Source organism: Pygocentrus nattereri, chromosome 6 (genome assembly GCF_015220715.1).
Source record: "Pygocentrus nattereri isolate fPygNat1 chromosome 6, fPygNat1.pri, whole genome shotgun sequence".
NCBI lineage: Eukaryota > Metazoa > Chordata > Actinopteri > Characiformes > Serrasalmidae > Pygocentrus > Pygocentrus nattereri.
In genome coordinates this window covers 32,387,547-32,522,263 of record NC_051216.1, presented here as the reverse complement: position 1 = coordinate 32,522,263, position 134,717 = coordinate 32,387,547, and the positions used below count along the sequence as shown (strand labels likewise).

The following is a 134,717-nucleotide window of genomic DNA, read 5'->3' as shown; positions in this document are numbered from 1 at the left end:
GAGCACATGGACAGGACTGGGAGGGGCCAACCGTGACAGCAATCAAAAGTTATTTGACTGCTTAAGTAACTCTAACTAACCACCCATGTCTGGTGGTAACGTTCCTTGGGTACATACACTCAAGTACAATCTTGATGAATTTGTACATTCTTGAGTAATTTTAATATAATGCACATATTTGTATATTTGTAAAGAAGTGTCCCTGAATGTGTAAGCGTCTGTGTATTTGAGCTACATAAGATTTTTTTCTTTTGTATGGCGTTACATTAGTGCCTGTGGTGTGTTCAGCTTACACATCTGGAAAGGCGCTAACAATGGTGAACAGTATATGGAGGTTTTAGAACCACATTTGCTCCCATCCAGACAGCATCTATCAGTGAAGGCCTTTCAGCAAGACAATGCTAAACTACAAACTGCATCACAACAGCATGGCTTCGCAGAAGAAGAGTCCGGGTGCTGAACTGGCCTGCCTGCAGTCCAGACTGTTGTCCAAAAGAAAACATTTGGCTCATCATGAAATGAAAAATCTGTCAAAGAAGACCCAGGACTGTTGAGCAGCTAGAATCCTACATCAGACAAGAATGGGACAACATTCCTCCTCCAAAACTCCAGCAACTGGTCTCCTCACTTCCCAGATGTTTAGGAACTGTTGTTAAAAGAAGGGATGCTACACAATAGTAGACACGGCCCTGTACCAACTTTTTTGAGGTGCCATCAAGTTCTAAATGAGCTGATTTAGGGTTAGAATTAGGTTAATTGGCAACTAATTAGGTTAACGGGCAACATGTCAGTAGAATGATCGGTTGTAAAAGAACATCCCAGAGAGGCCTTCAGAAGTTAGATGTGGAGGAGTTCACCACTAGGTGAAAGACTGCATGGGCAAATAGTGTAACAAGTGAAGAATAATGTTTCTCAGGGTAAAATAAAAAGAACTACTGTACAAAATATCATTAAAAGACTCAGAGAATCAGGAGAAATTTCTGTATGCAAGGGACAAGACCAAAAACCAGTATTGGCTGGTCCTCAGGCGGCACTGCATTAAAAACAGATACGATTCTGCGGTGGAAATCACTGCACAGGCTCAGTGATGGAAAGTGGTAAACTGTCTAACTCTCATATGATTATTCTGTCTATATTATTCTGTTGCAAGCATCAAAATCTAAATGAGTGCATATTTGCAAATAACAAAGTTTATCCTTTTGAACATTAAATATCTTGTCTTTGTAGTGTATTCAGTTGAATATAGGTTGAAAAGGATTTTCAAATCATCATATTCTGTATTTATTTATGTTTTACACAACGTCCCAACTTCATTGGAATTGGGGTTGTAGACTTTAATGTGTCATCAAGCACCCTTTTAATCCCTTCAGGACTTTGCTGTCTTTTTACCATAAGCGCTGTGTCTGTTTAATACTCATGTGTACAAGAAAGTACTTTAGTCAAGTAGCTCAACAAAATGATTTGCCGCATTTATTAACAGGAAACAGATATTATTTGGTGAAGATATGTTCTCAACAGAAAAAGAAAATGATTGGACATGTAAATAATTCAGTATTCTGAATATCTGCTCCTCCCTATAAGCCATGGTACTTCAAAATTGAGCCAGCCAAGGTCAGCCTTTTCCTGGTTTAAATATATATGAGCTGCTACTGAGAAGTTATTATAGCACATTTGTTGCAGATACATGGAAATCTCTACAGGAGAAGAGCGCTTTTGTTTATATAAACAAACTAATAGACAGTGATCAGGTGACAGACATGTGGCAAAACAAACACACCTTAGGTACTTTAAATAGCCACTCTGGATGTGTGTGTGTGTATATATATATACATAGAGAGAGAGAGAGACAGACTAGCTGGGGGTTAATGTACAGTACTGTGAACACATCAAAGATGACCCTTCATTTATTTGATTTAATTTTCAGCCCAACCTGCCAGTAAGCACAAATATGCATTTTCCAGGAGATATTCCTGCAGAAATATAAAATAAGATATAAAATAATCCATTTGCACGAGGATCCATTTGCAACAGTTAAAGGAAAATAAGTGAAAAAACAGGATTTTCCAAAACTGTCACCATCAGAACAAACATCACATCGAGCTTCACTCTTATTTCAGAGGTGAATAAATCCACAGGTGTTTCTGTCCATCCATCCACTGTGAGACGACAACTCAACACAAAGGGTCTAAAAGGATGTGGAGCTGCTATTGAGAAGCTGTTATTGAGCAAAGGAAACAGATGGTAAAGAACATTTTCAAACAAAGCAAATCAAACAAAGAAGCTGCTGGTGTTCTCTGAACAATGGACTGACCACCCCAGAGTCCAGACCTCAAAATCATAGAATGTGTTCCAGAGCACTAAGATGCTGAGAAGCAGAAAATTCAACCAACTGTGAAGCCTGGAAGTGTGGAGAAATGTCCCTGCAGATTTACTTGGGAAAAAAATTAAATAAAACCTCCTGAAAAGAGGCTGTAACAAAGGCAAAGTGTGGACGCACCATGTCTTTCCAGACGCTGAAAAAAGTAATAACTTGCCCAATAGCCACTTTTCGGGAAAAATAAAATTATTGAAGGGTGGTCTTAGACTTTTGCACCAAACTGGTACAATTTCTTTTGTTTTCTATTTAGCCGAGTGGTAACTAAGCCCCATCTCCTAAACCTTTACCTACATGTGGCCCCAACTTGGGTCACAGTCCTTTCCTCTCCAGCTCTGACTGAAACACTTCCACCTTCCTAATGTTTACAGTTAATGTAGAAACATTCCTCAGAAGTTATAACACACTTATTGTCAGTAATCGAAGTAGTGCATTATCTCAATCTAGTACGTTTTAAAAGTACACTTCCTTTATTCCTCTTGAAATAAGTACAATACAAAAAAAGAATAAATGATCATTATAATAATAATAACATTAATAATCATCATCATCATAATCATCATCATAATTTTCTCCCAGCAAATTACACAGCCAACATCAGTGCTGACACATCAGTCAAGATCAGTCACATGGCAGTGGCCCCACATCAGACCAACTCCACTCATGATAGACAATGAAAAGACTAATAAAGAGCAGCACTAGTAAAGGAGAGCAAAGCAGGTTTATTATTTTGTGCAATGTTTGCAGGATTTTCACCTTCAGCAATAAATACATGGTAAAAAATGAACATGAAAGAAAAACCTTTAAGACGTAATTTGGCATAGTGTATGACATGTAGCCTCCTACACATTCACTGGGACATTATAATTAATATATAAACTTACCAAATTATATGTAATGTTGTAGGATTGCATGAACCATAATCACAGAAAATTAGACCAGTCCTTCAATTCATTCAACTCATTCATCAACAGTTCTGCAAATTCTGCATTTTCCATGAAGACAGAACATTAGTAATCATCATGTTCCTCATTCTTGAGCTAAAAATTCAACATCATAAATATGATGTTTACTGTTTTTTTACTGTTAATGCTGACCTATTCAGTCGAAGGGGGTGTAGTACACTAACTGACAAGTTCACCGACCATATTCACTAGAAACTGGTCATCAGTTACTCTCAGTCATGAGGAACAGCTGTAGATGGTACACGGAAATAATGAGAACATGACACGAGGTGGAAGCCCAAATGCCAGTAAATTACAAAAGTTTTAGGAATTGCATAACACAGTAAACGCAGTAGAATGTTCCACTGCTGTGGTTGCTTGTTTCACATTTGGCCAAAACCCTTTGCTGGAGCTACTACTGCAGTGCATGACTGCAAACCAAAACCCATCAGAGTGGTTAAACTGCTGTTTAACTAATGCAACAAAACAGACAAGTCCCTTTGATCGAAAGTTCTGATTTCCAGGTCATTAACAGGTCTTTGCCTATTCTTAGCTTAACTTTACTGAGATCAGACTTGTGATCAACTAAATGCCACAAGGCAGAAAAATTCCTCCGCTGATTTACAATTTTAAAACGCAACTTTGCTAATTATTTGCTTAATTTGTCGAAGGTCAGATGAACAGCTTGATTTGACTCGCACATCACAGTTTAGCCAACACTAAGAGACGGTATCACGGTATTGCAGGTTGGACCACATGCAGGCAAATACAAACAATGTGTGCTCTTCTTGCATTACTTCTACACCGCAACGCCACCCCCGAAATGAATCTACATCCTTAGTTCGTATCATAAACGGTATTTTGCATTCATTCTTCATCATTAAACTATTCTATTCACTTCTTCTTCTTTCGGCTGCTCCCTTTAGGGGTCGCCACAGCGGATCATCTGCCTCCATCTTGCCCTATCCATTGCCTCCTCTACTTTCACACCAACCATCTCCATGTCCACCCTCACTACATCCATAAACCTTCTCTGAGGTCTACCTCTTCTCCTTCTGCCCGGCAGCTCCATCTCCAACATTCTTTGCCCAAAGTATCCACTATTCCTCCTCAACACATGTCCAAACCATCTCAACCTGGCCCCTCTGGCTTTATCTCCAAACTGCTCTACCTTCACTGTCCCTCTGATCTGCTCATTTCTAATCTTGTCCAGCCTTGTCACTCCCAACGAAAATCTCAGCATCTTCATCTCCGCCACCTCCAGCTCAGCCTCCTGTCTTTTAGACAGAGCCACAGTCTCCAAACCATACATCATAGCAGGACACACTACTGTCTTGTAAACCTTCCCTTTCACTCTTGCTGCTATCCTTCTGTCACAAAACCGTTCCATTCACAATACACAGTAATCGCAGGGAGCGGACTGGGCGAGGCGCTGCTGCCGCGGCTCTGACCCGACTGCCTCTGCAGTGCCACCAAAAACCTTCTACCATAAGAGGAGAGGCAGTCCTACGACCTCGTAAGCTGACTTGGGGGAGGGGCTCTGGTGCCACTCACTCTGTCAAATAACGGTTGGCAAGCATTGAAGTAGCGACAGGATTGAAGTTAAAAGTGCACTAAATTAAACAGCAGGTCTTATTCAAAAAATAAACCAGTCTGAATCAGCAAGTAGCTAGGAGTGAAGATATCCGTCCATCTTTATTTAAACTCCGCGGACACGGAGGAAGACCCTCATTTATAACGCAACCGAGCCAAAACAGAAACCGGGGACCGAAAAAATCGGATTGTAAAAGCACATCAAATAATAATCATGATAGCGAATTGAAATAGTTAAAAAAATTATAATACGCCATTAAAATAGCAACAATGACGTAATAAATTACAGCTCAAATGAGGATAAAGTAAAAAAAAAAAACAGTTAATAAAATACAGTAATAGAAAATGTTAAACAACTCAGCAGCACCTAAAACATATTAAAAAGTGACTAAAACCAGGTTTAATCGCTGCGGGCTGAGAGGAGGCAGTTAGAGACCGGAGACACGCTTCCAGTAACGAGGTTTCTTGTAAGAGAATCCCAGCTCGCTGGTTCCCTGTAGCTGGAGCGACTCTGACAAACTGCATTATTTGCACTGAGCTTTTTTGCGGAGCCAGTAAGCGCTTTATAGACAAAAAGAAGCCAAAGCCTGACCAGCTGACCTTCTCGTACAGCACACAGGGGTGGGTACTGGGTCCAAACTGTGGCTAATACAGCTGGCGATCGAGTTTTATCCGGTTGCTTGTTTGTTTTTTAGCCGAGTTTCACTTAAAGAAAAGAGAATTGACTATAAAATCTAACTAAAGAGCCAACTGTGTCGAGAAATATGACGAATTATTCGCCTTCATATTTTAAGTACTTCAAAACAATGGTATAGTAATTAAGAGGTGGCAGCTTAGTAGAAGGCCAGTCAGAAGATCATTAATCCTCGAGTTCTTGTAAATCTGAGTTTAATAAAAAAAGACTGTCACTAACCAGGCAAGGAGATGGAGAGAAAGAAGCTGAAGGAGACTGACAGAGCTGAAGAAGCAGGTCTGCTCAGGAAGAAAGCGAGTGAGTGGTGTTTAAGCCGTCAGTATTACTAGTACTGAATTTGGAATATAAATACTGTCACTGAAAAAAACAATAACTGAGAAAATGTAGTTTTGTGCTGTCAGATGTCACAGTGGCCACGTCACCTAGACTATTAAACATGTAAACGCAACTACAGAACATAATCGCACTGTTTGGTTGCACAAACCAGGACTGAACCAATCTGAAATCTGTGTATTTGAATAACATGTGTAGAGCCTGCAGCTTTTCCAAGACAGAGGAGACAGCATTGTTTGATTTTAATACCTTTTAAATACTGGGTTGATCTGTGTTTGTGGACAGATGTGGTGTTTAAGTCGTAAAAGATCTGCGATTAATACATTATGAAGAAATCATGAAAAACATCCTGCTGGGGGAGCATGTCCCAAGATCCCTTTGGTAAAGACTTACCCTCCTATACATAAATCTCTAACACTCTTGGCCTCCATAATGGTTATTTGTGCTTGGAGAATAAAAGTGCTGATGAATTAGACCTATCCAGCTTATCACCGCTGAAAAAACTGAATGGCCATCACTGAAAGTGTCTTCATTAGTAATCGTCATCCTTTAAATTGTGGTTAATTACTTTGTAAGTATAAGTGTTTATTTTCAGAATTAGATGAAAATTTGAGCATGCTCATTCTTTGCTTGCTGAAAAATTTATATTCTCTTGGCACAAAGCAGAATTTTTGTCACAATTATGAAACAGCCAGGTCTGTTTCAGACTCGCCCCATATTCATGGATCATGTTTCAGTCTTTTACTAGGTGCCTCTCTTTTTTCCCTGACTGGACAGATGTGGGACAAGATTAAGTCCACCATGTTTTTGATGATGGTAGGGGGTGGATGCAGAAGATGGGGGTGATGGTGGGCGAGTGTCATCTCCCAGGCATCCAGCATCTGGACATTGACCCCTCGGAACATGGCGCGCAGCACCACGTCCTGCTGCTGAGAGAACCAGTCGCTGTTGAACAGGCTGGACTCAGGGTCCAGCTTTTGGAGGTTGGCTGTGCGGATCACCACCAGAGTGGCTGGCTCGCGGTCCAGGAGCCGCACCACAGCCCTGCGGATGTGTCGGAGACGCCGGATGTACACCTCCACAGGGAAGGTGCTGAAGTGAGACCAGATGCCCACAAGCACCACTGTGTCTGAGCCACCCCGTATCCTGTCCAGCTCGTTAGCTACATAGTGCATCTCCGGGGAGGACACGGAGGTGAAGCGGATGGGTGGCCCGTGGCAGCGGTAGCTCAGCAGTATGCTGTGCCCACTGTCCACTGCCATGTAAGGCCCCACGTTCTTAGGACTGTGAAGGTTGACCTCCTTCAATTCTGGAGACAAATGGATGGTCGTGATGGGGAGAAAAATGAACAAAACATTAAAAAGGTGGGAATGCTGAGTGGAACAAATTTGTTAGAATGAATGACAGTGATAGCAGAGGTTATCAACAAAGTTCTTACCAGGAACAAAGGCATTGAGGTACTCAAACCATTGCCGCACAGTGGAGTCTCCAAACATGTATATAATCTTCCCTTTAAGACACTGTGTTATGGCTGATGAGTCATTAAACTGTCGCATCACTGTTCCACTCAAAGGCCTCCAAGAATGATGATAGTAGTATCCCGCAGGGGTGAATTTATTGCTTTTCATTTTGGTTTCACCTTAAAAAAAAAAAAAAGAGAGAAAAAATTATACATTTTTAAAAGCAATTGTGTTAGACATGCACCGTGTCCAAAAGTGTCCAGACACTCCTTCTAGTGCATTCAGCTGTTTTAATGTGCACCCACTGTTGACACAGGTGCTCAACCACACACAACTTGTATAATCTCCACAGAAAAGCACTACAAAAATAAAGTGATACTCTGAAGCAGCTACACATGAGCCTAAGGTCACCAAGCACACTGCCAAGCATTGGCTAGAGGGGTGGAGGAATGACAGACCACCATCAGATACCTTTGGGATAAGTTTGAAAGTGTTTGTGATCCAGAAGTAATCCAGCATTCATATGGGACATCAATAATGTTCTTGTGGCTGAATGCAATGAAACCCTCATAGTAATATTCCAACGTCAAGTGTAAAGCCTTCCAAGAAAAGTGGAGGCTGTTACTGCAGCAAAGGGGGGTATGTCCAGCATGTGATGATCCATTACTTTTGTATTTCAACATTACATACATTTGACTCTTACTTTAGTGTTGGTAGTTGCTACATGCAGCCTATCGACTAACTGCAGTGTAGCTATAATTAAGTTACACTTGGTTTACTTTATTTGTGAATAGCTGTTGGTAACACATCGTACAGAGTATTAATTTTACAAAAAACATACCCTTTTCTGCAGGCAATACAGTCACATTGTCCATCCCTGAGGAATGTATAGGAACCTTGATATTTACACCACTGAAACAAAATTTTAAAAAATTAATTTCCTATCCTTGCATGTCAAAGGCAAGTAGGTAGATAAACTACTGAACAATTCAGCAAAATAATGAAGTAAAACCTTTCCTTAAAAGGCAAGCAATTTTTTAGGAACCCAGTATTTTTAACTAAAATTTAAAATGTTAACAATGACATTTGTCCTTTTCTTTCTGAGAATACTGAAATAAAAACTTAATAAAAGTCTTATTTATTTACAAAATGCTGTAGAACACTGCCAGCTTACCTTTGGAAGAACTGAGCTTCAGTTTTTGTAAGGAGGTTTTTCTTATAGCCTCCTTTTGAATGATTGATTCGAGTGTCGCAGCCTAACATTTTGGGCTTGTAACAGTACCAGGGCTCTCCAGTTTGCAAGTCAGTGAAGTTGCAGAGAGGTTGCTCCTTGTGGGGCAGGCACAGGTTGCACACAGTGGTCTCAGAGAGGAAGCCAGAACGGAAAACACTCTTGAAGAATACCCGGTCTGGCTGCTCCTCCCTCAGCCTCTTCAGTACCACCACTGCCTCGCTGGGGTGCACCATAGTGAGGTCCACCTGCACCACTCCTGCCCACAGCAATGGGAACAGCACTGTGTAGCTACCATTCCGGTGGTCATGCACCTGGCCCACCACACCCGCCCCCAGATCTGGTGAATGTAGACGAGCCACCAGGAAGTCTCCCCCATGCTTCTTGGGCTGCCCCATGAAATTCAGCATGTAGATGTCCACCAACAACTGACCACCTTCCTGCTGCTCTGCTGGCCCCCTGATCACAAAGTAGCTTTGGGCAGGGTCACTGCTGAGCCGCAGAGGGAGTCCTGGCACCAGGGGTCCAGGCCAGGAAATGGAATTGAGGAGATCACTCTCTTCTCTGGCCTCCTCTGCAGTGGGCTCCTGGCCCAGGTGGGCACAGTATGTGTGGTTGAGCTCCACCGACAGCAAGGCCTCAGGTGTTTTAAAGGCTGAGTGGATGCTGCTCTGGATTTGGTAGAATGCAGACATTGTCTGACAGTTCAGCTTCTGCAAGCAGAAAGAAGGAGGAGACAGCTGAATTTCTCACAGAAACAAACAAGCAATCACAAACCTGAAAAATGGCTTGAGGACCTTGGTTACATGGAGCCCAATAGTTTTTGTTTCCAAGTACTCATAGATGGTTTTCAAAGGGAATTCAAACATTAAAATTTCCACTCAGAATTGAAATCACACATAACTGCTCTATTTCAACATTAAGTGCCACTATTCTATTTAACTGTGTCTACTAGGCATTGAACGACATACATTAGCTATGTGGCAGGCATGGCTAATTTTAGCTCCAGTAGGCCAAGTCAGCAAATGCCAGTGTGATAGCAACCCACTGGAGTTCTAACCCTTACCCCACAGTTCTATCACATGAAACTAACATTCATAATATTGGGCTATTATCAGTACATTTGTATACACAAGGTTTGGGGCTGTCACCAGAATTAGAAATGTACAGTATGTTTCAGGTATGCAATATTTGAAGCTATCAACATGTATTACAATTTAAATAATCTGTGAGAGTAAGCTATATGAAAACACAATGCAGCCTTTTACACTGACCGACTAATACTTGGCTACATAGCTGAGATATCTCTGTCATTCATTTATTCATTCATGCATGTATCATCTAACATACTTATCCTCATGAGTCACAGTGAGATGCTAGAGACTATCACAGCACTATATCGCTGTCGGACTAAGGTAATATTATGGTGTAATATCACAATTACCTTCTGGTTAGAGCTGGGTGAGAGATTCTAAAACAGGGGTGTCCAATCAGGGGTCTGGTTGCAGGTTTTTACTCCAACAAAGCAGGAGGTCACCTGACGAAATGTTTGAAGACTAAGACCAGCTGATTAAATGAGTGGAGTCAGGTGTGCTCCAGCTTGTTTGGAGTGAAAACCTGTAGCCACATGGGTCCTTTGCGGATAAGATTGGACACCTCTGTCCTAAAACCTTTTAGGGAATTACATGCTTTGCTTGATACTAGTTTATCTCATCTACCTCTATTCAGCTATTTGAAAAAGTCAATAGCATGGGTGGTGCGACCTCTGCATTGTGCCATCATTGCACTAATGTGATTGTAATCTAATGTAGGGATAAAGTTAAGAGAGCGTGTTGGCACAGAAAGGCAAATCCCAAAATATAACTATACCAGAAACAATCAACTGATTGCAGCAACTAAGAGTTGAAGATCTTTTAATGTGGTAATGCCTTTGCCAGAAAGCACAAAACACAATTTTACACCATTTTAAAAATGCCAGAACAAAACTAAACAAATATTCCAGTCTGCCACCCAATACTGTGGTAATCCAAAATATAGTTTGTTACAGCTGTCGTTCAAGCCACTCTTTTTAGTTTCAGAAATGGTTTTAGAGACAGCCTTCATCACTTGAAAACATGCTTTGGTTTGGCTCCTGTTTAATTTGTTTGTTGATGCCAAAACTTTAAGGCACTAACTTCTACATCCACTGGTTCAAATTCAAAGTACAGTAATAAATACAGCAGAACAGTCAAGTTTAGAATAACTCATGCTCTGGCACAGACCTCCCCATGTGGACATGTTCTGCTCTGAACATGCTGCAATATGTACTCACTTCCATTGAGGTGATGTTGCGTATGAGCAGTACAAATCCTGACAATGCCAACAGAATTAGGAAGGGGGCAAATCTGGGCATGCGTCCCTCCATGGCTGGCTCTCTGTGCCATCCTCCAGCACAGCATCACAGCACACAATGCCAAGCCATTAGCAAAAACCACAGAGAAGATTCACCACCTGAGGCAAAGAACATGACAGAAAACACACATGAATGTCTGATCCTCTTTGTTCTGAATGAGTTATTTCACAAAACCAGAGAAACTATGATTCATTGGTTCTAATGTTGTACAAATAAACTAATGTGGACAAATAATTCATGGCCTGAAACCCCACCAACTGATTACAACGAGTGAAATCCAACAAAAGTAGATTTGATGCCGATCCAATGCCAGGATGATATGCAGAAAATGCTGGATTGGATGTTGGAGGGAAAGAAAGAATAAAAGTTGATGCAGTCCTGTAACAAATCTATACTGTGATATAATCTATATTGTGTGATATGATGGTGTTAACTGTGTATTTCTTTCCATGAGACAGTAGAGTGCTTGAGTAGTTTGAGCATGACAACCTATTATATTTAAACTTAAGTTTATTAAAGACTAGAAATGCATGTTGTCCAGTGTGAAAAAAATGGAAAGTGGGACTATGCCATCTCGAAGATTTATCTGTTGGCCAAGGCCAGGCTCTTCACCACAACACAGCTCTTTTATAGGCATGTTTTATTTCTATCTTATGTTAAATGTTTTTCACTCATTACTGTACAGAAAAGGTCAAAGCTGGCTCTACTTTAACATCTGTAGGAGGTCCTTTAACATCTGTAGGAAGCTCCTGTAGTTGTTCTATCAGACCATGGTTGCTAGCGGTCTTTTTTATGCTGTGGTGTGCTGGGGAGGAAGCATAAAAATAAACGAGATGCGACTGGACAAGCTGGTCAGGTGAGCGGGGTCAGTGGTCGGTGTGGAACTGGACTCTGTGGACAAGGTGGCTGAGACAAGAACATTACACAAACTGCTCTCCATTATGGCGGATGATGGCCACCCACTGCACACCATCATCATGGACAGGAGCAGCATGTTTAGTGGCAGGTTGCTGTCACAGAGCTGCTCAACCAACAGATTCAGGAGATCCTTTGTCCCCAGAGCCATCAGGCTCTTCATCAGGCTGTGAATCTCATGTTAAATCACGAATCATAGGTCTTATATCTCATGCTTAATCTTATGTTTCTTTATCCATTTGGGCATATGGACACCTTGCTGCACATATTGCACTTTCTGCATATCTTATTGCGCATCTTGCACATCTACACGACACACTACACACTTTATTTTGGTACCAACATCTGCACATACTTATTCATTCAGTATGGTCATTATATGCCGTTACCTGTACCTCCTTGTACAGTCATTACTGCACTGTGTCTTTCATCTGAGGTTATAGATCTTATTACATTTTGATGTATGTTTCCATTTGTATATATGCCTGCAGGATCTTTTAATATTTATTCTTCCTGTTATATTGTTTACAACCTTATTACTATTACTGCACTGTGTTGTGAGTCTGCTATTGGCTGCAAAATTTTCTTGTCTGTCTGTCTGTCTGCCTGTCTGTCTGCCTGCCTGCCTGTCTGTCTGCCTGCCTGCCTGTCTGCCTGCCTGTCTGCCTGCCTGTCTGCCTGCCTGTCTGCCTGCCTGTCTGTCTGCCTGTCTGTCTGCCTGTCTGTCTGCCTGTCTGTCTGCCTGCCTGTCTGCCTGCCTGTCTGCCTGCCTGTCTGTCTGCCTGTCTGTAATGCTCTTTCTAACCTTAAAGAAAACTCTGAGCAAGCAGTTCATCACAGAGGCCATCAGGCATCTCTGTGATTGGCTAAATCTTTAACCATGCCCAAATACTTCTGTCATGGATGAGAGTGAAATCTACAAGGGATAAACAAGGGAAAGCATTTGAGTAAATTATTTGACTGGAAAGGGGACAAACTAATTAGTAAAGCCTGGTACGAAGTTCAAGCATTTAAGCTCTCACAATATTATTGAGAAAAACTAGGCTTGTATGTATCTTGTACTAGATTTATATGTTCTATGGTAGTGTTTGTGCTCATTTGTGCTATTCAAAGTAATCTGAAAAGAGAGGTCTTTTTTACTGTGTAAAAACAATGGATGTCAGTGTATTTTTCTACAAGAAATGCATTCTAAGGCTGAAAGGATTCTTTCTTTTGGTCCAACCAGCAGGGTGATAATGTTCAATTTATTCACAGGACTACTTGTTCCGGAGGTGTTGCTACTTCCATGGTCATAAGTAGATGAAAATGGACACTGGTTAAAAACCTACGTCTTGTAGTTCATTCAACAAAGGTTATTTAAAATTTAACACAGACTTTTGTAAAAACTCAAATGGTTAAAGTTTTGTTAAAACTCAAATGGTTAAAAATATTTCTTTTGGATACAAGTAGTCTTTGGATTTGGATTCCTACATCAATCTTTAAAAGGTCAGTTGTGATTTTGATGGTGCTACATCACGTTAGCAATGCTGAGAGACATTTTACTAGAAACTCTTCTGCTTTTGTTTCCTGCCAGTGATGCAAGAAAAGTTGAGGCTATAGTTGTGCTAAACCTTAAAGCAGAGCATTTTGGTTAATATTATATTTTTTATCCTGTATTAGTACATCGGCACATACTGAGACAGGTTTACAACCAAGATGGTAAAACGGACATAAAATGTTGTGGCTCCGTAGGTGCCTTTATTTTTGTTTAAAGGGCAAAATGTCTCTTCTTAACATCTGGGTTGCCAAGCCCAGCACTAGATACATGGTCAATATGTTATTTGATGGATGTTTATGGCACTGTTCTTGACTATAGTGCTTTTTACAACCTAAACAGTGTTTTGTAGTTGTTAATGCTGTTACTTCAAATTCTGCAGCATTCAAGATTCACTCAAAATGTATCAACACTATACATTTGGCATTATTTGATGTTAGATGATGGATGTAGCAATAAAAACTTACAACAGGCTATTAGCAATGAATGCTATCCCTTTGCTATAAAAAGACAATTCCAAGTAGAAAGGGAAAGTTTGTGAACGAACTTTTAAGTTGGCTTGAAAAAGCCAGTTAATTACATTAAAACGTTAAAATACTGTAGTCGAATACTGTTGAAAGCTGTTAAAATGTTGCCAAAACGTTGTTAATCAAAAGCTGCAGTATCCGTGGTGGATAGTAATTTACTAGATGTTACCATGAATGAAGTTTCACCTTAAATTTAGTTCTACGTTAATTTTAGGGTTACCTTAAACTAAGTTCCACCTTAAAATTTGTTCCAACTTAAATTTAGTGCTATGTTAATTGCAGTTCCACCTTAATTTAAGTGTACCAACTTATATCCTGTGCCACATTAAATTTTGTGATATGCTAACTGCAGTTCCACCTTGCATTCTGTGCCTCCTTAAGTAAAGTTCCACCTTGCATTCTGTGCCTCCTTAAATAAAGTTCCACGTTAAATTCTCTGCCACCTTAATTTCAGTGCGCCCTTAAAGAGAGTTCCACCTTACATTCTGTGCCACCTTAAATTGTGTGCTATGTGTGGATTTTTACATTTGTAGTAGCATAGTTTTAAGCATTAATATTTTTAGTAGCATAGTTTTAAGCATTAATATTTGTAGCAGCATACTTTTAGGCATTAATATCAGAAGGCGTTAACTCGCACTTAGCGTTAAAGCGTTAGGACATTTGCATGGCAGGGCAGGCGAAAAACAGACAGTATGTGACAAACATGCAGAGATGTACACAATAACAGGAAACCGGCCAAGGCCAGAAATTGAAGTAGGTCTGCGCTTAACTGTTAGCATATGAGGTTTTCATTAGAACATGAGGTTTTCACATCCATATATGGTACACCACACATTGCACCCACTAAACAGGAACATGTACACATTTAGGTTCAGCTTATATGCACACACATAATCAGCTTCAGGGTACAAAAGGAGTCAGAACACATTGGGAGGTCAGAGCTTACTTGGGAGATCCATGATGCATGTTCTCTGTTTGTAACCTCTCCAGAATTCTGTAATAAAACTTCGTTTGTTTCACTTCAGTCTGATCTATTCGTCTCATTTTTTTTGCATCAACGAACACGCAAGACTGGTTTCATCCACATATCTTATTTGAAATTCCAGCTTAAATTTAGTTAGATGTTAACAGCAGTTCCACCTTAAATTTAATCCTATGTTAACTGAAGTTCCACTTTTAATTCTGTGCCATCTTAAATTTGGTGCTATGTTAACTGAAGTTCCACCTTAAATTCTGCTCCGACTTAAATTTAGTGATATGTTAACAGCAGTTCCATCTTAGATTCAGCGCTACCTAAGTGCAATTCCACCTTAAAAATTCAAGGTTTAAAATGTTACATGACATCTATCCCTCATATGAATTCTTAAGATTGAAATGTGACATAGATAAAAATAACAGCATATTTTGTGAAGTTGATAATGAAACAACGGGGCATGTTTTCTTTTGCTGAGTTTACTCTCGTGTAATGAACTTCTTGTGCAGTCTTTAGACTGAATGATAAAAACAGCTGTGAGCTTCCCGACACTGATCGCGAAGTATGACCTATTCCAAACTGTATTTCGCCGAGACACCCACTTCCCTCTTTGGTATACGCTTGTTTATTTTGTTTAGTGAACCTCCTTTTCTTACACCCACACTGCTGAACAGGCTCGCTTATGTCTGCGGTGTTTATGTGACGCGGTTGCCGTTCTTGACTGTGCAATATGACGAATAATGAAGGCGTCTCTTTCGTCCGGCTCGTTCACCGCTGCTCTCAGCTACACAGCCTAAAGACGTGCATCAAGGCGGAGGTCTGAATGCGCTCTCAGCTGCTGACTCTCCCTCACTCACCTTCCTCGATGCTGGTGCTCTGAGGAGAGATGCCGCGGAGTGGTCTCACTGCTCAGCCAGTGCTGTCCAGCTCTGCTCTGCTGTGGTAAACGACGAGAATTACTACCAACCACAGACTGAACTCCAGCCGCACGCGGTCAGAAAGTCTCCGGGTTTAGAACAACATCCCCGCATCCCCGCACGCCCGCAGGCCTGGGCGTGAGACGCTGGCTGCGCTGACGTACAATGACCCGAAATGATTCGAGCTGCTGCTCCGCTTCCCTGCCCGTTAACGCCGCCCACAGCACCAGCGCCCCCACGAGGGTAACGGTGGGCAGACAGCGCTATAGGCTGCGTGCAGCAGACCCCCAGCCTTCCAAAGCGTGTCCCCCGGAAGTGAAGCTTCCAGGTTTGAGAGAAGCGCCACTTTGACATTTCGAGCTGATTTCAGTCCAGAAAAGATTTGAAGTAGAAGCTGCTCGATAAAGCAAAACACCGAGCGGTTTAAATGACTGCTGCTACTGCAACGACGTGGGAATACAATACCACAGTTGCTATTACAGAACTTTGATGGGTAAATATAATCCACGTAAGAAGAGATGGTCTGAAGCATTTCCCCCGCGAGGTTGAGGAACATGGCACTATTAAAAAAACTAAAAAGCACAAAAGGACTTATTTAATGTGCAAGTACACCCCCTGGCTGTTGGTTGTTGTATGCTATGCTGTTGTATAATTCCTACAAAATACATCCATCCATCCATCCATTCTCTAAGCCGCTTCTCCCTCAGCGTCGCGGGGGGTGGGGGGTGGGGGTGCTATAGCCTATCCCAGCGGTCACAAAAAAAACAAACATTTTTATTATTTTTTTTTTTTTACTTATTTGTTTGTGTTATAATGCTCAGTATATAATACTGTAATAATGTAACTAAGGCTTTTAGTTTTCACTTTGTTGCCTTTCTCTTGCTCTTATTCTCTCTATTCCTCTGTATATTTTACATAAACAGCTGATGATGTGGGAAGTAGTAACTGACCGCTTCAGTTGCTGTTAGTGGTGACAGGCCAGCCTGCCGTGCTGACTGTCTGGGCAGCTTCTACAAACACTGCGGTCATTTGTGCGCGCGCGCTGTAGATTTGCGTCATTAACGCGCCTGCGCAGCACGAGCAGCCGGTCAGGAAGCGGCGCTGGCAGAGATGCTGGTGTCTGTTGAAAACAGCGGGGTGACCGCGTACTTAGGATTTGCTGGCGTGTGTGGACGAAACCAGTCTTGCGTGTTCGTTGATGCAAAAAATGAGACGAGTAGATCAGACTGAAGTGAAACAAACGAAGTTTTATTACAGAATTCTGGAGAGGTTACAAACAGAGAACATGCATCATGTATCTCCCAAGTAAGCTCTGACCTCCCAATGTGTTCTGACTCCTTTTATACCCTGAAGCTGAATGTGTGTGTGTGTATAAGCTGAACCTAAATGTGTACATGTTCCTGTTTAATGGGTGCAATGGACATATAGTTTACCGTATATGGATGCGAAAACCTCAAGTTCTAACGGTTAAGCGCGGATCTACTTCAGTTTTTGGCCGGTTTCCTGTTATTGTGTACATCTCTGCATGTTTGTCATGTACTGTCTTCTTCGCCTGCCCTGCCATGCGAATGTCATAACGCTTTAACGCTAAGTGCGAGTTAATTCCTTCTGATATTAATGCTTAAAAGTATGCTACTAAAAATGTAAAAATGCACACTTGGTCTTATAGGTGTATTTCCCCCTCATAAAGGTATTATTCTGAAAAATGGGAAGATTCATTTTAAGAATAAATCTCTCTTTCTTGACAGTGGTTTAATTTACATCCCAGGAGACGACGGCTTTGACTGACGGCTTTGACTGACGGTTTTTTGTTGACAGAAAGAGAATTTCCTAATGTACTGAGAGCGCCAGTCACATAGAACATGCTTTGGTTTTTGATGCTATACCTCAACAAATGTTGCAGCTTTTTAAGGCTTCGGCAAACAGTGATATGGATGTCATAGGGAATGGTGTTTATATGGAGAAACGAATAACCTTACATATAAGTGTACAAACGTAATAATATTTCAGTAAAATCAAATCTAATGAAAATTTTATGAACAACCATACTGGTCTTTTGTGTTCAGGAACATACATTGGAGTAAAACATGGACAGTTTGTAATAAATGTTGTATGAATAATGAAATAAAGTAAGTGACTACATTAAAATGATATATCCTGTTAAACGTGTTTCAGAGAGACTTAGAAACATGCATTTATTTTGCCAGTATACTGATCCGTGTTTTTGGATTGATGTGGAAAAATTTGGAAGAGGAAACGATAGACATTGCATTACATTGGATGTTTCAGATGTTATGATTTATTTTTATATGGACAGATTTGATGTTAAAGCATTTCTTTTTGTGCAGTACGTAATCATTCTAAACACCTTCGCCCCTCATTACCTGAGTGAACTTATCTCTCATTATGAACCATCACTCCTACTTACATCACACGATTCTGTGTGTATATCATACAACATTAATAGCGCCTTCACAGATGTACGTCACCCATGCCATGTGCATTAATGCACCCCTATACTGTCATGAATGCTGGCTTTAGAACTGGTAACTGATAACAAGCTGAGTGGTCTTTGGGCTGGAGTGTCCACATTGTCCATGATTTCCAAAAAGAATTTCGAATGTAGATTTGTTGGACCACAGGATAATTTTCCACTCCCCCTCAGTCCATTTTAAATGAGCTGAGGCCCAGAGAAGATGGCAGCATTCCTGGATCATGTGTATAAATGGTTTCCTCTTTTGTTTTTAAGAGTTTTAACTTGCATTTGTGGATGCAGTGACAAGCTGTTTTCGCAGACAGTGGTTTTCAGAAGTGTGTCTTAGCCGGTGCAGTAATTTCCACTGCACAAAAGTTCTTTGCTATTTTATGTTGAGAAACGTTATTCTTGAATTGTTGCACTTTTGGATCGTGCAGTCTTTCACAGAGTGGTGATCCCCTCCTCATCTTCACTTCTGAAAGACTCCGCCTGTCTGAGGTGCTCTTTTTATGCCCAGTCATGTTACTGACCTGTTGCCAATCAACCACCAGGTGTTTTTTAGCTTTACACACCTTTACCAGCCTTTTGTTGCCCCCATCCTTTTTAGAACCTTTTTGTAATGTGCTGTTGGGATCATATTCAAAATGGGTATACATTTTACAAAAAACAATAAAACTTCTTAGTTTCAACATTTGATTGTTGTATTGTACTATTTCCATCAAACATAGGGTTTAAATTAGTTGCACATCATTGCTTTTTGTTTCTATTTACATTTTGCACAGCGTCCTAACTTTTTTGGAAATGAGTTGTACCTTTCAAGGAGAATTCCAAAGATATTTCAAACGTTCTGCATTGTTAAATCATTGATGATGTAAACAAAGACATTCAAAATGTTTTGATGTGAAACTTTCCAAATGAGAATCACATTGATGGTGATAGGAACCAGACATGTGAAGCATTTATTGCCTTTAAATGCTTCATCACAGAAAGTTGCTATGATAAATTAAATTATACACTGCCTGATAGGCACGGTGGCGTGGTGGGTAGCGCTGTCGCCTCACAGCAAGGAGGGCCTGGGTTCGATTCCCCGGCCGGGTGACCGGGGTCCTCTCTGTGTGGAGTTTGCATGTTCTCCCCGTGTCTGCGTGGGTTTCCTCCGGGTTCTCCGGTTTCCTCCCACAGTCCAAAGACATGCAGTCAGGCCAATTGGGTGTGCTAAATTGTCCCTAGGTGTGAGTGACTGTCTGTGTGTCTGCCCTGCGATGGACTGGCGACCTGTCCAGGGTGTATCCTGCCTTCCGCCCGAAGACTGCTGGGATAGGCTCCAGCTCCCCCCAGCGACCCTGACGGAGAAGCGGCTTAGAAAATGGATGGATGGATGGACACTGCCTGATAGTGAATATGTTGTTTTATAATAGTTTCTTATGAAAAATTGGTGGAATTGCCCTTTAAAAGTTTTAAAAGTGATTCATTAAATGTCTTTCAACAATGTATACAAAAGCAATTTAATATTTGAGATGGTGAATTTTCACACATTGTTTCAGGATGGTTCTGGAAAAACCCTATAGTTTGTAAAAACAGTGTTCATCAATATGTTTATGGACAAGTTTATTGGTAACCTGTTTTATACATTGCTTGTTTTGTACAACTATTATATCCATCCATCCATCCATCCATTATCTTCCGCTTCTCCGGGGTTCGGGTCGCGGGGGCAGCATCCTAAGCAATGAAGCCCAGACCTCCCTTTCCCCAGCCACTTCCACCAGCTCTCCAAGGGGGATTCCGAGGCGCTCCCAGGCCAGCTGGGCGATATAGTCGCGCCAGCGTGTCCTGGGTCTTCCCCGGGGTCTCCTCCCAGGTGGACTCGCCTGTGACACCTCCCGAGGGAGGCGTCCAGGAGGCATCCTAACCAGATGCCCGAACCACCTCAGCTGGCTCCTCTCGATGTGAAGAAGCAGCGGCTCTACTCCGAGTCCCTCCCGGATGACTGAACTTCTCACCCTATCTCTAAGGGAGAGTCCAGACACCCTGCGGAGGAAACTCATTTTGGCCGCTTGTATTCGCGATCTTATTTTTTCGGTCATTACCCAAAGCTCATGACCATAGGTGAGGGTGGGAACGTAGATCAACCGGTAAATCGAGAGCCTTGCCTTATGGCTCAGCTCTTTCTTTACCACAACAGACCGGTAAAGAGCCCGCATCACTGCTGACCCAGCACCAATCTGCCTGTCAATCTCCCGCTCCCTTGTACCATCACTCGTGAACAAGACCCCGAGATACTTGAACTCCTCCACTTGAGGCAAGAGCCTATCCCCGACCCAGAGAGGGCTCTCCACCCTTTTCCGCCTGAGAACCATGGTCTCGGATTTAGAGGTACTGATTCTCATCCCAGCCGCTTCACACTCGGCTGCAAACCGATCCAGCGAAAGCTGAAGTTCGCGGCCTGATGTCCCCAATAGGACCACATCATCTGCAAACAGCAGCGATGTGACCCTGAGGTCACCAAACCGGACACCCTCCATCCCTTGACTGCGCCTAGAAATTCTATCCATAAAAATTATGAATAGAATCGGTGACAAAGGGCAGCCCTGACGGAGTCCAACTCTCACTGGGAATGAGTCTGACTTACTGCCGGCCATGCGAACCAAACTCCTGCTTTGTTTGTACAGGGCCTGAATGGCTCGTAGCAAAGAGCCATGTACCCCGTACTCCCGAAGCACCTCCCACAGAATACCCCGGGGAACACAGTCGAATGCCTTCTCCAGATCCACAAAGCACATGTGGACTGGTTGGGCAAACTCCCATGAACCCTCCAGAATCCTGGAGAGGGTGAAGAGTTGGTCCAGTGTTCCACGACCAGGGCGGAACCCGCACTGTTCCTCCTGGATCCGAGGTTCGACTATAAGCCGGACTCTCTTCTCCAGTACCCCTGCATAGACCTTGCCAGGGAGGCTGAGGAGTGTGATTCCCCTGTAGTTGGAACACACCCTCCGGTCCCCTTTTTTAAAAAGAGGCACCACCACCCCAGTCTGCCAATCCAGTGGCACCGCCCCCGATGTCCACGCAATGTTGAAAAGGCGTGTCAGCCAAGACAGCCCCACAACATCCAGAGCCTTGAGGAACTCAGGGCGGATCTCATCCACCCCTGGAGCCTTGCCACCAAGGAGCTTCTTAACTACCTTAGCGACTTCGGCCTCAGTAATGGACAAGCCTATTCCCATGTCCCCAGACTCAGCCTCCTCACTGGAGAACGTGTCGGTGGGATTGAGAAGGTCCTCAAAGTACTCCTTCCACCGCCCAATGACGTCTTCAGTCGAAGTCAGCAGCACACCATCTCCACTATATACAGTGCTAGTGGCACACTGCTTTCCCCTTCTGAGTCGCCTGACGGTTTGCCAGAATCTTTTCGGAGCCGACTTAAAGTCACTTTCCAAGGCCTCACCAAACTCCTCCCATACACGGGTTTTTGCCTTGGTGACAACTGAAGCCGCAGATCGCTTGGCCTGTCGATACCTGCCAGCTGCCTCTGGTGTCCCACAGGCCAACCATGCCCGGTAGGACTCCTTCTTCAGCTTGACGGCATCTCTCACCTGGGGTGTCCACCACCGGGTTCGAGGTTTACCGCCCCGACAGGCACCAACTACCTTACGGCCACAGCTACAGTCAGCCGCTTCAGCAATGGAGGAACGGAACATGGCCCATTCTGAGTCAATGTCCCCCACCTCCCCCGATATCTGGTCAAAGTTCTGACGGAGGTGTGAGTTGAAGATCAATCTGACAGGTTCTTCTGCTAGACGTTCCCAGCAAACCCTCACTATACGTTTGGGCTTGCCTGGTCTGACCGGCATCTTCCCCCACCACCTGATCCAACTCACCACCAGGTGGTGATCAGTTGAAAGCTCAGCTCCTCTCTTTACCCGAGTGTCCAAAACACATGGCCGCAAGTCCGATGACATGACTACAAAGTCAATCATTGAACTGCGGCCTAGGGTGTCCTGGTGCCATGTGCACTTATGGACATCCTTGTGTTCAAACATGGTGTTCGTGATGGACAAACTGTGGTTTGCGCAGAAGTCCAAAAACTGAACACCACTCGGGTTCAGATCAGAGAGGCCATTCCTCCCAATCACACCCCTCCAGGTCTCACTGTCATTGCCCACGTGAGCATTGAAGTCCCCCAGTAGGACAATAGAGTCTCCAGGAGGAGCACCTTCAAGCACCCTTCCCAAGGACTCTAAGAAGGCTGGGTACTCTGAACTGCTGTTCGGTGCATAAGCACAGACAACAGTCAGGAATCGTTCCCCAACCCGAAGGCGTAGGGAAGCTACCCTCTCGTCCACCGGAGAAAACCCCAACATACAGGCACCGAGTCGAGGGGCTATGAGAAAGCCCACACCTGCCCGCCGCCTCTCACCATGGGCAACTCCAGAAAAGAATAAAGTCCAGCCCCTCTCAAGGAGATTGGACCCAGAGCCCAAGCTGTGTGTTGAGGTGAGCCCGACTATATCTAGCCGGTATCTCTCAACCTCGCGCACCAACTCAGGCTCTTTCCCCGCCAGTGAGGTAACGTTCCAAGTTCCAAAAGCCAATTTCAGCAACCGAGGATCAGAACGCCAAGGCCCACCTGGGGTGTCCACCACCGGGTTTGAGGATTACCGCCCCGACAGGCACCAACTACCTTACGGCCACAGCTACGGTCAGCCGCTTCAGCAATGGAGGAACGGAACATGGCCCATTCTGAGTCAATGTCCCCCACCTCTCCCGATATCTGGTCAAAGTTCTGACGGAGGTGTGAGTTGAAGATCAATCTGACAGGTTCTTCTGCTAGACGTTCCCAGCAAACCCTCACTATACGTTTGGGCTTGCCTGGTCTGACCGGCATCTTCCCCCACCACCTGATCCAACTCACCACCAGGTGGTGATCAGTTGACAGCTCAGCTCCTCTCTTTACCCAAGTGTCCAAAACACATGGCCGCAAGTCCGATGACACGACTACAAAGTCAATCATTGAACTGCGGCCTAGGGTGTCCTGGTGCCATGTGCACTTATGGACATCCTTGTGTTCAAACATGGTGTTCGTGATGGACAAACTGTGGTTTGCGCAGAAGTCCAAAAACTGAACACCACTCGGGTTCAGATCAGAGAGGCCATTCCTCCCAATCACACCCCTCCAGGTCTCACTGTCATTGCCCACGTGAGCATTGAAGTCCCCCAGTAGGACAATAGAGTCTCCAGGAGGAGCACCTTCAAGCACCCTTCCCAAGGACTCTAAGAAGGCTGGGTACTCTGAACTGCTGTTCGGTGCATAAGCACAGACAACAGTCAGGAGCCGTTCCCCAACCCGAAGGCGTAGGGAAGCTACCCTCTCGTCCACCGGAGAAAACCCCAACATACAGGCACCGAGTCGAGGGGCTATGAGAAAGCCCACACCTGCCCGCCGCCTCTCACCATGGGCAACTCCAGAAAAGAATAAAGTCCAGCCCCTCTCAAGGAGATTGGACCCAGAGCCCAAGCTGTGTGTTGAGGTGAGCCCGACTATATCTAGCCGGTATCTCTCAACCTCGTGCACCAACTCAGGCTCTTTCCCCGCCAGTGAGGTAACGTTCCAAGTTCCAAAAGCCAATTTCAGCAACCGAGGATCAGAATGCCAAGGCCCAGGCCTTTGGACACTGCCCGATCCACAACGCACCGAACCCCTACTACTGCCCCTCCCATTGGTGGTGGGTCGATGGGAGGGGGGACTCATGTAACTCCTTCGGGCTGGGCCCGGCCGGGCACCATGAGTAAATGCCCGGCCACCAGACGCTCGCTGGCGAGCCCCTCCCCCAGGCCTGGCACCAGGGTGGGGCCCCGGTAACCCTGTTCCGGGCAGGGTACACAAGTCCTGCTTTTGTGTCTTCATAGGGGTTATTATGGATCACATTTTGTCTGACCTGTCACCTAGGACCAGTTTGCCATGGGAGACCCTACCAGGAGCTTTTGCTCCAGACAACATAGCTCCTAAGATCATTCAAGCACGCAAACCCCTCCACCACGATAAGGTGGTGATCCAAGGAGAGGCAACTATTATATTTATAGCTAATTTGCTATATATTTTGTTATAGATGACCTCATAATCACACTCTCCACAAAGGGACCCCCAAAACCTCAAACACAAATCAGACCCTGATTTAGTGAATGAAATTTTAATGGGAGTTTACGTTCATCTTGTGGTTTGATGAACTATGTGGCTATTTATTGTCATCTTCCATTCTAAATAACAATGTAAGACATAAAGAAAAGAAAGATGATGTATTGAACTTACAGAGAAATTAACACAGTAGCTCAGAGTAAAGGAGATTTAGACTGTATTTACTGTAAAACAGCTCTACAAGTGGAATCAAATCAGAGTCTGAATCCTGCTGTGTCTTGCACGAAACTGAAAACACTGAGCAATTTTTATAGCTTGCTGATGGTGATGAAATGAACCAGTTCTTTCAAGCTGTCCTTAATTATCACCTAATTCTCACCTCCTCCATATAAAACAACGTCTGATTATACTTTCTTCAGAATAGTTTCTGGACACATAGTCAGATTTTAAGTCCACTTAAAGAAATATTTAATTTATAATTATGGGTCAATATCAATGTAATGTGCCTTTGGTGTCCTCAGCAGCCCTTTAAATTTCATAAAAACTATGTTTACAAAAGTATTTTTACACTAAATTAACACATAATGTACATATAAAATTTTAACATTCAGTTTAGGATATATTTTGTACATTTTATATAATTTTCTTTGATGTGGAAAAAAAATGCAGCTCACATCCTTTTAAAAAAGATTTTGAAAGTCTTACTCGTCATTGACCCAGAAGGTAAAATGGATATTGCTTTTTTGCGGGGCAAAACCTTGTATCTCCAATATGGTAACTTTATGGGAGAAGGAAAAAACATACTTTACTTTTAATGTAATATCAATGGAACCAGAATTTTTTCCAAGTCATTTTGGGCCGTTTCTTTGGGTCTGTACATCATGAAATTTATACACAATAGAAAGAACAACAGGTATTTTCAAATTATGTCAACAACTGAAAAATGACAAAAATGGAGATATGAGGTTCCGACAGCAGTGAAATAAAAGAGCTACATGTTTGTAACATGGAAATAAATTGAGAATTTATTGAATTTACTGTACAAAATAATCCACATAATTGAAAGAGTAAATTATTAAAATGCTGCTAAAATATTATGCTATTTATGATTGCCACTAAATAATAATGATCTTAAATTTTGCTACTTATCAAAGTCAAAATCCCATCTGAATGATAATTAGTCCTAGCATGGGTGCCAAACTCTTAGTTATAGACAAATAGCAGAACTGTAACTACAGCCAACAGTCTAGAACAAAGGCTGGGAAGCCTTCTTGTGGGATCTCAGAGTCCAAGTATATTACATAAAGCAGATTCACTGCTATAACACTGAGCTGGTTGGAAGTTTGTTGTCTGATGATGAAATGATGTAACATCTTCTGACTCTGTACATGGCTAAGATGGTGATGATAAGTGTGATCTAAATGAGTATGATGTCAGTGGTGATGCTGCCCCTGCTGATGAAACCAAAAATCTGATGATGCCCATGTCCAGTGACGGTTCATGATTGATGACTGTATCATGGATGGTGTATCTGTTTAGTCTTCCTCACAGTCTAAATCATAGCAATGATGGCAATAATAATGATGATAACAATGATGATGACTTGAACAGTGATGATGGCACCGATGTCCTCTTCATGAGTCCTGATGTCTCTGATGATCTTGAGTCCATGGCTAAGATGATGCTGCCGCTGATCAAAATAAATGCTGAAGGTAAAGTCCAGTGATGGTGATGACCGTATCAGGGATGCTGAGAATCTAGTCTTCTCTACAGTCAATTCACCAATGACAGTAATGGTATTGATACTGATGACAACAATAATGATGGCTTGAACTGTGATGTTTAGATGGCGCTGATTTTCTCTTCATGAGTCCTGATGTGTCGTCTGGTCTTTCTCTACTTCCTCTCAAGGCTTCCTTTGATGAACATCATCTCATCTGGTTAAGAAACTGAACAGTCCACTTGTCTAGCGTGTCTTGATGTCATCCAGGAATCATTGCTGTCTAGAGTCTCTAATCCAGGAAGAACTCTGCACTGGAACCCTGCATGTTGAACAGTGAAAAAAGAAAGAAAAGGCCAGATTAAGATATTCTAAACATGGTTAAATTAAATCTCATAGACGTGTTAGGATATCACATATCTGGGAATACTAAAAAATAAGGAGGAAAAATCAGATGGAGCAGTTAAAGGATAGATCTCAAGTGCTTCAGACAGAATCACAAATGTTGGATATGCTGCATTCTGCCCTTCACCTCTTATTATTTATGACGACTAGAACTAGAACTTCAAATCTGTGTCTTTTAATCTTAAATCAAATATAGATGTAGTTAATATACTGGTTTGACTAATTTTGTTTCACATTTTGCAAAGATCCCGCATTTGTACATGATATACCTTTAAAACTGAAACCAACCATAAAGGTGAATTCCACCAATTATTCTAAATTTCTTTAGAATTAAATGGCTAAAATTTGACCAGTCATTCTGAGAAGTTTGTAGTAAACTGCTTCGTTCTACAGAAACCTACCAATCAGAATTGTGCACAGTAGCATTGACAGGAAGAAGAGCTGAAGCTTGAAGCTGAAAAGCTTCAAGTTTCCTCACAAAAAGTTACAACATGAAATGGTTATGAACACGTCGACTGATACCTGAGACATTGTTTTAAAATTGTTCCTAGATAAGGCTTGGGACTAAAATGATTTTTTAAAATGCTTTTATGGTGGAGGGGAACATGCAGGGTGTTGTAAGGCAATACAGTCCCCAATGAAAACCTATTTTTTTCAGACTTACAATGATTTTATCATCACAGACATTACATATGAAATGTGTATGTTTTCTAGTCATTTAGGAAAGTAAATAAAATGCCTATAATTGCATTGTAGACATCATGGCCCCTGGTTCCTATCACCACGACTGTAAAGAAATCTAAATAGGTAAGTTTATCTACAACAAACCATTTCATGTCAAATCACTCTGAATGACTGTTTACACTGTAACGTAAACAGTAGAAAACAACAACAAAAAAATCGGGAGAATTTCCCTTTAAAAATGAATTATTTTCTACCATGACTCCAGTCTGGTGATGAGTAAGTGTGATGCTCCACCTTCACAGTATGAGAGGTAAACTTCCAGAGGCTCATCTGATTACACAGAAAACTGCATCTGAAAACACACACACACACACACACACACACACACTCATAGAATGTTTGTTAGACAAAAAAATATTTAATGTTAAACAACTTACAATTACTATAATAATATGGTAAAACTGTGTGTGTCAAAGTGTAAAGTGTCAGTGATTAAAAGCCTGGTGGGGGTCCTTTTGGTTTGCTGGAAACCATGAACGGTGCTGGCATCTCAAGGATTCTTGTGTTGCTGGATTGATGAGTCCTGAAACAGCCATCTGAATCAATGGACACCATCTTCAGTGTCTTCGACACTTTGGTTTGCTGCAAAGCAAACAAAGAGAAATGCTGAAAAAGTGTAAACTTACATTTGGACACATTTTTTTCAGAAAGACTATGTTGCAGTCTATTAGCTGTAACTCTGTAGAAATACACAAGGAAGCACCAACCAGTGTAGCATTCTGCAGTGATGTCTCCACTGATTCAGTGCGGAGGTAGATGGACGCCTCACTGATTGAAGTTCCAAAGTGCTGAATGAGAAGATGAAAATGATGAAAATATCTAAACAGTTTAAGCAGGTAGCAAAGGTGTTATTGTTCAAATTAGTTTATAGCTTTACCTTGATGCAGGCCACAGCTGCGACAGTTGCAAAGTGCTGAGGAGGAAGCTGTAAAATCAGTGAACACCATGAGGTTAAAATGAAAAACACCATGACTAAAATGAAAAAACAAACAGAGGCTGCAGAAAATATAATCACAGTGAAAATATGAATCTGCTCCAATAACTCAGTCTTACCTTGGGGTACAAATGATAAAATTCATTGCTGAGCACCCACCAGTGCTCAGACTCCAGCCCCTCACAGAGGGTCTTGTGTTGGAGCTTCAACTCCATCAGCTGCAGGAATCATGAGGAAAAAAATCTCATCAACTTCATCATGGTCACATTTAAAATCAAACTAAAACAGTCAATACAGTGTTTCTCTGTGCTAAAAATTGTATTACTGGCAAAATAATCAGCTAAAACAAACCTTCGTGCTGTCAAAACGTTGCTGGGAGAAGGTGTGAGCAAACCTCGGCAGTGCTGCAGAGACAGAGGAAATGAGGAAATAAAGTGTTTAGGGGAGACTGTGACATTAAACAGACATTAGCATAAAAAAAATCTTTCTTTACATTTAAACAGTGTTTGAAGATTTGAATTTTACCTCAATTCTCACCAGCGCTCCACAAGAAAGGGGCTGAATTGAGACCACCTCCTGCCAGCTGAGCACAGAAACCTCCTACAGCAAAGGCAAAAAATCGTTAATACAGGGAATTTAGTGTAGTCATATATGAATGACTATATTTGATCTTTAGCCATTTCAAACTGATAAGTAAGAAAGACCACCTGTGGCATGGGGGCACAGCCTGAAGGAAAGATGACACGCTTGTGCTCCTCCGTTCCTGGGGAAAATTTAAACAGTAACTTATTCAGGATCCTGAAAGGCTTGTACAATGTAAAGAGTATCTGCAGCACTGTTCAAAAATGCTCCTGAATGAAAGGCAGCTGAAGGGTCACTACGAGCTGGCCGTTTATTAGTCTGGGGCTGAATTACTGAAACATCTTAACTCTGAAATCGCACCTGTTTAGTTACCATGTCAACTTCAGTTCGGACTGAATTTAAGGACAAAATCTCATCTTAACTCCAGATAAAAAAGCAGTATTACAGAAATATCCTAACTAGACAACATTTCCTATTGTCCAGTTTTAACCATCCGTGTCTATTGTTTTCAGACAACTCTCAGAAAGCAATGATGGCAAAGCTGGCAGCCCACTGCCTTTTTGCTCAGCATTTTCCAGGCCCAGGTGGTTAAGCAGAGTTTTAGACTCTTTTTTTCCCACTCACAGTCCAATTTACTTAATCTCTTTCTTTTGTAAATTAGTTTAGTAAACTTTTTTTTTAATTGACATTCTCAGCAAGATTTTCAACAAATTCATTTTATATTAGGCCTTTTCATCATTTTTTTTTCTCTGAAATATTTTTCTTGTTTTATTTTATAAAATGAAAGATAGATGTGTGCATTTAAAAACTGTTGAGATTAACAAACTAGCTAAACTTCTGGGTGGTCTGATGGTGGACCAGCAGTGGCAAACAGTCAACGAGGTGTTATCAAGCCTGTGGAGCAACATATGCTCGCTATCTGGGCTGTAACACGTAGCACTACTAGCACAATGATGTCACATTTATTTATATTGCAAAATGGCTTTAGTTTTGACCTTTTTTACACGGGTAACTGCAGCTGTCTGGCAAACGACGTGTTTACGTTTCAGCTGTGCACGTATGGTTGGCTGCTAACCTACATAACAGACATAACGACTGATTGATACAGTAGTTTAGGTCATACTAACGAGATAAAATGCTGTAGGATAAGACAAAACCCCTAATTTAAGATAAGATGTGCTTCAGTAACAAAATTTTATTTTGACTATCAGATAATACGTTTCTGCACAAGGCCCGTTTAAGGTAATCTGTTGCCATAGCAACCCCGGATATGAAGTCTCTAACCGGTAATTTAAATAAAAAGCGCATTTTTAAAAAGTCTTTCTCCCCCAAACCCCCTCAGCCCTGTTTTACACTGAAACACCCCGTCAGCTGTAACTGCGGCTGTTCAGAACCCGCTGTCAGGATGAGCAGCACTAAGTTCGGCTCTCTGCAGCCGTTTTTCTACACCAAGTGTCTCTCTTAGCGCTCTATGCTAGCAGAAATGTTATGCTCGCTAACTCGCCGTCGCAGGCGTCCGTTTGGGTTGTCGCATCTTCGGCCGTCGTCGTCCGCTGTCCGTCCAGGATCCTTCGCCACCTGTAAAGAACAAAACTAGAAGTTAGAGCTGCTGCTGAAATGCCAGCGACACAGAGAACCGCTGGCCGCAGCTGAGCGCCGAGTAGAAACTTAAAAGAGTAGAAACTCTGCATCTTAAAGCAGAAATCCGTGGATTCGCTTGCTGAGTGAGAGTTCGTTTGGGTGTCGGTGAAGGATTTCAGACTTTCAGCTTCATTAGTGCTCTGTGGAACGTTCTCTCGCCTTGGTAACGTTCATTTAGTTCAAAACATGTTTATGTGACTTGACAACAGTGTTTGAAACACCCAGTCCGTTTTACTCACATCTCACCTCAGCTCTGTAAAATACCCCAACACTCGACCAGTGGCTTTTCACTAATTCAGCAGAGGAGCGGCTCTGCTCACGACGCAGTCATCAGGCAGGTAGAGATCAGCTGCAGAGCTTTGTCTTCTCAGTTATTGAGCTGAAGTGCTGTTTGTTGCATGAACATTTCACCAGCAGTGCACCTTTCCCAAATAATTAGATGAGATTATTTTGAGTATAATCTAATCAAACCCATTCCTTATACAGAAATGGTCTGACTAGATAAAAACAAGAGAAACTTCATATACAGTGCATCCGGAAAGTATTCACAGCGCTTCACTTTTTCCACATTTTGTTTTGTTACAGCCTTATTCCAAATTTAATTATATTAATCTTTTTCCTCAAAATTCTACACAAAATACCCCATTGTGACCATGTGAAAAAAGTTTTCTCGAGAGTTTTGAAAATGTATTAAAATTAAAAAACAAAGAAATCATATTTACATAAGTATTCACAGCCTTTGCCATGAAGCTCAAAATTGAGCTCAGGTGCATCCTGTTTCCACTGATCATCCTTGAGATGTTTCTACAGCTTAAATGGAGTCCACCTGTGGTTGATTGGACATGATTTGGAAAGGCACACACCTGTCTATATAAGGTCCCACAGTTGACTGCATGTCAGAGCGCAAACACCAAGCATGAAGTCAAAGGAATTGTCTGTAGACCTCCGAGACAAAATTGTCTCGAGGCACAAATCTGGGGAAGGATACAGAAAAATTACTGCTGCGTTGAAGGTCCCAATGAGCACAGTGGCCTCCATCATTCGTAAATGGAAGAAGTTCGGAACCACCAGGACTCTTCCTAGAGCTGGCCGGCCGTCTAAATTGAGCGATCGGGGGAGAAGGGCCTTGGTCAGGGAGGTGACCAAGAACCCAATGATCACTCTGTCAGAGCTCCAGCGTTCCTCCGTGGAGAGAGGAGAACCTTGCAGAAGGACAACCATCTCTGCAGCAATCCACCAATCAGGCCTGTATGGCAGAGTGGCCAGGCGAAAGCCACTCCTTAGTAAAAGGCACAAGGCAGCCCGTCTGGAATTTGCAAAAAGGCACCTGAAGGACTCTCAGACCATGAGAAACAAAATTCTCTGGTCTGATGAGACAAAGATTGAACTCTTTGGTGTGAATGCCAGGCGTCATGTTTGGAGGAAACCAGGCACTGCTCATCACGAGGCCAATACCATCCCTACAGTCAAGCATGGTGGTGGCAGCATCATGCTATGGGGATGTTTCTCAGCAGCAGGAACTGGCAGACTAGTCAGGATAGAGGGAAAGATGAATGCCGCAATGTACAGAGACATCCTGGATAAAAACCTGCTCCAGAGCGCTCTTGACCTCAGACTGGGGCGACGGTTCATTTTTCAGCAGGACAACGATCCGAAGCACACAGCCAAGATCTCAAAGCAGTGGCTTCAGGACCACTCTGTGAATGTCCTGGAGTGGCCCAGCCAGAGCCCAGACTTGAATCCGATTGAACATCTCTGGAGAGATCTGAAAATGGCTGTGCACAGACGTCTCCCATCCAACCTGATGGAGCTTCAGAGGTACTGCAAAGAAGAATGGGCAAAACTGCCTAAAGATAGGTGTGCCAAGCTTGTGGCATCATATTCAAAAAGACTTGAGGCTGTAGTTGCTGCCAAAGGTGGTTCTACAAAGTATTAAGCAAAGGCTGTGAATACTTATGTAAATATGATTTCTTTGTTTTTTAATTTTAATAAATTTTCAAAACTCTCGAGAAAACGTTTTTCACATGGTCACAATGGGGTATTTTGTGTAGAATTTAGAGGAAAAAGATTAATTTAATTCAATTTGGAATAAGGCTGTAACAAAACAAAATGTGGAAAAAGTGAAGCGCTGTGAATACTTTCCGGATGCACTGTAAAACAACACGTTAAAACGATTAGATTCCTGGACAATAGGAAAAAGGAAAACCCTGAACGGGTGGCAGTTTTTCACAAGCTGAAGTCACTTTTCCTTTTTCATCTTTGACATGTCGGCACATCGCCTACAGACCCACCGCAGTCAGCAAAATGTATCTTTCATTTATCAGCTATGGCCCATGTACTGTAATATGTGTAAGTTTAACGGCTGTGGTCATGATCTGGCTCATGGCACAAGGTTATGACTGAGTACCCACCTTGTTCTCTGGTCCTGAAGTGGTCCTGCAGAATACCGCACTCATTTATTGCAGAACTTGCAAAATATTAGTAATATTTCTTCGGAAAAATCGATAGGTGTTGACAAAAGCCATTTCAGAATGAAAACTCCATGTTGATTTTAGTGAAATAAATAAAAACGGGAAGCTTCATCTTTGTGATTGGTCACTATCTTCAGTCTTTGTGTTTACATCTTCAAGGACTCATACTGCCGGTCCTCCTGCAGAACATCTGCCTTGAGTCAAAGAGTGTAACGTTTTCCACATTCATAAATACATTTCTCACGATATTTCTGCATTAATTTTAAACGAGGGCGGATGAAAATGTCTTGAGCCAAGTGGAGAGGCCGCTGAAATCCAGGCTATTTTCCTTGTTCAAGTGTATTTAGAATGTAATTTCTCAGACATTTTATTTTAAATCAGAGATGACAAAAATGTCTGTAAATTTATACGTAAGCCATCTGTGGAATAAAAATAGTTGTGTATGTCCCTAAAACATAGGTGTCAACCCATTCAGTATGTCTTTATAAAATACATACATTCCTGAGTTCAAGCCAACCATGTATGTGAAACTGTTTTGCAATTTAACTAATGTTATTTAATTTATCTTAAACATGGTACTTTTCTGGGATTTGCATTGGATCCCAGTTCGGTAAGAGGTGAGTTTAGAAACGGGTTCCATCATAAGCTTACATGGGTACATTATGATCATTTTGATTTGGTTTGCATTTCATTTTTGCCAGAATGCTTTAGACACAACAAAAAGCATTAAGAAAGTATTCAGATTCTTTATTGTGTATCACAATTGCCAAGGTTTTCAAGGCAGAAAAAATATTAATGCACAAAAGCAAACACACAAAACAAACGTGTTCTGGTCTGTTGTAAATTTACCTCATACAACGGTCGGTGAATGCTCAAGATAAAACAAGCAATGTACACTATATTTCCAAAAGTATTCGCTCATCTGCCTTCACATGCGTATGAACTTGAGTGACATCCCATTCTTAATCCATAGGGCTTAATATGATGTCAGCCCACCCTTTGCAGCTACAACATCATGGTACCATGCTGGAATTCACTGAGCTCTTGAGAGCAACCCATTCTTTCAAAAATGTGTGTAGAAGCAGTCTGCATGCCTAGGTGCTTGGTTTTATACACCTGTGGCCATGGAAGTGATTGGAACACCTGGATTCTATGATTTGGATGGGTGAGTGAAAACCTTTGGAACTTTAGTGTATGTTTTTTGTTAATTACATAACCTATAGTAATATATAATAAATAATCTAAGTTTGAATTGACCTGTTGTTCAAATAGTAATAATAATAATAATACGTTTTCTAAATACTTGTTCTAAAGTAAAAAACTAAAATTCTAGATTGTTCAAAATCTGTCTACTTCCTGATTCCTGAGGAAAGAGGAAATGCATTCAGCTATCATTTACTGGATTACAAGATAACACGTGCAACAAATCTCTTTACCTGGCAATCTGGAGCAACACCACAATCAGCATTTCCAACGGTTCCCTCTACAGAATGAGATCAGTCTCTTTGGAAGTTGTTCCACTGTAAGCAGTCAGAGAACTCCAATAACAGCTCATCTGGAATAGATTGGTTGTACTTTAGGAACTCAATAATGAGGCTAGAACTCCACAACTCTGCAAGATCTGTAATCAGCAAGAAAGGCTTTGTTCTAACAGACATTAAGAAACCATGAGCTAATATTAAACTACTCTGAATATTTAGCTAAAAATGCTAAGTTAATTCACAATGAATTAGCAATGAAGGGTAACATAACTAGACCTTGAACTGATAGTGATAGCCATTTCATTAATCTAGATAGCCTGTGCTTTTCTTGTGTTATGCCAAAATGGCATTGTTAGCTATAGTTATAACTTTTCTTTTTCCATACTGGAGCAATAATTAATACATAAGATAAATAAATAGTTAATCTCACTGAGCTAAACAAAACACATTGCAATGTTAACATATCACTGCTGTCGGAACAAAAGCTCATATCTCCAAAATGGTAACTTTACAGAAGAAGGAAGAAACCTACTTCACTTTTAATGTAAGTCAATGGAAACAGAGATCTTTCCAAGTCATTTTGGGACATTTCTTTTGGTCCATTCATCATGGAATTTACACACAATATAAAGAGTAGCAGGCATTTTCAAATTATGCCAAAAACTGAAAAACGTCAAAAACAGAGATACAAGGTTTTGTTCCAACAACAGCAATATATACATGTGATTTTTAAAGTATAAGTGATACTTTTTTGATCCCACAACCGGGGAAATTCCACCTCCGCATTTAACCCATCCATGAAGTGAAACATCACATATACACTAGTGAACACACACACTAGGGGGCAGTGAGCACACAGTGCCCAGAACGGTGGGCAGCCCTATCCATGGCGCCCCGGGGAGCAGTTGGGGGTTAGGTGTCTTGCTCAAGGACGCCTCAGTCATGGACTGTCGACCCTGAGGATCGAACCGGCAACCTTCCAGTCACAGGGCCAGATCCCTAACCTCCTGCCCACGACTGCCCCCATATTACTTAACCTATTAATGTCCTTTGTCTGTTTGAAGAGATTTTGTCTTCTCTTCAAACCTTCTTGTTTTTTCCTACATTTAACAAGCTAATTTAGGTTAGATGTCAAAGTGAAACATAAAACATAATCAAAATCTCACTGTAAATGCCAGTAAAAATTTACACTGTGGCTTTAGATTGCAAATATGTAAAAACATTGAACACTCCAATCATGTATCCAAATTTGCTATCTGAACATGCCTGCATCACACGCGTACTGCAAAAGTGGGTTACCTACTCCCAGGTTCAGCATTACCTGCTGAATAAAGTCAAAGGTGCTCTTCAGTCTTTTGGGATAGTTCACATGAAGTTTATCAGCCCAAAATTCAGGCAGTTAGCTTGAACATGGCTTTTAATACCATCTATGACAACATTGTCCTTCCAGTGTGATACCAATGCTAGATGGCTCAAGGTGCAGGGCATTTGGACCTGGTCACTGGCTGTCTTCAAGTTTATAAGAGCCAATACCCCAACAGGAATCTGGATGAAATCTGTGATGGCATCTGAATTCTGCAGACAAATAGGAAGGTTATAAAAGCAAGGTAAAACTTATCTTTGCAAAGGCTTTCATGCCATCAGTATGTAAAACCTAAATGTATGATTTTATGTAATACTGACAAAACAAGCCTTGAAGAAATCACTGCCACCATCCCTGAGAAAAACTAAAAAAGAACATAGGACAGCATTTTGCATCACTACAGCATCATGGGCCTACAAATAAGGGAAAACAAACCAATAATAAAGATTTTCTCAAAAAAAAAGTTGAGGATTAGAAAAATGGTTAAATGTAGGTCCAAAATGAGGGTTGGGATTAGCTTTTGGACTGATTTCAAGATGGCACATGAGGTTAGCACTGGGACAAGGGTTAAATTTAAGAACAGACCTATGGTTAGGAATATTACAGGTGTTAAACTCAAAACTGAAAATAATTTTAATTCAAAATGAAGAACTAAAAAAAACTCAGGATGAGAAGGGAAAAAATTTTCATTTAAAATTTTTTGTTTAGGAAAATGGTTAAATGTAAATCTAAAATTCAGGGTGGGATTAGGTTTTGGATTGATTTTAATATGATATTTGTGGTTAGTATTGAGACAAGGTTTACATTTAAGACTAGAGATATTAGTAGAAGTAGGACAAAGGTTAAACTCAAGGCCAGGGCTAGGGTTACAGTTAGAAAAATAGTTAAATATGGGTCCAAAATTAGGGTTGGGATTAGGTTTTGGTCTGATTTAAAGATGTCACATGGGATTAGCACTGGGACAAGGTTTAAATTTAGGAACAGAGCTAGGCTTAGGAATAGTACAAATGTTAAACTCAAAACTGAAAATAATTTTGATTCAAAATGAAGAACTAATAGGGTGGTGGGCTGCTTTAAATGGCCAATCCTGGAAGCCAGCCTAAACCTATGGCTCTATGGGTCTGGGAAACCTTAGGCTTTACTGACCCATTGGAGACCATGCTGCCTTACCACGTCTTCTAAGCTTTGCAACCAAACCTTTATTTTGAAACTAACCTGTGGATGCAATGAAAAGAAGTTCATACTGTAGGACTAAGCAGAAGGCATCAAATATGAAATCTGCATGTATTTTGTTATATATTCTACTGAATTACTTTACAAGACCTGTATTGGCTTCCAGCTTCAGCCAGAATATTCAAATCTATGAGAACCCTTGGTCTCATCTCATGTCAGAAACTAAGCAATGTGGGGCTTGGTCTGGGTTTGTATTGAAAATGAATTGACATTAGAAGTTGCAGTCAGATTTTGCACCAAACCTTTACTTTGAAATAAAAATAACTTTGATTCAAAATGAAGAACTTTAAGAAAGTCAGCCTATGGCCGTGTGGTTGGTGAGGCACAGAGAATCTGTTGATGTGATTGTTTTTCCTCTGGTTTTATATTAAACTTATTTTATTTAATAGTCTATTCTGGGGCTCTTAACTTGATGTAGTATTTATTTATTTACAATGATGATATTGCTGCCTTTCGCCCGAACACTGCTGGGATAGGCTCCAGCATCCCCCCGCGACCCTGACGGAGAAGCGGCTTAGAGAATGGATGGATGGATGATATTGCTTTGTAGCTATAAATTATAGCTGTCCTTAATCCATGTAGATATTGGTAATAGATTAATGTTAGCACTTTACACAAAGCTGAAAGTGACTGCTTCATCATTTAAGGTGGAACAGTAAAACCCAAAGAAGAAGCTGGCAAATAGTAACCCACCTTCAACTTCATCCTTTTTACTGTGTTTGGGGGGTTTATTTTATTTTGGTGTGGATTAAGATTAGAAGTGATTCACACATTTATTTATGGATTTACTGATGTTTCTAGTGGAGTGCAAAACTTTTCTGCGGTCCAGAAGGAGCACGATCAGTTATTAAGGAAATAAAAGCTACTGAAAGCAGTTCATGCCACCTAGATTAACCTGTGTCTGAGGATAACAAAATAAATTAGGTGAAAATTAGTTGAGTAATAAGGAAGTTATGGCTGATTTAATCCTGAGACTCATCAACTCTCAACATCTCTCAACACAGGCAAATCTGGCATTTATGTACTGTATATATATATATATATATATATATATATATATATATATGAGTGAAAGAGTATTAAATAAGGTCTTAGTAAAGACTTCATGTCCAAACTTAGGTCCTCAAACTCCACATTAGCACATCCCAAATGTAATGGATGGTGCTCCGTTACTCCAGCGAACACCATTTCACTGCTCTGCAGTCCAGTGTTGGGGAGCTTAACCTATTGTTTCCCAACCCTTGTTGGTATTGGAGGCCCATTTCCCTCACATTTTAACAATTCTCCTGCTCTGACACTCCCACTTCAACTCAGTAAGGGATTGGTGATGAGCTGATTAGCTGGATCAAGTGTTTTGGGAGTTGTGAAAACAATGCAACGTGCAGGTCAGTAGGATTCCAGGACCAGAGTTGGAAACATCGATCTAGCTGACGCTCTGCATTTAGCATGATAACCTTAGGCTCCTGTGCAGCTGCTCCAAAGTCCCAATATATTGGTAGTGTTTTTCTAGCGAGGTTGTGGAGCTTTGTGTGCACAACTGAACATGAGCACAACTGAGCATGAAAAACTGCAGTTTATTATTCTTTATGTGAAACAACGATTTTCATGCTTGTTCCGTTTAAACTGTGAAATTGTGAAAATGCACTATAATCTCTGTGCTATATTAAAGTTACTTTAAATACATAAACAGAATTGAATTTTGATGTTAAATTGTGTCAGTGGTGTTACGTTAAGTGTCATAAAAGGAAGGTCTTTTTTGAATTACTTCTTGTGTGGATATCTCAAAAGTCCACAGTTAGTGAAATCTCTTATTTTTCTGATAGATTTGGCTAAAATGCTAACAGCTTCATGTGTCACAATAAGAATGTAATTTTGCTACCAATAAAACATTAATTGATTTTTTAAATTATTGTTATTACATGAAATAAAATCGCCCTGCGATTCACTGGCGACCTGTATCCTGCCTTTCGCCCGAAGACAGGCTCCAGCACAACCCCCCCCCGTGACCCTGATGGAGAAGCGGCTTAGAAAATGGATGGATGGATGGATGAAATAAAATCATGAGTACAACATTTGTTTTTTGTGACTTTGAAACACCAGGGCTGCATTTTCCCCTGACAAAATGTAGCGAAACATTTATTTAAACAGACCTGGTGGTGCACTGAACCAGAGACATATATGAGAGGACCGGGCACTGGTTAAAGTATGAAGGGGAAAGTCCATTACGCTCAACATGACATCAGTTTGTGGAGAAAGTCCCATCTTTCAGTAAAATTGTCAGTCAGCTTGCTGGTCAGGCTGCGAGCAGAAAAAGGTTGATGATATTGTGGCATGAGCCGGGAAAGGTCTTGTATGGCTGGAAATAACTGCCTGGCGGTGTTGCGAAGATGATGGTTGAGTGAACAGACTTTCCTACAAGGACGTTGATTGAACACACTGTTGTGTTACGCAAGGGTTGCAACTACGCCAGCTCAGAAAGCCATTCCTTTCATTCTTTTCAAATAACATTTGGAGTTTGATAAAATTGGTTAAAATATGACAAACATGTCTTCTCCTACACCTAGCGTCAGCATCTGCATTTGTAGAGGACTTTAGAATCCATTGTGTATGCTGCCTTTTTCATTTGGAGTTGTTTTGTAGACACATTGCTGCTGATTGGTCAACACCTCTGACACACCCATCAGACAAGTGAAAACCTACCTCAAAGCCCATTACACACCCTTTTCACAAAACATGTTGTTCAAACTGGAAACTGTAGCACAACAGTGCACAACTATTTGACTGTTTTAATGTGAATGATGGTATGTGCAGATGTAGCACAGAGAGACGCTTATAATGTTTCTGGAAATTTTGTGTACTTTATATGGAAAAAGAAAAGTGAGCTTCTAGGCATTTCAATGTCATAGAATTGTGAAATGCAAAAAAAAATAAATAATAATAATATTCCCTGGTCTGGCTCTGCATAAGTAAAATATTAGTGACATTGTGTCATATCATTTTTTAAATAGGCCGAATGTGTTTACCTGCACTAATCCCATCATAATTTCTGTAGTTATCAAATTAAGATAAGATAAGATGCGTTTATTGTCATTGCACAGTGTACAACGAAATTGAGCAGCAATCCAACGGCACTTCCTACATACAAAACAATTTAAACATAAGGCTAAAATATGTAAAGGGCAGATTTAAGAAAAAAAAACAGTATCAAAAATCTTAAATATAAAGAAAAAGGACTATAAAACTATATATTCTAAAACAGGAACAGTGTAAAGTGTCCTATGAATCAGTGCCAGTTAAGAGCAGTAGTGGAGCACTGGAACAGTGTAAAGTGTCCTATGAATCAGTGCCAGTAAAGAGCAGTAGTGGAGCACTGGAACAGTGTAAAGTGTCCTATGAATCAGTGCCAGTAAAGAGCAGTAGTGGAGCACTGGAACAGTGTAAAGTGTCCTATGAATCAGTGCCAGTTAAGAGCAGTAGTGGAGCACTGGAACAGTGTAAAGTGTCCTATGAATCAGTGCCAGTAAAGAGCAGTAGTGGAGCACTGGAACAGTGTAAAGTGTCCTATGAATCAGTGCCAGTTAAGAGCAGTAGTGGAGCACTGGAACAGTGTAAAGTGTCCTATGAATCAGTGCCAGTAAAGAGCAGTAGTGGAGCACTGGAACAGTGTAAAGTGTCCTATGAATCAGTGCCAGTTAAGAGCAGTAGTGGAGCACTGGAACAGTGTAAAGTGTCCTATGAATCAGTGCCAGTTAAGAGCAGTAGTGGAGCACTGGAACAGTGTAAAGTGTCCTATGAATCAGTGCCAGTAAAGAGCAGTAGTGGAGCACTGGAACAGTGTAAAGTGTCCTATGAATCAGTGCCAGTTAAGAGCAGTAGTGGAGCACTGGAACAGTGTAAAGTGTCCTATGAATCAGTGCCAGTAAAGAGCAGTAGTGGAGCACTGGAACAGTGTAAAGTGTCCTATGAATCAGTGCCAGTAAAGAGCAGTAGTGGAGCACTGGAACAGTGTAAAGTGTCCTATGAATCAGTGCCAGTTAAGAGCAGTAGTGGAGCACTGGAACAGTGTAAAGTGTCCTATGAATCAGTGCCAGTTAAGAGCAGTAGTGGAGCACTGGAACAGTGTAAAGTGTCCTATGAATCAGTGCCAGTAAAGAGCAGTAGTGGAGCACTGGAACAGTGTAAAGTGTCCTATGAATCAGTGCCAGTTAAGAGCAGTAGTGGAGCACTGGAACAGTGTAAAGTGTCCTATGAATGAGTGCCAGTAAAGAGCAGTAGTGGAGCACTGGAACAGTGTAAAGTGTCCTATGAATGAGTGCCAGTTAAGAGCAGTAGTGGAGCACTGGAACAGTGTAAAGTGTCCTATGAATCAGTGCCAGTAAAGAGCAGTAGTGGAGCACTGGAACAGTGTAAAGTGTCCTATGAATCAGTGCCAGTAAAGAGCAGTAGTGGAGCACTGGAACAGTGTAAAGTGTCCTATGAATCAGTGCCAGTAAAGAGCAGTAGTGGAGCACTGGAACAGTGTAAAGTGTCCTATGAATCAGTGCCAGTTAAGAGCAGTAGTGGAGCACTGGAACAGTGTAAAGTGTCCTATGAATCAGTGCCAGTTAAGAGCAGTAGTGGAGCACTGGAACAGTGTAAAGTGTCCTATGAATCAGTGCCAGTAAAGAGCAGTAGTGGAGCACTGGAACAGTGTAAAGTGTCCTATGAATCAGTGCCAGTAAAGAGCAGTAGTGGAGCACTGGAACAGTGTAAAGTGTCCTATGAATCAGTGCCAGTAAAGAGCAGTAGTGGAGCACTGGAACAGTGTAAAGTGTCCTATGAATCAGTGCCAGTTAAGAGCAGTAGTGGAGCACTGGAACAGTGTAAAGTGTCCTATGAATCAGTGCCAGTAAAGAGCAGTAGTGGAGCACTGGAACAGTGTAAAGTGTCCTATGAATCAGTGCCAGTTAAGAGCAGTAGTGGAGCACTGGAACAGTGTAAAGTGTCCTATGAATCAGTGCCAGTTAAGAGCAGTAGTGGAGCACTGGAACAGTGTAAAGTGTCCTATGAATCAGTGCCAGTAAAGAGCAGTAGTGGAGCACTGGAACAGTGTAAAGTGTCCTATGAATCAGTGCCAGTAAAGAGCAGTAGTGGAGCACTGGAACAGTGTAAAGTGTCCTATGAATCAGTGCCAGTAAAGAGCAGTAGTGGTGTTCAGTCGGTTCTAATGAGCACAGTGTTCTGTAGAAAGTCCTTGTCAGTGTGTGCGTTTGGAAGTGTTCAGTTCCCGTGCGGCTCTGGGATAAAAGTTGTTTTTGAGTCTGTTTGTCCGGGATGGGATGGACCTAATGCGTTTACCAGAGGGCAGCAGGTCGAACAGATGATGTCCCGTAAACAGATGGTCATGTAAACAGCATACTCCGATTTCCTAGATTGGAGTAAGGTCTAGAAATCCGATAAAGAGAGCTGTATTTTAGCTCAGTAATCGGATTTCTCAGTGCTTTTACTGATTTCCTTCACATTTCTCAGTCTGCTCATGTGTGAAAACAGCATTTCATGCCTATGGCAGGTCTTAAGAACTCCCCTTCCCTGAGCTATATTTGCTGGAACAGCTGTGGACAAGGCATTTAATTCATTCAAAAAGTATTTGCCAAAATAAAAAAGTCTCTGCTCCGCAGTGGTCACCCTGGTGTAACACTAAATTAGGAGAATAATAAGAGTGCATATGTGTTTTTACCACAGATATTTCTCGAGGTGTATAGGGGGAACACATTTAGATGAGACTATTCATGGATGAGGTGGTTGGTATAGTGTAGTGGTTAACACCTCTACCTTCTACACTGTAGACTGGGGTTCAATCCCCACCTGGGCAAACACCCTACACTATACCAATAAGAGTCCTTGGGCAAGACTGATAACACCCCCTTGGCCTGCCTATGTAAAAATAATCAAACTGTAAGTCGCTCTGGATAAGAGTGTCAGCCAAATGCTATAAATGTAAATGTATTCACTCATCTACATATGGTCCTATTAATTACCCTGTCTGCAGCATGATGCAGTCTGTATCACACAAAAATATTAAGTCCAATAATAATATGTTTGTGTTCATGAGTGCAACAAAACGTGTTACGATCTTAATAACAGGAGCCATAAATGATGCCGTGATGACCATAGAGGAGGTTAATAAACACAACAAACACACAACCGACTGCTGCTATACTCCGGTAGAAACTCGTTCCGCTTCCCTTTCTGTGTGCGTACGCGCGCGTGCCCGAGGACCGGACGCGTCAAAGGGCACGCGATTTCCTGGGGATGTCACACCGGAAATACGCAAGCACTTTTGGAGCGACGCTGAAACCAAATATTCTCGACAAAGTGCGGATTTAGACTTTCTCCACCTTCTAGATGGTGTGTGTTCATAGTTTCAGCTGAAGTGGCGCGATGTTTAAAACTGGCGGCATGAGGTTTGAGTTTTACATTGTTTACGTCACGTCTTCCCCTGTGAGCTCATTGGCCGGCTGCACATCAGAAATCCGATTACTGTCCGACTCGCGCGGATTCTGAGCTCCCGTCCCCAGCGAGAGAGAGAGAGAGAGAGAGAGAGAGAGAGAGAGAGAGAGAGAGAGAGAGAGAGATCCGAGTTTCTGCAGTTATTGGATCATTCGGTGCATGTGAGCGCACTCACTGCTGCAGGGCTCGTCCTTCACATAAAGCAGAATCAGAGTCCAGTCTAGGATCTTTCTCTCCTTCATGCTCCTGCTCACACTCAGACGGAAACGGTCTTAAATTAGGATTTAAAACGTTCTTAGACTTCCCCATGCAACAGAATTAATACACTGTAGTTTTGAAGCGAAACGCTTCTGACCACGTTTAGTCCATTAGTAGTTTTATTTTCAAAATTAAGTGATTCAAAAATATCAAACGGATATCAAAAAGGACGGGTGTGGACAAATTACATTAGGACATGGATTGATTACTGAGAGGAGCAATTAATACAAACAAGTTAAGACAAGTCTACAACCACTAAATAATATTTCCTAAGAAATACATTTATTTGGAGAGATTCCTTGAACAATGTTACATCAGTTGAGGAGTCTTTAGTGAGCAATCTGTTGATAAATCGGTACCAGGAAAAGCTCTTTACACAATATGTTACAGAAAATTACACAATCATAGTAACAGTGTGTGTAAAATGTTGTGCGTAGATGACAAATATCTTGATGAGAGTATGAAGTGAAACAATGGGGTGGAGTGAATTTAAAAACAGTAAGGAGGGGTAGTTTTCTGGGCCTTAAGCTGGTTGGGGACTCCCTCTCGATCCATTGGATGGTAGTAATGTGCTAATGGTATCAAGCCTCTGCAGCCTTCTCCTTTGCTTTCTGTTCTTGTTTGTGCCTGCAGAAATGAATTAGAACATTTTGTTATGACTTGTTAAGCAATCCAGGTCTAAGCCGATTTCTCTATGAGAAAAATGAATGGTGTTTATCAAAACTGTCGCTACTGTACCCTGGGGTACACAAAAACGTTCCAAAAACTGCATTCTCTGATTCGGTGTGGAGTAGGGGTAGAATGTATGTTGGATAAAACACACGTTTTGGTTTTGTTTACCACAGCAACTATTTTTGGAAACAGCAGTTATTTCTCCCATAGAAAAATCTAATTAGACTGTTTATGAAAGTCTTCTGTACAGTCTGTTGTGCAGAAAATAAACATGCGCTCGAACACTTTCCTCTACAATAACAGAGATTCTGACTAACTGCTATACAAAAGGTCAGAGCGGCATGTTCATTTCCTTACAATTTAAAATGAAACGGGTCAAAAACAGTTGAACTGTGTTGAGCTGTCCACGGCCTAAGACAGCCTGACCCTTATTGTTGACCATTATTTTCAAATGAAAATTGCTTTGCTTGGAGAACTATGTTTTGAAGAAGTACTGTTCTTCTTGTTAAAATAAATAAATAAATAAAAATAATAAAAATAATAATAATAATAATAATAATAATAATAATAATAATAATAAATGGCCAATAGCAAAAACAATCGAGCTGACGGCCCGGCCATATCTGGTCTTCTTTTGCTAGAACGGAGTATAAAATCGGCTGCTTGTTTTTGCTAAAACTTGCAGAAAGGCTGCTACATTTTCAACTTTGTTTGTTGGAGATAAGTGACATGAAATGTGTCATAAATAGGTTTCATCATGGTTAATGAACAACTTGCCTAATTTTCCAACTTCTTTGCACAATAAAGAGTTAAACATTGACCTTTAAGGCTCAATATTAAACCCCCTGAAATAAGTAAAAATAATATGTGGCCTTACTGTCAATGCATCTTTAAGTAAATCTTACATCTCTCTAAAACAAACAAACAAAAATACAACACAATACTTTCTGGGTTAAAGGTAACACTGAGCATAGTGACTGTCAGTATTTAGTAGCTTTCTGTTAATGCGAACTCACTTCCATATTCGATAAAGCTGAGAACCGCCTGCACTTCCAACAAAGAAGTTGACAGCAAAGAGGTTCCAGTTTTTAGGTATGATAACCAGAGAATACCTGGACCAAATAAGACCTGCAGACACAAGAGAAAGAAATGTACTTTACACTCTTGAATATGTCCTTAATCAGACCTTACATTCTGGAAAATCAGGAATTTGTGCAGTACAGTACTATGGCAGCGTATTCTGGACTTTTTTCAAATTCAAATGCAAATTTGAAATTGCTAATTAAAATGTGCATTTACCATGTATGTGTACATAATTTAAGATGTAAAGTGTGTGTTTACATTTGCATTTCTGAGTACACTGACTGTAAACAGTTAATAAAGTAGAAAAGTGTCTGGTATTTCATTTTAAGTGTCTTAACATGTCAGAATCAGACTATTAAAACAGAATAACAAGACTCCTAATTACAACTTTATTTCCTCATCATTCTGCTTCAATTCTGCCAAAGTAAAATGTATCTGCAAGCCTCTTTGCAAACGGATTTTTACTGTCAGTGAGCACTCAATCGCTGTGTAAATCAAACGCTGTGGGTGCATTGTTGGAAGCAACTTTTGAGTGTGAGGTGCGTTTTAAGAGGAAATGACCAAAAGGCCTAAACTTTGGTGGTACTGGAGCAACCACTGAGCAATCACTGATGCCTTAATGCTCACCAACCAGTCCAAGAATATTCTGTCCAAACTTGTCCTGTTGGTTTATGGCTGCACAAGCACCAATGATAGTAACATCATGACTGGCTTTAGAGGTCTAAAAAGCCCCTCCCAACATCTCACTCATAGGATTTGATTGACAGATCGAACGTGAACATGCAATAGCAAACAGGGTTGGAAATACATTTTAATTTTATCAGAGCTGAAGCACAATGAGGAAATGCAATTGCAAATTAGGGACCATTATTCCGTTTTTTTTTATGTTAGAACCAGTGAAATGTCAAAAAGGCTGCTTTTCCATAATCATTTTTTCCAGATTATACACATTAATGCAAATGCAAATACGCATGTTGCATTTAAATTGGAAATATCCCTAAAATAATACTCCCTCAGATGGGAAATGCTATTGTAAAAGCTCATTTTGATTAACATTTACATACATTTGAGTTTGAAAGGAGTTTGGAATATGCTGCCATACATACTCCAGAGAGTACAACTACAAAGAAGAGGCAGCAGCATGCTTTGTGTGGTGACTAGCTGTGTACCTGTGGCAGTCAGTACTGCAGACTGGGACATGCTAAGTTTCTCTGCTGGTCTGGTCAAGTCTGCTAGGCCAGCCAGCACTAGACCCTGCGGAAACAGAGCAAAGTACAAACAATGAACAGAAATATGTATATGGTGCGGGCTACTAGCTTCATGTTTTTCCTTCAACAATCTCACCAAGAATGAGCTACTATAAATCATTAATCAGCCATGTTTTACAGCTAGGTGTTATAAACATGGTAGTCAATGTAGCTTTTAATACTCAAAGCTACTAGAGTCTGTACATCTGCCATGAACAGATGAGAACAAATAGACTTATTATATCAATTGTGTCATTATATTTTTTTCCCTTTCCTTCACTATATATTCTTTCCCTTTTCCCTGATTTCTTTGTATCAGTATACAACATACAGATACTCATTAAAAAAATAAACAGATACTCATTCAAAAAAAAGAATGCATTGCAAAAAGTAATATTAAAGTGTCTCATACCCATTTAAACATTGGTGCCCAGAAGAAAACAGTCTTGGGACCTAAAGAGAAAAACATGAATTGTTTTAGATATTCAAAGCTTATTTGCATACAATGTATGCAAACCCACTCAGCATCAAGAGATTAGGAATAGTCTAAATGATAACTTATCAGACTGTACTTAAGCAACATAAGCATTGCTTGTTCTATACAACAAATGCTTTGGATGAGGTCAGATTTCACTGTGCGTTTTTTTTTAAACTGTAAAAGGCCCACATGCTATACTTTTCTTTCTATTTATTTTTTCCCTTGATGTCCACTTATAACAGTTGTGTGGGTTTACATAAAAATAGTTATAGTTCATTTTCACACCACACACCATTTATCACGTAGAACTTAACAGGCTGTTTCTGTTGCTGTGTCTTTAAGACTGATATGAGCAAATGATCTGCTCTGACAGATGTTTACATACTACATCAACGTTTTTCCATGATATGGGTCCTTTAATGCTTTCCCTGCTCTGCAATGGTAACAACATTTTCTGGCATAGCACGAAAAAAAACTGGATTTATGCATAGAGACTTGGGTCCATGAAAGGTACATTAGGTTCAGCTAGAGCAGATTTCATTGAATTAAGCATGATTTAGGCATAAACATATGCAGATGTGAGATTAACTGGCTCTAAGTGAGTTGTACGTGGCTAAGACAGAGAATTATTAAAGGGGCCAAACAGTGACTTGCACAAGGTGATATTATTATACACCGTGTAAAAAAACGTTTGCTTCAATTGTGTTTTTCAGCAATGCACACAACGCCACTTCGCGAACACTAGCTGCAAGAGAACTGCATCAACACTAAACGGATCTGGAGATAAAGTTAACCATTCAGCATAATATCCTCCGCCTCTTTAAAAAAAGCTGAGCAAGAGGCCAATCAGTAGCCTAGATCTCCTGCTTTGTCCTGTTTTAGTATCTCTCTCACGGGATGTCTGTTCTTCCCACCAGGCAAACTCAGAGAGTGTAACACAGTGAGGGAGCGAGCAGCCCAGTCTGCACTCAGCTTTCACAGGCATATTCAGTCGTAAACCCCTGTACAGTCACGCTTATAATCAGACTAGGCTGGGTTTAGCCAGTTCTGAAGGTTTTTGTGTCTGATTTTTTGCTAAATTGGCGCATCCAAGCGCACAAGTTCGATAACAAATCCGCTGAACACAAAACACGGTGAATGGCTTCTGAGATGTGGTTAATTTTGCTATCAAATACACAACAGCCCAGTCACTACATCACGGCAGCTAACTGCTGTAGCCTCCGCCCGGGGCGGAATGAGAAAAGAGTCGGACATTTAACCTACAGTTTGACTGGTTTGACTGGCGTTTGCACAACTAGGGTTAACTTAACTTACACTTTGGGTTAAGGCGGGTTAGCCGACCAAGCGAGCTAACACTGAAAACAGAGACTAGAAGATTATACAGGCACCACTATCTGTGACACATAATCCGCACAGTAATTGCATTTACATTACCTGCTGGGTGGTTGTAAATAGGTCTCAGTTTGGCCGGGAGAATATGCTCAATCCTGTCGAGCACCCTGTGGTACGAGGCTCTCAGTCCTACCAAAGCCATGGCAGCTAGGCGCGATGAACAGCAAGGAACAAGGTGGCGAGGACGGCACAGCTGAATACAGCTCCACTTACTCCCCCGAGACGGCTCTTCGAGGCGAGTAGCTACCCGTCGACAAAACCAAAACGTTCATAAAACGAATCCCAACAACGCCCACTGTCCCGTCCTACCTTCGACCTTCCTAGCAATGTTGTTAAAACCGGTCGTCAGAGGACCGGTAGAGCCGAAAGGAGAACCACGGGGCCGATGTTCGACTCTTGAACGAATCAGTTCTTTGAATCGGTCAAACGGGCCCACCGCTTCTACAGTGATCACAGACCGGAGAGTTTTATAAGACCGGAACGTTTTGAATCACATTGAATCGGCTCGTTATACTGAATCGAGTTTCTCCTTACAAGTAACATAGGGAACTGTCGCAAGGTTACGGACGTCATGGCACAGCCCAGCTTCCGAAGTATCCTATTGGTTTCTGCTAACTGACATCTTGTCAGTGATTGGTCCATATTTGTTTGTGGGTGGGACTTGTTTACTGCGCTCTTTAGATAAACGTATACAGAGCGGAAAAGGCCAGATTGTCGAGTTTAATCACAGCGCTGAAAGTCTGTTAAAAGTCCGACGCAGAGCCAAAATTAAATGGCTAGAAATTCTGAAATTGATAGATAATAATAATAATAATAATAATAATAATAATAAAACGTTTGCCCAAGGTCAATTTCAGTGCAGTGTTCTGTATTTTGATAACAACAAGGCCGAGCATTACAACAAACGGAGAGTTGTAAAAAAAAACTCGACTTTCTCTGGCAATTTATTCCTTAGAGAATATAATAATAATAATAATAATAATAATAATAATAATAATAATATCACATGACAGTGATGTACAGGGGGTTGACCACCTGGATGAGCTAAAGTGCATATAAATATTCCTGTTTGTCTTGTACAAGTTCTTGACGTTACAGAAAGGCAATTGTATTTTAAATTACACATAACAGGATGTTTATTTTTCTGGGTTTCATTATTTACATCAGTGACACACAGTTATGTCGCATAGGTACAGGTTTGTAACATCCACTGCTCTCAAGTTGCAATTATAACAATGCTAAAAAGCAAAGCATAATAGACTTCCTCTCTATTTGTATTAATATGTACTTTACCAGATTTATGTTCTGACATCAGCTCGAGTCCCCTGGAGTGCGTCACTCAAGCTCCTAATGTCAGCAGCTAGATGTTCATCACCTGGACTCAAAGCCATGATCTCTTGGCCGATTGCCAAGCTGTGACTGCTAGGATGCCTGTGTCTGTACTTTTATCTTATTCAGAGGACAATATAGATTTTTTCTGATCAATACATAATGTTTTCCATGTCCACTGCTTATTGCACACCTGTTACACAGTTGTCTACAATAAAAATTCCAAAAAAGTTGGGATGCTGTGGAAAATTTATATAAATGTAAATCTAAATAGAGTTCAATGATTTGTAAATCTCATAGACCTGTATTGTATTCACAACAGAACACAGATCACATATCGGATGTTGAAAGCATTTCATGAAAAACATTAACTCAGAATTCTAACTCTAAATTAGTTCATTTAGAACTTGATGACAGCAATGCATCTCAAACAAATTTGTACAGGGCCGTGTCTACTATTGTGTAGCATCTCCTCTTCTTTTAACAACAGTCTGTAAACGTCTGGGAAGTGAGAAGACCAGTTGCTGGAGTTTTGGGGGAGGAATGTTGTCCCATTCTTGTCTGATGTAGGATTCTAGCTGCTCAACAGTCCTGGGTCTTCTTTGACGGATGTTTCGTTTCACGATGAGCCAAATGTTTTCTTTTGGTCAACAGTCTGGACTGCAGGCAGGCCAGTTCAGCACCTGGACTCTTCTTCTGCGAAGCCATGCTGTTGTGATGGATGCAGTTTGTGGTTTAGCATTGTCTTGCTGAAATATTCAAGGCCTTCACTGATAGATATGCTGTCTGGATGGGAGCAAATGTGGTTCTAAAACCTCCATATACCGTTCAGCATTGATGGTACCTTTCCAAATGTATAAACTGCCAAGGCTATATGCACTAATGTAACTCCATACTATCAGAGATGCAGGCTTTTGAACTGAGTGCTGATAACAAGCTGGACAGTCCCTTGTCTGATGAGATTTGTAGAAGCGGTTTTTCACAGATTGGTGAATTGGTTGCCCATTTTTGCTTCTGAGATACTCCACCTCTCTAAAATGCTCTGTTTATACCCAATTAAGTGAGTTAGTTGTAAATTGCTCTTCCAGCTTTTTTTATTAGAACCATTTACTTTTCCAGTCTTTTGTTGCCCCTGTCCCGACTTTTTTGAGATGCATTGCTGCCATCAAGTTCTGAATGAGTTAATGCTTTTCATGGAGTGGTCAAATGTCTCACTTTCAACACCTGATATGTGTTCTGTGTTCTACTGTGAATAAAATATGGTTCGATGAGATTTGCTAAACATCGCATTGTTTTTATTTACAATTTACACAGCGTTCCAACTTTTTTGGAATTGGGATTGTAAATTGTCCTTTGAATTATGACATCAAGTTGATGCAACTGCACTGATTTTGTAACAGGCAGGAAAGCAGCCATCAGTAACTTACTGAGGATTTCGTCATGTGTGGTGGCTGCTGGACTCGTCTTATATTTTTAATGACGCTGTCGCTTTAATCCTGTAAGTTACGGAGCAAGTTGCGTGTAACGGTGCGCATACTTGATGCTCTTCAGGGCGCTGTGGACGTTTACAGTGCGCGCAGCTCGCGTTTCACTGGCACAGGAGAGCGGAGCGGCTCCGAGTAGCAGCGCAGGCGGCAGGATTGTTTCACAACACCTGGATATATTTGCCACGTTATTTTGTAATTGCGCTTACAATGACTCCGGAGACTGGAGGTCGCTGGTTGTAGGGCAGTGGTCTCTCTCTATTTTTCCTGTGTGTGGTTCCTGCTACGATCAATCACTGGAGGAGCAGAGAGGCGTTTGAACGGGGCACATTAAACACTGCTGCTGCCAGGCTGGGTTGATTAAGGTGGCTTCTTCCTTCCTTTCCTCTCTGTCTCTGTTTCTCAATGCAGCTTGCATTAGAAGAAGAGCTCTGAGAGCTGACCCATAATGTCCTGCACTGGCAACTTGATTTGGGATGTAAGGAAGCGCTCGATCGGCTACAGTGATCCCAGCGTTGTCAGGACCAACTATTTAGGTGAGGAAAACACGACATTGTGTATTTCTGGACTGTGCGTGTCTTATTTGCCAAACAGTGCCGTATAAATGGTATTAATGTGGCGCTTGACAGCTGTCAACAAAACTGTAGTGAACTTGCAGCAGCAGGAGAGAGAGAAAGAGAGAGAGAGAGAGAGGGTGAGAGAGTGTGTGTGTGTGACAGAGAGAAACACAAACACAAGAGAGCTTTGATGGGTAAGTTAGCATTGTAGCTAACCTAGCTGCGTTCGGTCCTGTGCTGTGGGCTGTCTAGATTAAAACTTACACACGCACACAGTTCTCGGAAGTTTGTCCACAGAGGGGCTGTTTTGCTTAACTAACTGTAAAGCCAGCGCTACTTGGCTCGCCAGAGACCGAAACACAGTGGGCTACGGGGCTAGCTGGCTAACGCTGCCTTCAGGCTAAGTGTTAGCTTTAATAGCAGGGTAGTGAAGGGAGTTAGCCTGGCTGCTGTAATCCAGCTGAAGCCTCTTCAACATAAACTAACACTGTTTGGCGTGTGTGCTGTCTGGGGGGCGTTGAAAGTCAAAGTGAAAAAAACACTATTAGGCAGCTAATAAGCCAGCTGAGCAGTGGCCGCTGTCAGAGGAAGGAGGTGGAAGCGGCGGGGTTGGTGTGAAGTGTTCAGGGCGGCTGGTTTCTATTTCCATTTTTAGCTGCGCCTGTCAGTCAGTCCACCAGCGAAGGGCTGGTCCGGTTTACAGCGTCACACGCCTGGGTCTGCTTTTATGTACTTGTGAACATTGTAATAATAATATATAAATATATATATAATCACAGTATTTCACAGAAGGATGGAAGAATGAAGAAAAAAGCATGAGTATGAGAAAAAACGATACTACGCACAAACAGCGTTGCTTACAAAGGGGTAGTTTTTTTTGTGAGAAATGCCATAAATACAGTAAAGTTTGATCTTTTATTGACATGTGCTCAAATAAAATTTCCTTAATATTAGGAGAAGTTTAACCATACAAGTTTTATTAGAGCTTTTATCCATGAAATTATTTACGCCACTGTCAAAAGTTTGGAATCACTTTTCATTGAATAGATTTAGTTTGAATATAATTTAATCGTGGAATGACGGTTTAAACCTGACGCTAAAACATAAACAGATGGTTTGTTTACAAGTGAAAGTATTTTGGGAACAATGAAATGTTGTGACATCGCAAAAATCATCACATCACAAAAAATAGTGAATGTTAGTAATTAATAAATAGTACAGATCTATTTATAGTTATAGCTTGACGAAATATCACTATGAGTAGCTATTTGATTTGTGAGATTTGGTCGTTTTTTTGCATGAGGTTTTCTAGATTTTAGTTTTATTGTTATTGGAATTGTTATTGTTATGGAATCTTCTACAGTTCCGTTCATCATTAAAATGAACGAATTTCATCGCTTTCTTCAAATACTGTTAAACTTGTAGAATATTAGCATCATAGTAGAATAATTTTATCCACCATTGGTTTTATATTGGTTTTATATTACTCAAAGCAGTGATGTACCTTTTGATTTCAAACTTTCAAATTCTTCACCCAAAATCCATAACAGTACCTACATTTTCAAAATAAGTGGATTCTGAATTCTTTAGTATTATAAAATGAGCACATGGTTTATTGTATTGTTATGTTTGGCTTTTAAAAACCTTCTATATCTTTTTTGCAGTGGTTTCTACCTACTTTCTAGGTGGAAGCCAGTGTGTATTACTAAAGAGATTATTTCAGTAGAATACTGCCATTGGTTTAGAAGCAAACTTTCTCTTATAATATTCCTACTGTATTGATTAGTAGCTTTTTACTTAGACATGGACACACACTGTATGCCCAGAAATATCCAGACACCTCTTCTAATTACTTCTAATGGGATGCTCTGGAGAAGCCACACATGAGCCTAAGGTCACCATGCCTAATGCAAAGCACAGGCTAGAGGAGTATGAAGCCCCCTTTATTTGAGCAGTGGAACTGTGTTCTTTGGAGGGATGGAGCAATTGACACAATATGAAATGGAAAAATACATTAAAGGAGTCCCGGAACAGTTGCACAGCTGAAATCCTATATCTAGCAAGAACAGGAAAACGTTTAAAACTGCAGAAGTTGGTCTCCTCAGTTCCCAAATGCTTACAGAGTTTTGTTCAAAGAAGAGGTGGTGCAGCACAGTGGGGAAATATTCCCCCGTCACAAATTTTTTGAAACATGCTTTCTCAGTTTTAGCGTATGGTAGAATGTTTTTGTGCAATTTTCAATTAAATATAGCGTTTAAATGATTTGCACATCATTACGTTCTGTTTTTATATTTTGCACAGCATCCCAACTTTTTGAAAAACAGGATTTTAATAAAAATGCATTTATTTGTATGGAGTTAAAAAGATTGCAAAGCACCAATGAGAACTGTTGTTTTTTATACATTGGTTGTGCTATGGTAGCCAAAGCCCTGAAAATCCCTTGAAATTATTTTAGTGATGAAAGAATCTGTTAAATGAATGGATGCTACCTCCTCATTTATGTTCTCAAAAAATAGTGTTTATAGTAAAGGCCTATAATTATCAAGCACAGATTCATTCATACTACTTTTTCTGCAGTAGAGGCCGCACATATAATGAAAAAAAGGATCCCATGTTGTGAATGAGTTACAATATTTAGTCATCAGCTGATGAGGGGCCAAACGCTTAAAACAAAAGGGAATGAAGGATTAAAAAGGGCAGCTTGAAGATTCCGAGTGTGATGAATGGAATCAATAGCTATAAAGGTGTACATAATGCTTATTATATGCTTATTAAATGTAGTTTTGGAGCGTAACCTGTCCATGGGGACTCCACTCAATATGCTTTCTTTTATGGCAGCAATTGCTGTGGAATCATGCAAACCTATGACAGTCAGCAGGTGAAATTATGTCAGATAAGATCAGAGATGTGAAAGTGGGAGGTAATCACTTTATCTGTAGTGGGTTTGTTTTGTCTTTGTCACTCAAGCTGGAGTGGTGTAATGAGCGGAGGAACATTCTCTGTAATGAAGAACTTTGTGTTTTCTGAGTTTGGTCGGGAAGACTGAACATACTGACCTTGTGGCTAAATAAAAGCAAATCCCTGCAGCCATGTTCCAAAATCCAGTGTAAATCCTCCCAAGAAGAGTGGAGTCTGTTACAGCAGCAAAGGAGGACCAAGGATAAATTAATGCTCATGATTTTGTAATAAGATGTTCACACATGGTTGTGATGCTCAGGTGTCCACATACTTTTGGCCTTGTAGTGTGTTTTCAATTAGTCTTTTATTTTTCATCTTTTATTGTTACAGAGTAATGTTTAAAAATAGACTGGTTAAATAGCAGCATCTGTGATTTGTATCTCTGATTAATTTGTAATGGTGTTCAGTTGATCGGGAAAATCAGTAATCATAGGATACTTATATAAAAATCAAGTAATTGGATGTAGTCAAAATTGATTCAGATTTGCCTTTCAGACAACATTGTTACAAAAGAACACCAAATTGTGCACTTATGCAAATGAGATATTGTGTGATTTACATATCAGGTTAGGCCTGCATGTGTGGGCCTAGTGGGGGGTTGTTTTGATATGTAGCTTGACTAACATTTAAAGAAGGTAGTGCTGTCTCTAGTGTCATTTACTCTCAGTACCCACCCTCACACATCTGTCTCTTGTGTGAGCAGGGAGGTTAGCATGAGTTTGTTGTTGTCTAACGAGTCAACTAGGCTTTGGCTGTAATGCTGAGCTGCACCTTATCCACAACATCTGAGATCTGGTAGAACCATTAGCTTAGTCAGTGAGATAGTGAGGTAGCAGTGAGGTACCATGTCATGTGTGCGCTGTATTTAGCCTGGCCAGGCTGCATGTTGTTAGGGCTGTTTCTGCTAATCAACAGGGAATATGGGACCTGTAATGAAACCAGGCACATGGTCTAGACCGGTCGAAGACTGCTGGGATAGGCTCCAGCATCCCCCCGCGACCCTGACGGAGAAGCGGCTTAGAAAATGGATAGATGGATGTCAGTTATCATTATTGACAGCATGTCACATGCTGGGACTGTCAGACTCCATGTTGTAAACGAGAATAAAATATTACATATTATTAAATACTATTTAGTAAGCTCTTTAAAATGAAATTAGTCCTTGTTTGTTTTTCATCAGTTCTCTTTCCCAACACTACAATTATCTTATTAGACAGGTTACTTGTTTACATTGGTGGTGTCCAGTCACATCGCCATATCACCCTGGCCTGCTCCTAGATCAAACTGACCTGTAGAAAGTACGTTGTGAGTCAGAAATCCTGCATGTCTTACACTCTTCTGCTATTTTTGTCTGCTTCCCTTTATGTGTTTATTTAGAATCTGTGATGTGTGTCACCGGTGAGGCTGCACTCTGTAGATCAACAGCAAAAATCAGTCTTCATTACGCTTTAAAGTGTTTTGTCTAAATTTGGAGTTGTGTGCAGCTGATTGACAGCACTAAGACTGCAGCACAAAGACTGCAGGATTTCTAACTGCAGGGTGGCTTTCAGTTTCCTCTCTGTGTAATTGATGAAGATATCTTTGTGTGCATAGATGCATCTGACTAAGTAGACTACAGCCAGCTAGGTAGACTGAATGAGAAATCTGCGTCCAATTCTGAACAGAAAACCTTTAGAAAGGCGTTGGTCCATAATTTTTTTTTTAGAACAAAAAATGTGCACTGCTGTATCAGGCACAATCAAAAGTGAATCCACTCGAAGTGAAAAAGCTGTTGTGATGGTAAAAATAAGTGTTCAGCATTTCCATGGAGTGTTTATTTGTGTTTGACATGCACATTTTCTTATCCATTTATTTTGTAAAACCTGAGATCATGAGGAACAAAATGCCACTCAGATAGTGCTCATTTCTACTGGCTTCCCTGTGGGATTGCAGTAGTTTGTTAGCACTAAGCTAATGACAGTTTGCATAAATGTTTTAAATTTATGACAGTTTTATTTTTATTGTACATATATGGGGGTACAGGAACGAAACACATTCAGGCTACTTCTCTGGTGTATAAACATAGACAGATGTGCACATGTACTTGGATCACAGACAGTATGCATACTCAGTAGCAACAAAGAAGTATGCTGCTACATAGACATTGTGTACAGCATATGTACAAAATATGTTCAACATTCTCGGGGTATGTCCAGATTATACTGAAGGATTTAGTAAACAATGTTATGACTGTCAAGGGTTCAGTCCAAGCATATAAAAAGTCATCGGCCGTTCTAGATTGAACACCGATGTTTAAAGCTTCTAAAATACATTTTTTTGTGTTTTTGTTTTGTTTGTTCTGGCAGAAATGTTTTATCTTGTAGCATTTTCACACTGACTCTTTCAGCAGAGGGGCCTGGTATAGAGCTGCTGCTGCTGTTTTCCATTTCTGATGACCCACTGATTAAGCTGCTGGATGGCCTAGGGTAGGAGTGTCCAGTCTTATCCGCAGAGGGCCAGTGTGGCCGCAGGTTTTCACTCCAAAAAAGCAGGAGGTCACCTGATGAAATATTTGAAGACTAAGACCAGCTGATTAAACAGGTAGAATCAGGTGTGCTTCAGCTTGTTTGGAGTGAAAACCTGCAGCTACGCTGGCCCTTTGTGGATAAGATTGGACACCCTGGCCTAGGGTGACATTTTTTGCACCAAAATGGTGCCATCTAAAGGAAATCAAACCATGATTGGTTTGATTACTTGGTCAGTTAGTAGTTATGCTGATAGGCAAGCTAACTTTTCTCTGTGTTATCTAATGTAAACAACACAGAGAAAAACTTACTTTCAGACCAATCAATTGTCAATTGTCATTTGTATTTGAAGAATTTAACCCACCTAATTCTGTCCAAAACTTAACAGTGAAGCAAGCATATTATTGTAATGGATTATACTTTCACACGCATATGAACTTGAGTGACATCCCATTCTTAATCCACAGGGTTTAATATGAAGTCGGCCCACCCTTTGCAGCTATAACCGCTTCAGCTCTTCTGGGAAGGCTTTCCACAAGGTTTAGGAGTGTGTTTATGGGAACTTTTGACCATTCTTCCAGAAGCACATTTGTGAGGTCAGATACTGATGTTGGACGAGAAGGCCTAGCTCACAATCTCTGCTCTAATTCATCCCAAATGTGTTCTATCATGTTGAGGTCAGGACTCTATGCAGGCCAGTTAAATTCTTCCACACCAAACTCTCTCATTCATGTCTTTATGGACCTTGCAGTCATGTTGGAACAGGAAGGAGCCATCACCAAACTGTTCCTACAAAGTTGGGAGCACGAAATTAAGAGTTCCTTTCACTGGGACTAAAGGGCTGAGCCCAATTCCTGAAAAACAACCACACAACAAAATCCCCCCTCCACCAAACTTTACACTTACACAAGTACCGTTCTCCGGCCAACCTCTAAACACAGACTCATCCATCAGATCACCAGACGGAGAAACATGATTTGTCACTCTAGAGAACACGTCTCCACTGCTCTAGAGTCCAGTGGCGGCACTTTACACTGCTGCATTTGAAGCTTTGCATTGCACTTGGTGATGTAAGGCTTGGATGCAGCTGCTCAGCCATGGAAACCCATTCCATGAAACTCTCTACGCACTATTCTTGAGCTAATCTGAAGGCCACAGGAAGTTTGGAGGTCTGCAATGATTGACTCTGCAGAAATTTGTGGCCTACCACTTCATGGTTGAGTTGCTGTCGTTCCCAATTGTTTCTGCTTTGTTATTATACCACTGACTGTTGACTGTGGAATATTTAGTAGTGAGGAAATTTCACGACAGGACTAGTTGCAAAGGTGGAATTCCTGAGAGCCATTCTTTCACAAATATTTGTAGAAGCAGTCTGGACCTTAACTAGGTGCTTGGTTTTATATACCTGTAGCCATGGAAGTGATTGGAACACTTGAATTCAATTATTTGGATGGGTGACTGAATAAGTTTGGAAATATAGTGTACTTGCAGAGTTCAATTACAAGCGTGATCCTTTTGAAATTCTTTTCCTTTATTCTGAAGACCTAGCAGGCCCTGAGAATTCCCATCTGCCTATAAGCAAATGCTCAAGGTCAGATAAATAGCAAAGGCAACATATTAAACATTCATAAGACTAATAATGGATCTCTCAGGTTTATATAAGTAATTGTGAGGATGCCAAAAAGAGCTATTTCACCTGTGTATTTCACTGTTTTCTTTTGCAGGCAGAAGAGAATTTGTGCAGCGTCTGAAACTTGAGGCCATACTCAATGTGCATGATGGCTGTGTGAGTATCACTCATTCACCTTGCTTCATAGAACATACAGTGCTTAAGGATTTTCCCCTCAAAGAGTTTATTTTTTGATTTGAGTTTAAATTAGATCCTCTAGGAGGATGTCTCTCTGAGTTAGTCTAATATTTTACCTCTTCAGTGGAGTGTAATTGTGTCCTTGGGCCCAGCCTGCTGCTTTTATTTATTATTAAACTGTTAATAGCTTGAATCTGAAGGTTGATGGACACCAGAATTTTTTAGAATTCTGAACCATTTGTCACTGTGTTTGCACAATGTGAAATTAGACCTCTGCATTTAACCCATCCGTGCAGTGACACACCCACATACATGCACACTAGTGAACACACACACTAGGGGGCAGTGAGCACACTAGCCAGGAGCAGTGGGCAGCCCTATCCACGGCGCCCGGGGAGCAATTGGGGGTTCGGTGTCTTGCTCGAGGGCACTTCAGTCATGGACTGTCAGCCGAGGGGCTCGAACCGGCAACCTTCCGGTCACAGGGCTGGTTCCCTAACCTCCAGCCCACGACTGCTACTAGTACTGCTGGGCTTTACGTTGGGGAAACCAAATCCCCAGTGCTGACAGCTACTCCAGCCCCAAAGTGGTATTGAGGAAGTGTTATTTAGTGAAGTGACTTTTTACAAGGTCTCTGTATGTTTGTCTGATCATTTAATATACAGTATCTCACAAAAGTGAGTACATCCCTCAAATTGCTGCGAATATTTTATTATATCTTTTCATGGGACAACACTATAGAAGTGAAACTTGGATATAACTTAAAGTAGTCAGTGTACAGCTTATATAGCAGTATAGATTTACTGTCCTCTGAAAATAACTCAACACACAGCCATTAATGTCTAAATATCTGGCAACACAAATGAGCTCACCTCACAGTGAACATGTCCAAATTGTCCTCAAAGTGTCAATATTTTGTGTGACCACCATTATTATCTAGCACTGCCTTAACCCTCTTGGGCATGGAATTCACCAGAGCTGCACAAGTTGCTATGGGAATCCTCTTCCACTCCTCCATAATGACATCACAGAGCTGGTGGATGTTATACACCTTGCGCTCCTCCACCTTCCGCTTGAGAATGCCCCACAGGTGCTTAATTGGGTTTGGGTCTGGAGGCACAGTTGGCCAGTCCATCATCTTTACCTTCAGCTTCCTCAGCAAGGCAGTTGTCATCTTTGAGGTGTATTTGGGGTCGTTATCGTGTTGGAAAACACAGTTTCCAAAGGGAGGGAATCCTGCTCTGCTTCAGAATGTCACTGTACATGTTGGAATTCATGTTTCCCTGAATGAACTGCAGCTTCCAGTACCAGCAGCACTCATGCAGCACCAGACCGTGATGCTACCGCCACCATGCTTGAGTGTAGGCAAGATTGTCTTGGTACTCCTCACCAGGGCGCCACCACACATGCTGGACACCATCTGAGCCAAACAAGTTTATCTTGGTCTTGTCAGATCGCAGACTGACCACCCATTTCTTCAACCTCTGCAGCAATACTGGCAGCACTCATGCATCTATTTTTTGGAGCCATCCTACGAATATGATGCTGAACACGTGGACTCAACTTCTTTGGTCGACCCTGGCGAGGCCTGTTCCAAGTGGAACCTGTCCTGCAAAACAACGCTGTATGACCTTGGTCACCGTGCTGTAGCTTAGTTTCAGGGTGTTGGCAGTCTTCTTATAGCCTAGGCCATCTTGGAGAGTAACAATTCTATTTCTCACATCCTCAGAGAGTTCTTTGCCATGAGGTCTCATGTTGAATATCCAGTGGCCAGTATGAGCGAATTGTACCCAAAACACCAAATTTAACAGCCCTGCTCCTCATTCACACCTGGAATTCACTTGTGTTGCCAGCTATTTAGACATTGATGGTTGTGTGTGGAGTTCTTTTCAGAGGACAGTAAATATATACTGCCATACAAGCTGTACACTGACTATTTGTATCCAAGTTTCACTTCTATAGTGTTGTCCCATGAAAAGATAAAATAAAATGTTTGCAGAAATGTGAGGGGTGAACTCACTTTTGTGAGATACTGTATAATTTTGTGGTATTGCTATTAATTTTGATTCATTGCTAGTGTTTCATCTTGATTTATTGAATACCACCATTTCATTTTTGCACTGCTCTAGAGCAGCTACTGTGTGTAGAACTGAAGATCATGATGTTTTGTCTTTCACTAAGAGTTAAATAGATGTCATCTCGAAACCACACATTCTTTCACTTGACTCTGAACTAGGGCTGAATAAATTGGGGGAAAATATCTAAAGAAAATTTTTTTTGTGACTGTTATCTGCTATTTCTGGCTTGAGGCTTGAATGTTGAACACAGTGTGTGAAACATTCAATTAAGTTTGGTTGTGTTTTGTACAGCACATAGGTGTTTGGTTGCTTCTGATTGGTCTAACTCCTCTACAGGCAGTTCACAAGCTGCTTATTAAGTTAAAATTCTATAGTTGAAATTTGTTAAGACAACATTGATTATATAATGAAAAAGGCAGCTCTTGTGATTTGAAATTTGCACTCTTTAAATTTTTCAGGTCTTTTCAGCATATTTTTGTGGTCATCATTATTTGATTTATTTTTTTGTTAACACTGGCACCTTCAGTAAAGCCATATTTTAAAAAATACCCTGCCATTGTGGCAGACTACAGAGAAATGCTTAGAGTTCTAGAAAGTTGTCCCTAGCCGTCAGGTTATGTATTGCTCTAGTGACATTAATGTTACATGGTTTGCGAGCTCTAACAAAATCTTTCAGTGCAGTTCTGCTCTTCATTTTGCACAGGTAGAAAAAATATTTGTGAATGTGTGAATTTTTTTGCTGGTCTGGTGGTTTGTTAAATGGGAAGAAAATGCAAAAAGTCGTCGATTATATTTTGCACCCTATTGCTTAGCCTCAATATGTTGTTGCCACAATCTAGTATACTCGCTTAAAACCAGACGTGCAAGCTTTAAAGGAGTAATTGACTGCAGACATGCCTGATTTCTGTGTTTTCTGTAATTAATTGAGCAAAACAAACACAACAGCCTTTCTATGATCTCTTGTTTATTAGAAAAATAGGTGCTCCTTATCAGCGTGCTGAAGATAATGTTTCAGTTTCTCATTCATGACATCCATCCTACATTTAGAGCATCCTGTTTTCACTCAGTAACACGTCAGACAGGCCCAGTGACTAATTGAATATTTCACCAGGCCTTCCACAGTACGCACAGTACATTATACTGTAGATAATCTTATGCTTTCTTTTTAGAAAGTCTGAGATGCTGTACTGAGTAAAATTTAATGGTGGAACATTTGAGAGGGAAAGAAAAGCTCTCACAATGATCACTTTTCAGAGAGGCTCTGCACTAATGTAGCAGCCTTGGTTCATGAAGCTTGCTGTTCTATAAAATGGTTTGGAGCACTAGAAATGAAGAGAACAAGCACATATAAGCTTCTGCAGGTTGAGTTAATGAATTATTGATCGATGGTTCGGTTGACAACTACATCGTGCTTAGCGATATTTCACAATGCCATTGTTCATTTTCTTGCCTTAGACCAGACTACAGATTTAGGCACTGCACACTGTGGCAGTGCTATTACATTTAGTGTTCTCTATTTAATGGCATCCATCATAATGTTAAAAATTTACAGCAGCTGTGTCTATGGAGCTTTGCTTAGGAGTAATACACTCACTGGCCACTTTATTAGGTACAGTAATAAAGTAAAAGGTTGGACCCCCTTTTTTTGATAGTAAAAGGCTGGACCCCCTTTTATCTTCAGAACTGCCTTAATTCTTCATGACAAACTTTCAACAAGGTGTTGGAAACATTCCTCTGAGATTTTGGTTGGTTAATTGAGTTACTGTTGCCTTTCTATCATCTCGAACCAGTCTGCCCATTCTCCTCTGACCTCTCACATCTACAAGGCATTTTCGTCCACACAACTGCTGCTCACTGGATATTTTCTCTTTTTTGGCCCATTCTCTATAAACCCTAGAGATGGTTGTGTGTGAAAATCCCAGTAGATCAGCAGTTTCTGAAATTCTCAGACCAGCCCGTCTGGCACCAACAACCACGCCACGTTCAAAGTCACTTAAATCACCTTTCTTCTCCATTCTGATGCTCGGTTTGCACTTCAGCAAGTTGTCTTGACCACCTCTACATGTCTAAATGCATTGAGTTGCGGCCATGTGATTGGCTGATTAGCTATTTGTGTTAACAAGCAATTGAACAGTACCTAATACCTAATAATGTACCTAATAAAGTTGCCGGTGAGTGTATGTCAGAGTGAGATGGTGATTGCAGCAAGTTTCTGTTTCTCTGTTTTTAAATAGGTTAACACTATATCCTGGAATGACACAGGGGAATATATCTTATCAGGATCTGATGACACCAATTTGGTTATTACAAACCCCTACAACAGAAAGGTAAGTTTAGGTTGTAATGTTGTATAATGCATGTGTGATAACTGATATAGACACAGTTTGACCTTACTCTTGAATTGAATTCTGTATTCATGCACCAAGTACAATGCCGTGACCAGTCAGAGATGACCTTTCCTTTTTTTGATTTTCAGTCAAAAAGGCAAATTAAAGTTTTTCATTTTCATTGGTAAAAACCATTTAACCAAAAATTACATATGCCTCAACAACTAAATATAAAATCAAGTTTGTCAGTTTTTAGTGTGTCCACTTTTTTCTTTCAGTGTTTTAAAGAAATCTGTACAGAATTTTTGCGCATCTCCAAAGCAAGAATCAACCGAAAAAAGCCACAAACCAAAATGCATTCAGTGATGTTGAGGTCTGGACTTTGGGCTGGTCAGTTGCAGTCCAACAGCTTCATTGTTTATCTGTTACTTTTTATCAGTAACTTCTTAACAGCTGCACATCCTTTCAGACTCATAGCTGGATTGTCTTCACACACTGAAAGGATGGCTAGAGATGTTTGTGAATTTTTTGTCAGATCTGAAGCAAGAATGGAACTTAACTTTCTCCTATCTTTTAAACATGACTGCTTTAAGTACTGTTTACCTGTTGGTGACAGGTTTGGTGGACTACCGAGTCTTGGACGACTGTTAGGAGTTGTTATACCTTTTGAAAATGTTTTAATGCTGGTTTTGGAAACTCCTTATTTTCCTCTGATTTTACCCTTCCTTATGCCATGGATTATCTTATATCTTTTTGAATGGAAATTAAATAAATTAAGGGTGCTCTCTGACTTTTGCACAGATTTTATATGCTGAAATATATTTATACCACACTTAAGGGGGTTTTACACGCTCTGCTAACACCTCTTAATCATAGTAAAATCACTGTAATGCACAGCCTCTTGTGGCTTATTGCTTATGGCACTATTTTCTTTGTTGCATGATCAGCAAAAATAATATACATATTTGAATTTCACTTAATCATGGAAACGGAATACGTCCAGTTTAAAGAGGAAAAATCAATTGCAACATCACTTTATTAATTTCATTAACTAAAATATATTACCTTAAATGACCATTGGAGCACTTTATGACTTTTAAAGTGATACAGAAGATTACAGCACATACTGCCTGAAAGGGCACCTTGAATGTATTAATGTACTCGCTCACAAAGGATCAATAGAACAGAATGACACAAGCAAAAGACATGCTTTGAGTGATCTTAGTTTTAATATGGCTGATGTCAAATATCTCACTACCATTTTTCCATTAGGTTAAAACAACTATTCGTTCAGGTCACCGAGCCAACATCTTCAGCGCAAAATTCATGCCCCACACCAACGATCAGCAGATTGTGTCCTGCTCAGGCGATGGCATCATATACTACACCCACACAGAGAAAAGCCCAGACATCAACAGGCAGTGCCAGTTCACCTGCCACTATGGAACTGCTTATGAGGTAGATGGTGCAAGTAATATTGTTCTCAAATTTTATTTTCAAAGAGCTGTAGTGATGTAATAATCGCAGAGGAAAAATGAAAGCAAGAGGAGATGCCTAGATAAAAAGTTTAGACGTTATAACCTATGACATTATGCTATGATAGTCAGTATTGTCTTTAAGATGCATCACGTCAGCATTTAATAGCTCAGCATGTCTGATGTGTCTCTTTGTGCAGATAATGACCGTTCCAAATGACCCCTACACCTTCTTGTCCTGTGGTGAGGATGGCACAGTTAGGTGGTTTGATCTACGCATGAAGACCAGCTGTACAAAAGAGGACTGTAAAGATGTAAGATTATGACTATGTGCTTTAATTCCCTCATTTTATGCTAAAAGCAATGCTGAACCATGACTATAATAGCAGGTCCTTAGTGAGTTTTATAGTAGTATGAACTGAAAACCGTTCCTGAGCTGATAGTGGTGAAATTTTTACACGTCATAGATTGATCACAGACATTTTAATCTTATAAAAGACATCAACAAATATTTTATATTTTATGTAGCAATTTTACAGTAGACTCCTTTAGTGAAGAGCCTACTATAAAATTGCCGCCACTATTTTCCGTTTCTAACAACTGACTAAAACCTGCTTAGACTACTGCTCTGTCCTAGAATGTCTACGGTGGCCTTTTTTCTCCCAGACGAACATTAAAATGCGACTGGTTGATTGTGCTGTTGGTTCCTAGTTAGGATGGTTATTAGACACTAAATAGGCCCATATCATGGAAAATCTAAATGTACTTGCTGTTTTGGAAAGAGTTTGACATAGTGGGTAAACATTGTTAAATTCAGTCCACATATGGAAACTTGCTTTGAGTTTTCTGTTTTTGTGATGTCGCGAAAAATAACATATTTACGTTTATCTGCCTATTCACCCTACCATGGTTTAACCCCGCCCACTGAAATTATGAAGAGTACCTCAGTAGGGCGTTTTCACACACAGAGGAGGGGTCAAGTTCCAGGGGAGATTATGTGTAAACTTATTTCCGTTTTCCATGCCGCTCTGCTGTGAATATGGCTGCATTTAGTTATTAATCATCTTTAGCTGAACGATGTGGTCAGAATTGTGGAAGAGCTATGGAGCACCAAACGTACAAAACTTGATAAGGGATATAAATTCTTTTTTGAGCAGTTTATTTTTTATTATGAAGGTAAATCGATAGTTGCTTCCCAGTGTTGTAGTTAGCTCGCTAATGTTACTTAATGTCAGACAGGCTGAGTCAGGTTAGGTAGGTTTAGCATTCCTCAGATTTAAAGATCTTCAAGTATGTGTCTGTTTAAGAAGTAAATAAACAGTGTCTAACATGAATTATTGTGTTAAATAATATCCTTCTCAGTGTCCAATGCCACAGATAGGGAGATCCGTGTAAGGGCTTGGATCTCCCTGTCGAGAAAAGCAAGGAACTACGCAGACTAGAGGTCCAAAAACCAAAGAAGTTCGAAGGAGTTTAACAAGTTAATTGTTACAACATTGCAGTTCATGAACCCATTTTAATTTATGCAATTAGATTTACTGTTTTATAATACTCTGGACTATTTTTTGAATGAGACACAATACATGGTAGCCAATCAAGAAAGAGTTAATTAAAATATCAGTCTTAAAGCACAGTAACAAAAGGAACCTATTTAATCCTAAAGGAAACAAGAGAGGTTGAAAAATGGTCATGTAAAAACGAATTATGAATAATATATAAAACCACACCAGCATCATAAGTGGAAAGAAACTAAAGAAAAAAATTAGAATATGTGCTTTTTAAGCCCAGCTACTGAAGTCCTGACCAGTGGGAGAGACTGTTTCTACCTAAATACCACAGAGAAAAAAATCTCATATGACAGTTTTCCATTGGGGGTTTTTTATATAACATTTTTTACCTCATTAAGACATTTTATGTGGGTTGTTACCACATATTGGAGCTTAGCACTACAAACAAGCAAACGTGCCTCAAGCCTGCCTGATTATGTCTAACTTTCTTCTTCATAATGAAATAGTTCTTGGGGAGAAAACATGTTTAGGCTTTTCTTTCTCTCTCTTTTAGCACCATGTCTGGCTAGCAGCATGTCTGGGCACTTTTGAGTTTCTGCAATATCTCCCTGTGGCGGTTCTCTCAAATGTCTCTGAAAAGTTGAGTTGAGCTCATGCCTCAGAGGGAGGCTGTTTTTCTGATCTAAGATCAGCTCCTCTCACATAAGCCTTATCTTTGTCAGCCTGAGTGGTGAGGAACAGCCATGCCTGAACTTCTCTTGTGGGGTGCTGTGCCAGATGCTGTTATGTGGCTGTCTTCCACGCTCACTTAGCTTTGAGAATGAGCTGATGACCCGTGTCTGCAAAGAAATGCACTCACTCTGTTGATATGAATTATTAGTTAGACTGATGCACCATTTTTTTCACTCATTGTGTTAGGGTACGTCCAAGAAAGACATGTGCACAGATGGACCCCAAGGGGGCTGAAGCTCCTGTTCTTTCCCCCAATTGCTCTCTTGGTCGGCAAACCTTCAAGATCTGTTTGTGATCTGAGGCTTGGTCTTGCCTTGGGAATAGATTTTGTAGGTCACCTCGAGTTCCATGAGCTTCAGTGCTCTTGAGCGCCCTCTCTCTGATGCAGTACTGGAGCTTTTATATATTTCCCCTACATCTCTTTAATACAGCATCACATTGTATAATATGGTTATTTTGAACAACAGCCAAATATATCTACAGTATGGGGCAATGACAACTTGCTAAACTAAGTTTTTGTTATTGTGAAGAACAGGGATTGTTTCAGGCATTTACACTCTTAAATAGAGCTGCCACTCCAATGCTTATATCTGTTAGGTATCATAGTTGGTGCCTCTTACACTGACTGGAGTTCATATTGGGGTTCAGAATACCCGACTGGGCATTTTTGGCTCCCTTGCGAAAACTCAACACTATGATTGGTTTCTTCAGAAACATGATTACATTGTCTGCAATATGTTGTAAATTACATTTAGTGTAATTAACATTCATCTTGCCTTTTCTTTGAACCACCCCAAAATGTCTGCATGTGCCTGAACAAAGAGATTCGTTTCCTTTTATACAATAGTTAGGTGTGGCCATGCAAGCTGATTGGTTGAGAAGCGTTATAACCGTGCTGTTATTTCACCATAATAGCACTGTATGACTCTGCTGAGACACCATTGCTAAGCAACACCTTTGACAGCTGTAGGAGACGGTCAAGCCATTTGAATGTTTTAACTTTTTACTTTGCACACAAACAGAAAATGGATGCTTTTAAGATCACATTTGACCGACAGCCAATTTGACCAGATTCTGAAGATGAGACTACACCAGACTGTCAGTTGGTCTGTGTAAGAAGCTGGAGAATGAACTTCCCGCTGTGCAGCGAGTGGAGCTTGTTACTGTGACGTAGCAACAAGCTGCTTGTTAAGGAACTATAATTTGGCGGAATCACTAACATTGAAACATATTAAATGCCACGTTCACATCCCAATTTGTTACTTTCTTTATTTAACTAATAAGTTGTATAAAAGCAATAGAACCCTTAAGGTTGTGTGTTATCACAAATAACAGCACAGCTGTGATGTTACTTCACGATAACACACTCCCTCTCATGTTATATTGCTTAAATATACTTTGCATTCACAGTGTAATTAAGCATTTTACATTGATCTGTTTTTTAAGCTTATCTCCGTCCCCCTCTCTCTCCTAAATCAGGACATTTTGATTAACTGTCGGAGAGCTGCTACCTCGATATCCATCTCTCCTCTGGTGCCCTATTACCTTGCTGTGGGATGCTCTGACAGTTCCGTTAGAATATACGACAGACGAATGCTTGGCACAAGAGCTACAGGTAAGAACACTTTGTGATCTTCAAACTACATTTATCTCATTTCATTGACTATCTGACATTAATCTTTTTGATACCTGGCCCATTAAAGTCAACATCAGTTACTTTAATCTCTGCTCCCAAGTTCTAGTTGCCACAGTAAAGACAGTACCAAAGTTACTCAAGCATTTAATAACTATGTGGATGAGATATCGCTGTAATTGTGAATCACAATATTGTTCATATTTGTGAAAGCTTCCAAGATAAATTGGTTGCAGGAAAGAAGCTAAGTAAGTCTCATTTAGCTCTTGAATGAATTGCTTCCTTTGTCATGTTTTGAAGAATAGCTGCTGTGAGAGGTCAGTGTGCTCTCAGTAGTTACCTAAAAATGATTCTGCCCCTTAATGTTCTATCTTTATGATTGAAAACACACTCTCTAGCTACCTTTGTTTGTTTTTTGGAATAATGCTATAGAAGAACCAGGTTTAATTGCTTAAACAGCCTTTCGGTAGATGATTCTTTCAAGATGCAATTATATGGGAACACTATTTGAAGGCTACATAGGGACTTCATAATACATACTTAAAAATAGATTAACATATTTATAAAGCAAAACTGGGGCATTTATAAACAAGATGGCTTAGTAAATGGAACTGTATTGTATTGTATTGTATTGACAAAAAGTTTTCTCAATTATTTTTGGCCTGGATGTATGGATATAGGTTCTATACTGTTTTCCCTTTACATTGCATGCAGTAGAAGTGGGTAATATGATGATATTTTATTGCTATCATGGCAGTATGCTTCTCTGAGCATATGAAGGATATTGTCAGTACTCAGAACACTGATCAAGTGCTTGTTTTGTGGACAGAGCTGCTTTTAAATGTGGCCTTACTAATGTATTATGACACACTCATTTATAAAAAATAAGTCACACTTTAATTCAAGGCTACCTACATATTGAATTCAATACATACATAAACATTGAATAATATGTTTATAAAACTTGAATATTTATGAACACCTCATGCCTTTAATTGCATGATGACACAAGATGTTTTATGAAGTATTAAAGGGGAATTCCAATGACCTTTCAAAATTTCTGCATATTATTAAAATGTAAACATCAGTGGTTTATGTGAAATTGTGGAGAAACTTTTTGGCTTAGATTTCTGTGATACAGTGATGGTGACATCAGGGGTCATGGTGTCTACAACACAAATATAGCCATTTTATTTACTTTCCAAAATGACCAGTGAACCTATGTGTGTCTTCTTAGTTCCTTTATATAGTGTAATTATGGCAAAATAGTGGAAAATCTGGAAAAAAAGGATTTCAAAAAATGACATTTTACACCAAACTTTATTTTTAAAATATTGTAAAACAATGACTCAGGTGTTGGGCAGCGTTTTTATAATCAATTTATGTTAGCCTTATGTGAGGGAACTTTTAGAGGCATTAAAATCTTCTGTTGTCTGGTTCCTATCAACACCACTGTGAACAATTCTATTTCTATAGAATGTCACATTTCACATTAAACCACTTTTGAATGACTTTGCTTAAATTTTTAACATGCTTTTTTGAAAAATTTGGAAAAATCAGCGTAATTGCTCTTTAAACTGCATTGAGGGATGATTGTTCCATTTAAAAGAGCACCATTTGACAAATTACACCTTAAATAAATGTACCTTCCTCTTTCTCATATGCCTATGCATAGGTAATTACATGGGGAGAGGGACAACAGGCATGTGCGTACGATTCGTCCCTGCCCACTTATCCAACAAGTCGTGTCGTGTGACATCATTGTGCTACAGTGGAGATGGACAGGAGGTTCTGGTCAGCTACTCCTCTGACTACATCTACCTGTTTGACCCCAAAGACGACCAGGCCAGAGAGCTGAAAGGCCCGTCTGAAGAAAGGAGAGAGGAGGTGAGGAGCGCGAGTTCATTTGAGAGTTCAAACAGCTGATGTTGTAAGCTTTTGTTTACACTCAGCATTAGCATACAATCACAGTGATTCAGTCACAGTGATTCAATCATTGCCCAGTGAAGACACTAGGTGTTAGCGTTACTCTTTTCAGTGTAGATTTTATATCTGGATATTGATTGAATGTCATATAACATATAAGTTTTTAGATCAGACAAGTGTGGTGCCAGTGCCTGAACAGGTGATGTTTTGTTTGCTGTTGTCCTTCACAGAAGATGTGGTTTTCCACATAAACAAGCCTCCCTCTAAAGCTGCACTTAGATTATACAACATTACACAGTGAGTGTCAGACTACCTTGAGATCAGGACAGATAGATCTGAACACAATCTGTGAACACAGTCTCAAACTTGGTTGTGCTATATCCATGTACGGGGAAATGTTCTTATAAAGGACATATTTTATGCTGATTATAAACATTGCCATAGCAGTTCATTAAGACAATTTCTTGCAAAAGGAATGTATTTCCACACAGAGGCTATCATAGAGAAACCCATCTTGCAGGGATGAAGCGAATGGGAGCAGTCTTGAGTGGCTGGGCTAAAGGAATAAATGCATTGCCATAATGCCAAGTGTATTAGCAGAGGGCTACAGTGAGTCAGCTCCATGCTGGTCTACAGGGACAAACCTGGGATATAACGCTGAAGTCTTTTGATGTTCATTCTGGGCCAAGCGTGTCATGCAAGCAGAGTTTTTCTGTTATTTCTCTGTTTTCTTTTTACATTCTCTTTATACTGTTTATGTAAACAAGTGCAGATATAAAATCCAGAAGGAATGGCTTAGCACTTGCCGTTGATACGGAGCAAACCTCTAGAGCAGAGAGACGCATAATGGAAAAGTCAATGGAATGAGAGAAGCAGAGACATTTTATTGAGAATGAAATGTAAGAGCAAATGGCTAAAAGGGATGGATGTGCAAATCTCTACTCGAGACAAAGGCTTTTCTGAAATCAGACAAGGATATGATAGAAATACTTTTAGGTGCACTCATGTCAAATTTTTAAATTATTTAAGTGTGTTTCTATGTATATTTTTCCTAACTTGGGAATAATGCCATACCATGCACTTTTTTACCTTTGTAGAGAGGCCAGGTGCTTAAACCCCCTCAACAAAAGATTTATCTTATTGATTTGAAAAGAAATTCTCACAATCATACCTTACTGGAAAAAATGGAAAAGAATGTAAGATGTCCCCAAACTTAACAGGCAGTCTTAGAGCTTTAAATTGATGTGAACCCAAATACAGACAGAGAACTCTCTGTCTAAGCCTAACCCAGTAAAACCCACAGGACCAAGTTTTGAATCTGAATCCGACCCAGGTCCAGAAAAAATCTGTCCAAACTCGAAGTGGTCCACAGCAGAAAGATTTGAGCTTGAAACTGATCCAAACTGGTCCCTCATCCAAAGTGCCGAATAAAACCTTACAGGATCTCGCTGGTTAAATTACCATAGCGAAATCAACAACTTTCATTAGATCACAAATAAACTAATAAATAATACATACATACATACATACATACATAATTATGTTAAACAATATAACAAAACAATCATTGGTCCAAAATGAAATATACATTCTGCTTTAACAAATGTATTCATCAAGCATTGTTTTCAACATCATTCAGGCGTCCCAGATTATGCTGTTTGTGCTCTGTGTGGTGCTGATATAGTGAGATATTAGCCTTCATGTTCTTTAAGCATTACATTTAGCATAAAAAATCTATTTGGCCATACAAATTAAATGTAAACATCCTCTTGGCTGCTCTAAACTCCATGTAAATTCCATGTTTTTTTTTCCTGCACGTCCATTTTCTCTAAAGCTGGGAGAAACCTGAATGCTCGTCTGTTTTGGTTCATCATGGGCATCGTCTCCCCAAATATGTGTCAAGCTGTAGGCTGTTTACCTCTGTGGTCTGACTCTGATTATAAGACCTTGCAGGCCCTCCTTCAGGCTGCTTGGGTTTGAGTGAGGGCCATAGAGAAGCTGCTGGTGTTTGCGGGTCTTAAAGTAAAATGTGCTGGGTCACTGATCCAGGCCCCCTCTGCTGCTCTGTGTGTTGAGCAGTGTCTGGATCCCCCACACTCACATTCCTTTCCAAATAGAGTTGAGACGCAGGTTATGTTCCACTGCTGCGACCGAAATAGACTGATAACACACAATAGCAGCCAGATAGAAATCTTCACAACTCTTTCTGTCTCTTCCCTTTTCTGCCCTTGTGGATCAGTAGCACATATGGAAAATATGGAGGAATGGGAATTATAAAGTCGCTTCTAGGAAATCCCTTTATTTGAGTCTTTTAGTCAGTGCAGCACATTTGCTCTATGCTCCACTCAGCTTCTGTGTTATTATTTGGTGATAAGCTGTGACCTGAGAGCAGTCACAGCACTTGAAGGAGTAATCAGCTCCTGGCTGTACCTTCCTGGAGAATAGTTCTGTGTGTTATCAGTTTAGCACTAAAGCTGTGCTTACTAGGGTTCGTCGACTGATGTGTTTTTCTGGGCCAGTGCCAGTTATCAGTAGTCAAGGAGACCAGTAATCAATGAGACTGATGATAATTTGCCATATGTTAGAAGTTTGTGTGAAAACAGTCAACATGAAACATTTGATCATTATAGAAATGGAGCTTCTAGACAGCGTCAATTTAGCAATACTGAGTATATCTAATAATACTTTAAAATAGAAATGAAAAATATGTAATTAAATATATGGTGATTGTGAAGTCCCATAATTCAGTTTTCATCAAAGCCTATCTAATGTTTCTCTCATTATCATTAGTCCAGTTATGTCCAAAGACTTTAAAAAGTACAAAGAGATAATTTTCGCTCTGTAGCCAAATATATTTTTGATTTTATTGACCACTTTTGATCTTGTTTTTTAAAGATTTTTTTAAATTTAAATTTAGGACACAAAGGATTAATCATTATTTTTGTAGAGGGTTTTAAAAAAAAAAAAAAAAAAAAAAAAAAAAAAAAAAAAAAAAAGATTTTCTCCCCAATTTAGTCTTTTCCAATTCCACCCGCTACTTAGGACTCCCCCAATCACATGATACTACCAACGGTAGGAGGGTCAAGGCTAGCACAGGCTTCCTCCGAGACCTGTGAAACCAACCACTACTTCTTTTCGACAGCCGAACGCGCTCGGAAGAAAGCGCCAGCCGCCAGATCTGTTACGTCAGCTAACAGAAGCCTGCACTGACTAGTATTGTGTTGAATGATGGGGGAGAGGGGGGCCATCCTACCTACCCAGAGAGAGCGAGGCCAGTTGTAATCTCTTGGACTCCAGGCTGCGGACGGCTGTAGCATCACCAGGGATTGAACTCACGATCTCCTGATGATGGGGCCAACGCTTAGACGGTTGCGCCACTCAGGAGCCCATGTTGTCTTTTTTTCATGAAGACCAGTTCATTAAGTCTTCACACCATATCTGTGATTTTAATATTTTAATATTTATGTAGTTATATGCATATTTGCAGGCTTACATTCCGATTGCCGAATGTGATCAAACTAGGGAAGAAAAGTTGGTTGAGTCTGCACTGTTGTCTCCCATGAACAGTAACCTTGCTCACCAAATACATGGTTCGCTAAGTGAGTCAGCGAAGTTATGTTGCAGAGTTCTACTTTTTGCCAAATGGCAGGGATGTTCAACTTCAACATGCCTTTATTGTTCCATTCCACAGTGTATTTTTTTAAAACATGCTTTGCTCATTACTCACATCTCTAGCAAAAGTGAAGGTGCCAGTTTTAATTGGTTTCAAATGATGTGTGGTCCATGTTTCATTCAATTTGTAGTGTGGTTGGTGGGACGCTGAGACAGGTTACTGAAACTTTGGTTGTATTTGACAGTCATGCTTATTTCAGGGCTGTGGGTGGGACATTGAGCCAGACTAGGCTCTGTTCATTCATTTTTTTATCTGTAAGAAAACACTTTCAGATCCTATTATTGGCCTGCTTTCCTGCATTAATGAGCTTAAGCTGCCAGAACATTGCATAGTGAACAACATAAGACAAGAGGCCAATGGCTGTGCTATATGCACTAAAAGAGTTTGAGTCCTAGGAGTAAAGTGTGTTGTCTGAAAGATGATCAGTGAGTATGTGTGTGTGACTCTTGGGAGGGACACTGTCGCACTTGCATGTAGGATCCAAAGTAAGTGATACATTGAAGTATCTTCTAAATCCACGATGGTGCAGTCTATGCACTCTTCATGACATTGATAATCTGAAGCATTTTGCTCCCCCCTAGACATTTTCTTTAATTGACTTCAGTTTGTTTATTACAATGTCATTTGTGACACGCTCAGGGCTGTTTAGAGGGAGCAGTTGAGGCGAACGTGAAAACAGTGTGGTACGTAGGCTGTGGTGAGGCATTTTTAAGAAGCCTTGAACAACTTTGAGTGATTGACAGTGATTAACAGTGATTGATTTGTGCTCCCCCAGCTAAGGCAGCCACCGGTCAAGCGATTGCGTCTGAGAGGAGACTGGTCAGACACGGGACCCCGTGCCCGCCCGGAGAGCGAAAGAGAACGCGATGGTAAGATGAGATGTTACCACCCCCCACCCCCACCCCCACCCTCACTGCCCACACATTCAACGCACTCATCCGAAGGGCAGAACACACAAACAAATACATAAATAAACACTAAATCCCTAGTCTATATACAGACAAAAACACAACAATCTGTGGACGAGTTTCACCTTAACTAACTCGAGGTAACTCCAGGTTTAGGCTGAAAAACGTAGCCAGTATTTACATATACAGTGATGTTCATAAATATTTTGATGTCAGCAAGGTTATTGTCTGCCACGGCATATTGGAGTTGAGATCAGAGTGCATACTTTGAGGATATTTACCAAATTGTGTGAATGAGAGAGGAATTGCAATCATTTTCATACATAGCCCCCCACCCAAAAAGGGTTTGACCAAACTAACATAATCATATATGTAGTTGTTATTTTTAATACTGGGTTGCAATTCATTTGCAGTCAATGGCTGCATAATTCTGGAACTGATATCATCAGCTGACCTTAGTTCCTGCTTGTTTTTGCCGCTTTTTACTTTCTTTTTATTTTCTGTTTTTTTTCTCTTCAGTAAGTGAAATGCATACTTACTGTATTTGGATTAAGATCAAGTGATTGACTTGGCCAATGTAGAGCATTCCATTTCTTTAGTTTAAAAAAAAAAAAAATCTTGTGTTGATTTGTCATTATCTGTCTACACTGTAAATCGCCATCCAGTGAGTTTTGAAGCGTTTGACTGAATCTGAGGTGCATTTATCAGCATTCACATCCTCAATAAATAAAAGGGAAACAGTTCCACTGACAGCCACACCTCGTGACAGATGATGGTCTGCTTTGAATCTTGAGCAGTTCCTAACTTCTCTATACTCTACTTTTCCTATTATTTTGACAACTTGATTGTTGTCTAACCTGTCCATAAGATGATGTTCCAGAACCGTACAGGGCTTCTTTAGATGTTTTGAGGTTTACCAGTGATTTGCATCTTGTGGTGAACCATCTGCATTGACTCATTGTTCTCTTGATTGACTTTGACACAGATATGCCTACCTTCTGGAGGGTGTTCTTGAAAACCGAGGACTTGTATGTTGTTGTAATTCCTACCCCATTAACCCAAATTGATGAAAATAGTCTCAAATTAAAGCTGAAATTCTGCGGCTCATGTTTATTATTTCATTTAATCTCCAAGATGCTGTGATAGATCAAATGACAATAACTTTGCTGACATGCAAAAATATATGGACTTGATTTTAGCCTAAATTAATTGCAATATAAATCCAATATCCAATCAGAAATGTTGTTGAGATTTAATAAAAGATAAATAAAATCATATAAACCTAACAATGTTGATGTTAACTGTGTTTGATGTTTTTGATATGAACTGTTCATCAACATCTATTTAACCTGATGTTTGTCTGCCACTTAATTAAAATTTACTTTGAGAATGCTTTGATAACTCTTTGCTTGCCATCAAATTCCCTTCCATAGCAAACTCTGGCATGCAAATCCACAATCCTGCCCCTGACACTTCTCTCTTCCTCATTGCTAATCTGCTCCATATCCCTCTTAATGAGTATATTGCCATGAGTGTTGAAGCACCTTTAATCTCTCTTGGTAGTTCATTTAGAATATCAATAAGGCCTTATCCTTCTAGAGGAAGGTGGTTAGTTTCTCTGTGAGAGTCAGGGCTTCTGATGCAGAGTGGGATAAGAGAGCCCTTGTCTGTGTTCCAGCCTCTGGTAGAACTTTCTCCAAAATGAGAGCACGGCACTGAGGGGCTTTACTTTGGGTGACTCTGACATCTTGAGCTTCTGCAGTGTGGTACTGAGATATCTTTTCCTCTTCAATGCAGGAGAACAGAGCCCTAATGTGTCTCTGATGCAGAGGATGTCGGACATGTTGTCGCGTTGGTTTGAGGAGGCCAGCGAGGCCCAGAGCAGCAGAACTCGTCCGCAGACTCGGCCCAGAGGTAACAAACATGCTGACAATTATTTCTAGTCATGAAATGACATGTTCTGGAAGATGCTGACTGGTAAACAGTCAGTTTTTAAAATTTTTTATTTCAGCTTGAGATTTCAGTTGGGCTATACAAAGAAAACCTCATGAAATAGAATGCCTATTAAACTGAGCACTTTATCTGCATTTTTCAATACCTGTGAATGTTGAGTTGAGAGACTCTTCTTGAATGACATTGTAAGGTACATTGTATTGTTGCATTCTTACTACCTAACTAGCTGTAAAAACTGTCGATAAACTTTTTGGTCATATTCCTCAGCACCACCATTCTTTTTATACAAAGCAAAGTGGCTTTATGGAAGAGTAAGAGTTAAAAACAGTGTAATGTCTATTCCCCTAAAGGTACTGCAGATCAGCCTGGGGAGTCAGCCGCAGCCTCAGAGAGCACATCTCAGGAGCCCGCAGGAGCCGAAGGTCCTATGGATGTAGAGCCTGACATCCCTGATGCTTCTACCGTACCTGCCTCAAATGCAGCCTCAGCCTCAGCCTCAGCTTCAGCAGAGCCCCTTCCTAAATCCGTATCATCATCCTCCTCCTCCTCAGGTTCCTCCTCCACTGTGACAGCCCCACCTTCTTCCAGCTCTACCTCTATGGAGAGCACAGCTTCTTCCTCTTCTCTCCTCTCCTCTCCAGACTCAGAGCAGAAGAGCCAGACTGAGGTCACACCCACTGGCTCGGCCACGCCCACACCCTCTACAGAGCCTGTCTTGTCTGGTAAGAATGCCATGATTTGCAGTATATTGATGGTGCATGTCACTTTATGATGTAGAGTGTACATGGTGAAGTATGTTGAGGACACACCAAAGGTTACACTCTCCAGTATACAAATACAGGTGATCGCATAAACATGACACAAGCATGGTGTCTTTTGAACACCAACTTTGTACCATGTGCATAATTCTGCAGAAACATTACATCCTTGATTTACCCTTCCATTATGAGCTTTTGAGTTCCCACATTCTTCTAAGCCTTGAACTGTCTGCAGGAACTTGATTCTTAAATTTTAAATCTATAATTGCTTCTTCCCCACTTTCTGGTTTTAATTTATTTAGTTATTATTATTCGTTGTACATAATCATATCAAAAGCAAAGTCTGATGTTTTAGACTTCTCTTTAATAACCTCACTTTAATGTGGGCCAAATCCTGGTAATAGAGCAGATTTGCATTGATGCAGGATCACATTGCCATATCACATTTCTATTTTTCATAATTTTGCATCAGTACTTTGAACCTTTCCATCTATGTTTATATTTGTCTATATTCATATTCATTGGTGCAGTATAACATGAACAAAGCACATGATGCTTGTAGATGGCAGGAACCATGAACTGTGAGTAAATATTATTAGATTTCTTCTGTATCAGAGGTCACTAGTCTTATCCACAAACAGTTAGTGTGGCTGCAGGATTTTAACTCAGTCAAGCAGACACACACCTAATTCCACCTGTATAATCTGTGGAGCTCTGTCTGTAGCTGCACCAGCCCTTTTCTTTAGTCCTGTTCTGTAGCCTCTAGTGATGTGCATAGGTAATCGAGTAATCAGTTAAGCGTTAGAGGTGCCAGAATTCAAATACTGAAATCACTTTTTGAGTATTTATGTTTCATTGCTGGAAGGTGGAGAATGTATACAAACAAACCCTTTGGTGAAATCCTAATTTTGTGTCTTTAAGAACTGTAAATCATGAGGGTTTTTCATATTAGTGAGTATGTTATGTTATACTTTGCTACTCTGACAGGTGAGAAGCTTAACTTAAACATGTCACCAAGAACGCATTGTTAATGACATGACTGAGACAGATATAGCACGTTTTTTGTCACTAAACAGGTTACGTTGATGTTGGACCCAGAAACAGTTTAAATATATGTCTCTGACAAACTATCTTATTGGCACAATGTCCGCTGAAGAGAAAAAACCTGTAGAAGATGACAAGTTTTCATCAGCGTCCAGTGATGTACTGGTTTGCTGTAGTTTTGGTTTAGCCTCTGTTATGTGACACAAAAACCTACCGATTATTTTTTAATAATGGCACACATTTTGATATTTATTTCTGATATGATATATATATATATGCACAAATTTTGTGCAGCACCTACACTGGAGATCAAAATCACAGAACAATTCAAGAACACTTGATTTTTTCAGAAATAATGCAATCATCATTGGTCAACATTTGAAGGATTTTTTGTTAGGGGTATACCATGCCAATAGAACAGCGTTTAACAAAATAACCAAAGTACTTCAACAAAAAAATCTTTATTTTGCAAAAAACACGATCAAAGTTAGAGAACAGCAATGACTGTAGCACAGAGAAAGATTACAATTAAATTTTCTGAAGGTTACATCAGTCACCAGTCAGTAGGAGGTGTACAGGCCTTTGCTTTGAATGACTTCAGCACATCTGTGGCCACAGGACATCACTAGTCTCTCACACTGCTCTGGTGTGATTTTTGGTCCACTCTTCTTGCAGTTTCTACCACAGTTCAGTGACTGTAGTGGGTTTCTTGGCCATAACTTTGTCACCAAGGATTTTCCAGAGGTTTTCTATTGGGTTTAGATCAGGACTGTGAGCTGCCCATTTCATTGTTTCAATGTTTTCAATTTCAAGGAACTGCTTTACCTGTTTTGCTGTGTGACAGGGGGCATTGTCATGCATGAAAAATGCTGGCTGATTGAGTGACAAACGCAAGGAAGGAACCACGTGTTGTTGAAGGTTCTGATACACACTTGCATTCACTTTGCCGTGTAGCTGTATGAGAGGCCCAACTCCTGCTGCTGAAAACATTCCCCAAACCATGACATTTCCTCCTCCACCTTTCACTGACTTCTTTACACACTTCGGGTTCAGTCTTTCCCCAGTTTTTCGACAAACATAATGTTTCCCATCAGACCCAAATAAATTAAACTTGCTTTCATCACTAAATTGAACTCTGGACCATGTTTCCTCTGTCCACACAACATGCTCCACAGCAAAGGTTAATCTAGCCTTTTGATTCTTTCTGCTAATGAGAGGTTTGGTCACTGCAGAGTGGGCTGTCAGTCCAAATGCTCTTAAATGTCGAGACACTGTATGACGAGATAGATCCTTACCCTGTTCAGTGCTGAACTGGCGAGCAATTCCAGCTGCAGTGTTGAACCGATTGCCCATGGAGATTCTCTGCATTATCCTGTCCTCTCTCGCATTTGTCTTTCGTGGACGACCAGCCTTCTTGGGAGACTTGAATGAGTTTGTGGTGTTGGAAAGATGCAGTATTCTGGAAATTACAGACTTGGAACGACCAACTTCTCTTGCTATGGCTGATAGGGTCACCCCTTTGACCTTCATCTTGACAACCTGCTGACGGAGGGTTTCAGTCACTTTGGAACGGCTTTCCATCTTGCAAAGTCAGTGAAAACTGGAAAGTTGGGCTGCCAGTTAAATAGGGTTTCTCAGATAATTAAGGAAATTAGCACCAGGTGCCATATTAACACCACCAACTTGCAGGTGTCTGAAAGTGTTCTCTAATTTTGATCAGTGTTCTTTTTCAAATACCTCATTTAAGTTTTTTATACTGTGCCTTACAATGTATGCAACTCATGAACTATGTTTGAAATACTGCTGTTTAACTCCTGTTAGGATAATTCACATAGGATTACATAGTGACCTTGACATTTAGGAAATTGTGTGTTGTTCTCTAATTTTGATCTCCAGTGTATGCGGTCATGTAAAAAGGTAACCACGCTACATTAATTTCAGCCAAAATCCATTTGTTTTCATTTTTCCTTCTGTGCAGTTATTAGTTAACTGGATATCTGTTCATGAGTTCCTGAAGATACTCAAAATATCAAAATTTGTAGAGATGCTGCAAATTTTTTCAGACTGTTTTTTTTTACTTGCTAATACCGATTCTGGTACCATACTAAGTAACCTACTTAGATTTAAGTAGCTGTAAATGTAATGCAGTGTTTATTTAAAATTTGCTAGATTTTAATGATCTAATTTTCAACAAAGTGCATTAGCTAACTAGGCTGACATGTGTTACCTTGGATTGAGTAGCACTGCAGTGGAGAACAGGTTTTGTTCCACATGGAACAGGTTTTGTTCCACATCAGAACTGTGCTTCTGTAAAGCTGTAAATAAAGTATGTTTAATAGTTTTGATCCTCATTGTCTGTTTCAACAACAGTCTTTGTAGCACAGTGACAGCAGGAGTCATATTCAAGGCTAATTTGATGAGCTCATGTGTACTTTTACATGTTGTTCATATCTTTTGTTTGGCTGTTTAAGCTGTAGTTGAATATGCTCTAAAGCCAACGCACAGTTTGTGATTTTTTTTTTTTTTTTTTTTTTAAATCTTGTTCTGTGGTGAACGCTCTACATAAGAGTAGACCATTGTGTACGGACAAAGCCTTTATTTATATGCTCACACAGCACAAAATACACCCTGTCCGATTGACATGCTGTCTTGAGCAAACACGCTGAGAAACTGGGTTACCTCACTGTGTGCTGAAACTTAAAGCAGCTGGTGATGTACACAGTTGGACGATATGATCGCTCTATGGGCTATTTCTCAAAGACAGTATAAAAAATTGTGATTACACCGTATAATAGAGTAAAGTCGGTATATATGGACTTCAGTTCCACCAATGTCAGCTTTTTCACCTACGTTTTGTAAGCCTCTGTGTCTCTGTTAGTTTTGGGCAAGTGGCTGTGATAGTGTGAGTTTAAATGAGCTAAAATGACACAGTGTTGGTGGGAATTTGCCAAGGCAGAATGATTAAAGTGACCAACAACATTGTGTTCAACTGCCACGGCATCAGCAACACTTTGCTGTGTGTGCACATCCTTGTCCTTGTTCACAGCTTAAGTCGTTTGTTAACACAGCAGTGTACACAGGACTTATGTCACAAATCAAGTGTTATTGGATGTTAATATTGGTGCATTTTTATAAGTACGAATGAATAAGCATGTTATTGGGCTTATACTTTACCAGTATCTTTATCAATGTATCCCTAAAAGCCTTTAAGTCCTGGTTTCTGTTTGCTGCACATTCACCATGGCTAATACTATTAGTGCAGAATTCATGTTGAATGCTAAGTGTCATGATCCAGTTGCTATGTCATGATTCATCGTGATGTATTGAATAATAACACTTATCCAGCTGAGTATTTTGACAATACCCAGCTCATAATAGAATGTGTATTTCTGATAATTAGTGAAATGGGTATTGAGCAGGATGAGGAGAAGATGAAGAAGCTTTTTAATTACAACCCCAATTCCAATGAAGTTGGGACGTTGTGTAAAAACAGAATATGATGATTTGCACATCCTTTTCAACCTTTATTCAATTGAATACACCACAAAGACAATATATTTAATGTTCAAATGGATAAACTTTATTGTTTTTTCCAAACATTCACTCATTTTGAATTCGATGTCTGCAACACGATCCAAAGAAGTTGGGACAGGGGCAACAAAAGACTGGGAAAGTTGAAGAATGCTCAAAAAACACCTGTTTGGAACATTCCATAGGTGAACAGGTTAATCGGAAACATGTCATGATCAGGGATAAAGGGAGCGTCCCTGAAAGGCTCAGTCGTTCACAAGCAAGGATGGGGCGAGGTTCACCACTTTGTGAACAACTGTGTGAGCAAATAGTCCAACAGTTTAAGAACAGCGTTTCTCAATGTGCAATTACAAGGAATTTAGGGATTTCATCATCTACAGTCCATAATATCATCAAAAGATTCAGAGAATCTGGAGAAATATCTGCAAGTAAGCGGCAGGGCAGAAAACCAACATTGAATGCCCGTGACCTTCGATCCCTCAGGCAGCACTGCATTAAAAACAGGCATCATTCTGTAACGGATATTACCACATGGGCTCAGGAACACTTCAGAAAACCACTGTCAGTGAACACAGTTCGTCGCTCCATCTACAAGTGCAAGTTAAAACTCTGCCATGCAAAGTCGATATATGAAAGCCATATATCAACACCACCCAGACACGCCGCCGGCTTCTCTGCGCCCGAGCTCATCTGAGATGGACTGACGCAAAGTGGAAAAGTGTCCTGTGGTCTGACGAGTCCACATTTCAAATTGTTTTTGGAAATCATGGACTTTGTGTCCTCCAGGCCAAAGAGGAAAAGGACTGTCCGGATTGTTATGAGTGCAAAGTTCAAAAGCCAGCATCTCCTGATGGTCTGGGGGTGTGTTAGTGCCCATGGCATGGGTAACTGACACATCTGTGAAGGCACCATTAATGCTGAAAAGTACATACAGGGTTTGGAGCAACATATGCTGCCATCTAAGCAACGTCTTTTTCAGGGACATCCCAGCTTATTTTAAGCCAAGCCACGTTCTGCACGTGTTACAACAGCGTGGCTTCATAGTAAAAGAGTGCGGGTACTAGACTGGCCTGCCTGCAGTCCTGACCTGTCTCCCATTGAAAATGTGTGGCGCATTATGAAGCGCAAAATACAACAACGGAGACCCCGGACTGTTGAGCAACTGAAGTTGTACATCAAGCAAGAATGGAAAGAATTCCACCTACAAAGCTTCAACAATTAGTGTCCTCAGTTCCCAAACGCTTACTGAGTGTTATTAAAAGGAAAGGTGATGTAACACAGTGGTAAACATGCCCCTGTCCAAAATTCTTTGGAATGTGTTACAGGCATCAAATTTAAAATGAGTAAATATTTGCAAAAAACAATAAAGTTTATCTGTTTAAACATTAAATATCTTGTCTTTGTAGTGTATTCAATTGAATATAGGTTGAAAAGGATTTGCAAATCATTGTATTCTGTTTTACACAATGTCCCAACTTCATTGGAATTGGGGTTGTATATTGTTTTTGGAGTGTATTGTATTATTATATTGTTTTCTCTGTTGCATGGCATTATCACTGGAATGTGTGACAGTATCTATAATTATGTACATGCTGTTATCTGTTCTTGTGTATGTTGAAGAGATTTAGCCAATCAGGGATGCAAAGAAAGTGCATGATTGGGTAATTGTTTTGTGCAATTTGTATGACATCTTCAAGGTGGCGGTGTCTCTATCTTTATTTTTTTATTGATTTCATTTAAGTTTTAAATTTTTTTTTTGTTGCATTTTATTGGTCACCATATCCTCTTGTGTATGTTTTTGCTTTTGTTTTCTATCCATCCAATTCTTTCCCACCCTTCATATGCCCTCTTCTTTCTCTCTCTGCTCTCCTGTCAGAATATGGCCCCCATAGGCTACCGGTAAGTTTAGTGTGTAGGCGTTTACAGAGGCTGCTCCTCTTGGCCGACCCCCCTGGGCAGGGTCAGCGGTCGGCCTCTCGAACCTCCAGAGCCTCAGGGGCCTCCAGCTCAGAAAGCCCAGCCCAGGGGCCTGCTGCAGACACCAGCCCCCCAGCAGGTTACCCTTCACAATCACTATCAACCACGAGCCCTGCCCTGCTCCAGCCTCTCTCCATCTAACTTGGGCTGTCACTATTGATTATATTAGTAATCTAGAAGTTATTTTGATAATGAGTTTCAGAGATCAGTTAATTTTGTTTTACATTAACCCAACGATAAAAAAATGTGCAGGGCCTTTCAAACTTTTCAAAATACTTTGTTTTGAAAAAGATTTAAAAAATCTTGAACACATGGTAGCCATCTATGCTATTATATAGAAATGTCAAATGCAGTAAACACAGTTTTAAAAAGCAGTGCTTTCAGGAAACATCACAACACATAGGAGCATGCCTGTAATACAATTCATAGTTGAACAAGCATCTTGCAGCCAAATCAGAATGAAAAAGAAAATCAGATATAGATGCATTTCTTGCAATTTGTAAGTGGGTGTACAGTAAATGTAGGTCCTTGGAGATGAGTATATGCAGTATACCTGCGTGTACGCACTGCTGCACTCGCAGTCCCTATGGAATTTTTTGACTACCATTGTGGATTTCATCCACTTGAATGACGCACACAAAAGCAAGTCCTGATGGCTCCCCTTTGTGGAGAATATTCACAAATAAAGTCGTTACCTTGATTATCACTGAAATTTTTTTAATTAATCATTGAGAAAGTAATTTTCCATTGATGATTTGTATGAAAATTGAGTAATCTGGTTTAACTAAGCAATCGTGACAGCCCTATGCCTAACTCCTCCCTACTCTGCTTGGTCTCCTCCCATGGCTCTGGTTTGCTGCCCTGCTGGGAAGTTTTGGAGCACTTTCTCTATCCCCACGCACCAAGCACTGTTTTCACATACATATATGCACTGCGCACACACCATCTAAAGCCATTACAGCAATCACCAATATATGATATTATATCAGAACAGTTAATTGATTCATTAACAATACACTAATCACAGAGACGTTTATTGCAACTCTGGTCACAGGTTCATTTGAAAGTCTCTAAAGCAGGAGTTCCCAATCCCAGTCCTGGTGACTCCACACTATGCGTATTTGTGTTCTAGGTAGCACACCTGATTCAGCTCATTAACTAATTAACAAGCTTCTTGTTTGTTTGGGTCAGATGTGTAGAGTAGGGAAAGCACAAAAATGCAGAGCACGGGGTAGCCAGGACTAGGATTTGGGAACGCTTGAGCTAAAGCCCTGTTCACACTTTGCTGTTCACTTGCAGTTAGATCACTCTCGGATCTATCAGAGTGGACAGCAAAACTTATAGCCGTTTACACTTGATTTCCGTGAGTCTCTCGAATGCATCTACAGTGACCACATGGTGGGATTTTGTGACCGAAAGAATGGTACCACACTGTGAAAAGTGGCTCATCAGATCTACTTAAAAAAATTACTTGTGGTAACAAGTAAGTTAACTAGTTTTATTCAACCTAAATAAATACTTTGAATGAAATATTCTTTCATATTTCAAGTATTTTTGAGTTAAATAAAACTAGTTTAATTGCTTGTTACTTCAGGAATTTTTTTAAGTACATCTGACGAGACACTTTTGCAGTGCATGCACAATTACTATATCAGTCTCTCATGACATTTGTTGTCCATTATACAAACTGTTACAAATGTTTAGCTCACTTGGACTGCCTACGCAGCAGTTATTAACAAATAAAGCAGTTATTAACAAATGAAAAAGTGCCTCACACCAGATGATAGAATGATGCAGTTGTTTAGGCAGTCCTTCGTTGCAGCCGGGGTACTATTGGGGAGCTTTTTAGCACACTACAAATGGTAATTTGGTCATATTTGTCCCTGACTACTTCTACTTCTATGTGGTGTAAATGATCAGATCACAATGTGTCTCTGAGACCCATTCATGCCTGTACGCACCCACGTCCGCTAATGATCGCATAACCCAGACAGTATGTAGGCTGAAGCCAGCTGTGAAGAGGGCCAGCTTTTTTGAATAGGCCTGAATGTTTTTATGTGATCCCCCAATGCGCTCCTTCACTTAGGTTTTTTTTGTGTTACAAATTTGTAACCCAGCTAAGCTGATCTGAGCCTGAGATATTTTTCACATACCTCACAAGTTTATGGCTTCAAATATTTGCTTGATTTCAGAACCCACTGATGCATTGCATGAATGTCTTGAAATGTAGTTGTAGAACTTAAAACCTAAAGTTATACTAAGCTTCTAACATCAGAGCAAATTATCTCAACAAAAAGTGGCGTGGTGTGTAAAGTTGCAATAGGTCAAGAAGATATTAATCTGATTTGGTCTACTTAATTACAAGAGGAGGTGCTACAAGAAGAATTTTATAGTTCGGTTAAGTGAGCTTCAGTTATCATTTATAAGCAATGTAAATCAAGGGAGAGGCATGGTTGGAATGAGCATTAAAAAGTTCTTTGTAATGGTTAGTGAATGTATCTCTCTGGAAAAGATGCGAATGTTGGTGCAAGAATACATTACATGACCAAAAGTATGTGGATACCTCTACACATTCATATGTGCTTGTTGGACATGGACAAAAGCATGGGCATTAACATGGAGCCCCTTCACCCCCACCCTCACCCCCACCCTTTGCTGCTATAGCTGCCTCCACTCTTTTGGAAAGGATTTCCACAAGATTTGGGAACATGGTTGTGGGTATTTCCTCTTATTCAACAACAAGCGCATTAGTGAGCTCAGGACACTGATGGTGATTAAGCCTGGTCAAGACACTCATGGTGATTAAGCCTGGTCAAGACACTCATGGTGATTAAGCCTGGTCAAGACACTGATGGTGATCAGGCCTGGTCAAGACACTGATGGTGATCAGGCCTGGCTCAGAGTTGATGTTCCAGTTCATTCCAAAGGTGTTGGGTGGGGTTCAGGTCAGGTCCCTTCTAAACAGCCAAGTCGTTCCACACCATGGCAAATCATTTCTTTATGGATCTCACTTTGTGCACAGGAACATTGTCAGGAACAGGAAAGTCAATCCATTATCGTTCTTGTGCTGATGTTCTTTCAAGAGTCAGTTTGGAACTTGGTGATAATGAGTGTTGATGCCAAGGACATGTGATTCTTGCGCAACACATGCTTCAGCACTCTGTGATCTTGCTCTGAGACTGTGGCGTTTACTTTTTACTCTACACATAGCTGTTTCACAATAACTACTTGCACTCGGGACAGCTCTAGCAGAGCAGAAATTTGGTGAACTGACATTGCCATCATTGAAGGTTGCTGAGCTCTTTTGTACGACCCATTCTACCACCAATGTTTGTTTATGGAGACTGCATGGCTGTATGCTTAGTTTTTTGCCAGCTGCTAATTAAAAAGATGTTTGTGTTACTTTAGGGCTACTTGCAGTGCAGTATTATTTGAGTATGTATTCAAAATATTGTGTAATTTAAAAAATAGTCAGTATTTTAGATCAGTAATGTTCATTTTTGACAGTTTCACAGAATAGGATAATTATTCACTTATCTTTTTAAAATCTGTGCTTCATTACATGATAGAAGGCATAATATTATCGTGAGTAATATATAGGCATTGTTTAGATGTTTGTCTTGCTGATTGCCTTGCTATTTCCCAACATTTGATCATTTTAATCCTAAAATATGAAAGCATGTGGTCTTTTAGAACCACATATTACATGTATTTTGAAATCTTCTGAAGTCTTTCTTGCACATCATGAAGTGACAAACTCTCAAGCCTGACAAAGCTTAGTCGGTGGACACCTTTAGTACTTAATCAAAAATGTACATAGATGTTAGGGCCTATTTGCTATTGAGCGCATTGTTTTTATGCTTGGCACGCCTTTCTTGTTGTTGGAAGCTGCCTGCATTGCAGTGTGATTGCTGTGTGACGGTAGTGTCTAGACCTCAGTGTGCCCTTTCTTTGCTCGTTCCATTTTCTTTTTGTTTGTTTGTTCAGCACTTCTTTTTTTGTGTTCCAGATTCACCCTCGTCTGTGGTAAACAAACAGCTCGGATCCATGACTCTGGATGAGGAGCAGGGTGCGTCATTTCTTCTCCTTTCTCCATTTTTCTCTCTTTCCTACCCCTCCCTCCTTTCACATTGTCTTTTTGTCAGTGTTGCAACTGTAATAGGCTCTGCCATGTTGCTCTGCATGCGCGACCCTGTCCACAAGTCCTTCAGAGCAAGAACGTGCTTTCAGCTGCAGAAGCTTTCCTGCTTTCAAATTCAAATGCTTCTCAGAAGATAGTATCTGTTCTTTTGTGGCCTGTTTTGGAGGCTGTGGACTGATCTCATCATCCAGCTGACATATTAAAAGTTCCTTAACTTTGATTATGTTTATTCAGATTGGTGGACAGTGTTCTTGCCCTTCACCCAGGGGACCAAACTCAAAGAAGGCAAAGACTCTTGTGGCTCTTTTTTATTCTCTGTGCCAAGTACTTTCCCTTTGCAACCTTTGCTTTCCCATATCAAAAAGTAGTGTTTCTTTGCTTAGTTTATTTCGTTCTGTCACACTTTATGTAGCAATTAACAGAAAAAGACATGTAAGAATATACTTTCTGACCAACCAGCATACTTTTTTAACACCGATGAGCATCGTTCTTGATCAGGCCTTCTGATCAGTGTACCCTTAACCCTTCAGAGATGTTCAAAGAAAGTTTCCCCTGTTAACTTGCTGTGTTGTGGTTAAATGTCTTTACATTAGAAGTAACTCTTGCTTGCACTTCCCTTTCCACGTGTCGCTTGCTGACTCTTCACAGTTTGCAGTGTGCATATGCTGTGTTACTACTGCCGTAGTGCAAAAATACTGCATATCCCAGTACCCCTTTTCACATCTTGAAGCAGATTTCCTTATGTTTTTAAAATTGAGCAGCTTACTTTTGCAATAAAACTGGAAAGGGTACCAATAAGGTGTTAAATATGTTTTGTCTGTAAAGCATGAAAAGTGCTATATAAATAAAATTATTATTATTGTTATTATTATAAATAAGCATGAATATTGTACCACTAGTCTGTTCTATTATCTGTTCCAACATTTTTTTTACAAATAAATTTCTGCATAATTCTACCATTGGGATGTAAATGGTTGAATAAGTCATTCAGAGTGGCTTGATGTGAAATAGTAGTGGTTTATAATGGTAGTAATAGGAGCCAGGGGTTATGATATCCACAATGCATATTAAGCATTTTGATTTATTATTTATTTATTTATGATCCCATATGACTGGTGAACCCACGTGTGTCTTCATTTGTAGTTTTCATATATAATGTTGAAATGGTACAATGGTGGTAATTCTGGTAAAAAAAAAACACTTTTCTTTAAAGTCAGCCACACTCATTACAATATTCACTCTGGAATTATTATTTGTCAAGCATGTATGTACATATATATATATATATATATATATATATATATATATATATATATATATATATATATATATATATATATATAAATACATACATACATACATACATATAGGCTCAGTGTACAGTATATTGTTCACAATAACTACGTACACTCAGGACAGCTCTAGAAGGGCAGAAATTTGGTGAACTGACATTGCCATTATTGAAGGTTGCTGAGCTCTTTGATACGACCCATTCTACCACCAGCGTTTGTGCATGGCTGTATGCTTAGTTTTTTGCCAGCTGCTAATTAAAAACATGTTTGTGTTACTCTTGGGCTACTATTATTTCAGTATGTATTCAAAATATTGTGTAATTTAAAAACTAGTCTCAGTATGTTAGATCAATAATGTTCATTTTTGACAGTTTCACAGAACAGGATAATTATTCACTTATTTTTTTTAAATCTGTGCTTCATGTTGTAATGGCACTATTTTGCTTTACAACATCCTGTATTAACTCTTTGCTTTCAAAAAATGCCAACATTTAGACCAAAATCTTATTTCAAAACTATTGTAAAATAAAGTCGCAGTCATCGGGCAGCAAATCCTGTACCATTTCATCTATGTATTAAATTTATCAGACGCCTGGTTCCTATCCCTACCACTGTGAACTGTTCTAAAACAGAGAAACAGTTGGTTTCTCTGGAATGGAGTGTTTCACATAAAACCACTCTGAATTACTTTGGTTATATCTTAATGATTTAATTATGAAGAAATTTGGAAAACTGGCGGAATTACACCCTCTTAACAGGGGGCTGAAGCTGTTGCTTTCAGACTCAAATAATTGTTATGAATATGTGTTGTAACCAAATGTAGAGAAGGATATATATCCCTTTGCTCATTTAATCTCACTTCTGTTTACAGTCATAGCTGCAGTTCTGAAAAGACCTTATATAAGACACTATATCTCTTCTGGTTTCTCTTCTCTTTCTGTGTTTCTCTTTCTGTATTTCTTGTTGTCTATTTTAGGAAGCGCTGAAGCATCAGGGAACGTATGCAGTGATATGAGCACAAATATCAGTGAGGCTGGAGAAGCAGCCTCTGCTCCAGCAGTCCCAGCACCCCCCACTGGCTCAAGCGACAGTAGCAGCGGGAGTGGAGCAGGAGGCTTATGTCACGGGCGAATGGCTCCAGCATCCAGCACAGCTGAGCCTGTCCTCAGCCTGCACTACAGCACTGAGGGCACCACCACCAGCACTATCAAACTGGACTTCACAGATGAGTGGTAAGGCAGCTGTTGAACAGCAGCAGGCCCAGCAAGCACATGCTTTGCCAGTACCACCACCAATCACACAAATTCACAAACAGAAATAGTCACACGTTTGGACACAACCTAAAAGACATGACCGAAGGGCTAATTTTAAAATGCTTGAAATTTGTTTCCTACGTTGTTTGGTGTGAACTAGGCAAATGTTTTCTTTAGTACAGTTAGTTTTAACAGGTTTGAATGCTACACCTGTGCTGGAGTGAGCACTGATCTACTGAACCATGGACCAGCAAAAATTGTATAAAATTTTATAAGTAATGTTGATCATGTTAAAATTTCTTGTTTTATTTGGGGACTGATTTGTCTCACAGCACCCTGCATTTACTTCTCCATCATTAATGGATTTAAAAAATTCACTGTAGCCCAAAAGCTTACCTTAGAACTATTGTAAAACAATATCTGAGCCAATTTTGACTCTGTATGTTTTTCTAGAATGGAGCATTATCAAACCACCCTGAATTTGCCTCTTAATTGCTATGTGGAGAAATTTAACAAAATATTTCAGTTACTTTTTAAGCATCTCTGTTTTTTATGATTAGTGGATCATCATCTTTTTTTAATTACTGTGATGCATCTACACTCAGACTGTCCCTGGCAACTTCCTAACTTTTCAAAGAACATCCATGTGCATATTTTGGTGCACATTAGCCTTTACAATATGAAATCAACTGAATCAAATAAAAAGACACAGTATCACAAAAAAATCTAGTATGGGCTTTAGCAAGCAAACTGGAACAGCCTAATGTAGACAAATATGAATACTGAAGTCAGTACCCATGTAATGAATTTATCTACAAAACAAAGCAAAAGTATATACATATATATTTTTAAAGGGGATCTATCATACTTTTCAGATTTTTTTTCCCTTTCCTTTAGTTTATTACTTAGATTTTTGTGGATGTAAACAGTCTGCAAAGTTACATGCTAGAGGGAGTAACTTTCCCACAAAATGCATTTTCTCAGCTGCCCGTAACACCTTGTTGGAATTCCAGCCCTTTTTCCTTGTTACAAGATGACTCAATCTCATAACACAATACTTAACATGGGGCAACAGCGTGTTGGGGCAGAACTGCTCTGGAAGTTAGAACACAGTGGAAGCCAGAACAGAGTGGAAGAGCTAACCAATCAGAATACACCGGACTCATTGAGATCAAAACTATTCATGAAATTTAGAGTCAAATATGCCATTATCGATCATTGGTAATTATTGTGTGTCATGTTAAAAGATCGGACGATCTGACGATGAAAAGATCTGACAATGTACAAATATACTTGTACTTTTGTGTCAGTCAGCTGTGTTGTGAGGTGGTGTCTTATGTCAAATAGCCCTTTTGGGTAGAAGACTAATATTTCAGATCAGAATAATTCCATGAGATGCGGAAAACAGAAAAAGAAAGGAAAAACCCTTCTATAAGTAGGATGTGTCCAGACTTTTAATTGGAATCATATGCTGTATGATAGACCAGTAGTAAGCCCAGAGCAGTGACTGGCAGCTGTGTTTTGCCAGACTATTCAGATAATTAGCGTAATTAAATGTATCCACATGAATGGACAGCTAACTCTTTTGGTCGGACCTTGCAGGAGTAGTCCAGGGTCTGGCTCCAGAGGGACTGGTGGCGGGCAGAAACCTGCTGAAGCTGGAGAGATCCAAGAGCCTGCTGGAGAGAAGCAAGAGCAAGGTGAGGCAATATAACTAAACACATATGTGCACAGTTATTTCCATTAGTCCATGACAAATGCAGCTCTTCATTTTTCACAATTCTTTATTCTGGGAACTACACAAACCATTAGTTCAATGGTAAGTTGTGCTGTGTGCACATTGCGCTGTGCCACTGTACTTCTGTATTATTTGCTAAACAAACATTGTGTTTCTCATTTATAGTTTACAGTGCTATGCTAGTACATGTATGTTACCTACAAAAAATGGAATATAAATTACATTTAACAGTCTACACAAGTGATAAGAACTGAAGTGAGCTATTCACCTGTTTCCCTGCACTGACCTGATCCCTGAACCCTACTTTTTCACTGTGGTTTAGTTCTTGGTCAGTCATGCTCTTACACCATCTAAAATCATTAAGCTTACCTGCCTCCTCTCTTCCCACCACAGTATCAGCAGGACTGGTGGCAGACAGCTGGCCCGCAACAGTCCCAGAGGAGAACGAGAGTGCAGACAGCAGGACTGAGAAAGCTTCAGGCAGCTCTGAGAGCAGTATATCCCTGAAAGGTCCATTGACTGAGGGCTTGTCTCCAGGGGCCACAGAAAGCCCAGCTGGCCCACAAGATCCACTGGCAGCGGGCTTGGAGGAGTCCACCGAAGGGTGCAGGCGGACAGAAGCAGCTTGCGAGACCACTCAGGGGTCCACTCAAACCTCCCGCAGTCACCAAGACTCAGATGACAGTGATGACGACCCAATTCTCATCCCCTCAGCCAGGTACAGAGGAGCTCAGGGACAGAGGTATGGGCTTCCTTTAGTCAAGTCAATGTGGTTCAATACTGGGTGAAGAGCAATCCTCACAGAGCTTGTTTATGTATGTTGTAGAGACAGAATTATAATAAAGCCCAGCCTCCGCTTTATTTGCAGTATGAGTAAGGATTACAAAATATTGGTGGCCAATATATTATTCGTTTGTAAATGAAAATATTAATTACAATCAGTTCCGTATTGGAATTGCAACTGAATATTAGAATTACTATAGCTCATAATTACAACCAATAATTTAGCACCTTTATTTTTTGCTTGCTTATACACCGACACACATAGGGTCACTACTAATGGACAATCTTCATAGAAAAGCATTTGCAAAAGAATTGACCTCTCTGGAGTAGATGTACATGAGCCTAAGGGAAAGCAAACCCAATGGCAAGCATTGACTATAAGTATATAAATCTCTCCAGCATTGGCTGTGGAACAGAGGAACTATTATCTCAAGCGATGGAGCACCATCCAATACCTTTGGAAATGGAGTGTTTTTGTGACCCGGTTCTAATCATCCATCATCAGTACTTGAACTCAATAAAGGCATTTTTCCACCAGGTAGTGTGGTATTGATGCATTAACTTGTCATTTCCACTGCCAAGTGAGCCATACTGTGCTTGAGTACTTGTCCTGAATTTGCTTCTTGCTGGTGTGCCAAGTGTGCTGAGCCAGGATGTAAGAAGCTAAAAATGATTCACACTACTGACTGGTAAACTGCAGTAGTCTCAGAATTGCCATGCAGTGCGACTGGAGTCAAAAAACTTTAGGTAGCCAGAACTGCTCTTTGTGACTCTTGCATAAAACCAAATACAGAGTAAAAGGTAAATTGGAACTCCTCATGTGCTCTTCCATTGTTGCTACTCTTGTTTGTGTTTACTATTAACACAAAATTCATGAGCAAAACCGTGTGACCACACAAGCTATAAAGAACCCCGCCTACAGATAGTACAAATAGTTCTGGGTTTGGATTTATAACCATACAACACTGTTCCCTACTTCCTGGTGGAAAAATTCCATAATACTATTGTGGATAAGGTCAATGAAATACCCACAGCCCACATCTTGTGTAAAGCTGTCTCAGAAGAGATGTAGAGGCTGTTACTGTAGTAAGGGTGGGAAAACCCCCCATAATACCCTTGATTTTAGAAGAAGCATTTGATGAGCAGGTATCTCCAAATGTTTGAACATACAATTTACCAGTCACAACAAGGTTTGTACTTTTTTTATTTTTATTTTGTTTCTTAAACATGCTAAAATGTGATGTTATTGCACCCTGTATAGCCTGTATAGCCTAATGTGAAAGTCAGAGGTGTCAGGTTTTTCAGACACCGGTATATGCATTAACATCACACACAAGCTCAAAAAGAAGGTCTAGCTCGATATTTAACTCTCAAATGCAAATGCAACATTATTCTTATGAAGACATAATGACAACAGTAGATAATTTACCCACATCCATGGAAGACGTTCCCACTCTTTTGAATGCTGCTTTCAGTGCATTCCCAATCATCAGATATATTCACTCGGGAACGGGTCCAAAGCACAGCCAACGCTACAAAATGTTCTGCAAATTGTGTGCAATTTGAAATTTGCACCAGAGAATGAAGTCCTACCTCGGCCGAGAAATTTTGTATCCGTACGTCTCTAGGTGTGAGTAAGAGTTAATTTGTTAGAAAAATCAAGATTGTGAAATTATGTTCTGCTTGTTAGATTTAATTTCAGAGGCTCGTCAGTAGGTGAAAGGATGATCAGGTATTGTAAAGGCTGTGTGTGAACTACTAAAATCATCTAACTGCAAGGGATTGAAAGGTTGTTGATTTTAGCATACATTAAAATTGAAAATGTGTTTGTAACCGAATTGAATTACAAACTGGAATGCTCCATGTTTTTATTCTAACAGTGACAAATTGTGGCATTTTTTGCCTGAGTGTGTAAAAAATGTGTGGGTAGGTTTTAATGACACTTCAATCTGTGACTAACCTGGTGGTGTGCATGTGTTTTTAAATGCATCTTTTATTGTTTAATCAGATTTTCCATGAACTGATGCATAGACTGTATTTGGTAGAGATATGCTTAACTATCAAGTGTTAAGCATTACTCATTCAGCTTGGGCATAAACAGTATTCAATTAAACACCAAATGCAATGATTTTTCCTGTTTAATGTGTAAACAACACAGCTGGATGCTTAAAATTAAAGGTCCAGGGTTATATTTTTTATAATTAAATAATTTATGCAATCATAAAATGCAGTGAACTGCATATGTTGGAATGCTTTAAATTAGATTTTTTTTTATTGTAGCTCTGTTGGTTTTCAAAAGTCCACCAATCCAGATTTTCGAGTAATGTGTCTGTTTCTAGGCGCTCGGCAGCAGCTCGTATCCAGGAGCTGTTTCGTAGGAGGAGAGAAAGGCGTGAGATGGAGGAGAGTGAGACGCAGAACATCAGAAGACCTTCAGTTAAAATGATGTATAAGGGCCACCGCAACTCCAGAACTATGGTGAACACAAGCTGCTATATATCATACTCTGTATGGCCAAAACTATGTAGACACCCCTTCTTATGATTTGAGCTCAGATGTTTCTGCCACGCTCATTGGTAATAGTTATATGAAACCTAGCACATTTCCATAGACAAGCTATGGCTGAAGAATGGGTTGTACTGAAGAGCTCAATAACTTTAAACATGACACTATCATAGGGTGCTACCTTTGCTACAACTCAGAAATTTCCACCTTGCTATATTCTGCCCCATCAGCTGTTAGTGCTGTTATCTTGAAATGGGATGGACCTTAGCTCAGCCACAAAGCCAAAGACCATATAAACTCACAGAGTGGGACCGCCCAGTGCTGAAGAACATAGTTTGTGAAAATTCTCTGTTGCATCACTCACTGTGGAGTTCCAAATCTGGAATTAGCCCAAGATCTGTGTGTCAGGAGTTTCATTAAATGGGTTTCCATGTCTTTACACAAGCTGTTCACAGGCCTAAGACCAGTTAAGTTAGATAAGTTCTCTGGAATGATGAATCATGCTTCTGGCAGTCTGATGAATGAATCTGGATTTGGTGGATACAGAGAAAACACTACCTATCAGAATGCATAGAGGTACCAGCAAAGTTTGATGGAGGAACAATAACGCCCTGAGCTTGTTTTTCAGAACAATTGAACATGATAATGTTAATGATAATGCTACAGCATACAGAGAAATTTTAGACAATTCTTTGCTTCCAACTTTGTGGCCACAGTTTGGGGAAGGCCCTTTCCTGTTCCAGCAAGGACTCAACCCCACTGAGCACCTTTGGGAGGAAGTGGGCCAAAATCTTCCCAGATGAGTGCAGGCTGTTATAGCCACCAAAGTGGAGGGTCAGCTCCATATTAATGCCCATGGTTTTGGAATGTGGTGTCCAGATACTTTTGGCCAGTGTATCTTAATATAAAATAAACCTTTATTGGAGGTTGTATTTCCAGATTGCACATATGTTATAGATCTTTAACACTGTAACTATCATTTCATCTTCTCTGTGAGTGTAGATAAAGGAGTCTTGTTTCTGGGGGACTAACTTTGTGATGAGCGGCTCAGACTGCGGTCATATCTTCATCTGGGACAGGCATACAGGAGAGCACTTAATGCTGCTGGAGGCTGACAATCATGTGGTCAACTGCCTACAGCCTCACCCCTATGACCCCAGTAAGTACCACAGAACCTGGACGGTTTGTATATAAATATATATATATATATATATATATATATAATATAATCGTGCATATATGACCTGCCCCTTCTTCACATCGTGTCTGTATGTACCAGTTCTCGCTTCATCTGGGATTGACTATGACATCAAACTCTGGTCACCGCTGGAGCAATCGCCATCGTTTAATAGAGACCTTGCTGATGAGGTAAAGGAAAACTGCTCAGTTAATTATTTTTAATTCCTTTAATTCCTCAAGCTTTGTTTATGCTGCTCTCTTGACCTATATCAGATCTGTAGTCACCAAGCCTCCTCCTGAAGATCTTTTTTTTTAGGCCTGCAGGAAGGTTTAGCTCAAGAAGAAGGGTCAGTGACCGCTGACTTAGTGTGTTCCCACTGTACAGTGTGGTACTGTTACTTATCCCAATCCAGAACAAGAAACCAGTTTGACACATCACTGCTGAAAGGTCTTGATTTGGTGAGCTGGGTCAGAGTTGAGTTAGCTTTGTCAGGAAGTGGGCTGTTATTGTTTGGTTATCATTCCAAAAACTTCCATTTTCTAAATTTAACTAAGGAAATTTAGGGGAAAAGGAAAATGTTCTAGGAAAATGTCAGTAACTTTTAATGTAAGTTAAGGTAAAGAGATTCCAAGTGATACTGAAGCATTTCTTTTTTTACACAAGGTAAAGTTCAGCCACTGTGTTCAAATGATGTGATAAAATAAGATGTAGTAAAACCACTAGAGGGCAGCAGGGGTTGATCCATGACTGCAGGGACAGGACATCTTGCTTGGGTGAGCAAGTTCAGTCAGAGTTGGCTTGACTGTGTCAGTTGGATGAGTGTTGGGCGGAGCTTGCCTGGCTCTGTGCCTTAGACACGCAGAAGCAGCTGCATGCCTCTCCATCTCATGGAACAGCTGACTATAGTTATATTTCCAGGCATCTGGGAACCTCTCCCTCTCACACAAGACTTCTCTGTCAGAACAGACATTCTGCAGTGGTAGATTCCTTCCAGGTTGCTGCTAATCAATCTCACATTGCACAGGGGTATCTCTGCGTTGGTATAATAGTTTTATATACTGTACACTGAGCCTGTACATATGTATATTCCAGAGTGAATATTGTTATGAATGTGGCTGTTCTCACTTAACAGTACCTTGCAAAAGTAAGAGACCACCCTTTTTTATTTCCAAATGTCTATTAAGTGCAAGTTATTTTTCAGGAGACATGGGAGGAGATCCAGTATAAGACATTCCATTTGCAAAAGAAAGGGAAAGCTCACTGGAAAATAAGTGAAGAACAAAACTGGGTTTCAAAAAATGATTGTGATACAGAGAAAAAGGACCTATCTTTGCAAGAAGTGGTAGACCACCAAAACTACTAGCAGCCTTTGGCTTTGAGAAAATCAAGTTCCATGTAAAAAATCCACAGATGTTTCTGTGCATCACTGTGAGCAGAAAGCTCGACATTGTGTCTGAAAGGATGTGTAGCTATCAAGAAGCTCTTGTGAGAAAAGGAAATATACAAAAGAACAACATTCTGGCCATTACAGAGTCCAGACCACCACCATTAGTCAATGTGTTTGGGATTACTCAAATCGGGAGAGGCAGAAAATGCAAACATCCTGTTCTAAGACAGAATTTTTTTTCAAATTGTAGTTGTTGAGGGTTCTGTGAAATTGTCTGTTAAATGTTTTGGTTTTTTTCTCCTGAGAGTAAAAAAATAAATATCTTGTACTTGGTGACCATTTTGATTGGAAATGAAATAAATGAAGGGTGGGCTCTGATTTTTCACAGTACTGTACATCCACGGTGTAGCATTTCAATCCAGGCTATCAGTGGTCAATTTTGGCCAACACCACAGATGCTTCATCATGTAGCAGTGGGCCAGTCAAATCTAGTAAAATTGTTTTACAGAAAATCCTTCAATAATACCTATTCAACACAGAGCTTAAATTATTAAAACTGCTGACTGTAAAGGGGATGTAAGTGGGGTGATTTTGAAGTGTTTATCTTTTCTAGGTGATAGCACGTAATGAACTGATGCTGGAAGAGACGAGAAACACCATTACTGTACCCGCCTCCTTCATGCTCCGGATGCTGGCTTCACTCAATCACATACGAACAGGTAAATGCCTCACTACATGTCTTAGCTACACTGTTTGAGCCACTCCACCTGCTGCATTGACTGTGTGCCATTTCTCACTCCCAGCTCTGGTGAGTGGCACTCCAGCTTTAACAAACTAATTATTAAATCCTTCAGCAGTCGAGTCCGCTGTGTTAGAGCAGAGATGGCAACACACGGCTGTGTAGGACAGAAAGGCGATTATTTTATGAAGTTTGATTTCAAAATGCTGTATATTGTTTTGTAAATGTTTTGGATATAAGAGTTAATACAACGAATAACAGTTGATGTATAATGAAAACCTTTTTATTTCTCTAGTAAAGGTTAATCAAACAATCAAAATATGGCATCGATATTGTATATATCTGCTCCCAAAAACACATAATTAAAAAAAATCTTGATAGTTGTCTGCTATGCATATTGGGGGAAAAAACTTTAAATAACAGACCACTGGTTGTATTGAAAACAAGGGTCACCCTCAATGTATTTCTGAGTAAAAATAAAGATCAAATGATTTGCTATACTTTTCCAAAACATCCTGTTTGCCGTTGATGAAAGAGCAATTAGAAAATGGAATCAGTTCATGGCTAGAATCTGTCAAAAATGTTTCCCCTAGGCCAGAAATAGGTCAATGTACCAAACTAGCCAAGGTACCAAACTTTACTTTTACACTGCAGCTATGATGCTAATGTAGCTGACCAGTAACAGACGAGAGCAAAAGAAGCAAAGCCTGGCTGATTTGCCTATATTTGGGGTAAATTTAGATTTTATGTCTCAATCTCTCTGTTGATTGATCTGTGTATCTGTTTACCTGTCTGTCTATACTGCTTTGTAGCTAGCCATGTTAAATAGACTCTCCACTCAAGTCAAAAATGTTAGTCACCACTGTAGGTGGTGCTGCAGTACTCTTTAATCCTGATGATGTATTCTGAAGGTGGAAGTTAATTTTGGGGTGGATACTTGGAGCTGTTTGAGTTTTTGTTACTAGCTAGCTGAATTATTCCTTTAACAAACAAAAATGTGTGATGACCAACAAAGTTTAGTACTGCATCACATCGGAGGCAAGCAGTCAGGGTCTGGGAACAATGCAAGGGTTGTGTGTTCTGGGTGTTGTAGTGAGAGAAAAACAAAAACGATGCAGTGGTGGATTTTGTAAACTGATGAAGCCAACGGATGCAACTACAAAATATTACAAAACAAACTACATATTAAATGCAAGTTGTAGGCTGGAAAGCCCATTTACACTGTTGCTTTAAGCACTTGATATTTGATATTGGAATCATGTAATCTACAGTTACTTCTAACGCCACAGATTCAGCTACAAAGATTGGGGTTTTAAACCTAAACAAGCATGTGTGTGCAACATCTAAATGATACTGACCTCTGATGGACTGCTGTCTCTCCTCTCTCCTCCTTACAGACCGCTCTGAGGGCTCCGGGCAGGAGAACGAGGACGAACAGTGACCCTGCTTCGAATTTCCTTCTTTCTTCAATAAACTGTTTCTTTTGCATTGAAACAGATGAATATGTGAGATTTGTACAGATTATAATGTAGAATATTCCCTTGTTAGATCCATTTTTAGTATTCTTTTTTTAAAAAAAATGACTTTCCTACTGATTACTCCAAATGGGAGTAAAAAGCAGTCTGTGTGGATAAAGACATGAATGCGGACAAGGGCGATATATATATATATATATAAATATATATAAAGTAAAATAAAATTTTAAAAAATTGGAAAAAGAATGTAGTTGACGGGTGCTTAAGAGAATATTTAAGTGCAATATTTCTGTTGCGCAAATGGTTGAGTGTTGATCAGATTTGTGTGATTTTTTTTTTTTTTTTTTTTTTTTTTTTGTAGCATCGTATCACTAAAAGAATTCAAATGTTTGTATACCTGGAGTTATGCATGTCAGACATGAAATCATGCTTTGTTTCTATTGCTGAAAATGATCCTGTTTTCAGTTTTCTCTGTACTCAGTGTGTGTTTTGTGTAAAGATAGACTGTCTTTTTCTGTCCCAATGATTCTTCATTCGTTCTTCCAGGAGCCACCTGTTTGTTTTGAATCGAACACCAACTGCCATGTCTTTGGACTATAAGTAAGGCTTCAAATCTGAGAGTCTACACTGTTGAGGGATCCAGACAAGGTTGTATTTAAGTGCACTGCATGTGTAAAATGAAATGTGAGTAGGCAGGCATGTAGGTTCATACCATCAGTCTTTGATCAGTCAGTTCAGACCACTGCTATCAGGCAAAATGGTTCTGCTCACTGATGGCTGGCAGAGTAGTGTTTTGAGTGTTTCTCTGCAAACAGGACAGATGGTATTTGTTTTAGCAGCTGCTGACCAGAGTGCTCTGCTAAGTGGCTACTGATTATAGGGAAGCAGACAGAATGGCTCTGCCTCAGCCTCCATCCCCCTGTGGTGCTTTACACCAGTCATTTCACACTATTCAGGAATGTTAGCTGTCTCTTCCTCCACCACTCGTGAGAACTTTAGCTGTACACAAGAGTATAAAAGGAGAATGAATATTTATGGTATTGGATGTGCTGTGAAATATGGACACTGAACGCATTTTGAAAAGAAACTTTTAAAAGGATTTAATTACTTTAACATTTGAAATGGATAATCCGAACTTTCTTTTGGATCGCAATAAACCATTACAAGAAATCCTCAACTCCAGTCTCTTTATGGCATCACTTTATGTTCAAGGCCACAAACAAAACCATGAACGTGGATTTTGGTATAAAACACTTCACACTCAATGCATTTTCCAAGACATTCCACAGGAATTAATTGAGAATGCACACTGTTCTTTGTTAAAGATGCAGTTAAAACATACCAAGGCTGAGCACTTTTTCCTCAATCTGAGAAGCACCAAATGTCAGATGCTACACACCATTTTCAAGTGCGGTTGTATATAAAAAAAAATTGTAATAATGCTTTTGATGCAATTCAGTACCAATACTAGTGACATTCAGAGTGGATGGGCTCAAAAGCTTTTAAGGCATCATATGACCCCTCATGACCTATAGCTGCAAAGAGCCTATTCTAGAAGAGTAGCGGTTGAATTTTATACACATAGTAGCATACAGATATCTTGTCAAAATACTGTTTATAATGCACTTCATGGTCTGTTCTTTACATTATGAATAATCTCAAATGTCGTATTGTAACCCCTACAGTGCAAAATGTGTGGGCAATATAGCACTTTTGTGATAAAATGTTAAGACATCTCTGAATATGTTGTATTATATCAGTACATTTAGAACATTAAATTAACTGCATGTATCCGTAAAGTTTAACAATTATAAAATTTAAATAGTGTATTAAAAAATATATATATTTTTTTAAATGCGGCACTACTGTTTTGTTAATGCATTTGTCCAATTTCACTTGTTCGTAATCCTTGGAAAAACTAAAGAATGTGAAACATATTGTATATTGTGAAAATGTTGAGTGTGGCGATTTTGTTTTTATGTGGTTTAATGCAATATTTTTTAAATATCGCCCACCCCTACTATAAGACCAAGCTGTCTTTACATGTAAACAGGAATACAAGATTAATCATTTAAAGAACACTGCTAGCATTAAGGCAGGGTCTTTATAATATAGTCACCTAACATAATATGTAACCTAACATACATGAGGAATATTAAATCTACATAGTGTCATTACTAAATACAGTGGTCATAGGTAACGGATCCAGTACCAAACAAATTCCAAATTCGTGTCCTTTTGCAATACCATTTGACTGTACAAAAGCATGGCTTTGCTAACACACTAGCATGTCTCCCTCACTTCACTACTCCATTACAGTACACTTCACCAAAAAGGGAGCCTTTCCACACCAGACCTGGGCAATTAACTCTCACAGCATACCTTATCCAAAGCTGTGATTTATACAAAAGGTGCTCAGTGTTGCCAAGTTACCAATGACGAACACGATACAACACAACTAAGTGTAGGGTAGGTATGTTCTGTACCATATAAGGCAGCAATGTGCACAGTGGGCAGATTATATACTGTACTCTAAAGAGGAGTAGATAAAGAAACTAAACAGAGCCATCATGGACGTCATCTTCCTGTTCGTTATCTTTAACGATTCCTTCGTCGATGCTCTCCATCCTGAGTCTCTGTCCGTTCAGATAGCGAGGCCCTCGCTGAGTGTGGCGTACAATCAGTAGACCGCTGGTAACTGGCATGCTCTCCCCGAAAAGCTGCATCTTGGCATCATTCTCTATAGACTTGGCCAGACATGACGCAAAGCTGTCCAGAGACTTATGTATGTCTGCAGTGACTTGGACTGTTGGGCAGTCACCTGAATAAAAATGTAATTTTAAGTAAGACATGGCTAGCCACAAAGGTCAAAACCACTTGTTCCAACATGATGGGAAGACTACTTCAGTCAAGACTACTTTAACTGCTTCAGTAAAAATGATTATGAAGTAAACTGATTTGATATTTGTTCACAGTTTTTGCATAAGTCGTTCAGAGCGTTTTGATATGAAATGGTGCACTGGTGAAAAATAGATTTCTTTTCAAAGGAAGTGACAGAAAACAGGGGTCACAATGTCCACATTTAAATAGGTTTATAGATCAAAAACAACCAGTGAACCTACACTGACAAAGGTGAAAAATAAGGACTTTTTTTACGGTATTGAGATGTACCTCTTCATTATGAAAGGATAAAAAATTTTTTAAAAAACCTGAAAACTCTCACAAAAGTACCATAAAAATGTCTCTGGGATCAGACAATGTAGTCATAACTATTCCATTTAGTAACTTTGTGAGGGAGCTTTCAGAAACATTAAAAACTACTGGCTCCTATCACCACCACAGTGAACAATTCAGACTCAGCAAGTTTCTCTAGAACAGAGCATTTCACATCAATACTTGACTGTAAAGTTATTTGTGAACATTGGTGATGTTTCCCTTTAACGATAAGCTTGTCTGGTCACAAAACCCATCAAATGACATACCTTTGTAAGGTTGCTCCACTTGGTCCTCAAATGTGACGGAGCTTCTTCTCTTAATGCCACTATAGTGTGTAGAGTGGGAGATTTCTGAGTAGTTATCTAGCAACATGACGTCTGTAGCTGGTGGGTAAAAAACACTGAGAATCAGTCAAATACCTTAACGCAGATCTTAACCATCATCTGCTTAAAGTGTTAAATGTCGGACATGCAAACGTCGCATACAAAGTACAGTGTACAAAATCATAGACATGTAATCATAGCTTTCTGCTCTGTGGTGCTGCCCAAAATCGACTCTTCTGTGAGTTTGTGTCGGACTCCTGCGACACTCTAAATTCTAATGGTTTACAGGAAACATGGCTCAGCTCTGTAGTTTTGCCAGCAATATATAAAAGCTCTTTTGACTGTAATCAGTGTTGGGAGTGGTCACGTGCATGGCTGAGTGAGCTTCCTGAGTTGCAGACATACCAGAATCTTGAGTGTAGCTGAAACCAGTGTCACCCGTACTACTGCTGGGCCCCAAAAGCTGCCCTCCGCCCACCAGCATGGCTGTTAGGTGAGGAGACATTCCTAGGTCTGTGGGAGAAAATCAATTATGAACATGTAAGAGACAAAACAGCACACTGTAGCTTTCTAGACTGTGAGTATGGCTGAGGCCAAAACTTACATCCACTGATGATTTACATCCAATGATGCATTTCCATATATGATTATTAAATAGGCCCTGTTAATACTAAGAGGGGCCTCTATTCTGATCAGAAGTCCAGTATTGTGCTTCATTCAGACCGCAGTTTTAGTTGGGATGCTAAACTGCTGTAGGCTGAATAGGTGGATTTATGTAAATACACTGGTTTTCTTAACATAAAAAACAATGAATTAAACAGGATGTTTTTAGGATTTAATTTCCACATATAAACTGTATGGACTGGGATGTGAATGGTACCTTTTGAAACTTACATATGTCAAGCTCTTTGGTGAAAGGAAAATGAAAAATGTTCCATTATGTATGCTCTGTGATCAGTATTGCAACGTTCGCCTTTGCAATACTCATATATTAAAAAGCTGGAACGTGCAAATGTACAAAAATCACAGTATTACAATATATTGCAAGGCATATGACAATTGCAGTGTGTCATAATATAACTACAATACTAGCACTTTGGCCATACTGCCCAGCCCTTAGGGTTTATGGCATTCAAATGCAATGAAAAAAAGAAAAAAAAGAATGCAACACATGCTTATTAAAGGCTGAAAACACAGTGCTAGGGCTTCTTAGGATTTTGCTGCACTGTCCAGGTTTTGTGTCCAGGGAATGTTAATTCCATTCCTGGACACAAAATGCCCAGAGATCTAAGAACCAGAATTTTACAGCACTGAGGTGACAATCTTACTGCAAATGGACCAAGTAAGCTTGTCATTTTCCACTCACCTGTGATTCGATTGGAGATGCTGAAGAGTCTGGACGTCCGGTGGCGTGTGATGAATGAGTCTCTGTAGTAGCGGCCCCCGAAGCACATGCCCAGCAGCTCCTTGCGTACAGTCTTGTTCCACAGGCCATAGATGAGTGGGTGACAAGCTGCGCTAGTGAATGACAGCCAAGACACTAGGGTCTCCAGCTGTGGAGAAACACTGTCTTTTCCCCAATATGCCTCAGTTCCGATGACCACCACATAGGGCCCCCAGGTGGCCAGGAAAGTCCCTATGACCACCAGGATGGTTATTAAGGCCTTGCACTGGCTGCCCGAGTATACAAGGCTCTTGCGGCTGCCACTGGACGAGGTGGAGGTACTGGAGTTTTTTCGACCATTCTTGTGCGAGCCAGACTCCTCTTGAGGAACCACCACGGCACCACAGTACACCTTACGAGCTTTAATACGAGCCACACGGAAAATAACTCCGTAGCACACTAGCATGGCTACTAGGGGAAGCAAGCAGCACCATGTGATCCAGAAGGCAGTATAGCCGACCTCCCTGTGCCAGGCTGCCGTACAGGTCCATTTGAAGCGATCAAACTCAAATGTAGACCACCCGAAGAGAGGCGGCAGGCAGCCCACCAAGGAGTGAATCCAGACGTAAGCAATAGCCACCATGGCCCGGTTTCCTGTGATCTTCATGGGGTAGATCATAGGATACAGCACAGCATAATACCTACAATCGTGAATGGATAGTAGCATTAAAACAGTTACCACATGCTCCTCACAAGAGTCAATGAAATGACAAGGAACCCTTTCTGTAATATACTCCAGCTGGCCAAAATAATATCCACACATCATCTTTGCTGAATATAACCTCTTTGTAAATCAAAAGTGCCCTCTCAGCTTCGGGTAATGACTCTAGCTGAATAGGTCTGACTCTCTCTATGTGTATCTTATTCACAAACACAGAGAAACCTTTGAATCTAGTGTAGCAGTTAAAGAATGCTAAATAGATGGCATAGAGCACTTGAACAAGGACGACTTCACACAAGCTGTATATTCTTTAAGCCTTGTGGCATGTTTGGTCTACCACATTATTGCACACAACCCACAAACACCACAACTGTATTTATTGTATAAAATGTATTTTTCTCTTAAGCATGAATATTCATTTACTTTATACCACTAGAACATTGATTAAGTTAATAAAAAAATTATTGGGCTGGTTTCCAAGACCCAGATTACTGCAGTTTAGCCCAAGATTTGTCTTAAACCACAAGTTCTGGAGATCTTCCACCCTGGAGAATTCAGATCCAGGACACCTGACTATAATGCTCTGACATCCCTGAAGGCCTTTATTACCTGGATCAAGTGTGTTAGTGTTGGAGCTAAACTCTGCAGCGTGGTAGATCTCCAGGACCACAATTGAGCACCCTTTGGTTAATTGCGCCCAAAAAATAACATTTTTAAATTTCATTTAAAACACATGGCATGAACTAAATGTGCCACAAACTCACCTGTCAATGGCAATGGCTCCTAGTGTGAGCATGCTAGCTGAACTGACCAGCAGATAAAGCAAGGCTGTGAAGTTGCACCAAACTACACCAAAGATCCATTCTCTCCGCACTGAACTGGCAGCTACAAAGGGCAGTGTCAGCACAGAGAGCAGCAGGTTGGAAAATGTCAGACTGAAGACGAACTTGTTGCTGGGTGTCAGCAGGTACGGCTTCTTATACAGTGTCACCACGATGAGCAGGTTCCCCAAGCAGATGAGCAAAGCAATGACGATGATGGAGGCCGACTCCAGCACCACTGTCCCATCGGCACCCAGACCACCAGTGGCGTTACCCACTGCTGTCCCATTGCTGCTGCTGTTCATAGTGGGAAGTTACTATGCACCTGGAAGGAAAAGATGTAATGAAGCAACACCAAGCACCCATACATTAATACCCTCTGTATTCAGTGTGAATGTGAGAGAAAATCCTGAGAAATTAAAGCAGGTAATGAGTTCCCACAGTGGTGTGCGCACAGTGCAGCACTGAGAGACCATCTGAGGCCCTCCATCAAAAATCCCTGAGGATTACTCTTCTGGTCATACAATGCAGCATTTGTTACTCAACTAAGATCTGCTTAAAGGGCAATTTCTGAATTCAAAATTAAATCATTAACATGGAAGCCAAGTTATTCAGAGGGGCTTGAGATGAAATAATGCACTGTAGACAAATTTGCCAACTCTTTCAGAAATAGTGACAGAAAGCTGAAAATTGGAAAAATCAGCAGAATTGCCCTACAATGAGGGGTAATCTGTAAGCAGACTTATTAGGCAAGTCTTAATGTGATATGAGGCTGGACAATATGACATTTATTGTTATTAAGATTAATTACACAATGTCACAATATGCTTCTCGGAGCATGTCACGGATATCACCAGTACCTAAGAAATACTTCACAAATGCATATTTGATTACAAGCAGAGCAAAAATTAGTGCAGTTTAACTGGATTTACTACATGGCAATGTGTGAAGAGCTAAATACAAATCACTGGACTGACAGTTTTTAAATGTTCCAACTAAAAATAAATGTTGTGACATCGTGCATTGTGAAAACGTCTTCAACTAGTGCTGTTAACCCACATGTTTCGCCATATCGCTCACCTCTATATCTGTTTTAGCTCATAACCTCATAACTTACAGGAGTTAAAAGGACGGCTACACGGTCTGTAATATAGCAAATTAACTAGTTAACGGTCTAACAGAGGCATTAAGACCTGATGGCTGTGATTATAACAACTACCAACGACACTACTGGTCACTTTTTAAAGGACTTAATGGACACACTGCGGCAATTTATCCCAAAGCTTCTTATTACAGATTTAGTCAAACTGATACAAAATATTCCCAAACTTTACAGATGTAGAGCAGCCTAAAGCAGGCTGAGCACCGCAGTTAGCTCAGCAAGTGTAGCGTAGTTAGCCGAGTTACGTTAGCTTCCTAGCATTTATAGCGTTTCGGTTATTTTCGTATAAAAGCACGAAGTTTTAAAACACCGCCAACGCCACCCTGAACCAAACGAACACCCCTAACTATATTCCCTTAAATCCACCTCCACTCCTCACTGACAGAGACGGAGCGGAGTTAGCAACACACTGTAGCAGCAGGCTAGCTCAGTTAGCCGCTTTGTATTAGAGAAGGAGTGAAACTTTCTCCTCTTCGGTGGGCTCTCGCAGTCTCACCTCCTCCAGCGAGATGCTTCAAACTATCTTCGCCGTCCCATGTTAACATTTTCCAGACAAGAACCTTTTGGCGTTGTGCTGAAACAACCAGTGTGCGTTTTTTCCAGCTATTTCCATTCGCCGCGGCGGAGCGGAGTCCCTCTTTGTGGTCGGCGGTGGGGATAAAGAGGGCAGTCCTTGGTTTACAATGGCGACGAAATTGCCATTTTTCCAAACTCCCCTCTGCTCTCCTCCTCACACACCAGCACTCACTCGGACAGACTCTCCAGCACCTGTGGGTGGTCTGCTCTTTGTGGAGCTGAGCTCAGGTTTTACAGAATGGATTCCTTTATATTACTCGCTTATCAGCCGGCAAAAGACACTTTTATATTATTCAACAGCTTCTCTCTAAACCCTAAACTCCAAGCTCTACACATTTAAGACGAGCATTTTAGTTATAATGTTTGACCAAATAAATTCAGATGTTAATCTCACATGGTTATTGCTAAAAAGGCAATAGTAATGAATATTTAAATACGCTCGTTCAGCACAATGGACCACCAGGAGAGATCAAAAGTTCCCGCAGTATTTGGCTGAAGGATCATGTGTAATTGAGGGCCAATCCAATAGAGAGGGGAGGGGCCTGGAGCCGGGTGAGTTACGTCCCTCTGCAGCCACTAGGTGGCGCAAGCATGCTGTATTTACAGTAATCTACATGGAGAATAAAAACGGAGCCATCTCTCACGCAGATCATTTTAATGCAGAATTACGAGGGACAAATAATACAATAATAATACAAATATAGAAAATAAATGTCCAAAGCTGTGGAGTTCTTCGTCCTGTCTTGCTTCAACAACAGCACTCAAGGGTAAAATGGCACTGTATATCATTCAAAATCACACCCAAGCAGCTCAACCCTCATGGTGACGGAGCCCTGCCATCCCCTAGGAATAATCCTGATAAATTTGGAGAATATTGGGGGGTAGATATAATTTTTCATGTGCCCATTGGTATCTGAGTTTCCCGTGAATGTCTGCAAAGAAGAAGAGTGAGGAGAAAAGGTTAAAGCGCTGTCTAAACACTGCATCAAAAACTGAATTTATTCAGGTGCAGTAAAGTGCACTCTTAAAAACATGGTTCTTCAAGCGGTTGTTAGTGAAGACAGTAGTTCTATATAGACCATGAACACTAAAAAAAAACAAAAAAACAAAAAAAACATGGTTCTTCAGACTGATGCAGAATGTGTTGTATATGGTTTTATATAGAACCTTTTTGAAAATGGTTCTGATGTCAAGCTTGTAACAACAGAAGAACTGTATTCAACACATTCGCCATCAATCTGAAGAACCAATTCACCGTGCAAAGAACCATTAAAAGCATGAAGTGGAAATAGAACCTTTCCCTTTACTAAAGAACCCTTGAAGAACCTTTTTTTTTAAAGAGCGTAGGCCTGTACCTTCTGCTCATAGTCCTGATCATCTGTGTACTTGGTCCATTTCTTGCCATCATCACTGTACTCCAACACATACGTTGTTATAAACATCTCTTTACCAAGTGACTTTGCTCCCTGGGTCACGATTCCTGTGATCTTCTTGACCTCTTTCAGTTCAATCAGGAGCCATGGCTGCATGTCATTGCTCTGTGAATGGGAAAAAAACACACATTTTCGGAACTGCTTATCCTTCTGGGTCGCGGGGGGGAGTTGGCAGCCTATCCCAGCAGTCAATGGGCAGAAGGCAGGAAACACGAAACACCCTGGACAGGTCGCCAGTCCGTCACAGGGCCAACAGACAGGCATATACATGCACACACACTTGGGAAAAACAGGACTGTGATATATAATAATCTGATTTGGGAGTTGAGTGTATAAAATATGATCTGTAGGCTAGTTACCTTGGCTTGCCATGCATTGACGGCCCCTTGTTTATCTAGGCGGGCAAACCAAGGGTTCCAAGACCCTGAGTACCAGTTGGAGGCAACAGAACTGGCTGTGATCTGATGGTCATTGATTTGTCCACTCTGCATTCCCAGTGGCACAGAACACCCTGTGCACATGCAAATTGTACTCATTAGGGCACATCCCAGCAAAGTGTAGAATGCATCCTCTGTTTTTCACATAAATCGATGAAGAACATCAACGGTATCCGATATGCCCACCTACCATCTAACTCACAGCCGTAGAATTCCATGCGGACAGTCGGATAATTGTATGAATGAGAAGGGTGAAGCCTCATAAAACGTCCGATTATGGGTGGGAAGAATATATTCTCCTTCACCTCATGGGCTTCCCTGTTACCTTCAAAAGTCTTTGGTCAATTGGAAAAGGCAAATCAGCAAATTTACAAATAAAGCACCACTGCACTGAAATGCAGCCTAGTATGTGCTAAGTTACTTGCCTTTCTGGACAGTTTGCTGTCACCTTTGTAGTAAATCCACCTCTTGCGGTCTGTGCTGTAGGAGATGGTATAGTTTAAGACAAAGTGAGAGCTGAAGAGCTGCTTGGCTCCCTGGGTGGCCACTTTACTGACCACCACTGGTCTCTGGAAGTCCACCTGAAAAGCAAGACACAATAACGTCTTATTAGCACATCTTAGCTTATTGGCTAGTAGCTTTCAGACTGGCATAGCATGACAATACCTGAATCCATGGATCTTTCGATGTTGTACTCCATGCATTGTATTTTCCTGTATTGTGAAGTCTGGCCAAACTAGGCAGCCAATAGCCTTGAACACAAAACAAGATGGATTAGATTGTCAAATTTGGCAATTGTCTTGCTGTCTGAATCATGCCACATGTTATAAAAGACTGTGGAGGCGGGTCCTACTTCTGCTGTCAGATGCTGTTATTTGGCTGTCTTTCACAGCCCCAGAAATAAGACCAAGAGGGTGTTCACATACTGCAAAATGAAAACAAAGAAACAAAGGTTTCAAATTAAAAAAAGAAACAAATGATTCATTTCAAATGCAATTGCCTCAGTCTATTCCCTACTCCACACTTTCATTTCTTGCACAAATAACTTCATAGTAGTTAGGGGAAAATGGGGCACAACCAACACATACTGTTGTTTTTTTTGTGCTATAATAATAGTTTTGTTTACTAAGCAAGAATAATAGCTTTTGTACATGCAGCCTACACTTTGCTACAAATAGAAATGTAACTTTATTTACAACACCTACTGTTTGTGAAAACTTTGGCTGAATGTGAAGTGAGTGCTAATGTTACAAATTTACCTTATAGGCAGAATTAACTCCTGCAGACTGTGGGGTTAATTATTAAACAGTAACAAAATGGTCCAAAATTATTTTACATTAACCTCCATTACAAGTATTGATTGTTTTTTTCTGTTAATTTGCCAATTCGGAAATAAGAGGTTTTGTTCTGACACTGACCCTATATATTAAAGTAAATATTATTAGTGAAAAGCAGCCGTGTCAAATGTGACAAATTTAATTTGATCTATTAATTAGAACAAATATCAGCACAATAAAACTGGAATATATTTTATTTAAATGACTTTTATTGTGCATTTTATTGAAGCTGTGAGTAAAATTTGTGGGGGAATTCATGGACTTCTCTTGTTATTTACATTGGGTGGCACAGTTGTAATGCTGTTAAAACTAATCCCACCATGTGGAGGTTGTGATTTAGCCACCTTCAGAGTTAGTTACAGGTCATTATGGTGCTGTATTACAGCCACCAAGTGGGTGATTAGGGATTAATGATTAATGATTAATGATATAAGAGTGAATTTTGACATACACATATTATTCAGTAATCACAAAACCATGTCTATGATGAAAAAAGTTATTTGGTCCAAACTATCGTCAGAGTAGACCTTTTTTATTCTACTCAATGTTAGTTTGTGCCTTGCTGTGCCCTTTTTGGATAAATGATAGGGAAGAAGTCTTAAAACCAATAACTTAATAATAAGTAAGAGGTAATATATTATGTTGAAGCATGTAAACAAAAAATTGATACCATTGTCCAACACTAAAAACAGAGTCTGCATCCCCATCTGCTGAGAGATTCCAATCTCAGACTCCAGCAGCCACAAGCCTGGCTTTGAGGGCTCCATCTCCAGAGTGGCAAAGCCTCCTGCGTAGTGCAAAAGGAAACACGAAAGGGACAGTTAGGTCATTTCGAGAATGAAGGAAGCTACTTATTTTTCCACTGAAAAAAAAACCCAACAAACCTGGTAAAAGTGGATAGACTCCCTGACGCTGGTCACGCGTGTGTTTGTTCAGGAAGGTTTGGCCATGAAAGTGAATACTGTGGAAGTCTTTTGGAGAGCCCATGTTTATAAGATGCCACTTTACCAGCTGTTTAGTATACATGCGGAGTCCTTTTAGACTATATATAATTCCATTGATAGCTGAGAACATATACAGAGGAAAAAAGAGAGCAGTTATTATGTAACTAGTTTAGACTTAAACTACGAGTGTACAGACAGCTTTAATGTGTGTGTACGCTTGTCTAGATGACTTCCATTGTTTTCAGGGAGACTCTCAATTGTGGTAAATTACTCAATAGAGACACAGTCATGGAAAGCTTTTGCAGGGTTGAATAACTGAATTATAAATAACTGACTGATTATTGCACAGATGCAGTATGGCTTATGAATATTGCATCATTCTAATAGAAATAAAATTGTATGACTGTTTTATACATACATACTGTAGTTCCACTGAGTTACATTAAAAGTAAAGTAGGTTTTTTCCTTCTCCTGTAAAGTTACTATTTTGGAGATATGAGGTTTTCTTTTGACAACCCTGATATACTTCTACTATATATATATATATATATATATATATATATATATATATATATATATAGTAGAAGTATACTATATATAAGTATACTATGTGCAGTCTGAGACCCCCTACATTATTTCATTTCCAGTCAAAACAGACATTAACTACAAGTTTTTTTCAGGAGATTTCTGAGGCGATAAGAGATAAGATTATGCACTTGCCTAATCAAAGCGCAATGAGTGAAAAAACAAAAATTTCCAAAACTACAGCTTTCATCTTTGAGAGAGAGGAGAAAATCAAGCTCCACTCTTGCTTCAGAAAAAAAATCCAAAGGTGTTTCCGTCCTTTTTAAGACAGTCCAGAAGCTGTTAGTCAGAAAAAGGGAATAGACAAAAAAGGCTTAAAATGCAAACAACTTCTAAGACTGAAGTTTGAAGATGTGGAAAAAATATCCCTGCAGATTTCTTTGAAAAACTGAAAGCAAATGTCCTGAAAATAATGGAAGTTGTAATAAAGAGAGGACAAACTAAACAGTGACAAAATAAATATTTGGTTGTTTAGTTGTGGCCGCTGTGCAATCTTCTTTTAAATATATGATTACAGACCCTAACACTAAAAATTAGTAACTTGTGCTTACTGGCCATTTTGTCTGGAAGACAAAAAAATTATGGGTGGTCTTTGACTTTTCAATAGTATTGTACTAATGGAGAAGAAGATCAACAATAATACCATGAAATTTGATATTGTTGTTGAATTCTGGGTCCAAGACAGCTTTTCTGTTAGTCTTCTCAAGATTTGCTCGGTTCGTCTCATAGTACCAGCTTTTGGTCTCATCAAATGTCATAAAGAGTAACATGAAGTCCCTTGTGTTTATGGGATTTTTATTCAGGGTCCCCTTTCGACAGACCAGAAGAGGCCCAATCAGCCCAGAATGTATATCTCGCTCCTGTTTAGACAAAGAAATTGAACATTGTAAGCTAAAAAGAATACTCATATTAGAACAACAAGGTGGTGGAGGCCACATTGGTACTTACAGGGTTCACTCCAGAGTAGTAGGCCCATATCCGACAGTCAGATTCACTTTGTAGTGGCCCTACTTTGGAGTTTACTGTCCACATGTAGAAAAAGGTTGTGTTGGGTTGAACTACATCATCCTGCCGGTACCAGTAAGGTGATTCATCTTCATACTTCAGTCCCTCCATATTTTTCCCATATGACACCCCATTTGCATGCAGGGAGTATGGACGGCTTGCGAGATTCCTGAACACTATCTACAGTAGAGGATAGACTGTTACTAGTGCTATTCTGTAGATTATAGTTGTCTAGTTAAAAATGAAAGTCAGGTATAGGTATTATTTAGCAGGGCTTACAAATATGGTTTCATCAACTTCAGCCTTAATGACTGGGCCCAGGATCCCCAGATGCTCTTCCACTTCTCCTCGAACGTAGGGAGTGGTGAAGGAAATGTCTAAGTACTCCCTGAACACTACTTTCTTGAACCGTGTGGGCCTCTGTTGAGAGGTTTTATATTCCCTCCTAAAAGAGCCATAACATACAGTACCAGTCAAGAGTACACCTACTCAAATCCAGATTTTATCCTAATTGTCCAGACTGTAAACCTGGGTAGCACTTTACTTTAGGGCAGCATTCATGAGGCTATGCAACACTTGCAAAGGCTCGTCATGACAGCTGACATAAACCTACATGAACATTTATGAAGCCTTTTCCAAAAGGCATCATTCCTCGTAAAAGTTACATTTACCAATTTTGATCAAAGATGGCTAAAGCAGCCTTTATGATGGATGACACCTATTGGAATAAGCCTTTCTAAATGTTTTTGTTAGGTTATGTCAGTTGTCAGTAGCTAATGTAATCAATGTGTAGCTTAATAAATACTGCCCTACAGTAAAGTGTTACCACTACATGTGTATATGCACTTTTTATTTTATGTTATTTTAGTACAAGCAGATGAATAAAATACTCAATTTCAAAAATACTGCTAAAAGTGAAAAAGAAGATGTTGTGGATTTCAAAGAAATGAAAGAGGACTTCAGTCTAAAGCCTTAATCTGTGAAAATTTGTTAACCAAATGCCAAATCCTGTTTGAAGCTCTTTATATCTTCAAAGCTCATTTGAAGATACTGACAGTTTGCAGTGTTCTTGAACACTGCCTTGTTACGTCATTTTCTTTTTTGATTAATATGAAAATGTGTCTACATTTTAAAAATCTGGTGTTAAACACTGTGAGTTGGATTAAAATCTCTAGTGTATGTACTAAAGTGTATGTACTTAAAGTGTATGTACGTATGTAAGGGACACTCTAGACTAAAAAAGCATTTAATATATTATTTCTTAGTTTAATCAGTTTGACAGAGTTTTGTTCCCCTTTTATGTGTTTTTGTCCATCAGTGTTTTCTCACTACAATGCCCAGCATGCATTATGTAAATTTGTCATACAACCACCGGCAATCTTCCCTGTTGAGAATGAAACTCAGAAAACTGTTTTAGAGGCTAATAAATACAGATCTGATATTTTACTTCTTAGCAGTAACATAGCTTCTTTTTGCATTAGACAGCAAATGGAAAAAGAATTCAAACAGTCTGCCCTCATATATTAGCCCCAAAGGGCTTGTAGGTCCTGTCACCTTCAAGATACATCATCAGAAGGTGGGGGTGGCAGTGTTCTCTAGTCTTTAAACTGGAAAATTAAGACTGTCGTGACATTAGGAGGTGAGCAGGTATGTTTACACCAGATGTTACAATGGTTGCATTTTTCATTTTGGCCAGAGTGTCCCTTTAAACTTTTGGCTGCTATTATTTCTATATATTATAAGTTATATTATCTTATCTACATCTATAATATCTATACATTATTTCTTATTATTATAAGTTCTTAAATATATTAACTATTAACACTATGTCAAAGAATATGACTGAACACAACAATATAATATCTGCATACATTTCATTTTTAGTCCATTTACTGTGATAAGACAATACCTTTGTCCATAGCCTGCATAATCCCAGTCAACTTCCTCAGCAGTAATGTAGTAGGCCCTGGCCTTGCTGCCAGCCATTTGCAAGGAATATTTTGATGCTTCATCAAGCTCAACACCTTGTATGTCTCCTTGTTTTCTATATGGGTCTTTGTACTCAACATATTCATACTCCTCGGTATGATCTGTGATGCTGTCAAAATCATAATCCTGACCGTGTTTGGGAGCATAAAGTTCATAGTCGTTGAAGTCTTTCCTTGGGACTCCTATTACTATGTGTTTTTCAAGTATTTCCTCACTAGAGGCAGGCTTGGGACCTCTTGGAGTTAACTCAGATGGAGCGAAGCCCCGTGGAGAAAAGGTTCGTGGAGAAAGGGCACTGCGAGGCTGCGGTTTATAATCTATTCTCTTTTTTGTCTTCATGCCAGACCCTTTTACTGGTACCACTCTTTTTAGAACTATCTTTTTCTCTTCCTTTGCATTGCTTGACTTATTAGGTTGTACCTCTGGTTCATCTGTGATGTATTTTCTGATGTGATCAGGGACCTCCATTGGCACTAGCTCATGTTTGCCCTCGTAGCCCCAGTTCTTTGCTTGTGGGTCCAGAGGGCTGGTGAGGATGACTTCAGAGTTGTTGCTGTTCTGCAGATAGATCAACACTTCTTCATGGCTCTCTTCAGTCTCTGGCATGTCCTTGCCTGAGCTGCTGTTTGGCACTAAGGTGTCAGTGGGGGGGAAGCTGCCTTCTCCAACATCTGAACCATTACCCAGTGTGCCGTTTGAAAAGTTCTGTGAAGACGAAGAGGTGAAACTGCCATTAGAAAGGGAAGTATTCTCCAGGCTTTGTGAGCTGAGTTCCTCTGATTTGCTCCAGAGCTTCTTAACTTCAAGTGTTGTTTCATTGTGTGCAAAGTCAGCGAAGGACCCCAACTCAGATGATTTCATATCCTCAGATGAATTTGTACTATTTCTGTCCTCACTTAAAAAGAATGCGCCAGAATTAGGCAAGGTGGTATTTGAGTCTTCTTGAGTGCTATTGAACTCTTGAGCTACCTCAGCTGAATCCACCCGGGAACTTTTTAATTCTTGAAACTCCTCCAGTGGAAATTCTGAATCCACTTGGGTGGTATTGTATTGTTGGGCTTCATCCTTTTCAAAGCCTGACTCCAATTGTGTGGCATTTAATTTCTGAAACTCCTCGAGTGGAAAGTCCACTTGGGTGCTGTTGAATTTTTGAACTTCTTCGTTTTTGAATTCTGACTCCAAGTGGGTGGTATTTAATTCTTGAACCTCCTCTAAAGGAAAGTCTGAGTCAACTTGCATGGTATTTAAGTCTTGATCTGTTCCATTCACTAATTTGGAGCTCACTTCAGTGTTGTTTAACTGTTGGTCCTCCTGGTCTGTGATGTTCTGAGTCATGTTGCCCTGCAGCTCCAGAGTGTTATTGTTGGGAAGCCCTGGAGGTGAGATACTGTACTCAGCTACATGCTCATCTTTTATAGTTTCCACTTTGTCACCACCAGCCAGTAGCACAAATTCTTCCACCTCTTTGACAGGTGATTTAGCAGCATGAACACTGTAAATGAAGACATCTCTTGATTTGTCAAGAACTTCTTCTACCTCCATGGTGCTAACCATTGACAACTCCACTGTCTGTGGCTCTGTCGCAATCTCTCTATGCTTGTAGGTTTGGTTTGATAGTAATTGCTTCACCTCTGTTGCCATTGCTGATGCACTGTAACTAATTTCTGATGTGATTTTTCCATCCTCATCCTGTGGAAATGGGATGTTACTGGAATTATAGGTGAAACTGGTAGGTTCATTGCTTATTGGCAGTACTGGAGAACTGGTAGGTTCATTAGAGTTGTTTAGCCTTATATCATCAGCTGACTCAACAGTGACCCTGAGCAATGTCTCATTTTGGACACCCTCACTTGTAATGCTCTTGTCATCAAAACCCTCTTCTGATAATATGACTTCAGATTGGTTCAGTTTGGAATGTTCTAGCTCAGGATTGGTAGTGTTTTGGATCTTGTCAGTGAGGCTAGGACTACTGTCTTCAAGCAGCACACCCTCATCATGGTCGAAGAATGTAAGATCCAGTTTTTCCATATCATTTGTACTGTTTCCTGGGTTACTAAACGTCCTCAGACCAAGCATATCTGCATAAATGTCTGTCTCTTTATCGACAGGCTGATTTTTAATTGGCAGTGATTTAGTTTTCTCTTTGATTGCCTCTGTCTCATTTATAGGTACCCATTGGACATAGGTATCTGTTTCAGTACCATATGCTTCTTCCTCAGCACTGTAATCATTTTCTGCTACATAATCTCTAAAGCATTCAACATCCTTAAATTTCAGTCTCACTCCTTTGGTGGTCTCATGTGTGTTCAGGGATGCCAGTAGCCAGATTCCTAGAAGAACAACAATTTAGTTAAGGTTATATGCTGTGTAATCACAATAACACAGCAGTTATTAAGAAACTTACAATGTGCCATATTTACAGTTACACTTGTATCTATTTTCATAGCATAGCATATATCTATTTTAAGCATACTGACCGTCGTTAGCCATTTTCATGGAGATGGTCTCTCCTGTCATGGGAAACAGACTGAGAATATCTTCTTCTCTGTTGTTCAGCTCAAATGTGTGGCCATAAAAGGTGGCAGTCTGGATGCCATCTTGCTCCCCAACACTTGACACATGCCAAGTTACGATCTCACCATTGCAGAACCCCAGGACTTGGCCACTTTCATACACATAGCCATTGATTGCTGTGGAAATTCATGAAATTGATATGCAGTTCATAAAGCTGACAAACCAAAAGGTTTGAAATTAGAGTTCTACTCACTGTGCATAACATTTGATTTATAGAAGTCTGTGTCATCTTTTTTTACTCTCTTTGGGTCTTCACAGTAGGTATTGATATTTTCATCCAGATACCAACTCTTGTTCTCATCAAAAACTGCAAACATTGCATGTTGCTCCTTGTCAGCCCTGAGCTGAGAAAGAGAAAGCAACACCCCAAGTGAATATCAGAACAATCTAAAGCAGTAGTCTAAATCTAACAGCCCACATCAAGCCCTCAAGACAGCTTCATATAGCCTATCACATCTTTACAGTTTATCCTTAGATCCATTTTTCCATGCATTATCCCATCTTTTTTTAAAGGGCTTAATAGGATATCGGTTGCTTATGTAATGGTTGAATAGCATGATGGACAATGCTATTGCCCTGCATACAAAAGATCAATTCTCTGTCAGCTGTGCACTGAACAGAGATGATTCAGTGACTATTTCTGGGACTTGATTAGAGCATAGACATTAACTAGGATAGAAAGTTTGTGAACAATTGGGAAAAGGTGGGTTGACAACGATAGCTAATAACATTAAGTTAAAGCAGTTGCAGAACACTGTTGATTGTTTTTGGGTTTATGTAGTATGTCCAGGAGGTTGCTAGGGCATTGCAGCTTTGAGCTTGTTAGGTGTTTGCTAGGGTGTTTCTATGGTCTTCTAGGTGGTTGCTAAGATGTTGCCAGGCCATTGCTGTGCTATTCTAGGTGCTTTCCAAAGTGTTGCTACTGTTGTGATACTATCCCAGGTGGTTGCTAAGGTGTTCCTAGGGCATTACTATGGAATCTCAGGTGGTTGCTAAGGTGTTGCTAGGCCATTGCTATCCAATCCAAAGTGCTTGTTAAAGTGTTGCCCAGCTATTGCTATGATATCTAAGGTGGTTGCTGAAGTTTTGCTAGGGCCATTGCTACGGTACTCAAGATAGATGCTAGGGTTTGCAAGACCATTGCCATGGTATCCCAGGTGGTCATTAAGGTTTTGTTAGACCATTGCCATGGTATTGCAGAGCTTGTTTTCTCTAGGATATTACTGATTGATTTGAGGTGAATGGAGAACAGCTATTAATTGAAATAATTAAAAGCCCACTTTGTTATTGTCTTCCAGTCAATTTGAGTGTTTTGACTCCTGATTCTGCAGTACCATTGCTCTTCACATTGTATAGTTTTCCCTGCTCTAACATTCACCTCAGAAAAGTTTTATTAATTAGTTCATTAATTTTATCAGGTGTTTTGGGATCAGGGGATGTTCCAGGATAGGGATTGAGAAACACTGATCTAAAGTAATTATCATGTAAGCTAACAAAATGATACCACAAGTTACCTGGACGTTCCTGGTGTTGAGGGACTGGCTCTTGCAGATAAGCAGCGGTCCAATGAGGCCAGAGGCAATGTCTCGTGGAGTATTCACTGCGCTGTGGTACATCCTGGTGAGACACCTGGAGTCATTTTGCAAAGGCTCATCCTCCACAATGACTCGCCAAACATATGTGTGGGTCTCTCCTGGTTGTACCGCATGGCTTTGGTTCCCTTTCAGATGATGGGAGACATGAAAAAAGAATGAAACCGCAAACTAGCTCTGTTCTCTGTTTAACTAATTTTGTGTTTTAAAATACTAGGAGGAAAGGTTATAACTGAAAAGCATAAATTGAAAAACATATATATCACATTCACAAAATGTGTTGATGTCGTATATTTTATTCATGTGGAAATGATGTACACATTTAAATCAAGAAAAACATGCATTACTTTGTGTAGGATCTCAATTAAATTTGGGTCTGGCCTGAACAGCACTTTACTGGTGGTTGCTATGGTGTTGCTGTGGGTATCCAGCTTGTTGTTGTGGCTGCTAGGGTGTTGCTAGGTCACTGCTGTAATATTCCAGGTGGTTGACAAAGTTGTTGATAGATTGTCATGATAGTATCTCAGGTGGTTGCTAAGGTGCAGTTAAGCCATTGCTATGCTATTCCTAGGTGGCAGCTAAGGTTTTGCTATGGTAAAATGTGTATTACTTTGTGTAGGGGCATTATCATGAACTGACAAAAGGATCTCAATTCAAATACATTTGGGGCTGGCTTGAGCAGAGGCTTTGAAAACTTGTTATATTACAAATACTCGTTCTTAAAATCACCCTTAAAAAAACTGAGTATCTATTTCTAAGCAGCTCTGCTGCTTCCATGCTGTATGCTGTCATGACAGAATCAGCGATTGTAGCCCTGTCATTTAAACACTGTTACTTGAATCACTTGTATAGCATTTCTGAGTTTGTATCTAGAAGCTTAAGGTGAAATGAATTGGAATTATTATTTTTTTTTAATCATCAAAATTTGTTTTTATTCACTTTAGTAAGTTGTTTTGTGTATTTTATGCAGCTATTTAATTTGGCTAGTTTGCTGTTTTTGTATCACAGAAAGCAACAGGGTGGAGACACACGAGCTGAGCTGAGTTCAGACATAGTTGAGCTATTGAGAGTGGAGCGCAGTTTTTGGAGCCACAGGCCTCTCTGAACATAACATGGACCACCCTGAAAGCAGCTTGGCAGGAACCCCTTTAGCTGGTGCTGGACTTGGTACTAAGTTCAGAGGACAAAAGCTATGAGGCAGCAAGACAGCGGAACTGTGATCACTTCAACCTGCAGAATGTGGCCTGAAGGGTCACTGGCAAGAGTGAACTTCACCTTCCCCCACACACCTGTCTTGTCTGCTTGGAAGCATCGAAGCTGCTAGCAGGGAGTGTTCTCTACTGTCAATGAGATGATTTATCAAACTTGTGTCTTCGTTTGTTGCATGTGTTTGTCTGATTGACCTATAAAGTGCCTCTATGATTTCTTAAGCATCTTTGCTCTTTTGGCTTCAGTGGCCTCATGGGAAGTGGTGCAGTTTGTTGTGTTTTGAGGTGAGGTGACATAAATGCCTGGCATAAATTTATGATGCATGTAGCTAAGCTAGCCATTACTGTATTTATTTCTACTATTTTCTTTAGATCAGCATTAACTGTTTTATTTAAAGGCTTTGCTGATGAATTGTGCTGTAGTTTAGGCCAATTTTGTGCATATTGATAAACAGATAAAGCTTTTAAATTCTAAACAGAGGGAATTGAATACCAATGTAAAGATGTAGTACTCAAATATTTACATTATTCAGACCAGTCCTAATGGAACAAATGAAACAATGTTTACAGCTGCAAGATTAGAGCATTTGGAGACCTCTCTGGTAGACACATGTAACTACACGCAACACACAGAAGAACATTAACGTTGGTTAATGTGTTTCAGACCCCTTTCCTCAGGTGGATAAATCTGGTGATGAGTCAGATCTTCTTTTATTGCCTAGACGTGTGACGTTTTTACATAAAGACTTGAAATCTGACCCAGTACTTACTTTGATTATTTATATCAGACACTAATTATGATATGACACAAGTGTAAAATATAATGGTTATTTTGCTGACCTCCCTCTGGGTAGTTGGCTCCCTCTGCTGTTTTATCAATGGTCAGTCCATGAGGATAGATGCTGTATGGACGCGATGCTTTGTTTTTAAACACAATCTGTGAACACAGAAGAACAGTGATCATTATTTCTGGCTATCAAGCCTGCAGTACCAAATCAGTGCCTACATACAGTGTCATGCCATTGCCAGGCTATGATTATGTGTAGTGCTCCAGCTTTATTTACCGTAATTATGTCACGGATCTGAGCTCTAATCACAGGGCCAAGAATTCCCACCTCCTTCTTCCTCTGCTTGTTCTCTGCCCTTTCCTTAAATGACTCGTCCTTATACTGTGTGAACACTGCCTTTTTATATTTCTTACCTATTCGTTCCGCACTCTGTCTTAAATATGTGGACCGGAAATCCCTACGTGAGAAGGAATGAGAATAACATGCTTGAAAGCACAGCCAACACAAAAGGTCAAGAAATGCTTAATCAAGGCATGCAAATGGCGTTTGGCGTGTATACCCGTCCACATTATCTGGCATATTTGGAGCATAATCCCAGATGATCTCCTCCGCTGCTATGTAGTAAGTCCATTCCTGGCTTTCTCGTGATTGCTGGATGGTGATCTCTCGCTTTGGTGCAGTAAACTCCTCACACATATTAATGGTCAAGAAGCCATGCATTCCAGCTGAAACGTAAGAAAGAATTTGTAGGTCCTGCTCTCATTTTTGTAGTTCTTTTTAGATGCTTATGTAAATAAACACTAAATTAGTGACTGTAGTTATAGGAGTGTGTTGCACTGTAAATGGTGTTGGTTAACAGAGATCATATTTTATATTTAAACAATAGTTTATTGTGATGAAATATAAAATGTACAGTCATAGGCAGAAGTTTAAACACTCCTAGCCCAAGTACATGTTTTGTTGACTTTCTAAGTAAAAGTTCAATTGTAGATGATAAATCATATTTACATAGGATATTTACCTGCACACATATTTTGGTCACACTTTATTTGGATGGTCCCTCATGGATGATCTACTTGTAATATTATAAACTTTCTGTGACACTCAGGTGGTTATCACCAGCAATAAAGTAAAGATTAGGTTTGGGAGTAGGTGTAGGTTTGAGGTTAGGATCAGGTTAGGGTCAGGGTTAGTTAAAAAATAGACTGAGCATCTAGTGGAAATAAAATAAATTGTTACCTTTTTTGTATAGATAAAACTTAATGATGAATTGTATAGATAAACTTTTGTGGTCTCTGACACTGCATGTCATGTCTGTTGTCTACAAAAAACAAAATATGGACACAAAAAAAAGCTTGAAGATGACTGCAACTCTTATTATAAGCTATGTAAATTCTAAATAACACTGACATAGAGACCACATAAACAAGACTATTTTAGATTATTAACAATTCAATATGCTTTGTGGCAAGTGTGTAATGATTTAAAAAGAGATTTGCACAATGCTAACTGGATTACATTAGCTTCCATTACATGTTAACATGTTCATTAGCCTCGTAGCTCCATCGCAAAACTACAGAAGCAACTTTTGACACTGATTGTCTGATTGATTACATTTGGGATAAGTTGTTCATTTACTTTGTACATTTGATTATTTGCTAAACAATCACTTTCATGATTCAACTGTGCAATAACCCCTTAAATGCCCAGGACCTGTTCCACACTCCACACCTCTTAAATTCAGGGCGTGATTTGAAGGGAATGTGAGGGTATGCCATCTCCCTGGTCAAAAACCGCCACACTTGTAAAATGACCATCCTCCCTTTCTATTTCATTTGGATCTCTCAAGATCTCTAGTCCAGAATCAAAATTTTCATTCCATGCATATGTACAATTCACATGCTACCACAGTTCTTCATGTAGTATTTTCAGTTTTCCCACCAAAGAAGGCTGGTTTGAAATGGCTGTCATGGGAGAAATTTGTAAAGTTTCAGTTTTTGGTGGATGGGTTTTAAGCAAACTGGAGATTGTTGCTAGATCTGGAAACTCTGCCCACCATCTAGTTTGACAATACTGTCACCATAACGTTTCAGCTTCTGGTGTGCAGCCTTTAAGCAAAAATTTTCTGCTAAACCTGGCAACCCTGCCTGCCATAGCAACACTAAAATTACTACAAGATCTGTGGGCTCTTTAAAATCATTAATATTGAACTAAATGAATGGTAAAAATATTATAGAAAGACAGAACTGCCAGCAGCATCTCCAAACTAAGAACTCTTAAGCTAACTTAATAAAATAATTTTGATAGCTTACGGTTGCTATCTGCAAGTCTTGTTAGAACAAAAAAAGAAAATGCTGATTAAGAAACTGGCATGTCAAAAGACACCAATAAATGATCTAGCATCATATATAGTCTCTATACGGTTTAACAGTTTTATAATCATGGAAGATCTTAGAGACCTGGATGTTTTGTCAGGAAACACAAAACAGCTCAGCATCTGAAAAGGAAATGCAAGTGACCCTGAAGCTAGAATAACTCAGCAGTTTACACTGTAGTTCATGTAGTTACCGAATAATAAGCCTTAGAATGAGCTTAAGATTTTCAGGGGTTATTCAAAATGATCATAAAGAAGCTCGGTCATAGGTTACATTGATGGTCATAGGAAGATCTGGCAGTATCCTGTAATCTCAGGCAAGTCTTACCTTCTAAGTGTTTGCTGATGTGAGATGAGAGAAGCCAGCGTCCCTCATGGATTGCTACCATGTCTGCGCTAGTGGCTGTGCCGCTGATAATGCCAACTGAAGACACTTTGTGCCCACCTTGCTGTAGAACTTGCCCATTTAAGTGCACAGAGAAAAGCTCTGGCTCAGAGCTCATACCCAGGAAGTGCCAGGTTATTTTGGAATGTGCACATACACTTAAATCTAGAAAAAATAACAGGAGAGGTATTATGGATAGCAACTTATAGAACCAATTGGTTTAGTAAATTAACCCCTTATTTTGTTTTATTTGATAAATAAACCCCTTAGCCTTTCAGACTTCTGGTTTCAAGTGTATGATTTTATAAGAACCTAAGCATTATGCATTCTTTCCCATGATGTTATGGAATAACACGCCTTAGAATGTGAATGCACCTTCAAAAAATGAGATGTACATGAGTTGTGAAATGCAATTGGAATATCAACCCTTTTTTCATATTGTAAATCAAACAACGCTTCTGGTTCACTGTTTAAGAGTAGAAGGTCTATAGGTGTTCATTAACTAACCAGGAACATCTCCATTAGTGTATCCATTTATGGTATATTTCACATTCTTTTCAAGTGGTGTGCCTCTTTTGCTGTACCAACTATTGTTCTCGTCGAACACTCCAAACAGCAGCACAAACTCTTGGTGAAAATGGACCTGATTTCCAGAGTCATCGAGGCTGCCTGCAAAGCAAAAGCACATACCACACTGACCTTCAGCATGAACGTTCTTATCTCTGACCCCAAGCCCTCTGACCATCAAACAGGCAAAGCACACAGCTGATGAAGAAACACATTTTGCCTTTAGTAATGAGGATGACTAAAATGAAGTTACTTACCGTTCTTGCAGATCAGCAGTGTGCCAATCAGGCCTGTGTTATAGTCTTTGACAAAGTCTACGTGGGAGAAATACATATAGGTGACACAGGGGGGGTCTGTAGCTTTTGGGGTCACATCAGGAGTCACTTCCCAGGAGTATGTGTGTTCTTCATCAGGATCAATGACATCATCCTCTTTTTCAAATTCGGAGGTGTTGTCAAAGTACAAAGACCCTAAAGAATGAATTTGCAGTGTCAAATGTTTGTACACATTCAGGACGTAATGATTACATGAGGTAGTGGGAACTTAATTATACAATGAGGGGACAAAATTAAATCTATGAGGTGGGGGGAGGGGCGCTTTTATCCTCTTCATTTTGGACTTAGGTACAAGCTGTGGTTAATATGTATGAAAAAGTAAATACACCTGTTTGGCAGGCAATTTGTTAACTCAGCTAAACAAGAAGCACTAAAAATAATGTACACCATGTTCAGGACAAAAATCTTGTTTTGATTTTTACTTTAAAGGAAAAAATGAAAAGGTAATTCCAAGGATTTTTCAAAATGTATGCGCTATTGAATGGATAAGATGTAAATGAAGTCAAAATTGACCATTCCAGGGAAGCTGATTCAGAATTGTTTACAGTGGTGGTGATAGGAACCAGACATCCTGAGCATTTGATGCCTCCAAAACCTCACAGAAAGCTATTATATGAAATATTTACAAATATGTTGGCTTATTTGTTTCAGATTTACTACTATGTTATTATCAAATGGCTAATTAATGGCTATTAAAATGGCTATATTTTCCTTGTAGACACTGTGACCCCTGGTTACTATCACCACTACTGTGAAGTCAGTAAATTTCTATAGGACATTTTATATCAAATCCCTCTGAATGACTTTGTTTACACTGCGACTGAATTTTGTAGAAATGTTTCACAACTGGTGGAATTCCCCTTCAATTTCTGACAGTCCTGTAGAATGATAGAATTCCTCACAGTGTAACTCTAATGATGTCTGTACATGAAATAGCATAGAAGCATACACAGTATGAGAAGCATAATTCCAGTATACTGACCCTCTGACTGTTTTCCATAAGCAATGCCATGGGGGTGGATGCTACAGGGACGGTCTGCCATGTTTTTAAACGTGACGACGATGGTGTCACCATTTTGACCCCGCAGAGTGGGTCCCAGCAGCCCTTCAGACATATGATTTTTAATTAGTTACCTGTTAGTTTTCCAGTGTTACGTAAGAGTAGACTATGCCTTTGACATTTTCCAAGTGTTCTGACTGCACAGTGATGTCATGTTGAAATGAGAACATCTGTCTAGAAAGAGTATTTTAAATACCTGACCAAGAGGGATGAGTCTTGGCCTGTTTGAAACCCGGTTCATACTCCCTGTATACAGTCTTCTTATAAGTGGGACCAACTCTGGGAAGCCATGGAAATAAGCCAAAATATTAACCATAAACATGAAGAATTGCTTGACATAAAAGCAAATAGTTTAACAAATAAAAGGTTTTTGTTTGGTGGTCACACAAAGACGAATTACCTTAAAATGATCCTCTAAATATACTTAATTCAAACATGTGTCAGTTTCATGTAAACAAAATACATCAACACACAACAGTTAAATGAATGACAGTTTAAATGGCACTCTAAAGCAACAATACCACTTGTGAAGCCAGCACACTGGTGCATACTACAGCTGAACAATTAAGTGCTATTTTTAAATTGCAATAACTGCAATTTTAATAAGATCCTGTATTGTCTTGAAGGAAATTTAACCCCATAATGTAAAAAATAAGGTACTGTTTTGATGACAGAGAAGGCCTGGATCTTAATTTTATAGAAAACAGTGAAGTTTAAATGTTAATTGCAATACTGATCAGAAAAATTGCAATTAGATTATTTTTCCATAAATAGTGCAGCCCTGGTGTACACAACCCTCAACGGAGAGTCCACTCTCAGGGTGACAAAAACTCCACTTATAAGCAGTTTTTGTTAACATAATACCACTTTACATTTGACTGTTATTTCAAATGAGGCACTACTTTTTACAGTGATCCTTTTCATTCAGCAAAAACAGTACAAAATCATATCCTAAACTCATCATCCAAAATGATCTAATAACAACAAACAGAAGTAAACATCAGCACTTAATTCAGTCAGTCCTCCACTCACTAAACCTGTAAGAGAAAAGTCATGATGAAATGGAAGCAACTTTTGACATTCTTTTAAACTATTCAGATAATACCTTTCATTTCCAACAGCGCTGTAATCCCAGTTAATATTAACTGCAGCAATATAGTAGTGCCTCTGCACTGCTGTCGCACAGTGAGCCAAAAATGCCAGGAGGGCCAAAGCACAGCAAGCCCCTGGCCTGGAGCAGAGAATCATATCTCAGCCTGGACGTCCAGATAAGACCTGTCTGTACCAAAGTGCAGAAACTTCTGATCTCTCAGTGAAGGCTAGCGATCGTTTAATCTGTCCTTCCTCTTTTTGCCCTTTCTCTTCTCCCTCAGTCAGACACACACACGCCCACTTACACACACAGACAGAGTTTCAACATTTTGTATCTGAGCAACAAACTGTGCTCTTTCGTCATCATACCGCATCATGTCATCACACTAAATCTTTGTTTTTAGTCATTACTTCGTTGTAATTTGCTCAAGTAATAAGCCACTTGAGGCTCATCACAGTAAGGGTGTTCTTAAAACTCACTTCCATGTGAAAGACTTCACAGCCTGGCTTATTGCTTTTATATTAAGGCCAACATAATAAAATATAATAAAAACACAAATTTCTGGAAAATAATGAGTTATTAATAATAATAATAATGAACATAATTAACATAAATAACATGATTAGCATGTGGTTCCTTTAGCAGTATCATTGCCAAGCAGCCATGAACCACTGAAAGTGGAAAAGAACATTCAGTCACCCCTCACTGTATACTGCAGACATTTAATGAGCTTTTTAAACTTTTTGTCAGTGAAAATCTGATAACATATGTGGATTTTTACATCTTTAGTAGTATACTTTTAAGTATAAATATTTTTAGTAGCATACTTTTAAGCATTAATATGTTTAGTAGCATACTTTTAAGCATTAATATCAGAAAGCATTAACTCGCGCTTAGCATTAAAGTGTTATGACATTCGCATGACAGGGCAGGCGAAGAACAGACAGTACATGACAAACATGCAGAGATGTACGCAACAGGAAACCGGCCAAGGCCAAAAACTGAAGTAGGTCCGTGCTTAACCATTAGAACATGAGGTTTTCGTTCGAACATGAGGTTTTCACATGAGGTTATGTCTATTGCACCCACTAAACAGGAACATGTACACATTTAGGTTCAGCTTATACGCACACACATATTCAGCTTCAGGGTATAAAAGCAGTCAGAACACATTGGGAGGTCAGAGCTTACTTGGGAGATACATGATGATGTTCTCGGTTTGTAACCTCTCCAGAATTCTGTAATAAAACTTTGTTTGTTTCACTTCAGTCTGATCTACTTGTCTCATTTTTTTGGATCAACGAACACGCAGGACTGGTTTCATCCACACATAGCACTGTCTAATCAAAAGCCTTCCCGTTATACATACTATTTGGTCACCAGTTACCACTGCAAGTCTTATAAAGTACCAATCCAACCCCTCAGCACCCCTCATCCTACGCTGGGGATGAATCTCAAGTGGCTCCCTGCTCTCTGCATAGTACATTTTGTAAGAATTTAAATACTGGATTCTGCACCCTAACAGTGCATAACAGAGCTAAAAATAGTCACTTGGGATTTAGCCAGATTCATGTATAACAATGCAGACTGGGAGTACAGAGACTCAATCTGAGTTTGAGACTCAGTCTGAGTTTGCTGCTACCTCTGGCTGAAACATGGACATCTGAAGTGTGTAAGCCACTCAAGTCACATTTTGTAGACTTTCATATTGCAGTTTTACAGTAAATCATAAGTACTTTACTTCAACAGTCGTTTAGCCTGTTAGCTAGCTGACCTGCCTAGTTAAGAAAGTTTATAAGTTGTTAGGCCCTCACTTTAAACAAAAACAGAGAGGGTTCAAGGGTCAATCACTCAATGGCAGCAGGAAGTGGAAACTTCGTCATCCAGAAATGGTACATACTGTCATGTGCCCCTTAGTGAATAACACTTGCCATCAATAACTGCTGATGAGTGGCGCTTGCTGCTCACTCTGCTCGGTTAGTGGCATCTTTCACACAAAAACATTTAAATTGATATTACTCCGTGACTTTTCCCAGGTTCTGATGGCCCATGGTGGTGCTACGATATGCTGCTAGTTAGTCTAGCTGAGTAGCCACTGTCCAAAGTCTCTGCTTTACTCACAGGAGCTCTTGGTACATGCCTGTTTTTGAGTGTTTCTGTGTGGCAGGTGCCACTACCTGAACAGTGTAAGTGGCAAGTGTCACTTTTTGACAGTTATTAAGGGCAGGTGCCATTCGCTAAGTGACTCATGCCAGTATGTGCCATTTCCAGACGGCAGAGTGGTCACTTCTTGCTGGCAGATGCCAATGAAAGACTGAATTCTTGCTGCAAAAACAGATTTTTACTTCATCAGTACACTTGGTGGTGCATGCGAGCAGCATTATTTCAGAAACAGCACAATGATTTTTTGTGACGTGGCACAGTAGCCATAGGTGTAACATATATGTATTTTACCACAGCTTTGAGCATAGCTCAGCCAGTCAGACTTCAACATCTTCACATCTTGGTGGCAGCAGGGAATACTTGGGGCCTTCTAGACCTTCAGTGAAGGCCTAATGATTCCTGGGAACTAAAAATATGCTGTCTTGAAAAAATACCATGTTTTATTTAATGGAATCATTGTGCTTGTAATATCCAAAGCTACACTATGTAAGATAGAACACTTCCCTGAGCAGATGCATCTGATGTTTGCAAGCATTTCGAAAAAAAAAAAAATGAAAAAGAACTTGTCTTCAGAAGATGTATGGGAATTATTTACTTTTGTCATCATACCTTTTGACTTTTATATGATTATTTTGGGCTTTATAGGGCAGCTCACAGCAGTGCATGCACAACACATTTTAGTGTGCTTTTTCTCTTGATTCCATGAAAGAGCTCTCCCGTGAGCACTTCAGGGACTGGATTGAAGGCCTAATGAGTCAGATTAACTACTGACATAATTAATGTTACTCTGGCACAATTGCATAATAATTGCTGATGGTGGAGTCAATGCCTGTCAGTCAGTTGTCAGAAATGGAATACAGCAGAGCTCTATGTCAGCCACTGTAAAATACACACACACACACACACACACACACACACACACACACACACACACACACACACACACACACACACACACATATATATATATATATATATATATATATATATATATATATATATATCTAGAACATCCAAGAAAATTCATGTGAATTGCCATTAGCCAAGGGCTAACCTACCACTACACTCTCAGAAAAAAGGTATGACACTTTCACTGGGACAGTACCCTTCTTGTCACTGTGGTGGTGCCCTCAGGGGTACATCTCAGTACCTTTACTTATGAAACATAACTGTGCCATAATCCACTGAAATTATATTTTCTAAAATGTATTGACTCCACACACACCGTCTCATCGCCAGGCTTTTTATTGAATGGTTGTTTTTTTTTTTTTTAAATTAGTTTATAAAAAGATACAAATATCTTCTTTTCCACTGGGAAAAACTTAAGGTGCACAATTACACCTTAAAACCGCTGTTGTACCTTTGAGGGAACGTTTACGCTGTTTGTATCTTGATAAATGAATCTTCCTGCTTGGTACTTTTATTTCTAACAGTGTAGAATTCTATAGGGGTGCTAGCAGAAATGAACATTATTTTAGAATTTTTTTGTTCTCATTTTCACATGTGTTTTCACATTTATGGCCAGAACTGAAGGCCTAGATCTAATAGTCACAGTTTGCCACTGCTTGGTTCGAGAAATACGCTTAGGTGACAGAGCAGGTGGGATAGGGAGTCACCAGCTTTTAGGATCACATCCCAAGTCATGGTTGCTCTCTGCCAGGAAGAATGACGTCATGCTTGGAGATGCTGTCAAAATACAAAGACCCCAAGGATGAAACATTATTATGAAGTGACAGAAAGGAAGTCTATATAAGGATATAATCAGAAAATGCAATCAAATGTAAAATGAGGGGTGAACTAACTCTTTTTTGACTCCATGTTGGACTTCGAGTCCATGGTTAATATGTATGAAAAAGGTAAATAATCCTGCGTTTGCTGCCAGTTAGTCAGATGAGCTAAACAAGTAGCACGGAAGTGATGCACATAATGTTGTGTTATCAATCTTTGATTGGTCATTTAAAGGTACAGCACATTTCTGTGAAGTTGTCATTGACCATGAGAAAGAATAAAGCTGAATTTACTTTGTTAAAATCAGCGTCAGTAACTCACAATGTTGTATTATTCATATCTCTTCCAGTGTAAGTTTCCTCAATGTAGAACAGTCAGTGATTTCCTCATAAAAAGAAACTTTATGGTAAATGCCAGCTAAACAAAGTTGTTTATACACATTTTTGGGCATGAAGTGTTATCATTACTATATTTCTTTTCTCAGTCATGCACACACATCTCATACAGCTTCAGCAAAATGTATATATATCCATAGCTCACAGCATGCTTAGTTATCAATAGCATTTATGACTGACAAACAGAAAATAGAAAAAAAATCATTCAATGTTGTCTTAATGAAGTTAGACCACCTCTAATTAATCTTCAAATTTCTGTTTGGCTACAAAGCTGACTAAGCAACACTGGGTGTTCTCTGTTGTTCTTTAACCGCACAGAAATGGTAAAGACAGCATGTTCCAGGCAAGTATGTACTACAGAGAGGAGGAACAAAATGAAAGTTGGTCATAACCACAGAGAATAAGGTGATCATCATCCAGAATTCTTTATCTTTTGGATGATTGGATAGTTCAGATAATTTTCATCAAAAACTCTATTTGAATGGTTAATAGAAGGAATCAGAATTATAGTATTATAAAATGTAATATACAGGTCCTAAACTGCCAGGGGGGCAGTACCCCTCTTCTCACAGGGAACATAGTTGTACCATAATCTATTGCAATTATACTTTTCAAGTTGTATTGAATCCACACACACTGTCTTGCCATCAGGCTTTGTATTTTATTGTTCTATTTAAAAATATTACATTATGAAAATTCCCTGGGAAAATCTTATTTAAGGTACACAGTTGAACCTTAAAACCATGGTTGTACTTTTAAAGGTATGTTTATACTGTTATATTGTACCTAGATAAATGAAAAATGAACCTGCATAGTACCTTTATTTCCGACAATGTAGGGATTATTTTACCTGATTTTAACTGAACTTGGACTTAAGACTAAATGGTTTTGCTTTGAGTGATGTTATACCTTACTTATGTTTGTTGTATTAAAACAAATAATTGAGCTTTCCATTTTGTCACTTATAAATCAATTGTAACACCACCAAAACTTTCCCATATGTGCCATTATTGATATATTTAGCTAATTTTTAGCATAATTTTACATTTACGGCATTTAGCTGATGCACTTATCCAGAGTGACTTACAATTTGATCTTTTTTTTTTTTTTTTTTAACACAGGTAGGCGAAGGTAGTGTTAGGAGTAGGTAGAGTAGGTAGAGTACTTAACCCTAGTCTAAA

The 134,717-nt window shown here is 40.0% G+C and overlaps 5 protein-coding genes across 11 annotated transcripts; 1 reads left to right on the top strand and 4 right to left on the bottom strand.

Annotated features, from left to right (window-relative positions):
* Nucleotides 1–6,100: 6,100 nt before the first annotated feature.
* Nucleotides 6,101–16,187, bottom strand: nxpe3 (neurexophilin and PC-esterase domain family, member 3). Of its 3 annotated transcripts, XM_017695217.2 has the most exons (6): nucleotides 15,828–16,187; nucleotides 10,941–11,119; nucleotides 8,573–9,342; nucleotides 8,240–8,310; nucleotides 7,377–7,577; nucleotides 6,101–7,247 (listed from the first exon to the last, which is right to left on the bottom strand). In XM_017695217.2, exons 2-6 carry the CDS (start codon nucleotides 11,031–11,033, stop codon nucleotides 6,658–6,660), a joined length of 1,725 nt encoding a protein of 574 aa, XP_017550706.1. In that variant the 5' UTR covers nucleotides 11,034–11,119; nucleotides 15,828–16,187; the 3' UTR covers nucleotides 6,101–6,657. The 3 variants fall into 3 exon arrangements, with proteins under 3 accessions (XP_017550706.1, XP_017550709.1, XP_017550707.1); XM_017695220.1 differs by lacking the exons at nucleotides 10,941–11,119; nucleotides 15,828–16,187 and adding an exon at nucleotides 10,074–10,145; XM_017695218.1 differs by lacking the exons at nucleotides 10,941–11,119; nucleotides 15,828–16,187 and adding an exon at nucleotides 9,980–10,067.
* Nucleotides 16,188–43,915: 27,728 nt separating this feature from the next.
* mpc2b (mitochondrial pyruvate carrier 2b) lies at nucleotides 43,916–49,100 on the bottom strand. Its single transcript, XM_017695221.2, has 5 exons — nucleotides 48,729–49,100; nucleotides 47,229–47,269; nucleotides 46,739–46,823; nucleotides 45,503–45,614; nucleotides 43,916–44,441 (listed from the first exon to the last, which is right to left on the bottom strand). Exons 1-5 carry the CDS (start codon nucleotides 48,826–48,828, stop codon nucleotides 44,396–44,398), a joined length of 384 nt encoding a protein of 127 aa, XP_017550710.1. The 5' UTR covers nucleotides 48,829–49,100; the 3' UTR covers nucleotides 43,916–44,395.
* A 2,466-nt stretch (nucleotides 49,101–51,566) lies between these two features.
* On the top strand, nucleotides 51,567–102,511 carry dcaf6 (ddb1 and cul4 associated factor 6). 5 transcript variants are annotated; one of them, XM_017695222.2, is made up of 21 exons: nucleotides 51,567–52,035; nucleotides 59,243–59,304; nucleotides 63,638–63,730; nucleotides 65,003–65,188; nucleotides 65,406–65,519; nucleotides 68,925–69,060; nucleotides 70,754–70,965; nucleotides 75,453–75,546; nucleotides 77,383–77,499; nucleotides 77,889–78,260; nucleotides 84,748–84,927; nucleotides 88,858–88,917; nucleotides 91,258–91,513; nucleotides 93,137–93,234; nucleotides 93,666–94,014; nucleotides 95,746–95,787; nucleotides 96,395–96,533; nucleotides 97,563–97,719; nucleotides 97,840–97,928; nucleotides 99,741–99,846; nucleotides 101,264–102,511. In XM_017695222.2, exons 1-21 carry the CDS (start codon nucleotides 51,948–51,950, stop codon nucleotides 101,305–101,307), a joined length of 2,994 nt encoding a protein of 997 aa, XP_017550711.1. In that variant the 5' UTR covers nucleotides 51,567–51,947; the 3' UTR covers nucleotides 101,308–102,511. The 5 variants fall into 5 exon arrangements, with proteins under 5 accessions (XP_017550711.1, XP_017550712.1, XP_017550715.1 ...); XM_017695223.2 differs by having other exon boundaries at nucleotides 51,948–52,035; nucleotides 93,666–93,990; XM_017695226.2 differs by lacking the exon at nucleotides 84,748–84,927 and having other exon boundaries at nucleotides 51,948–52,035.
* A 15-nt stretch (nucleotides 102,512–102,526) lies between these two features.
* Nucleotides 102,527–109,987, bottom strand: gpr161a (G protein-coupled receptor 161a). The gene is made up of 6 exons (XM_017695227.2): nucleotides 109,465–109,987; nucleotides 107,750–108,131; nucleotides 106,247–106,965; nucleotides 105,286–105,393; nucleotides 104,824–104,940; nucleotides 102,527–104,162 (listed from the first exon to the last, which is right to left on the bottom strand). Exons 2-6 carry the CDS (start codon nucleotides 108,109–108,111, stop codon nucleotides 103,897–103,899), a joined length of 1,572 nt encoding a protein of 523 aa, XP_017550716.1. The 5' UTR covers nucleotides 108,112–108,131; nucleotides 109,465–109,987; the 3' UTR covers nucleotides 102,527–103,896.
* A 197-nt stretch (nucleotides 109,988–110,184) lies between these two features.
* On the bottom strand, nucleotides 110,185–129,497 carry f5 (coagulation factor V). Its single transcript, XM_017695229.2, has 25 exons — nucleotides 129,263–129,497; nucleotides 128,354–128,436; nucleotides 128,080–128,202; nucleotides 127,020–127,232; nucleotides 126,703–126,864; nucleotides 126,139–126,360; nucleotides 123,996–124,161; nucleotides 123,713–123,893; nucleotides 123,489–123,585; nucleotides 121,363–121,568; nucleotides 120,042–120,192; nucleotides 119,752–119,964; nucleotides 117,195–119,604; nucleotides 115,565–115,730; nucleotides 115,229–115,465; nucleotides 114,924–115,140; nucleotides 113,636–113,815; nucleotides 113,422–113,538; nucleotides 112,268–112,339; nucleotides 112,081–112,166; nucleotides 111,840–111,995; nucleotides 111,605–111,749; nucleotides 111,337–111,488; nucleotides 110,900–111,082; nucleotides 110,185–110,476 (listed from the first exon to the last, which is right to left on the bottom strand). The coding sequence occupies exons 1-25, from the start codon at nucleotides 129,403–129,405 to the stop codon at nucleotides 110,330–110,332; spliced, it is 6,228 nt and encodes a 2,075-aa protein (XP_017550718.1). The 5' UTR covers nucleotides 129,406–129,497; the 3' UTR covers nucleotides 110,185–110,329.
* Between the last annotated feature and the right edge of the window lie 5,220 nt (nucleotides 129,498–134,717).

Coding starts and splice junctions, on each gene's coding strand:
- nxpe3 (XM_017695217.2), bottom strand. CDS start 11,033: ATGGAGGGACGCATGCCCAGATTTGCCCCCTTCCTAATTCTGTTGGCA. Junction 8,311..8,572: donor GAAGCTCAGTTCTTCCAAAG/GTAAGCTGGCAG, acceptor ATTTTGTTTCAG/TGGTGTAAATATCAAGGTTC. Junction 7,578..8,239: donor TGTATTGCCTGCAGAAAAGG/GTATGTTTTTTG, acceptor TTTTTTTTTAAG/GTGAAACCAAAATGAAAAGC.
- mpc2b (XM_017695221.2), bottom strand. CDS start 48,828: ATGGCTTTGGTAGGACTGAGAGCCTCGTACCACAGGGTGCTCGACAGG. Junction 46,824..47,228: donor GGGCACCAATGTTTAAATGG/GTATGAGACACT, acceptor CTGTTTCCGCAG/GGTCTAGTGCTGGCTGGCCT. Junction 44,442..45,502: donor CAGCTTTATCGAATATGGAA/GTGAGTTCGCAT, acceptor TCATTTCTGCAG/GCACAAACAAGAACAGAAAG.
- dcaf6 (XM_017695222.2), top strand. CDS start 51,948: ATGTCCTGCACTGGCAACTTGATTTGGGATGTAAGGAAGCGCTCGATC. Junction 78,261..84,747: donor TACAGAGCCTGTCTTGTCTG/GTAAGAATGCCA, acceptor CTCTCCTGTCAG/AATATGGCCCCCATAGGCTA. Junction 84,928..88,857: donor AGACACCAGCCCCCCAGCAG/GTTACCCTTCAC, acceptor TTTGTGTTCCAG/ATTCACCCTCGTCTGTGGTA.
- gpr161a (XM_017695227.2), bottom strand. CDS start 108,111: ATGAACAGCAGCAGCAATGGGACAGCAGTGGGTAACGCCACTGGTGGT. Junction 105,394..106,246: donor CATCTCCAATCGAATCACAG/GTGAGTGGAAAA, acceptor TTTCTCCCACAG/ACCTAGGAATGTCTCCTCAC. Junction 104,163..104,823: donor AGTGGAGCAACCTTACAAAG/GTATGTCATTTG, acceptor ATTTTTATTCAG/GTGACTGCCCAACAGTCCAA.
- f5 (XM_017695229.2), bottom strand. CDS start 129,405: ATGATTCTCTGCTCCAGGCCAGGGGCTTGCTGTGCTTTGGCCCTCCTG. Junction 124,162..126,138: donor CATCAGCAAACACTTAGAAG/GTAAGACTTGCC, acceptor CTTACGTTTCAG/CTGGAATGCATGGCTTCTTG. Junction 115,731..117,194: donor TATGCAGGCTATGGACAAAG/GTATTGTCTTAT, acceptor TGGCTCTTTTAG/GAGGGAATATAAAACCTCTC.